At 37.2% G+C, this 133254-nt stretch overlaps 3 protein-coding genes and 3 long non-coding RNA genes across 9 annotated transcripts; 4 read left to right on the forward strand and 2 right to left on the reverse strand.

Annotated features, from left to right (window-relative positions):
* The first annotated feature begins 14546 nt into the window (after positions 1–14546).
* Positions 14547–32419, forward strand: LOC122043519. The gene is made up of 7 exons (XM_042604155.1): positions 14547–14804; positions 21574–21813; positions 22069–22195; positions 22285–22821; positions 24510–25011; positions 25091–25172; positions 32043–32419. Exons 1-7 carry the CDS (start codon positions 14547–14549, stop codon positions 32244–32246), a joined length of 1950 nt encoding a protein of 649 aa, XP_042460089.1. The 3' UTR covers positions 32247–32419.
* A 955-nt stretch (positions 32420–33374) lies between these two features.
* LOC122010636 lies at positions 33375–33854 on the reverse strand. The gene is made up of 2 exons (XR_006119907.1): positions 33700–33854; positions 33375–33560 (listed from the first exon to the last, which is right to left on the reverse strand). It is a non-coding gene; the product is annotated as an uncharacterized LOC122010636 (long non-coding RNA).
* An 11113-nt stretch (positions 33855–44967) lies between these two features.
* LOC121985527 (auxin response factor 12-like) lies at positions 44968–85894 on the forward strand. Of its 4 annotated transcripts, none has more exons than XM_042539053.1 (16): positions 45023–45206; positions 45318–45532; positions 45621–45736; positions 45833–45931; positions 46019–46075; positions 46157–46312; positions 46410–46494; positions 48205–48295; positions 48389–48553; positions 48651–48773; positions 48894–48969; positions 76287–76434; positions 76713–77683; positions 77755–77945; positions 78389–78496; positions 85626–85894. In XM_042539053.1, exons 2-15 carry the CDS (start codon positions 45505–45507, stop codon positions 78474–78476), a joined length of 2394 nt encoding a protein of 797 aa, XP_042394987.1. In that variant the 5' UTR covers positions 45023–45206; positions 45318–45504; the 3' UTR covers positions 78477–78496; positions 85626–85894. The 4 variants fall into 4 exon arrangements, with proteins under 4 accessions (XP_042394968.1, XP_042394987.1, XP_042394995.1 ...); XM_042539061.1 differs by having other exon boundaries at positions 45321–45532; XM_042539034.1 differs by lacking the exon at positions 45318–45532 and having other exon boundaries at positions 44968–45206.
* Positions 85895–91950: 6056 nt separating this feature from the next.
* Positions 91951–93283, forward strand: LOC122010707. The gene is made up of 4 exons (XR_006119910.1): positions 91951–92674; positions 92772–92848; positions 92920–93006; positions 93225–93283. It is a non-coding gene; the product is annotated as an uncharacterized LOC122010707 (long non-coding RNA).
* Positions 93284–94840: 1557 nt separating this feature from the next.
* Positions 94841–100210, forward strand: LOC122010773. The gene is made up of 2 exons (XR_006119911.1): positions 94841–95154; positions 100036–100210. It is a non-coding gene; the product is annotated as an uncharacterized LOC122010773 (long non-coding RNA).
* A 19635-nt stretch (positions 100211–119845) lies between these two features.
* Positions 119846–123329, reverse strand: LOC121985544. Its single transcript, XM_042539072.1, has 2 exons — positions 122889–123329; positions 119846–120447 (listed from the first exon to the last, which is right to left on the reverse strand). The coding sequence occupies exons 1-2, from the start codon at positions 123083–123085 to the stop codon at positions 120147–120149; spliced, it is 498 nt and encodes a 165-aa protein (XP_042395006.1). The 5' UTR covers positions 123086–123329; the 3' UTR covers positions 119846–120146.
* Positions 123330–133254: the final 9925 nt, after the last annotated feature.

Consider the following 133254-nt stretch of genomic DNA (forward strand, 5'->3'; position numbering starts at 1 on the left):
AAATCAGTGTCAACATCAAAACAACAGCCAGGTCAGACTGTATCAACAATCTCCGCCTTTTTGTTGTTTGACAACACGATTTAAGTTTATATCAGAAATGCTCATCTTCCATAATTTTAGGGGAATCAAGATCCTCCCCCTAAGACGGATACAACACTATGTAAGGAAGTCAATAATCCTCAAGGTTATCCTCTCCCCTAAAATCAAAACTTCATTCATCTCTAAACTTAGTTATCTTCTCCCCCTTTGTCAAACACCGAAAAGGTGTAAATTAGATAATAGGACTTAAAGGACTCCCCCTTAACCCATACTGTCTCTTTCTTAATCCACATAGAATTCTTTCTAAGTGTACAATCAAGATATGACATATGAAAAGTATATAAATAGCCAATAAGAACTGAAACATAAAGAGAAGCAAGTAATAGAAAAACGAGTAACATAAATATATGAAAATAGCTAATATCCAGGTCAGACACATGTATCTATCAAACTGTATCCGAAATATAGACAATCAAAATGACCAACATAAAACAAAGTGTATCAATCAACATCCTCAATATGAGGAGCATCATCATCATCAGCTAGAGGAATGAGTCCCTGAGGCGGCAAGCTGCTGCTCGAGGGTGGATAGCACGAGAAATACTGCGGAGGTGGGTAGCTGGCCATCCATCCCAGAAGCAACTGCTGCGTCGCCAACTGCTGACTGCATCCAGCTCAGCGATCTGCCAGCGCAGATCAGGATCTGCCTCTCCATACTCAGCAACAGCAGGAGGAGGAGCAGCAACAGGAGCAGCATCAACCTGTCGTGGAGGTGCCCATGGTAACTCACCCAGTGCTCTCCCGTCCTTCCAACGAACCTCCTCATATTGTCCTATGATGCCAGACTTGGAAAATGCACATTTTCCAAGTCTGTAGTCCTGCCTCACCATCTTGACTATCCTTCCCTTGGAGACATCAATATGTAGGGTCTCGAGCCAATCCGTAATTATATGCCCATAAGGCATATAAACGGTGAAGCTGTTAGGCTCACTATAGGAGATGATAGACGAATAAATGCTCGACATGATGTCAAAATCAAGACGCCGACGCAATCCATAAAGCATCAAGCAGTGATATGGTCGGATCTCTGACAAGGGTTTAGATGTGATTGGTAGAAGGCAATTTGTGACAACCTTAAAGAGAATGTAATCTGGGGCAGATAATCTCAGGGCTGCAAAGGTAGGAAAATCAACATCTAACTCATCTTGTCCACCCGGTCTTGGATGGCCGAAGAAATACTCATAAATGGAGTCAAATGAGACATCAAAAGGAGAAGGTAAGGGGTCTGGTAAATCAGGGTATATGGAAAAGACATTTCCTGAACACCTCCGGCAAGCTAGATAATCAAAGAAGGTCGAGAAATTGAAATCAATAGTCTGCTTAGCAACTCTAGTTTTATAATTAACATCATTAGTTTGATGAAGATTATTATAAAACTCAGATACTAAGTCGTAATTGATGTCCCGTTCTAAATAGACTAGAGAATCAAGTTTGTAATAGGCAAGTATTTCCGACACAGATGGACAAAATTCATCCATGAATTTTGATCCACAGACCTACACGGAAGCAGTTTGAAGGTTCTTTGTTGAAAAGCTTGTTCAAAGTGATGGTTTGGAAATCTTTCAGAAATAGATGGTTGAGGTCGGGAGGGAGCCTTAGGTTTAGATTTCTCAGTTGATGACTTAGAAGGTCCCTCACCAACTTGTTTCTTTCTAAAAGTTAAAAATGGGACACAGACGAGGGTAAGTAGGTGAGCACGGAAGCCACCAACAACCGAGAACCAAGCCAAATTACACAGATCTGGTGAGAAATGAAAATGAAGTGCCAAAATGAGTAGAGCTTGGGGAGAATGAAGTTACCTTGGTGCCATCTATGTATCTTTCGAAGAACGGAGAGAAGAGTTGAGTCGTAGGAGGGTGTCGGCTAGGGCTTCGGTGTGTAATGGGAAGAGAAGGGATCGGGAAGAGTTAAGAGGGATGGGTGATCATGATCGGACAGCCGTCTGATCATAAGAGATCTTGACCGATCAGGGAACCTCCTGATCGGTCAGGGAATACCCTGATCAGTCGACGGATCGATCAGGGAACCTCCTGATCGGTCCCTGGACCGATCAGGAAGCCTCCTTGTGTGCCAGAATAACCTGATCGGTCTCTGGACCGATCAGTAAACAAACAGAGAGTTCTGGATCGGTCGATAGACCGATCCAGCCTCTCCTGATCGGGTTGTGGACCGATCAGTGTCTGACAAATTGAAATTTCAGTAACTGAATTTCGTAGAAATTTTCTATCGAAAATTCTGAAGATTCAGAACTGAAAAAGTTCAGAAACTTCCAAATTCAGAACCTAGAACCTGAAGAATCTACAAACATAAATATTTCTGAAAGATGAGCTCTTACGACCTGAAATTGTTCAGAACCGGAAAGTTCCAAACATTTAAAAACTCAGACCAACTCCAAACGCATAGAGTTCAGACGTTTTGAACCTTAAGGTTTCAAAACCAGAGAAACTTCTGAAACTATGATCTATAGTGAACCAAGGTATTAATCAAAACTCATGCTTTTTATTACCTGGTTCAAAACACATCCTTGCTATGATCAGTTTCAAGTTTGTCAAAATATATCCAAATTGCTATCATTACCTCAATAGCTTGTCTTATTTTCAATCAAAATCATGAAAGGTATCGATCAAAAATATCAATCAACACATTAACCAAAGTTAGATAAATTCTAGGTAAAGGTCCAACCAAGTTTCCTTGGTTGGAATATATGAGTAAGATCTAGGAACCAACTACACATGAATTATGTAATGGTCTTCCCCATACTCAATTTATATCTCTTCAACCTAATTATTCAAGGGATGCATGATACATTTTGAATAATTTGGCTGATCCTAGCATCTCACCCCATTTCTAACAAACAAAAATAATTTGTTAAACCTTATAGTTTGTGTGAGATGTTCCCAAGTTGCCCAAATTAATTTTCCAATTTCTCTTGTCGTGCTAATTGTCCTTATTGATCATGATGAAGTCCAAATAACCTATTGAGCCAAACACATCCCCAATTATCTTCTTAAATGACTAAATTCATTTTCCGGAAGAGGTTTGGTGAAAATATCGGCTAGGTTTGACTTTGACTCAACATATGTGAGCGCAATGTCTCCCCTAGCTACGTGATCTCTAATGAAGTGATGACGCACTTCAATGTGTTTGGTTCTTGAATGATGGACTGAATTTTTCGTTAGGTTTATTGTGCTAATGTTGTCACACAACACTTACACTCCCTTATACGAAAGCTCATAATCTTCTAGGGTGTAGATCATCCACAACAATTGTGATACACTCTCTCCCATGGCAATGTATTCAGCCTCGGTCGTGGAGAGAGCAACACAATGTTGCTTCTGACTTGACCAACTAACCAATGATGAACCTAAAAATTGGCAACCCCCACTAGTGCTTTTCCGATCCAATTTGCACCCAGCATAATCGGAGTCGGTATAACCTATCAAATCAAAAGACTCAGTACGAGGGTACCAGAGACCTACTCTAATTGTGCCCTTAAGGTATCTCAGGATTCTCTTAACTGCAATTAAATGAGATTCCTTGGCACAGACTTGATATCTAGCGCACATGCCCACAGCAAAAAGTATGTCCGGTCGACTAGCTGTGAGATATAGAAGACTACCGATCATGCTTCTATATTGCGTTAGATCAACTGGTTTTTCATTCTCATCATTGTCAAGGCGAGTTTTTGTCGCCATTGGAGTGGATACTTCCTTAGAGTCACTCATTTTGAATTTCTTGAGCATCTCTTGAGTGTATTTTGTCTGATGGACATAAATGTCATCTCGAGTTTGTTTGATTTCAAGTCCAAGGAAGAATGTCAATTCTCCCACCAGACTCATCTCAAACTCACTTTCCATGTGAGTGATAAATTCATTCAAATAGCCCTTGTTATTTGAGTCACAAATTATGTCATCGACATACACCTGGGCTACAAATATGTTTTCACCATCTCTACGCAGAAATAGTGTTGGATCTATTTGACCTCTTACAAAGCCCTTCTCTAGTAGGTAAGTTGACAACCTTTCGTACCAAGCTCGAGGTGCTTGTTTAAGCCCATAAAGAGCTTTTTTGAGCTTGTACACGTGGTATAGCCCTTGGCTACAAGTCTTGCCTTGTTTCTTACGACTTCTCCCTTTTGGTTTAACTTATTTTTGAAGACCCATTTGGTTCCAATAATGGTGGTCTTCTTAGGTCTAGGAACTAAGTCTCACACTTGGCTCCTTTCAAATTGACCTAACTCATCTTGCATAGCTATGATCCAGTCAGGATCGTGCAATGCCTCATCAACTAATTTTGGTTCAATTTCTGATATCAAGGCGACCTCATTAGACTCATTTCTAAAGAATGATCTGGTCCTAACCCCTTGTTGGATGTCTCCAACAATCTGGTCTTGGGGATGACTAGATGCTATCCTAGATTGCCTTGGTGTTGGCGGTGTCTCATGAGTGGTCTCACTGGACACAGGCAAGGACTCAGTATCAGGCAAAGGATCAGCCTGAGCCCTTTGTTGCCTTTGTTCATCATCATCGGAGTTAACTTCGACTCTTTCTATGTTTTGATCATTCAAACTTAGACTTCTAAGTTCAAATTGAATTTCTCCTACATCCCTCGATTGATCATTTGATTTAGGGATTTCTTCAAATGCTACATCCGAGGACTCTTCAATCAATTTAGTCATATTGTTATAGACTCGATAGGCTTTGCTGGTGAGAGAGTACCCGACCAGTATCCCTTCATCAGCCTTAGCCGTGAACTTTCCAAGATGATCCTTGGTGTTCAAAATAAACACCTTACAACCAAACACCTTAAGATGTTTAATTGTAGGGGGTTTCCCAAACCAAAGTTCATGGGGAGTCTTTCCTAAAAACCTATGTATCAAGACTCGATTTTGCACATAGCAAGCTGTATTTACAGCTTCAGCCCATAAGTAGCTCGGTAGTGAGTACTCATTGAGCATGCTTCGTGCAGCCTCTTGCAAGACTCGGTTCTTTCTCTCCACAACCCCATTTTGCTGTGGGGTCCTTGGAGTAGAGAACTCATGCCTATATCCTTTTTCTTGACAAAATTCTAAAAATCTATGATTTTGAAATTCTCCACCATGATCACTTCTAATTATTTTAATTGTTGTTGATTTTTCATTTTCAGTTCTTCTACAAAAAGAAACAAAAATATCTATGGTTTGATCCTTATTTTTTAAAAAGAAAGACCATGTATATCTAGTAAAATCATCAATGATCACTAAGTAGTATCTACTTCCATTCAATGAAATGACATTACTGCAATCAAATAAATCCATATGAAATAAATCTAAAGCAGTAGATGTACTTACAGCGCTTTTACCTTTATAAGACGCTTTTGTTTGCTTACCCTTTTGACATGCATCACATAATTTTGTCTTTTGGTACTTGATGCTTGATAGGCCTCGCACTAATCCTTTGTTGGCCAGTTTTCGAATATTCTTCATGTTCACATGGGCCAACCTCCTATGCCAAAGCCATGATTCTTCTTCTTTTGACATGAAACATTTAGCAGAGGCATTAGTAGCACTTTTAAAAGATACTTGATAAATGTTATCTACCCTTGTGCCTACTAGTACCGTGTCAAGTGTGTCAATGTGTTTGACCAAACATTGACTTGAATGAAACTCAATTGTGTAACCCGTATCACACAATTGGCTGACACTTAGGAGATTAAAGGTCATCCCCTTGACTAGAAGGACATTCTTGATTTGGAGACATTCGGATATATGAATGTCTCCAACTCCTATAACCTTAAGACTATCATTATTACCGAATGACACATTACCTCTATTTTTGTTTTGAAGGGTAGTAAAGAGTAACTTATCCCCGGTCATGTGCTTGGAGCATCCACTATCAACAAACCAAGTTGATAGATGCTCCCCCTTGACCAATGCCTACAAGACACGAAAGATAGACGTTTTAGGTACCCAAATCTTGGGACCTAATGCATCTACAATGAAAGACCTAGGAACCCATGCCTTGGTCACAACCTTCCTAGTCTCATGAACCCTAGAAGTATGTGATCTATGAAATTGGGTTCTAGACACAAGCGAAATGAAACTAGACTCCTTAGGTTGATATCTTAACCCAACCTTGTTGTAGACCGCCCTTTGGGCATTTAGAATCATATCTAAAGTCTTAGAGCTAGTTGAGAATTTTTCAAGCATTTTCTTGAGTTTCTCAACTTCACCCTTTAAGGCTTTGTTTTCATCCTCAAGGGCCTCTTGATGTAGGTCATCAACCTCATCTTCCCTAAGGGCCCTCAAGAGCTCTACTTCATCTTTTAATGATTGAATTTGAGTTTTTGATTTCTTAAGCAAAGTAGATAAATGTGCAATGGTTTTATAACATTTTTCTAAATGAGGAGAAGCTACCTCTTCATCATCCGAAGATGATGAACCCGCGGCTGAGGTATCACTCGTGTCACCATCACTCCCAGAATTCGGTTCCTCCCTTGCCATGAATGCTAATTGACGTGTGCTTTTCTCCTTCTTTTCTTCCTCCGATGAGCTTGAGGAGGATTCATCCCAAGTAGCTTTGAGAGCTTTCTTCTTCTTGGCCCTTTCCTCCTTCTTCTTGAGTTTTGGACACTCGCTCCGATAGTGTCCTTTCTTGCTACACTCAAAACAAGTGACATTAGATTTATCAACATTTTGATCGATAGATTTACCTTTCCCTTTGTATCTCCGGCTCCTTCTCATGATTCTCCTTACAAAGTTGGTCATCTCGCTTGATGATGATCCACCTTCATCATCGAACTCGGAGGAGGATGAGGATGAAGGAATCTCTTTTTCCTTCTTCTTTTCTTTCTTCCTTCTTCCATCTTTTCTCTTTTCTCCTACAACTAAGGTAATACCTTTCTCTTTTTGACCTTTGTTTGCAAATTCATGGAGTTCCATTTCACAAAAAAAATTCATCTAATTTAACAATTGAAAGGTCCTTGGAGACCTTGTAGGCATCTACCATAGATGACCACAAGGCATTCCTCGGAAAGGCTTTGAGAATATACCTTACAAGATCGCGATTCTCTACGCGTTCATCTACGGAATGAAGACCATTGATAATTTCTTTGAACCTTCCGTGTAGTTCACTTACCGTCTCGTTCTCCTTCATGGTGAGGTTTTGTAATTGATTTAAGAACAAATCTCTCTTGGCGATCCGAGAGTCTCGAGTTCCTTCTTGGAGTTCGATGAGCTTGTTCCACAAGTCTTTTGCGCTCATGAATGTACCTACCTTGACGAGTTGGTCCTTGGCTATCCCACATTATAGTGTCACGCCCCAGAGGAGTCCCTGTCCGAGAAAATTTCGGCAGCATCTCCCCTGTACGGTGGACAATCTGAAACTTTTCTACATCTCACAAATACCTCAGCCACAGGCGGCTGGAATAATAACAACAAAATAAAACATCACCACGCAGTTATATATATAATTTATTCAGCCTCTGGCTGTCACAACCACGCAGTTAAGATAATTTAACAGTAAAATAATACTCTGACTCGAAATCCACCCTACTCCACTACACTCGTAAAGCTCAAATCCGACGAACTCACCTCTTCTGCCATCCAGGCAGGCATGTAATAGAATAAAATCCAAATCCAAATCCATCGCAATAATAAAATCCATACAATATCCATAAGTAGAATAATCCAAAACATATCATGTTCAAAACAGTCTAGAACAGAAAAGAAACCAAAGAAAACCAACATATCCTCGAGGTGCTCAGGGGACCAGACTACGTCGTGAGGACTAGCGATGGAACTCCCTCGACAAGATCAACCGAAAATAACAACAATGGAGGCGGGTGAGTCCAACACTCAAGTACAATTGATATGCAAAGTAAAGAAACAACACCTAGCACTAATCATGCGGACCTGATAAGAAAGATAAAATGCATCTGAGTAAACAGGAGAATCTGTACTAACCTGAGTATAAGGTCAAACAATCCGAGGATAAGGAAATCCTGTATGCATGTCAAACATAGGTATCCAAATAATAAGCATATAAATGCAGCAAACACAAACACAACAATAAATGCATCATGCATATGATGCCAATGATGCGTCCTGGTCACCCCGACGCCGTCGATCATCTCACACACAATAGTGAGGCCGAGTGGGTAGGGTGACAACCGTGCACTCTGTCGTCACTACTCCCGATGAGTGACCGAGTGGACGGGATGTTGTCGAGTACACCTATCCTCCTACCCTAAATCATAGATGGGGGAGCGCAATGATCTCCCGGTACACGATGACGGGAGGAATCCCTGTAGGATAACACGTTGTGTCACACTACCCATGAGCGGACCAACGGTGCCTAACAGAGTCCTTGCTGCAACACACTCTACCAGTGGTGGTGTGTGCAGATCCATGTAACTGGCGATGTGCTCAACAATAATGGAGCGGACTATCGCACAGCATGCAATCATGCAAATGATGCATGGCAATAACCATATAAACATCCTGACCTAATCCATATATATAGAAAAGTGCACCCTGGGTCAACGAATCATATCGAATCAAAGGTACACAGAAGGTATAAAAACCTAGGTCCTGAACATAGTGAAGCATGGTATATCACTACCCCCTATAAGCATGTATAAACAGGTAAACTATACATGAGATGCAAACCAATCAATCAATCAAGCATGTACCAAGATTTGGGTAGTGATTAACCGAAAGAAATAAAGAACATAATTAATGCAACATGTTAATTTCATTACTAAGCATATCAAAGACAAAAAGTCAAAAGTACTCGCCTCCGAAAATAGAAAGGTCCAATTCCGACTCCGAGATACTCGTCTCGCGTCAAAATCCTGTGTCACCAATATACGTACATTTATTTAGCTAGAAGTCAACGAATAGCTAAATAAAATCTCAACGACCAATAGGATAAGATCCTAAACAAACTATTTCATATTCATCATCATAATAATCCAATTCCAACCTAACTCAATGTATTTACCAAATCTAACAATTCTCTACATCATGCATCAACTCCCTATGTCGTACCTCAAATCACAGCCTTGTTCAAGAACAAGAAATTGCTGGAATTTGTTGAAATCAACGACTGCCAGATCCACGAAACCCCACACCTGCGGACCAGATCAGAAGAAAATCAAGCATGCAACCAAATGTTCCAAATACAACCCACTCACCTTGTTGGCTCGGCAGTACAGTACCAGGGCACAAAGAGGGCAGCAAGGCAAACGTTAGGGCATGGAAGCAAACAGTCTCCAGTGATAGTCGGCACTGCTCAGTCTGTGGCCGGAGGCAAGAGGTGAGGAGATGTGTCGGCGGCGGTGCTAGGGCACGGCGACGGCGGCCGACATCGGCTCGGTAGAGAGGAGAAGGAAAGGGGTGTGCGGCGGTGGAGAATCGGCTGTCGCTGCACTTCTTCGTGCGGGAAGAAATAACTCGGCCGGCGGCAGCGTCGGTAGAGAAGAAGATGATCGGGGTGACTCGGTGCGTCGCCGGCAACTAGGGCTTAAGGGAAAGAGGTCGGCGTCGGCAGAGGAGAAGAAGAGATAGGAGAAGAGAGGCATCGGCGCCGGTTAGGGCAAAGGAAGAAGTCGGGCGCGGGGGGGGGGGTGGTTTCGGCGTCGGGTGCACGGGAAAGAAATAAGAGAAAAAGAAAAAGAAAATGGAAAAGAAAAATAAATCTTTTCCTCATTAAAACAGGGTAACCTAAACAGGCTTTTCCGGACCCCGTTTTTATCCCCGTGAACTTATCCGTACGAATTCCGAAAAATTCCCGAAAAATATCCAAAAATCCCGGAAAATTCCTTTATTAATATTCGCCTATTTTCGGTATTTTACATTCTCCCCCACTTATAAAAATTTGGTCCCCAAATTTCGTTATCTACCATCAGCAAGTACTAACAATAAACAGGAAGTATAAATGCTGAACGGTAAACTGAATCACATACCTCAAGTAAAAAGATGGGGATATCGAGCTCGGATAGTATCCTTGAGCTCCCAAGTAGCCTCCTCGTCCGAATGATGCTGCCATCCGACTTTAACCAGCCGGATAGTCTTGTTCCGCAACTGACGCTCTTTCCGATCGAGAATCCGTACCGGAACCTCCTCATATGTAATGTCAGGCTGAACTGGAACTGGAATATCTGCCAGCACATGTGTCGGATCAGGCACGTATCTCCTCAGCATCGATACGTGAAATACATCGTGAACGCTGACGGGACGGTGGTAGTGCCAATCGGTAGCTACCGCCCGATCCTCTCCAAGATCTCGAAAGGACCAATGTATCACGGAGCTTACCTCGAGGCCAAATCTCTTCACCCCTTTCGTGGGTGAAACTTGAAACACATGGTCGCCAACAGAGAACTCAAGTGGTCTCCGTCTCCGATCAAGATAACTCTTCCGACGGTCCCGCCTCGACATCCTCCGTCGATAACGGACCAACTCGCATCTCGCTGAACTCTCGAGGTCCCAACAATCGGGCCTCTCCAACCTCATCCGGAGGACGGTGTCCGATAAGGTCTACCATACAACGCCTCAAACGGTGCCATCTGGATAGCCGAATGAAAATCGTTGTTATAGGCAAACTCTACTAACGCAGATGGTCCTCCCAATCGCCTCAATCCATAACACATGACCTCACAGTCCTCTAAAGTCCGAATGGTCCGCTCTGACTGCCTGTCTGTGGATAGAAAGTCGTATCAAACGGAGCTGTGTGCCCAAGGCCCGCTGCAGACTCTGCCCGAAACGAGACGTAAACCGTGGATCTCTATCCAAATGATACTCAACGGAACACCATGTAGTCTGATGATCTCGGCAATACAGATCCGCCAATCGATCCAAGGGATCAGTCCTCCGAATCGCTAGTGCGGATTTGGTTAATCGATCAACGATTACCCAAATGGCGTCATGGTCCTCGCAACCCTACCACAAAGTCCATGGTAATGTGATCCCACTTCCACTCGTGAATAGGAATCCGCTGAATCTCTGGTGCTCAGTCTTCACTGCTGACAGACAAGACATCTACCACGAACCGCGATGTCTTTCTTCATGCCGTTCCACCAGTAGGAACGCCTCAAGCCTCGATACATACGGTCCCTTGGATGGATCGCAAATCGAGAACAGTGTGCCTGAAGTAGCTCTGTAAGACCGGATGAGACCGAGGTACGCATAATCCTCGGAAGTATATGATACCCTCCTCGTCTCGTAAACTCGGTCACGCCGCTATCTCGATCGCTAATAAACCGCAAATGCTGATCATCGCCTGCCTCTGGATCCTCGTTCGATCGACGATCGAGCAACCATGGTAACAAGAATACCTTGCTCTCCTCGCCTCAAGATCTAACTCGAGAAACTCAATCAAGTCCGTGATCAAGTCCGGCAAGCCAAAGTCCTCTGGACTTCCCGAGTGCATCTGCAACCACATTAGCTTTCCCCGGGTGGTAGCTAATGGTACAATCATAGTCCTTCAGGAACTCCATCCATCTCCTCTGTCGGAGATTAAGCTCCTTCTGAGTGAAAATGTATTTGAGACTCTTATGATCAGTGAGAATCTCAAATGTGATACCGTATAAATGATGTCGCCATAGCTTCAGAGCAAAGATGATGGCAGCTAACTCCAGGTCATGAACTGGGTAATTCTTCTCATGCTCCTTCAGCTGACGAGAAGCATAAGAGACTACTCTGCCGTGCTGCATCAGAACAGCGCCCAAACCCTGTAGAGACGCGTCGGTGTAAAGTACAAATCCATCCTCTCCAGATGGTAAAACCAAAACTGGAGCCGACACTAATCTCCGCTTCAGCTCCTGAAAGCTGGTCTCGCAATCCTCGGACCATGTAAACTTCACGCCTTTCCTGGTAAGACGTGTCAGTGGCATAGCAATACGCGAGAAACCCTCGACAAAACGTCGGTAATATCCTGCTAGTCCCAGAAAACTGCGGATCTCCTGCACTGACTTCGGCTGCTCCCAACTGGTGACAGCCTCGATCTTCTGAGGATCAACTGAAATACCTCTGCTAGAAACCACGTGTCCAAGAAAACCAACTGAGGATAACCAGAATGCACACTTGCTGAACTTCGCGTACAGCTGCTGTCGTCTAAGAATCTCCAAGACTATACGAAGATGTTGTGCATGCTCCTCCTCGAAATGCGAGTAGACCAATATGTCATCAATGAAAACGATAACAAACTGATCCAGATACTCAAGAAAAATGCGGTTCATCAAGTCCATAAACACCGCTGGAGCATTGGTAAGCCCAAATGGCATTACCAAAAACTCATAATGACCGTATCTGGTACGGAAAGCTGTCTTCTGGATATCAGAATCTCTGACTCTCAATTGATGATATCCGGATCGCAGATCAATCTTAGAATACACTGATGTACCTCTGAGCTGATCAAACAAATCCTCAATCCGTGGTAATGGATATTTATTTCTGACGGTCACTGAATTCAGCTGCCTGTAGTCAATACATAACCTCATGGTGTCGTCTTTCTTCTTGACAAATAGAACTGGAGAACCCCATGGTGAAACACTAGGGCGAATAAATCCCCTGTCTAAAAGCTCCTGGAGTTGAACCTTCAGCTCATTCAACTCTTTTGGTGTCATACGATACGGAGCTTTCGATGTCGGCGCGGTTCCCGGAATCAGCTCAATAGCGAACTCCACTGGCCTTCTGGGAGGCAAACCTGGCAGCTCCTCTGGAAATACATCTGGGTACTCCCGGACTACAGGAACATCAGAGAGCTGCGAACTACTACTGTCCTCAGTACTGATCAACGATAACAGAAAACCATGACAGCCGTGAGACAGCAGCTTCTGCGCCTGAATCGCCGAAATAATCGAAATACCGTCGTCTCTGATGCCAGGTGACCACCCTCGTCTGGCAATCAACGGTAGCATGATAAACTGACAGCCAATCCATGCCAAGTATGACATCAAACTCGATCATCTCCAATACTAGAAGATCTACCGTAAGTATTATGTTGCCAAAGTCTAACGGGCAACCTCTGATCTCCTGGGTGGCGTCTAAAGTATCACCGGACGGTAGAGAGACAACAATCCTAACGAGGTAATCTACCAATCTCCGCATAAAGGTACGGATATAAAAGAATGCGAACTACCAAGATCAATCAAAATATCGCAGATAAGTGCATAAATAGAAATCGTATCTGAAAACGGATCCGCTGCCTTGAGCATCCTCTCGTAATCGCATGAACACGACCGCTCGGAGGAGGAGGTGGTAACATTGCCAGCGGCTGCTGCGAAGCGCTGCTGGACTATGTGCCAGATAAGACCGAGAGGATGGTGACTGATACTGTGGCTGGGACTGAGTTTGATATTGCCCCGAGTCGGATAATAAGGTCCCGGAGCAAAACTCTGGGGTGCTACACTGGAGTACTCCTGCCCAAGCATGCCAAATGCCGCCGCAGAGGAGCCCTCGCCGACGTGAAGATTGGGCTTCGCCTCCTCGATATGCCTCGATCGACTAGATTATCCCTCGACCTGACCCTCAAGCCGCCGAGCCTTCACCGACAATCTCGGCTCAGGCTGCTTGCAATAAAAGCAAACCGATGTCCCAGAGTAAGTGGGTGAGGTGATCTCGGATCCACATCTGAAACAATGAGTATCACCGGAAGGTGGTTGCCGGCTTGAGAAAACCGGAACGCCCAAGACGACCGCCTGATTTCGAGGCCTACGAGACGCCTGAAGTACTCGACCGACCGTCTGCGACTACTCGAGGTTGTCACCGCTGAGTCTGGACCTTCTCCGATGTCTCGACCAGATGTTTTCTTTTCTGTCCGGATATGCCGCTGAGCTAACTCTATCATCAAAGCTCGATTCAATGCATCGAGTAAGATGAAATCCCTAATCCGCAAGCTCTACATGCGATAACCATCCAATCCTCGATAAACCGTGATCATGCGAGTTCGTCCTCCAATCGACTCGACAAAACCGAGCCAACCGAGGAATTCAAGATATACTCACCATCGAGCGATTATTCTGCCTCGGACTCATAAAACTCGCCGGCGAGCCATCCGATAGGACATGGAAAGAAACGGCTCTCAAAAGCCTCTGAACTCGGTCCATGTGACGTTCAGCCACCAATAAGAACGAGTAACCCACGCATTAGCTTCATCCCAGTAAATGGTAAGCAGCCACTTTGCTTTCTCCCACTCCGAGCAAGCCATATAGAAGAAAGTCCGCTCCATAGTCTCTATCCATGACAGAGCCATACTCGGATCGAGATCTCCGCGGAAGAGTGAAACGAGTCTTCATCGACTCGGCCGGAATCCTAGCTCGCAATGACGATATCGATGATCCGTGGACTACCAGAGCAAGCACTCTGAGCGATACTACGGTGGTACATGGAATAAACCGGAGGAGGAACTCCGGTCACAGATATATCGGAGCATAGGCCGGTGGTACCGCCTGGGGACAAAAGTGGTGGCATGGAGGTGAGAAAAGGTACTGGATATGGTGCATCAGAGGCACCGGGGTACAGTGTCACCGTGTCTGCACACCGAGGTCCATGTGGTGGTAATCAATACTGTCATACTGAGCGTATGTCTGTACACCAATGGTACCGATGGTACGGTAAATGTGGTAGGCGTGGATACCACTGTGGCCAAAGTAGGTATCTCTACAGAGCTATCGAATTTGAGAGCCCGATGCTCCCGCTGCATCCCGAGTCTGCAGGCTCACTGCCAGTGGGCATCTCTGGCATATCCGAGATCCCGTGGTCCTCGTACGTGGTCGCCCAACACCACGTCTCGCAGCTATACGAGTAGATCGTCTCATATCTGTTAAATTAAATTACAGATATCAATACCAATATAAAAACATAAAATAACAACATACCTATTTGTTGTCTGGAGATGTTCCGTCGCTGTCCAGTCCCCAATTTGACCTCAAAATTCCGTACACGTATATCGTCGGAAATCCAAATAAAATCCGAAACGGAATCCAAACATATACGTAATCGAAAAATCCGTGCAACCTAAATAATATCCGAATACCAACAATGTATCCGATAAATCTCGAACACCAAAAGGTGTATCATAACCCGCCCGATACCAAATAAATTGTATCGGATAAATCACGAAAATCCAAAATACTAAAACAAAAGATCGTAAACCTGCTCCGATACCACTAAATTGTCACGCCCGGAGGAGTCCCTCGTCCGAGAAAATTTGATCTCCGCATGGACAATCCAAACTTTCTACATCTCATAAATACCTCACCACAAGCGGCTGGAATAATAACAACAAAATAAAACATCACCACGCAGTTATATATAATCTATTCAGCCTCTGGCTGTCACAACCACGCAGTTAAGATAATTAAACAGTAAAATAATACTCTGACTCGAAATCCACCCTACTCCACTACACTCGTAAAGCTCATATCCGACGAACTCACCTCTTCTGCCATCCAGGCAGGCATGTAATAGAATAAAATCCAAATCCAAATCCATCGCAATAATAAAATCCATACAATATCCATAAGTAGAATAATCCAAAACATATCATGTTCAAAACAAAGAAAAGAAACCAAAGAAACCAACATATCCTCGAGGTCTCAGGGACCAAAGACTACGCAAGGAGGACTAGCGATCGAACTCCTCCCGACAAAGATCAACCCCGAAAATAACAACAATGGAGGCGGGTGAGTCCAACACTCAGCAGTACAATTGATATGCAAAGTAAAGAAACAACACCTAGCACTAATCATGCGAACCTGATAAGAAAGATAAAATGCATCTCAAGTAAACAGGAGAATACTGTACTAACCAGTTCCCGAGTATAAGGTCAAACAGTCCGAGGGATAAGGAAATCCTGGATGCATGTCAAACATAGGTATCCAAATAATATGCAGCATATAAATGCAGCAAACACAAACACAACAATAAATGCATCATGCATATGATGCCAATGATGCGGCCTGGTCACCCGACGCCACGATCATTTCACACACAATAGTGAGGCCGAGTGGGTAGGGTGATAACCGTGCACTCTGTCATCACTACTCCCGATGAGTGACCGAGTGGACGGGATGTCAGAGTACACCTATCCTCCTACCCCAAATCATAGATGGGGAGCGCACTCTCAACTCCCGGTACACGATGACGGGAGGAATCCCTGCCGGATAGTTGTGTCACACTACCCATGAGCGGACCAACGGTGCCTAACAGAGTCCCTCAACACACTCTGCTGAATCGACCACTAACCCATGAGTGGTGGTGTGCGCAATGGTCATGTGCTCAACAATAATGGAGCGGACTATCGACACAAGATGCAATCATGCAAATGATGCATGGCAATAACCATATAAACATCCCGACCTAATCCATATATATAGAAAAGTGCACCCAGGTCAACGAATCATATCAAAGGTACATGAAGGTATAAAAACCTAGGTCCTGAACATGGTGAAGCATGGTATATCACTACCCCCTATAAGCATGTATAAACAGGTAAACTATACATGAGATGCAAACCAATCAATCAATCAAGCATGTACCAAGATTTGGGTAGTGATTAACCGAAAGAAATAAAGAACATAATTAATGCAACATGTTAATTTCATTACTAAGCATATCAAAGACAAAAAGTCAAAAGTACTCGCCTCCGAAAATAGAAAGGTCCAATTCCGACTCCGAGATACTCGTCTCGCGTCAAAATCCTGTGTCACCAATATACGTACATTTATTTAGCTAGAAGTCAACGAATAGCTAAATAAAATCTCAACGACCAATAGGATAAGATCCTAAACAAACTATTTCATATTCATCATCATAATAATCCAATTCCAACCTAACTCAATGTATTTACCAAATCTAACAATTCTCTACATCATGCATCAACTCCCTATGTCGTACCTCAAATCACAGCCTTGTTCAAGAACAAGAAACTGCTGGAATTTGTTGAAATCAACGACTGCCAGATCCACGAAACCCCACACCTGTGGACCAGATCAGAAGAAAATCAAGCATGCAACCAAATGTTCCAAATACAACCCACTCACCTTGTTGGCTCGGCAGTACAGTACCAGGGCACAAAGAGGGCAGCAAGGCAAACGTTAGGGCATGGAAGCAAACAGTCTCCAGTGATAGTCGGCACTGCTCAGTCTGTGGCCGGAGGCAAGAGGTGAGGAGATGTGTCGGCGGCGGTGCTAGGGCACGGCGACGGCGGCCGACACTGAGAAACCGGTGCCGGCAGTGGCGATGTCGGCTAGGCAAAGAAACTTGGTCGGCTGCCGGTGCTCGGAAGAGGAGAAGGAAAGGGGTGTGCGGCGGTGGTCGGCAACTAGGGCTCGGGGAAGAAGTAGAGGCGTCGGCGGTTAGGGCAAAGGAGAAGTCGGGCGCGCGGGTGGTTTCGGCGTCGGGTGCACGGGAAAGAAATAAGAGAAAAAGAAAAAGAAAATGGAAAAGAAAAATAAATCTTTTCCTCATTAAAACAGGGTAACCTAAACAGGCTTTTCCGGACCCCGTTTTTATCCCCGTGAACTTATCCGTACGAATTTCGAAAAATTCCCGAAAAATATCCAAAAATTCCTTTATTAATATTCGCCTATTTTCGGTATTTTACATGTAGAGTGACCACTGCCTTGGCATCGGCTTGTCCTTTGCAAGTTTACTCGGCGGACCACCTTGATGAGTCTAGTTCCTTACCTTCTTCGTCCTTCGGATGTGTAAACCCTTCCTTGACGGAGAACCACATTGAGATGTCGGTCTAGAGATAATATTCCATGCGGCTCTTCCAATATTGAAAGTCCGCTCCGTCGAAGTAGGGTGGACGATTGGTGCTAAACCCTTCCTTCATAGTCATCTTCTTGCTCTTTAGGGTGTTAATCCGGATGAAGAGAACCTCGCTCTGATACCACTTGTTAGGATCTTCGGATGGCTAGAGAGGGGGGTGTGAATAGCCTCCTCTAAACGCTTAAGGAATTTCTTCCTACAAATCGTTAGCGCAGCGGAAATATGCAAACAAAAATGTAATACACGAAAAAGAAAGACAAGCACCACTAACACCAGTATGTACGAGGTTCGGGGATAACTTGCCCCTACTCCTCGGCGTGTCCGTAAGGTGGACGATTCCTTGATCTTTCGGTAGATCACACCCCGGATAAATTCCGGCTAAAGATTTCCTCCTTCTCGGTGGAGTAACCTCTCCACAAAGTCTTCAGAGATATGTAAATGAAGCACAAGACTTATAGCAATCAGTGGCTAGAAAGAATGAAGAATACGCTCACAGCCGCACGAAGACGACAACAGAGCGCAAGAAGGAAAACAACAGCTTCTCAGCCAAGAGCTCGAAAAAAACCTTTTCACTTGCTTGATCGATTCTTGTTCTTCTATCATCTTCCTTCTTCTTATGCCTCTGTTTTTCCACTGCGTTCAACTTGTACAGAATCACTGTCAACCTGCACCGAATCGTTGTTGCAAGCTAAGGCGTCGCCAATCGCTCTTCCTCCTCATCTGATTCTCTGAAATCACACCAATAGAACTCATGTTCTTCACAGGTGTCTCTGAGCTCGAACCAATAAGCAAGAGTCAAGCTGACTGTCAACTGATCGCAGCCAGATCGCAGTCAGTGAACGTTGATACTCCAATTGCACCATTTGCAGCGAAACACAGTAGAAAGAAACCTTTGTTTTATTCTCCTAATGGAGTTTAATTTGAATTTAAGCATTGGCATGATACCTGCAACCTGCAAATTAAAAAGCTCACAGCAGATGGTTAAATCAGACGAATCAGAAGTTGCAGAGAAACTATTATCGTGGATCGGTCAGCAGACCGATCCATAACCTTTCTGACCGATCAGGCCATAGCCTGATCGGTCCAGGAAGGCTCTGATCGGTCTGTGGACCGATCAGTCTATAGGTGGATTGGTCCACAGACCGATCCCCTATCCTTTCTCCCGAAATCCATTGCCTCCTGATCGGTCACCAGACCGATCAGTAATTCTCACAGAGAGTTACTGATCGGTCACCAAATCGATCAATAATTCTCACAGAGAGTTACTGATTGGTTACTGATCGGTCTGGTGACCGGTCAGATAACCATAGTATCACTGGATCGGTCAACAGACCGATCCAATGCCTATGTAGGTTTAGAGCTTCCCAGCCCTAAACCCTAAAGCCTTGCTGATCTAGAGAACGAGCTACCGAGCCCTCTCTGACCTAGTCCGGAGAACGAGCTACCGAGCCCTCTCCGACTTCCACGTCCGGAGAACGAGCTACCGAGCCCTCTCCGACTTCCACGTCCAGTCCAGAGAACGAGCTACCGAGCCCTCTCTGACCTAGTCCGGAGAACGAGCTACCGAGCCCTCTCCGACTCCGTCCGGTCCAGAGAACGAGCTACCGAGCCCTCTCTGACCTAGTCTAGAGAACGAGCTACCGAGCCCTCTCCGACTCCGTCCGGTCCAGAGAACGAGCTACCAAGCCCTCTCTGACCTAGTCTAAAGAACGAGCTACCAAGCCCTCTCCGACTCCGCGTGCCAAGTTTCCATACTTGGACTTTTCCCTTCCATCTGATCAACCTTGATCAGTAATCAATCTGAGTTTAATTAATATCTGATACAAACTTAAATCAGTGTCAACATCAAAACAACAGCTAGGTCAGACTGTATCAACAGCCCTGACCTTCTGAATCTGATTAATCAACTTCTTACAATAGAAAGTTAATCTACAAATACAATATAAATGAAAATTAATCTTTGGACAATTATAATTGTCCACCTTAATTTTGAAACATTGAATGATTTGTCCGTCAAGCTTGTGCTTAGCTACAAGACTACCCTCGTCCCTAAAGAAGGATTTCTCTCCTCACTGCTTTTGTGTTAAAAGGTCTCTTAGAGGTTACTCACTTGGTTATTCAGGACTTATTGTGTGAAGTGTCTAGTCTAACTGCCTATTAATCCTTCGGGGCTTCTGTTGTTGCCTAATATCTGGTCTTGTTGACCCATCATAATTTCTCTTACTTAGTATTTGGTCACTTGATGTACTAAGTCTTTCGTTGATAGTGTCTAGTCTTACTGATCAACTAAGATTTTTCTCTTCTATTTAGTATCTAATCACTTGATCTATTAAGTCTTTCTTTATTAAGTGTACACTTAACAAACACATCAAATCACACATAACTTAACTTTAAATTCTTCTATCATATTCCAAAAAATAAGTTTGATATGTGGTACTACCTCCACTAACATTTACATTACATTTTTAAAGATAATCTGCAAATTACCCAACCGGTAAATTTCTAAAATGTCCAAATCACGTATCCTAATTTTAAAATTACCAAATCAAGTACCCAATACCATTTATGGTTCCCAATTGATTGCTATAGTTAGCAATCGATTCGGGATATTGCTCATAGAAATACTATATTAAGAACACTAAATTTTTTAACACGAATAAGATTTTTTAATCATTAAAAAAATAATCGATTGCTACACTATAGCAATCGATTAAAACTTTTTTAATAATTAAAAAATCTTGTTCATATTTAAAAAATCTTTGATTTTAATATAGTATGTCAAATTAATATTTGAGGTTATGAATATAATAAGAAGAAATAGACGAATAAAACTTGGTTCTGTATCATTCCGAGCTCTTTAGGTCCATCAGTCAATTTCAGTCAAATCTAAGCCAAAACCAACTGATGGACGTAGAGAGGTAGGAATGACATGAACCAGGTTTTATATGTTCGTCTAATTCTCTTGATTATATTCATGCTCTCAAACATCAATTTAGCGAACTATATTATGAGTAGTGATTTTTTCAACATGAATCAAATCGATTCATATTTAAAAATCACTATTCTCAATATAGTGTGTCAAATTTATGTTTAAGGACATTGATATAATTAGGAAACTAGATGAACATATATAATCTAATTTTATATCAATCTAAGTTCTCTAGTTCTATTAGTCAGTTTTAGTTAAATCTGGGCCAAAAAATGACTTATGGAGCTAGAGAGCTCAACATTACATGAATCCAAATCTTATGTGTTCGTCTAATTTTTTAATTATATCCATACTCTTAAACATTAATTTGATTTTACTATATTGAAAATGATAATTTTTTAAATACAAAATAGAATTTTTATGTCTTTATTGTGTTGTGAACAATATAACAAAAATTATCAGCAATCAAATTATGTGATAATAGAAAGGAAAAAGAGAAGTCGAGGAAATTTTTAATAGGTATTTGTTTATATGTGAATAATATATTTTTAAGATTGAAGTTTATTTGGAAAGAGATCTTCATAAAATTTAAAATTTAAAATTTAAAGTAGTTTGAGAAAAAAAGTTTAAAGAATAAAAAAAAGAATCGTATTGTACAATCCAACAAAATTTAAGATAAAATTATAATAGTTTACTTATTTACAAGGAAAAAGTATTTTATTTTTATTTTAATAATAATAAGGAGTAAGATACAATATTCTAAAATACGTGGAGGGTGATAAATGAAAAGAAACTATGGGCACCAAAATGGAATTTTGTGGAACGAAAGGGAGCGTCGTGGTTTGAGCATCAAAATCACCCCCACTTGCGAAGGCAGTCTCAGTCTCACACTGAAACATCGCCGGCCATTTCGCCAGAATCGCCGGTCGCCGCCACCAATCAAGCCATCCCCTTCAACCCGATTCCTATCTTTGCTTCTGCCCCCGCTAATATGGATTACGAGCGCATCCACAAGCCCTTTCCCTCTCAGGTAAGTCTCCGTCTCTCTTTGTCAGCTTTGAGATTCCCGATCAAATCTGCATCTTTGGACCCTCATTCGTCGCTTGGGACGAAAGTTCGTCTCTTTGCGCCCTTTCGCCCTATCCGATTAGTGTGCATTGTTTTTATTCCTGATGAATGAACGCTGAAAGGACGAGAGATGAGAGACTGTTGGTTGGTGTTCATGCTGTTTTACGATGACCTCATTTTTAGTGTATCTGAAACATTGTGCCTTTTTGTGATTTAGAGCGGTGGATTCTCCCCGGCCCGACTGAGGGCGATGCTTCTTGGCGTGGAGAAAAAGAGGAAGGAAGAGGAAGAGATGGTAACGAAGTTCTCCTTGAGGTCTGATCTCCCGGAGTGCGATGACAGACGTAAAAGATCTCTCATATGCTGCTATGTTTGAGTAAAAAAAAAAAAAGAGAGTGAATTTCCCTTGTGGATTGAGGAATTCATCTTGCAGGAACCAGTACGGCCGAGAGTTGTAAGGATGTAGAGTGTTCCATCTTCATGGACACTGCAGGTGGTCATAGAGCACGGGACTATGCATCAGGGACGGCAAGGACTAGGGTCCAAGAGGAGGATGGCTTGGATCCGGAGAGTATCTCCTCTGGGTTTGAGTTCCAGAGGGCAGAACGAGCGCCGCCACATCGTATGGTTTCAATGTCAACGTTGATGGCTCCCTTCTCGAAGCCAGCACCCTCGAAGTGGGATGATGCGCAGAAGTGGATCGCAAGCCCGACATCGAATCGAGTCGGCGGTAAAGGCAATGGAGGGCAGATGAGGAAAGGTGGATTGGTGGCTCACGGGAGCCGCCATGGGATGACAAAGGTTGTTTTTGAGGTCGAGGAAGCAGATACAAAGAGAGTGGATGGATGCCAAGCAAAAAAGGACTCAGGTGGAATTGAGAATGTGAATTGGGTGGCAAATCCTTGTTGTATCATGGATACTGTAGGTAAGCCTCCTACAATAATGGAGGATCCTGTTGCTGAGGTTGCTGGTGAGTAGACCTATGATTAATTCTTCATTATGTGTTTGTTGATTGCAAGTTTCTCATATTTCTCCTAGGTTTTCCGAAGTCAGATTCTGGGATTATGATCTAATGATTCATTTTCAAACAACATCATCTTCTTTTTTTACTTTCGACAAGGAGCTAATATAGTTCATAGTAGATTAAATCGATTAGCTGCTGAAAACAGACTACATCATACTCAAGCAGACAATGATGGAGAATCTTAACTATTAAAGAAAGCACAAGTATGATGGAAAAATCAGCTGTATGCTCTTCAGACAGAAGTATGGCATGCAATGTTCTAACTTATAAAAAGGGTGCTGGATTATACATGGTCATCAAAGGATAGGTTTAGAACATTGAGTGATAACTAAGAGCAATTGACAACATATGATTTGTTCACATGAAATGCATACTAGCCATGTGAGGGGTGCAAATTAGTAGTGCCAGATGTTTTAGAAATAACTAATATATGTATTGGGTGTTATCAACAACCCCTTTTGGGTATGCTTGTGCATAGAGCCATTGTCTTTAGTAGAAGGCAAAAGTGGTCCCAATTGACTGGACTACAGATTGAACAATCTAACATGACTCGCTCATCACTTCTAACATTGGCTGAAATTATCAAAAAGTTACATACTTATATTTTTCGTTTCATTTGAACATAGCCAATTGTTGCATCTTTGTTGAATTGAGTCAATTAGCTCATACTAGTTCTTATAATCCTTTTGATCATCCTCCCTTGACAAATATTTTTCATTCTTCCTCTTAGTCTATTATTTGATATTGCATGGATAAATGAAGCTCTAAGAATCCATACTTTTAGGACTTTATGTGGAGATTCAAATTAAAATACCATTTTACAGCCAAAAGTATACATATGAGATTTGTGAAGTTATGCTACTAACTTGAACTCCATGATTAGCGCTGATGAAAGAAGCATAAGGTTAAAGCACAAATAGGGTCTTCTCCCTAAATTTTGCATCACAATGTTACCTTTCGCATTACTTCACTACCAACTCAAGCCAATATATATAGATTCACATAGGTAACTTTACATCATTTGTTTTAGCAAGTAGAATCCGCTATAGTGTGTGTTCTTGCATCCAAAGAACACTGGTCTAGGATTTCTAACAGCCCTGGTTGCAAAAAACCTAAAAATTATTAGTTCGATGCCTTAGATTAAAGCTACAAACAGAAGAAAAAAGGAGGGAGATATTTTCGCTACATCAAAGTATACTATAAAAGAACTAATAAATTGTTGATTGTAAACATAAAACAACTCCCTTCATCGTTGACCAAAATATTTAAAAAGAGTATTTAGTTTTGCCGTCTTTTCAGCTATAGTACTTGTTTCTTTGTTCAGTTTTCTTTTGGTGACCATCAATTTGATCTCCTCAAAAGTTCAAAAAGAATACAGGTCTCCTGCCAACAATAGTTCTGTTAGTGTATTTACTCCAAGTGTGTGCTCATGGCATTGCATTATTTAGTCAATATAGGCCTTGAGGAATGTACTTAAGCACATGATGGAATCAAGTGATGAAGAATTGAGATATCTCAAATGTATATTTAAACTGATGCAACAATGATGCAATTTTCTGGCTTTAATTGATGTGTGTGTGTGTTTTCATTATATATTAAAGTTGAGTTCTTATTATGTATTAAACATTCTACAGTCAATCTTAGTCAGCATGACCCATTGATGTCCGTCCAAGGTACCACAACATTTGTTGCTCCTGCACCCACAATTAGGTCTGTATCCATGAGAGACATGGGTACTGAAATGACACCAATTCCTAGTCAAGATCCATCTCGGACAGGAACTCCTGTCAGAGAAACCTCACCTTTGCACAGCCCAACTTCTTCACTACCATCAACACCACGAAGCTCTGCGGCATCAACAGCAGAAGTCCAAATTGCTCCAATTGCTCGTCATGATGATTCAAACAAGAAGGAATTGTCTGAAAAGGAGCTGTTAAAGAAAACAAGGCGAGAAATTCTAGTTCTTGGCCAACAACTAGGTAAGACAAATATTACAGCTTGGGCCAGTAAGGAAGTGGAGGAAACTGTTGCATCTGTTTCTCTGGAAACTTTACCTCTAGAAAAGTCTACTAGAAATGTCATTGAAGCCCGAGCTGCTGCCTGGGAGGAGGCCGAGAGATCCAAGTATCTAGCTAGGTGATTTATAGTTTAATGCTTACAGTTTGGCTCCATTGAGATCTTGCATATAGAGAAATTATTCATTTTGTTCTTTCAGGTTTAAACGTGAAGAGATCAAAATCCAAGCCTGGGAAAATCATCAGAAAGCCAAAACTGAAGCTGAAATGAGGAAAATTGAGGTAGGCACTTATTTTCTTTGCTAAATATAGTGTGTTCTTTTTGGATCATACATTTGCTAATGAACTAAATTTGCTTCTTCTTTGATATAGAGAGTTGAGTAATTAATGCTTCTCTATCCTGAATCTTACCATATGCACTCACGCTTGGAAAACCCACATGGTTCGGATGTTTCTGGAATTCCTATTGAAATGCCTTTCTTCTTTCCCCATTTTTCCTCACTGAACTATAAATTTTCTGCAAGTCTAACTCTTGGAATTTTACTTTGAGATATTGATGGCATCGGGAAAACATATTTCTTTCTCATTTTGGGATAGTTATTCTCCTTGTAGAATTTTAATAGTAATTTCTTTAATTTTGGCACTTCACTGGCAAATTCAGTGAATTGATCATGAGCTTTCTAGTTTTTTTTTACTTCTTTGTAGTCTCAAACCTAAGCCCAAGGAGCTAAACAGTGCAGTTGTTGCTTGAAATCCATCATTTCAGACCTATGATTTTACGAGTTTAATAAGTCAAATTTCTTTCAGATTGATTTACATATTTCAAAGATTTAAGTAGTTTATTGTATCAAATACAAATCTCACACAAAGGAAAATATCACACGGAGAAAAGAAAAGTGAAAGCCTTATTATTGAAAAAATGGTTATTACATTGGATGACAACAGACTTAATCCTAAACAATTAGGGAACAGGTAAAGCAAATTGGGAATATTTTTATTTTATTATTTATGTCAAATTAAAAATTAATTATCAAACGGCTCAACAACAACAACAACAATAATCAAGCTTTATCCCACTACGTGGGATCAGCTATATGAATCCTTTTACGTCATCGGACTCTATCTCCTACTATATCATCATCTATATTTAAATAAATTTTATCTTATTTTATTGTTGCTAACTAAGTCTTTTTGGTTTTTCTCTTCCTCATTTGATGTGTATGTTTGTCATAGTTTCACATCACTTAATTGGAACATTTGTTGATCGTCTAAGTACATGTTTGTATCATCTGGTCCAACGACTTTTCCATTTTGCATCCCATTTACAGCTTGTTCTTCTTCTAAAGTTAAATTAAGTTGGTCACATAAATCTTCATTAAAAAGTTGATGAAAATACTTCTTCTACCGTTCTTTTATTTCTCCATCGTTTACTAGTACCCTATTGTACTAATCTTTAATATATTTTATTTGGATAAGATCTCTTGTGTTCCTTTCGCTCACTTTAGTTATTCTATAAATGTCTCTTTCCCCTTCTTTTGTATCTAATTTTTAATATAATCGTTCAAAATTTTGTCTTTGTTTCATTTACTACTTTCTTAGCCTTTTTTTAGCTATTGTATATTTTTTAAAATTTTTCTTGTTCTTACAAATATAGTATTCCTTATAAGCTGTTCATTTTTTCCTTCATTTCTCTTGTACTTCCTCATTACACAACCAAGATTCCTTTCTTGGTGGTACATGTCCTTTTGACTCACCGAGTATACTGTTAGCTACTATTTTCAACTTTAATATCATCTTATTCCATGTCATATTAGAATCATTATATAGTTCACCTAATGCTTGTACTCCTACTTTTTCCTTAAATATATTTTGCTTCTCATCCTTTAGCATATACCACTTAATTTTAGGAGTCGTATATATTTTCTTTCTATTGATACTATGCTTAAGACATATATCCAATACTACTAACTTATGTTGAATAGTTAAGCTTCCTCCAGGGATGACTTTGCAATGTTTACAAATTTTTTCCCTCTTCCTAACCATAAGTCAATTTGCAATTTATTATTCTCACTTTTAAACGTGATCAAATGTTCTCTTTTATTAAAAAGCGTATTAGCTAATATAATGTCATATGCTATTGTAAAATCCAATATAGTTTTCCCTTCTTCATTTTTCGTTACAAACTCATAACCTTCATGTACTCTCTCATATTTCTTAATTTTCACTCCAACATGCCAATTTAGATCACTTCTTATTAAAATCATTTCATTAGCGGAATATTTTGTAATATTTCATCTAGGTCGTCTCAAAATCTTGATTTGGTAACTTCATCTAATTCTGTGCATATATGATAATTACGTTCATAATTTTTTATGTCACTATTATTTTAAAGGTTATAATTTTATCCCCTTTTCTAATTACTTTTACAACTTCATCCTTTAACGAACTCTCTATAATAATATCCACTTCATTTCTTGTTTTACTTTTTCTTGTGTACCATAACTTAAAATCTGAGTTCTCTATCATCTTTATCTTCTCGCCTACCCATTTTGTTTCTAGTATATACAAAATAATAATTCTTCTCCTAATCATCGCATCTACTACCTCTATCAATGCTCGAAAAAATACCCTAGGCGACCGCCTAGGCGCCGCCTATGCGTTGTGCGGTAGTAGGCCATGCAGGAAACCTAACAGGTGGGTGACCTAGGCGGCCCAACCGCCTAGGCGGTCCTTTGCGGCCCTCGGCGAGCTTCAGCGAGCCTTGGCGCCGCGATGATATTTTGGGCTTTTAATATGTTTGTAAATCTAAAATCCTAAGTTATTTGTTTGCTCGTTTGTGTAAACATCTTTGTCTTCTCTCATCGTCTATCATCGTGGTTGCGGGCTTCGTTGCTTTTGGTAAGTTTTTACTTTTTTTTGTTTCTTCTGATAAGTCGTCGTTGTAGCACATCTCTAATGGCGTCGGACGAGTCGCAGGACGCATCCGCAGTATTGGTGCAGGTTGCACTAATAATCTGATTTTGATGTATGACAAATAGGTTAAGTTAGATGTGTTGTTTGTCTAACTACTTTGCCAAGTGTGCAAGAATTGACGAGTCTGAAGGACCAAACATCGGGCTGAAATCCAGCTAGGTCTGCGGAACCGGATAGAGAGTGCGAAGTCCAAATAGGTCAATGGGTCGACCTGATATCTGGCAGGAAGTTCGGTGGACAACCGGCAAAAGTCTAGTTGGGTTTGCGGACCTGACAACTGGCATGAAGACCTGGTGGGTCAAGAGGTTAGTCAAACCGACTGCAAGTTGGTAAGTAAAGGTAAGTCACTGGAGAAGAATGACTCGGTGAAGATGCGTACTGGTTGAGGGACAGTAGGCGTCGGTCCAGTTTAGGATCATTTTGGATCCCTAAACTGAGACTTTGACTAGATCCTGGTCTCAGGGAGACGGGGTCTAATTACTACTCAGTATTATTGTGCTAACACTTATCTTGCAGGTTATTATTTGGTTTATTAGACTAACACACCTTGCAAGGCAAGAACACAAAAAGTCTCGGGTGAATAGTACTTGAGGCGCCTTCCAAGGGTTGGAAGGCGGAAGATGCCTTCAATCATTGAAGGCGCCTTGGCACTGTTCATAGAAGGCGCCTTCAGTTCTTTGAAGGCGCCTTCCGCAAGATAAATTTTGGACCTCGTCGTAGATAAGGCACAGTAAAGTCGAGATAGAGTTTGTCACATTGAAGGCGCCTTCAATACCTATGGAAAGCGCCTTCCACACCCTTTATAAGGGGGACTCTGACTAAGCTTCAACATGCAACAGTCATACGATCATCTGCACTTCCAATTGGACTTCCGAACACTCCAGCTTCCTGCTACAACTCCCCTGCGACGCTGCCACACTCATCTACTGCTAAGAAGCCGCCCAAACACCGAGCTCGAGTCGACCAACTTCGGAAAAAGTGTTTGGTAACTTTAAATTCTATACATAATTTTTGCAAAAGGACAAATGTAGTGTGTTACACTTGTTCTGACTTTCTTTATACTCAATTCCCTCTTCTGGCGGTTCCGGAAGAGATATTTTAGTGAATTACCCATCGATAGATCTACGAGACCTGAGTCTTGGCGAGGAATCGTCGAAGGCTGCGACTGTCGTGTCTGATTCTGAATTTTTACTTGTGTTTTTTTTTTATTTCTGTGTCTTCCGCTGCGTATAATTTACTTTTTAAAATCGAAAAGAACGAGTTTTTCAAAACCATGTGATTCACCTCCCCTCTCACGTGCGACTCGATCAACACGCAGTTGCCAGAAGCATCGCAGGACGCGTCCGGTGGCATCTCGCAATGCTTCCGACGGCGCCGGACGCTTTCTATGATGCTTTCGGTGACGATGGAAGCAACATCCGACTTCGCTGGACGCGTCTGAAGGCGCTGGACTTCGTCGAACGCGTCCGACGACGCTTCCGGTGGCGTTGGACACCTCGCGGGACTCGTCTGGTGGCGGCGTCACGTCGTTTTGTCGTGAATCATGATTTTAAGTACTGTGCATAATTAATTTTAGGATTTAATAAAATAAAACAACTCCTAACTGAAATAATTTCAATAATAGGATTTCCTAAAGCCTAATTAAATTATCTCAATTAAATATATTTAAAATTTAATTTTTTTAAATAAATATTATTAATTTATATCAAACAGATTTAAATATATAAAAATTATGTTTAAAATTTAAAAAATTCTAATAAACATAATTAATTTATATAATCAGATTTAAATATATAAATAATATATTTAAGATTTATTTTTTAAAATAAATATTCTGAATTTATAAAACAGATTTACAAATTATATTTAAAATTTTAAAAATTCTAATAAATATTATTAATTTATATAAATCAGATTTAAATATATAAAAAATATATTTTAATTTTAATTTTTTAATAAATATCTAATACATTTTATTAATTAGATTAAGATATATAAAAATATATTCTCAAACTTGTTAATGCTATATTTTGTATTTTACTGAGTCTATTGTTCAACTGTTTTCTTTGCTCGTATTTACTGAGTCTATTGTATTTCTTTTGCACAAAATTGTTAGTTTTCTTTTCTATTTTTCATTTTTTGGTATTGGAAAGTTTGCATTTATTTCATCATACATAGTTAGATCTCCATTGCTATGAAATGGAGATTTGCATATGACATTTCCCACAGTCAACATAAATCAAGGGATACTGAGAAATCCGCCTAGCGGCGCCTAGACCCCGCCTAGGCGGGTTAGGCGCTTGGCGCTAGTCTGCCGCCCGAATAGCGCCTAGCGAATTTTAGAACCTTGACCTCCATTGATTTATCAATGAAGGCTTCTATGTTTCATGTTTCAAGTCTTAGACTGTTAGTTTTCCTATAATATTTGTTCTTATCAAATCTATGATGTGAGAACTCTTACATATTTAATACTACACCCAAGTTCTCATGGAGATGTAGTGGTCTTTGCCGATACGTTACAGTCGGACCCTACAACGCAAACTTTTGCATATTTTGCACCACACCCGAGTTCTGGAGATCTAGCGGTCCTTGTCGAAACGTTACAGTCGGACCTTGCAACACGTTCCTTCTAGGGAACAACCTAACATTAGCATAATAGTTTAATGCATCCATTCATTGAACATTTGTCATAGTTTAATGCTGGCTAGCAACTTAACGTAACCCTTCTCCTTTATCCGGACTTGGGACCAGCCATGACTGGTCTGTCATGGGCAGAATTAATTATCAAACTGCTCAAATTCAGAATTTGAAATTCAATGTTTGAATCTGGTTCAGTATATTTCTTATGAGTCCGTTGCAAGGTGAAAATGCTCAAATTAATTTATGGGGGAAAAAAATCTATTGGACTTTGAGTTGTCCTATTGAGTCTCAATTACAAGGTGAACATAGTTTTGGTAGTCCTCATGATCTGGCCAGCATTTGAGCTTCACCAAGAAGCAGCAGTAACAATTAGAATAAAATCTTGGAACAAGTTAGATTTGGCAATGATTTAATACCTCAAAGGGATATTTTACTCAATATCTTGGGGCTTGTTTAATTGTGTAAAATAACACTTTTCAGTTTCATTCTCAGAGAAAATGAGGACAGATAACCAGAAAGTGATTGGCTAGTAATGAAAATGGAAATTTGACAAAAATCAATAAATAATTTCAAGGCCTTAGCTCAGTGAGTCACAACAATGGCAGTAGCAGAACATTTTGGAACTAAGATTTTTCAATAATGTGATAGTTCAATGAGACATATAATCTAAAATACCAGTTGGTAAAATAGCTCTTGTCAGTTTCATTATGGACTGCAAGAAGGTGATGTTGGTTGTTGAAAATGGTAATCTGAAAAGAAATCGATGGCCTTAACTAGGAGTAACTCACAACAGTTCCCATATTGGCTGTTGACACATTGCGATTTGTTTTGGCTTGAATGACACTACACTGTACCATTCTCTTTTTTGTCAAGTATCTAGTAAGTCTTACTACCATCAACTGCGGCTTGAGTAGTTAAACCTTATATCTCATATTTTGGGAGGGGAACCTTCTTGTTTTAGCTGCTTATTAAACTGAACACATAATCTTATGTCGATCGGATTTTCACACAAAAAACTGAACAGTTCAGGGAACCATTAATCATCTTTTTTCTCTAAAAAGTCTATGTGTCTGTCTAGAGTGCAAGACCCAGTTATATTTGTCTCGCTATAAAATATCATTGTTCACGCTCAAAGCAAAATCTTGTCACTTTTTATTTTACTAGAGGGTTAAATCAGCATTTTCTTTAAGAATTTGTCTGAGTAGATTTTTATCTCTTTTTTGAAATTATTCTTCATGAATCTCTCAAGAAAAGTTTCACTCATAAACAATTTCCATTTATCATTTTTTGTTGGTTTCACAAGGCCTCACTTTTCATCATGCCGGGTGTTCAACAAGCTGATGGAGGTGGGGCATACAATGAATCAGAAACCTAGGCCTTGTTTAGCGGAGCACACCCTTCTTCTATTTCTAAAAACTCTTGTCATGATTTGTAATATAGTATTGCATAGTGACCTCATAAGAGGTATTCCGAATGCTTCATTCTTTACATGGTACAACTCGAACATGAATTCTTACACATGGGTTCCTTCATGCGCAGGTTAAGGTAGAGAGAATGAGGGCTCGTGCACACGAGAGGGTGATGAACAAACTAGCAACATCGCAGCACAAAGCTGAGGAGATGCGCACCGCGGCAGAAGCCAGAAGAAATCGTCAAGCTGCTAAAATTGCTCAGCAAGCTGAGTACATCAGAAGAACTGGAAGAGTTCCATCATCATTTTTCTTCTGGAGCTGCTGCACATAGTTGCTTTTGCTCGAGTGGTAGTGTATTCTTATGTAAAGAAGAAAAGTTTTCATGTGTGCAGAGATTATTTCTATCACTTTTACAATTCCAGCTATTCTCTACAGCAGCTTTTCTGCATTTGCCATCGCATGTAAACTTTTTATCTCAAGAAGCCTGTGGACTTTTCTGACAAACTCGAAGACATGATGGTCTATGAGTAAAAAGAGTGATGGACCACGAAAGATGATAACTCAAACCAGCCAGTATTGTTTGTCTGCAGCCCCACCAGGATCTGGTTGGAGTATCACGCAGCCTTTTAAGTCGATGAAGGGCCCTCGTGGATGGAACTCGTGTACTGCACTGCTTCCCACCATAAGAGATGAGTAGCCTTTACAGCAGTCTGATTTTACACACCCACCCCATCATGAACAACTCTCTCATCCTGCTGCTTCACACCACACTTGGTCCTGCAAAGCCCTTGACACCACTATGTCTCACTGTCCCATGCCCCAGCCCCACTGGTGAGGTCTCCTCCAGCTCTCTCATGGCATGATTTGATGAGTGGAAGATAGATTCTCACTAGGGCAATTAATTTCATCTGGACACTATGATTGCATCTTGGTATAATGTGAATGCCTGGCGCATGATAGAGTGAACACTAGAGCAAGTGTTTAAAATATCGCAATGGATCGTATACAGTGAGAACGAATAATTTGCACAAGAAAGTCTGCCACTTAAATGCGGGAGGGTAGCACATGCATGAAAAGTTGTGCGAGGCGATGCAATAAATCTCGCAGCGCCAGATGCCAAACTCCATAAATAACATGAGTTGTCGAGCAACAATTGATAGGTGAAATGGCTAGAGTGGGAGTTTAGGGCATCCCCATCCAAGATTTTTCCCAACTTTTTTTCTCCTTCTCTTTCATAATTGAAAAGGGTAATGTTAAATGGTCAAGATTTGATCAAAATTACATGATAAAAATATTTTAATAATATCACAATTATAAAGATTTCTAGATTCTAACCCACAAAATTTACTGAATTGTTGCAAATACATGATAAGACCAAAATTTATAAGAAAAAACTTATATCATTAATGTTAGTTCAATACAAGATGTATAATTTTGCGCAAGGAATAAATATCACATAGGAAGACAATAACTATTTTATTCTTGCAAGAAAATAAAAGTAAAAATAAAACAAAGAAAGTTAGGTAACTTAGAATGGAGGCTAAAGACGCGAAAAGAAAAGTAGAGTAACCACCGAACAATTTACTGTAGCAATATCCCACTGCAGAGAACATGTGATCGTCTAACATCAAGTTCAGCAATATCCCTACGATATAGAGGAGAAATCAAAGGGGTGAAGAGAATGTACCAGAACTAGGAATCAAAGATAAGTTACATTGAATAAATATGCGGAAATGTAGAACCTTGCGATTTTGAATTAGGGTTCTAAGAAGAGAGGGGAGTACCTGAAATCGTCCGTCGATGGAAGCATCTTTATCGCCAGGAAGATATGATCGCAAATTTCAACGGTGATTGACGTTGCGTTTGAGGTAGTATTCCTCTTCGATCGGAGATGCAATCGATCGAGAGCCGACGCGAAGGCAGACGACGACAGATCATAATTTTTTTTCTTTTTTGAAATAAGAGCCAGTGGTGACGCAAGTATATGTACTGCCCAGATAAATATGATGATTAGTGATATAATATCGATTTTAATTTTTAAATTGATATTATAAAATAATTTTCACAACGGATTGTTTTCTAAAATAACTATATATAAGTTTAAATTAAATTATTTAAACAAAATTTAAATGTTCTAAATTAATAAATTTATTAGCTTTTTAATTTGAACAATATAATAAGTAGATGATAATATCATTAATGATGGGAATTTTCAATTTTATCAATAAAAGTTCTTTTCAAAACTTAAGGATAAATGATTTAAACAAATAATTAATCTAACATTGAATTTGAGACGATGAAGCTGTGTAGATAAGTTTCCATCGACTAGACTACAGATGAATGATCAGAAAAAATAATAATAAATCTAGTCAGTTTTATTAATTAATTTTATGATGATTGATTTTAAAATAAATCGAGAATCGGTAGAAAACTTAAAAGTTCAGTATCCTTTAATTATGTATTTTATTTAAAAAAATATTATAAATATATCATAATTAGGGATCACAAACCTGAGTGACAATCTCAATATTTTATCATAACACTATAACAATTAAAATACTATAGAAATTTTCAATTTTATTGATAAAAATTCTTTCAAAAATTAAGAATTGATGATGGTGGAGGCAACTTAGCGGTTAGTGAACAATTAACCATCTATTTATGTATTTATTTTTTATTTTAATATATATATATATATATATATATATATATATATATATATATATTAAACTAAAAAATAAATACATAAATAATATTATAGTATTATTTTTCTTTTTTATTTCAAGAAGCAGAATATGCATTTGACTTCTAAATATTTGTCTGATGCAACCTTCCGAAAATATTATATAATCCAATGGGAGGGGGAATTTTTTTTAGACTTTTCAATGAATAATAATAATATAAACGAAAATAGGACGGAGCTACTATTGATAGATAATAATATAATATAATTAATAAAGATAATTTGGTATATAAAATTTTTGTTAATAAAATTTTGAAAAATGATATATTGTACGTGATCTTATTCTTTTTTTCAAAAGCTGACTTTTAACCTGCATATTATAATAAAATTATTATTTATTAAATTACGCAATCTATCTTTCATAATATTATGACAGAAAATATTTACCGTTGCAGTCACAACTGATAGCACAGGACCATTTCACGAGCGGAACACTCAGGAGACTGCCACATCATTACCTCACCTTGTAACACGAACAACCGCCCCACTATCTTACCTAGTTTTTGTTGAAAAAAAAAATTAGGATTATCGTTTAGCGAAATTAATAATAATAATATTATTATTATTATTATTTCGCTAAAAAACAAAATTATTAATAAAATTATTTTTATTAGGATTTTGTTATTTTTAAATTATTCAAATTTTATTTTTAATAATTTAATTTAAAATTTTTTTACATTTTTAAAATTTTAATTTTTTTTTATTTTTAAAATTTTTAAAAAATTTTATTTTGTTATTTTTAAATTTTTAAAATTTTTTATTATTTTAATTTTTTTTATTTTTAAATTTTTTTTATGTTTTATTTTTACAATTTTTTAAAATTTTTTATTTTTAAAATTTATATTTTTAATTTTTTTAAATTATTTATTTAAAAAAATAAATTTTTTATTTTTTTTAAATATTTTTTATTTTTTTTATATTTTTTCTCTTTTTTTCATGTTTTTTCTTATCGGAGGATATTTTTGGTAAAAAAAAATCGTTAACCCCGGAATCAAGAAAAACCTTAGTTTTCTAAGGTTTTCCGATTCCAGGCCGCATGACCCTTTTGCTGACGTGTCGGGCATGGAACATTACTCCGGAATCATCAAATACCTAAACCAAACAAGATTTTTGTTGATAACCTTGGATGGATAACCAAGGTTATCAAGAATAACCCCGAATCAAACGCACCCTAAGGGTGTGTTTGATTCAAGTTATCATGTATAACCTTGATTATATGATTACTAGGTAATCACATAACCAAGGTTATGGGGAATAAAACATAACCAAATGTTATTTGGTTCAACCTAGGTAATGCAACAAAAATTTGTTTGTTTGAAGGTTTTAATGAATACCTTAGTTTAATATTTTACCGTATTACCCTCAGTTACAAAATCAACTATACATATTATTATTATTATTATTATTTATTTTTTTAATGTTTTTTTACTTTTCTTTTTCTTGTATATTTTTTTACTTTTTTATGTGTTTTTTATTTTTTTAATGTTTTTATATTTTTTTATATTTTTTATTTTTTTATTTTTTTTACATTTTTAAAATTTTAATTTTTATTTATTTATTTTATTTCTAGTAATCACATAACCAAGGTTATTGGGAATAAAACATAACCAAATGTTATTTGGTTCAACCTAGGTAATGTAACAAAAACTTGTTTGTTTGAAGGTTTTAATGAATACCTTAGTTTAATATTTTACCGTATTACCCTCAGTTACAAAATCAACTATACATATTATTATTATTATTATTATTATTAATTTTTTTAATTTTTTTTACTTTTCTTTTTCTTGTATATTTTTTTACTTTTTTATGTGTTTTTTTATTTTTTTAATGTTTTTATATTTTTTATATTATTTATTTTTTTATTTTTTTTACATTTTAAAATTTTTAATTTTTATTTATTTATTTATTTTATTTTTAAATTTTAAAATTTTTAAAATTTTAAAAAAAATTAAAATTTTTTAAAATTTAAATTTTTTATTTTTAAAATTTATATTTTTTAAAAAATTTTAAATATTTTTTTTATATTTTTTACATTTTTTTCTCTTTTTTCCTTATTTTTTCTTATCGGAGAGTATTTTTGATAAAAAAAAAAATCGTTAACCCCGGAATCAAGAAAAACCTTAGTTTTCTGAGGTTTTCCGATTCCGGGCTGCATGACCCTTTTACCGACGTGTCGGGCATAGAACATTACTTGGGAATCATCGAATACCTAAACCAAATAAGGTTTTTATTGATAACCTTAGATGAATAATTAAAGTTATCAAGACTAATCCCGAATTAAACACATCCTAAAATTTAATTGTGGGATCTGATTTGGGTTCTTGTAGGCCGAGGCATCCACCTCATCGATAGTGTCGCCATCACTTCCACTAAATGTCAAAAGGACTAAACACCAATTCACATTACTCATTTTAAGATTTTAAGATGAGCAAAAGATATTTGATGGATAACATTTAATCTTAGATTTTGTTATACAATTTTAGAAAGCTTTTCTTCTAAATATTGTTTTTCATCGTTTAATTTATTTTGATCTTAATGTTTTTATCGTTTAAATTTGAGCTCGAAGTGATTTTCGACGACATGAATATTCAATGATTACAATGATCTAACCGTTTAAGTTCATTATTGTGTTAAATTGACTAGACTTAATAGACGCGTTTATCAAAAACCACCTATTTAATCATTTATTATCAGTTGAATTGGTGATTTTTTACCATAGCTTATGATGTCGACTCATTGAATATTAAAAAATCAAGGAAATGCTAGTTAAACAGACGGTCAAGATTTTCTATGCGATGTGTATAAAATCAAGGAAATGTCTTTTGGACACATGGACGGAAATTTGTCGAGGTCATGCTAGTTCAGCCCAAGCATTTTTATGTTTCTAATAATATTCAATTTATTACAAAAGTACAATCTTATATATAAAACAATAATAATAGTTAAATATAGTCTTAAAATTTAAAAGATGTTAGTTAGTCATCAAAATCAATTTACCAAAATAATTTAATGGATCAACACACTTTAAAATTTAAAAAATAAAAATAAGAGCTAAATTTCAATTCTTTCTTTAATATAGGGTTTCAAGAAAGGGTCTATTGTGTTAGAGTCCGGATAAAAGTTTAAAACTTTAAGTTAGGTTATTTATTATATTTGATATGAGTTGTTAAGTATAAAATTGGTAAGTACAATAAGAAAAATCTAAGTATGATCTTCGCTAAGAAAAAAATCCAAATGTGATCTTGACAAAGGTAAATCCAAGTGTAATCTTGGCAATGTAAGTCTAAGTGTGAGTTGGCAAAGATGAAGTCCTGGAGCGACGAGATCTTGGCAAGGATGAAGTCCCGAAACGACGAGCTCTTGGCAAGGATGAAGTCCCGGAACAAGGAGCTCTTGGCAAGGTTAAAGTTCTGGAGGTGAGAAGCCTCTTGGCAATGAAAAGGCACGACAACAAGGACAAGGCCGAATGAACCTCTTGAAGGTAAAACATGAAGGATGGAAAAATATCTAAGGACGCAAGGCTGATGGAGGAGGCTAGAAGGCAACGTCAAGTTGTGCGAGCAAGGAAAAGTGCTGAGTAATTATACTCGGGGTAAAAATCCTAGTGTTGGAATTTACCAGTCGACTGGTATATGTCTCAATCGACTGGTGATTGAGAAACAGTAAGTGTGAGCTTCTGTTTGCTCAGTCTTGGGTGACCAGTCGACTGGTATCGAGTCATTAGGGTGTAACAGTCGATTTTCTACCTAGGTCAATCGACTGGTGACTTTACCAGTCGACTGATAGTGGGAAAACAACATTGTGGAAAATCGACAGCCTTTCCAAACCATGTAAAACAAAACATGTTAGGGTTTGTTTGCTTTCTTTTTTGTTCTTAATTTTTGTATTCGTATTAGTTTTGTATTTCCGTTGTGCACTAATGAATACGTAGGAAGTGAATAAAGTAGGTGATCGACTATTCACCCTCTCTAGTTATGTCAAAGGTCCCAACTTATTGTACGCAGTCTTACCCTACTTCCAAAAGACTATTTTCGAGAATCAAATGTATAACTTTTAGGTTACACGATAATAAACGTTATGCCAAAACTCCCATTCTACAATATAATATAATTAATCAAAAAATCTTATAATCATAAAGTATCACAAAATTGTTCGAGCCTTCATAGTTTAGAACTTGTGTATAAATTCATAATCAATTATTATAAATATATCATTTTCTACCCTATAATAAAATTATCATTTATTCAATTATCACTCATTCAATTACGCAATATATCTTTCACAATTATCTTGACAGAAAATATTCTCTCTGTCATCGCAATTGCAAATAGTGGAGCAAAGACCATTTCACGAGCGGGCCACTTGGGAGACTACCACGTCACTGCCTCACCTGGTAACACGAGCAACCGTGTCACTACCTTGCATCATTTTTATTGAAAAAAAGTTTAGGATTATCTTAATTCCTTACTTGTTGCATAAGGGAAGGGAGAGGAATAGAAAGTTTAGGTTTAGAATAAAAATTAAATCAATTTGATAAAATTAATATATAAAATATAATGACATTGATATTTTTTTATTTATAGAAAAACTCTGAAAAAAATATTAATTAATGTCATGTTTGAATTTACAACTCTTGACCAACATAGGAAAGAGATGGAGGCACCAATGATTCTCGCTTGAGAATGATATCCTCACCTACTCCAAGATTCAATGGTAGGATTTGACTTGGGTCCCTATAAGTCGAGGCATCTACTCATTGATAGTGTCATCGTCGCTTCTACTAGGTGTTGAAAGGCCTAAAACCCAATTCGCATTATTCATCTTAAGATGAGCAAAAGATGTTTGATCGATAACATTTGATCTCAGATTTTACTATAAAATTTTCACAAAGTAGTAAAAAGCTTCTCTTCTAAATATTATTTTTCATCGTTCAATTTATTTTCATCTTAATATCTTTATCGTTTAAATTTGATCTCGAAGCGATTTTCGATGACATGAATTTGTAGGAACTCCAAGGTTATTTTTTGTGTAATCAACCAAGTTAGGTTATGTCCTGTTTTGGTTTAATCCCCGTGTCTAAGTGTGCAAGAACTTAGCAGCACAGGAAGTCGAGTGGAAGACACAGCTAGTGAGAAGGACGACACGGGAAGGGAGCCGATGGGCTCGGTGCGTCCGAGGGACGAGAGGGTTGCAGAAAAGTACATCGGTGGACGAGAAGAACGTAGGTGATGTTCGAGGGACGGAGGGATGAGAAGCCGGAACGGAAGCCTGCTCGAGGAGAAGGTCGGACATTTGGTTTGGGTGAGTCTTATTTCGGTTGGCCCAATCACCCAGGCGATTGGAGCAACAGGAGAGCGAAAGGAGCTAGAGAACACTGCTGGAGGTGCCCTCAACAAGGTGTTGAAGGCGCCTCCGAAGCGAGCCAGCGCCTTCGCCACCTTCAGGCGGAGGACGCCCTCCATAAGTATGGAGAACACCCTTGACCTGGCCAAAATAGCCGTTCGCAATGGATAAAGTTTTATCTATTGCCGCCTCGCTGGAGGCGCCCTCCAACCCTTAGGAGGCGCCCTCGAGCTATGGATAGAATTTCCAGGAGCTATAAAAAGGCCCTTGGAGCTAAGAAATAGATCAATAACTCAAGTATTCATTTCCTAGTAATAGTCTGAGCGTTCAAAGATTGTAAGAGGCTTCTCCGCCTGCACGAAGGAGATTTTTTCTAGTCCTATCATTGTCTTAGATTAACAACCACCCTGGTTATGACCAAGTAAATTTTCGAGTCTCTTTCTTTCAGTTTTTGTATTGTTTATTTTTATGCTATTGCTACTAATCTAATTCCAAAACTCGAGAAAGGTCTTTAGTTATTTTCAGGCAAAACCTCTTCAGCCGACCTATCCGGACCTACAAGTTGTATCAGAGCCAAGGACACTTCAGGAGGACTAACCGCCAAACGAAACACACGAGATGGTCGAATCAAGCATTCACCCACCAAAGTTCGAGGGGGACTTTGCCAACTAGAAAAAGAAGATTGCGGTATTTTTCAAGACCGATTTTGATTTATTTTTGATAATGGAGGTTAGTTTTGCAGCACCCGAAGGTAAAGACAAATACCACTAGACAAAAAAGGAGCAGGTTAATTTCGTGACAAACGACAAAGCAGAGTTTCATCTGCTAAGCGTTCTACCGCCACAAGAAGTCAATCGGATTGGAGCCTACGAGTCTGCGAAGGAGCTCTGGGAGAAATTCCTGGAACTACACGAAGGAATCTCGGAGGCAAAACTTGCAAAACGGGACTTACTTCGCAATTAGATCAGCAACCTCCGATTAGAAGAAGACGAAATTGTAGCACATATTCACTCGAGGATCAAGGAGCTAATCACTAGACTTTCAAATCTCGGAGAAAAGGTAAGCAACAAAGATTCACTAAGGTACACACTTAATGTCTTCCTTAGAAATAGAGAATGAGCATCATTAGTGGATGCCTATTATATCTCTAAGGACTTAGAATCTGTTACTTTAGATGAATTATTCTCTACTTTTGAAGTCCATTAAATAAGATGTGCAGATTTAAAGAAGGAGACAAAGCACAATGTTGCTTTTAAAGCAAAAATGGACGAACAAGAGTCAGAATCCTCATTTGATGATGATGAAACAACGCTGATGGTACGTAAGTTTAAAAAAATATTTAAATATAAGCAATTTAATCAAGTGCAAGGCAGAAGAAGAAGAAAAATAAAATACTACCATTGCGATGAAGAAGGGCATGTAAAAGACAACTGCCCTAAATGGAGAAGAAGGGCAAAGGCAAAGACAAGAAGTCCATCCAAACGAACAAACACAAGACCCTAAAGGCGAAGTGGGATGAAACATTGTCCAAATCAGAGGTTGAAGTTTTCTCCGGACTTGCGTTGATGGCAAGTCACCAAGAAGATGAACACAAAGCAAGCTTGTCCAAAATGAGCATCGATGAAGGGGGGAGCGTCAACAAAAGAAAGAAGCAATTCAGGGGGAGCTACGGATAACGAGATCGACAAGGTAAGTAAGGTACAATCTTTCCCACTTGACAAATTGTTTAAATTTATAAAATTATTAACTAAAAAATGTTGCAAGTTAGAAAAAGATAATATAGATTTGAAAATACAATTATCCAAAGCATGTCTGCTAGATTTATATGATAATCTGAAAATAGAAAATGATAAATTGAAAACAGAAATAGAATATCTAAAAAATCGTGCATGTTTGTACAATGAAAATATTAAAAAATATAGAAATCTGAACTGGTATTTTAGATTTCATAAGGGTCAAATTAGGGAAATTCCTAAAAGGTGTGTACCCCCAAAATTCTTGATTAACCATATAGGAAGGAAACTGTATTGTGTTCCAAAAACTTGTATAAATTTAAAATAAAATTAAACTTAGGGTTTTCAGATAGAAGATTAAATATTTGAATTCATCAAGAGTCTTTGTCTATAAATGATTGATGATCTAATAACCAAGAAGGTCTAGTGTTTCGCCACAGCCCAGAAGCCAATTTTTGAATTGAATATTTAATTGACAAACTGATAAACATGAAATAATTAATTTAAATACTTTCAATTTTTTTATCAATTGTTTAACATTTAAAATATTTTTTTACGTAACTTCCAAACTTCACTTAGATTTTTTTTAAAAGAAAAGATTTTAGATTTTTTTTTAAATTGCAATTTTTATTTAAAAATTTCATTTTTTCCTTTGTTAAAACTTTTTTTACCCTTAGATTTTATTGAATACCCTAATTTTTGTGTAATCAAAGGGGGAGAAGGGAAGATTAAGTCTAGGGGAGATAGTTAAAAAAAAATAAAATTTGAATATCTTTACACATTATTGCATAATTGTAACTTTATTTACTTAGTATTGCAATTTTATTATTTTTACCTTATGATTGTTATACCCTAACTTAACTTGGATTGCTAACATCAAAAAAGAGGGAGGTTGTAGGAACCCCAAAGTTATTTTTGGTATGATCAACCAAGTTATGTTAGATCCTGTTTTGATTTAATCCCTGTGTTTAAGTGTGCAGGAGCTTACGAGCATAGGAAGTCGAGTCGAAGACGTAGCTAGCGAGAAGGATGACACGGGAAGGGAGCCGATGGACTCAGTGCGTTCAAGGGATGAGAGGGCTACAAAAAAGTACACCGGTAGATGAGAAGAACGTACGTGACGTTCGAGGGACAAGAAGCCGGAGCGGAAGCCTGCTCGAGGAGAAGGCTAGAAATTTGGTTCGGGTGAGTCATATTTCGGTTGACCGCAATTACCTAGGCGATCGGAGCAACAGGAGAGTGAAAGGAACTGGAGAACACTGCTGGAGGCGCCCTCAACAAGGTGTTGAAGGCACCTCCGAAGTGAGCTAGCGCCTCCGCCACCTTCAGGCGGAGGGCGCCCTCGACCTGGCCAAAATAATCGTTCACAGCGGATAAAGTTTTATTCCCTACTGCCTCGCTGGAGGCGCCCTCCAACTCTTGGGAGGCGCCCTCGAGCTATGGATAGAATTCCCATGAGCTATAAAAAGGCCTCTGGAACTAGGAAATAGATTAACAACTCAAACATTCATTTTCTAGCAATAGTCTGAGCGTTCAAAGATGATAAGAGACTTCTCCGCCTACACGAAAGAAATTTTTTCTAGTGTTGTCATTGTCTTTGATTAACAACTACTCCGATTGTAACCAAGTAAAATTCCGAGTCTTTTTTTTTTTCAGTTTTTGTATTGTTTATTTTTATGCTATTGCTACTAATCTAATTCCAAAACTCGAGAAAAGTCTTTAGTTATTTTTCAGGCAAAACTCTCTCCAACCGACCTATCCGGACCTATAGAATTTTCATTGATTAAATTGATTATTAATGATCTAACAATTTAAGTCCCTTATTGTGTTCAATTGACTAACTTAATTGACGCGTTTATCAAAAATCATCCATTTAATCTTTTATTATTAATTGGATTGTAGTGGTAGGATGTCATCCAAATATTTATAGTTTAATTTTTAGGTATAATATATTTATATATATTTTTTAAAATAGGAATGTAATTAAAAGATGTTGGGCTAATTGGATTGATGATTTTTTTACGAATAGTTTATGATGTCGACTGATCGAATATTAAAAATCAAGGAAATGCTAGTTAAACGGACGGTCAAGATGCTTAGATAAATTGTAATTTTCTATGCGATGAGCATAAACTTGATGGGAAAACATTTCTTTTGGACACATGGACGGAGCTCTGTCGGCAGCATGCTAGCTCTGCCCATGTCCATATATATTTCTAATACTATTCAATTTATTGCAAAAGTTCAATCTTTTATATAATAATAATAATAATAATAATAATAATAATAATAAATATAGTCTTAAAATTTAAAAGATGGTAATTGATTCATCAAAATCAATTTATCAAAATAATTTGATGAGTCAGCACACTTTAAAATAAAAAAAATTAGAGCTAAATTTCAATTCTTCACATCTCAAGAACATATATCTTTTTTTTTTATATAATTTTATGATTTGAAATTAATTTAATTTATTAAAAAAATAAAATTACATTGTCGATGACTATTGAAAGGGGCACAAAATGAAATAAGGATACGCACTTTAGAGAAAACTCAGACTTAAGGGAGCCACTTGAAATTTTTTTCCATTTTCTAGAAACACCGGGGTACTTTAGGAATGTGAAAAGTTCTCGAAGCCTCCTCGGCGCGCGGTGACCCCCCGAAGAAAAAAACACTTGGTAGCGTTACGTCCACGTGGAGTTGCGACGCGTACGGCTTACGGATTGCTAGACCGATGTCCCGTTCCATCATGCGCTTCAGTTCCACTGGGTCCCACCGCTGCTCCCGATGGATAAATCGTGGGTACGGATACTTTTTCAGTACTCCAATGGTTTAGATCGGAGCCACAATGCCACATCCGAGATGAACAGTAAGAAGATAAGAGATTGCTCCATGATAAATTTCTGGTGATTTTGCCTGATTTGTGTCTTTACTTTTCTCGACTCTTGAAGAAGAATCAGGTCAGAAGTGGTGGGTCCGCGGCAGACGAACAATACAATAACAAGCAGGTTAAAGGAGGAGATAGCTCCGAAAAAGGCGAGTCAGTAATGTTCATGCGCAGCTGCTGCTGCTGCTGCGGCGATGGACGACTCCGCGTAAAAAAGCTTAATGATGCTAAATATTGACCGTCCAATATTGAGTAGATATTAATCGGCAGAAGACGTCACCCATATAACAAACTGTTTTTAATTCGTTAATTTGCATATATGTAATTTTCTATTTTCGCGCGAGGGTAATCTTGAGATATTGCCATCCTACTTGATGTGGATGGCATCGTCGTTCATCCGTTCATGCCCACTCTACTCTCCACTGCACTGGGTTCAGAGGTTCTGTGACTGTGAGGGCTCAGGGCGAGGTGGACTCACACGGCGACCTCGACGAACGAGAGCTTCTCTGAGCTCGGATGAGTCCTCCTCCCGATCCGTCAAGGAATGTGTGTGCTCGACGTCCCCTTCTCCGGCGCCTGTTGAAGGTCCTTGATTTCTCCGATCACTGGTTTTATCCCGTGACGACGTTGCTTTAAGTCTCGTTAAGAGTTTGGACTAAGTCGTCGCCTTGCCGTCGTAATGCTTCCCTTGCCTAGTAGTTACTGTTAGGCGTCGGGGCTGCGATCTCGTTGTTTCGGCAGTTTGAGGAACTTTGAAACCCTAGTTTGCTTCGTGATTGTTGTGCTTGGAGCCCCAAATCGTGGCATTCTTCTGCGGTCCATGAAATCGCAGTTGAGTTATTGATTTAAGGCAGTAAGTAAAAACTGAAACTTAATTTCGACCATGAGTACTTGCGAACAAGAACCGGAAGGTATTGTCTTTAAATCGGTTTTGTCTTTCTCCGTTCTCTCGTCTTCCTGCCAAAACATCTGACTGTGGTCCTTGCGGTGTTTTATTAGGGGTAGAGAAGAGATGCTTGAATTCAGAACTCTGGCATGCCTGCGCCGGACCACTTGTGTGTTTGCCGACAGCCGGTACTAGGGTTGTCTACTTTCCTCAGGGCCATAGCGAGCAGGTGAAAAATCACTTCTTTTGGATTATTATACAGTTTTTCCGCTGGTTGGAAGTTGGTGCTGAATACAGTTTTTGCGGAATAACGTATTTGATTAAGGTTGTTGCTTCTACAAACAAGGAAGTGGAGGGACATATTCCTAACTATCCGAGCTTACCTCCTCAGTTGTTTTGCCAACTTCACAAAGTAACAATGCATGTGAGTGCTTACTTTTTAAATAGTTCGTATTTCAAGGCTCATTTGGGGAATGAATAGAATAATAATTGATAATTATACACATTTTAGGCAGATGCTGAAACCGATGAAGTTTATGCACAGATGACTTTGCAACCTTTAAACCTGGTAAATTATATGAGATATGCAGTTTTTACCAGCCATTTTGCTTTGTGCCTGAAATGGGAATGCAATTGTTGTTCTCTGCAGCAAGAACAGAAAGATGCCTATTTTCCAATCGAAATGGATGTACTGAGTAAGCAGCCAACAAATTATTTCTGCAAGACTTTAACTGCAAGTGATACTAGCACTCATGGAGGATTTTCTGTGCCTCGTCGAGCAGCTGAGAAAGTATTTCCTCCACTGGTGTGTTGTCTAGGGGCAATATGAAAGTTTCTTTGGCAACTTATTAGAACAACAAAAGGAATTAAATTAATCATATTGCTATTTTATTGTATCACAGGATTTCTCGCAGCAGCCACCAGCTCAGGAACTTGTTGCTTGTGACCTTCATGATGTTGAGTGGAAGTTCAGGCATATCTATCGTGGTAAGTAAAATGAAATTAGTATTCTTTGTTTATTTGCAGCCCAAGAAAATGAATAACTAGGCAAGATCTTGGACTTATGTTGTGTTATTCACTTGTTGTGGTAGGAAACTTTTCCTTTGTATACGGATTCTTCTTGCTTTGCAAATTACTGAAAAAACTGACATCATTACTTATGCAAACTACTCAGTTAGAACCTGATTATTATTTCTGCATAATTATGGATTCCCTTGGGGTTTCATGATCATCTCTTCCCTTAATTATTACAATCAAAAAGAGGATGAGAATATTGGTTGATTTAGACCAACGACTGATGAGTTTAGACCTATGATAAGTGGCAGAGATGTGGTGAAGCCATTTGTTAAATCTATCATAAAATGAGGCCTTCTGGAAGCTTGAAATTTAAAATGAATAAATTAAGCTATAAATTTGCCAGTCCTTCAATCTTGCTGTTGTCAATGATTCTGCACTTGTAGCATTTTCTGTAATGAAATTGGAAATGATGCCAGAATAAAAATGATCTTATAGATACCGAGTGAATATAAGTGTTATGATCATGCAAGTACTTCAGAAGGATAAGCTCTAATTTTATTTGTCCTATCTATATTCACATTCTGTACACAGATTCTTTGATATATCTTGTTCTCAATTTATATAAGACATGTAAAGACAGTACTCTCTTGCTTTCACTAACCCTGTAAAGTAATATGCTTTTATGTCTATTAGAATATCTGGTTCTTACTATACATTATGATGCAGCATGCCCTGGTCCATTATAAATCAAAGACAGATCTACCAATTAATTATAAGGCATCCTAAAAACTTTTAAGCAATTTCAGCATTGTTGTCTCAGGGTTGTAGGGTAACCTACTTATCGAATAAACCATCCTAAATGAGATTCTTGATGCTGAACCTTTTGTTTGAAGGTAGGTCAACCTATACCTTTGGCTGGTTAATTTAGGCCTTTTGTTGGTTGACCTAGGCTTTTTTAGGTTGACCTAGGATTTTTGTAGGTTGACCTAGGTCTTTGTAGGTCAACCTAGATGGCAGACCTTGAGCACCTTTTTTATTATTATTCTTATTTTAAAGTTAGGCCAACTTGATTAATTGGTAGGCTGACCTCGATGATAAAACTAGATGCTAGACCTTCTATTTGAAAACGAGTTGATCTAGGCATTTATTAGTCCAACCTAGGTAGTTAGGTCCTGTCAGCCAATTTTCTGCTTAAAAGTAGGTCAGCCTATTCTTGTGGTCAGTCACCCTAAGAAGTAAGGCTAAGGTGAGCAAATTGAAATATTGGATTCTAATGGTTATAAATACATTTTACCTTTTGTGACTATTTAAACCAAGATATATAAGATCTTGGCTTGTCATTTGGCACAACAATGAACACGGGAAACTCTAATCATTCTCAAAGTTCACATATTACTAATCTTATGCTGAATACATCTAAGGGGTTTGTAGATCTTTTCAATCTAAGGGTTTATCCTTCTATTTTAAATTTCTCTTGGTAACTCTCCTCATCTCATCTTTATATTGATGACATTCTTTAGGGTGAAATTAGGGTTTATTTCTCGTTTTTGCTTAATTTGTAATCTCTAGAGAGACTATTAGTTTCTAGAGGGCTTCTACAGTCGATCCTTGGCTCTATTTTAGATTCAGCATTAATTGAGAACTTTTAGATCTCCCTAATTTGTTATCTTGTGGTTGCAGGTCAGCCAAAAAGACATTTGCTTACCACGGGTTGGAGTATATTTGTTAGTGCTAAGAGACTAGTTGCTGGCGATTCTGTTCTTTTTATCTGGTTATTTTAATTTAATCTTTCTGTTATTGATGAGGTTTCAGATCAAAATCCCTGTATTTTCTGCCAATGTGAATTCTTCTTGCATTTTAATAGGAATGAGAAGAATCAGCTATTGTTGGGAATCAGGCGCTTAAATCGACCACAAACTGTGATGCCTTCATCATTCTTATCAAGTGACAGCATGCACATAGGGCTTCTCGCTGCTGCAGCTCACGCTGCAGCGACGAACAGTCGCTTTACTGTATTTTATAATCCAAGGTAGTAGTTACAACAGCTTGAAAAATATCATTTTTTTTCTTCTGTTTCTTGTGTATCTGAACGGTCATTGGAAAAGTGCTTTTTGAGTTTTACTCAGGGCTAGTCCATCTGAGTTTGTGATACCGCTTTCGAAGTATGTCAAGGCTGTTTACCACACTCGTGTTTCTGTTGGTATGCGATTCCGTATGCTTTTTGAGACTGAAGAATGTAGTGTTCGCAGGTGAAATTCGTGCATCGCATTTTGTAACAACTATAAGATAATTTTTAAATAAATTCTTTCCCTGTTAATTGATAACAATGTATTAGCAATTTTTCTAACTTAAATTTGAATTGAGTGAAGGTACATGGGAACAATTACTGGCATAAGCGATTTGGATCCCGTGCGGTGGCCAAATTCTCATTGGAGGTCAGTGAAGGTAAATCTTATTCTGTAGCTATTATTTATTTCATAAAGATTCTTGAGTTACTTGCTGACGTTATTGTGTATCTTTGTGCTTATTGATCGTGACAGATGAGCTCTATATTTATACGTTGTCATTTGTGCTCTCTCTTTTCTTTAGTTTATGAGCAAGCTCCTCGTTTTCTTCAAGTTTATTTATTGCAATTTTTCTCTTTAGTGTTTTACATATTGATCATTCTCTTTAAGTGCATTTGGTTTAAGCTATCATGTATAATCAAACTGGATTATGTAATTAAAATTTATTTGTTTAAAGATTTTAATATATAATCTAGTTTAATATTTTACTGCATATTATTTTTTTCGAACTTTGCGTTGTTTTTGAACTTTACAATTCTTTTTTTGAACTTTACATTTTTCTCTATTTTTTTGTTTTTAAACTTTATGTTGTTTTTTTTTCAACTTTACGTTTTTCTCCATTTTTTTTTGAATTTTATGTTTTTAGTATTTTTTTAAATTTCCTATATATATATATATTCACAAATACAACTTTTTTTAAAATACAATATCACATATTTTCGTTTTTATAATTTAAATGAAATTTTCATTATAAAAAATGTTAGGGGTATTTTTGGTTAAAAAATTTCGTTAACCGTAATTGATTAAGAGATATTATGTGATTTTAATTCCTTAAATTCGAGTATGTAATTTGTATATTAAAGAGACAAGGTTATTGAGATGCAAGATAAGTTTATTTGAAAATCACATGGTATCAGAGCCAAGTTTCTTATGCTGCCTAACCACCTCTAGGGTTTCGGTCTTCATCGGGGATTCTGATCTTCGAGGTCGGCCTTGGTGTGAAGGCAAACTTGTCTCATTGCCATAACTCCTAGCAGTGAATGGCTAGAATTTTTGACGTTAACAAGCACAATTCTGTCATACCATTTATCGTGACAACTTTTGGCAACGCCTCTTCCACCTTTGTCTACTTACGAGACTGTAGTCGATCATGTCGGACGTCAAGCAAATATCAATGAACTCTTCCACTACTCCAAATCACCTCATGATATTGTACTTCCTAACTCAACCAGAAACTTTCTCTGCTCAATTACCATTCTCAAATTGAAAGATCACAATTATTTGCCGTGGTAATGATGTTCATCAACGGACGAGGAAAAGATGATTCTCTTGGGTGTTCCAAAATCAAAAATAGGCAGTTAGGAGTATTGAGTTTGAAGGATCGAAAACAACCTTGTTATGTCATGATTAATCAACTTTATGAATACATAAATTGGTGAAAATTTTCTATTGTTCACGACTTTCCAAAATATATTGGAGGTCGTTCGTGATATTTTCTTTAGCCAAGACAATATTATTGCATTATTTCATGTTGAAAGCACTCTCTAAGATTTCAAGCAAGGTAATCATTTAGTGACTATCTATGTCACAACTCTCACTCGCTATTGCCAACAGGTGGATCTCTCTAAAATTTAACGAGAAGTGTTATAAAGATCAAATGTATTTCAAAAGATTTGTGGATACCAAAAGAGTGTTTAAGTTTCTAATGGGACTCGATCAAACTCTAGATGCAGTAAGGAGCAGAATCCTCGACACTAAACCACTGCCAAGTCTTTGGAAGACATTTTTAGAAGTCCAAAGGGATGCGAGTAATGTTAGGACAACCAAACCCCGAAATTAAGCCTCTCAAGTTAACTGAAGCAAGTGCTCTAGCTGCCCGGAATCCCACTCACAACACGAATGAGAATCGGCTGAAGAAGGGACACCCTTGGTGTAACTATTGTCGAAAGCAAGGACACATTAAAGACACATGTTAGAAGCTTCATGGGAAACAGATAGATTGGAAGCCCTCCTATGATGTGAAGCAAAGGGAAATGTTATAGTCACACCCAAGATAGTGTGACAACTCGGTTCCTTTCTCTAAGGAACAACTTGATAATCTCTAATACCTCATTCAAAAGGCAAACATATTGCTTCCATAAACAATGCACACATATACCCACTTCCCTTGGATTGTCTATTTTTGTGTTTCAGAGCACATGATAGGTGATAGATCACTTTTCTCCACTTTTTCACAATGTGACAAATCCCAATCGGCGTGTATAACAAATGAGACATGTGCTAAAGTAGTTGGGACAGGAAGTATTTATCTCATAAGTACATTAATTCTACATTCTGTGTGCTATTTGTTCTTGACCTTGATTATAATCTTGTGTCTATTAGTAAATTAAATAAAAATCTCAACATTAAATTCCTTTCTAACTCTTGTGTGTTTCAGGAGTTGTGTATCGGGAAGACTATTAACACTTTCGTTAAGGCCTTGACTTCCTTAATGCCTATTGATCTTCAAGTCATTTAATTACAAATGTCAGTTGAGTCCCGGTGATTGTAGTTAGTCCAATAAAAAACGTGATATTATTATGTGACATTTTCGACTTAGTCATCTTAATTTTTCATATTTAAATACTTGGTTCTCTCTCTATTTTTATTAATAAACATTGGAGCTTGCCAGTGCGAAGTTTGTCAAATTGCAAAACATATTCGAATCACTTATTCTCTCAGACAATATAAAGCCCACACATCATTTTTCTCTCATCCATAATTACATTTGGGGACCATTTCATGCCCCAAGCCTCATAGACTCAAGGTGGTTGCACTATTGGTTGATGATAACATTATATTATGTTGGACATTGCTAATGAAAGACAAATTAGAAGCCAAGCACATCTTCCAAAACTTCCATGTCATGGTCGAAAACCAATTCAAAGGTGATATTCAAGTACTCAAGACCTACAATGCCAAAGATTTTATCAATTTTCATCTTTGACTCATCTCAAATCTCCTGGAATTGCCCAATAAAGCTCCTGTGCTGAGACATCACAATAAAATGGTGTGGCCGAATGGAAATATCGCCACATTCATAAGGTAGCTTGATCCTTACTATTTCAAGCTAATGCCTCAACCACATTTTGCGGAGAAGTAATCCTTACTACTACATATCTCATAAATCGTCTGCCCTTTCGAGTTCTCAAGCACTGCACTGCATTGCAAACCCTATAAAAATTGTTCGCCAGTCTCACCTTATATCTGACCTTCCTCTCAAACTCTTTTTGTGCATATTCACTCTTAATATCGAGGCAAGTTTGATGCTTGAGCTCATAAATGTATTTTTCTTGGTTATTCGTTTAACCAAAAAGGATATAAATGTTATTTACTAGTGATCTTGTCTGAAATCTACGAAGACGTGCGCTGGCTCCGGCGAACAAAGATCCTTAATGAAGATAGTCTCCAGGAGACTTAAAAGAACCTCTCCGCGATCCTACGCACAGTGAGACAAACCAACAAAGCGTTAGTGACCTAAGACCAGGGTGGGGATCCCTGGCTAATACAGAACCAACAGCATGATCGTTGGTTGATAAGTACATCCATAAAGTTTCTCCTACTATTAGTTTAGCTAATACAGGGAGAGTAGACAAATATTCTTTTAGCTCCTCAAACGCCTTGCTGCATTCCTCATCCCATTGAAATTTAGTTGCTCGTCGAAGTATTTTGAAGAAGGGGACGCTCTGATCGACCGACCGAGAGATGAAGCGGGATAGGGTCGTAATCCTCCCTGTCAATCTTTGTGCTTCTTTTAGGTTCCGTGGAGGAGTTATATCTTGTAGTGCTTTCACCTTGTTAGGATTGATTTTTATTCCCCGCTCGGTCACCATGTACCGCAAGAACCTTTCACTCTTGGCCCCAAATAAATATTTGTTGGGATTGAGCTTGAGTTCATACCTCCTCAGGGTCCTACAAGTTTCTTCGATATTGGCACATAAACTAAAAGCTCGCATAGATTTAATAAGAATATCGTCCACATAAACTTTCATATTTCTTCCAATCTGATTCTGAAAAACCTTGTTCGTAAGCCTCTGATAAGTAGCTCCTGCATTCTTTAGACTAAAAAGCATAACATTGTAATAATAAGTATCTTCAGCAGTTATAAAACTAATATGTTCCTGATCCGCCTTAGCGAGTGGAACTTGATGATACCCTCTATAGGTGTCCAACATACTAATAAATTCGCATCCTACCGTAGAATCCACCACTTGGTCTATACGAGGTAGAGGATAATAATTCTTTGGGCAAATTTTGTTGAGATCCCTGAAATCAATACATACTCGTCACTTATTACCTGGCTTAGAAACCAAGACGACATTAGCCAACCAGCTTAGAAATTGTACTTTCTGAATATATCCAGCATCTAACAATTTATCCACCTCTTCCTTGATGATTTTGTTCCGATCAGCTCCGAAATCCCTTTTCTTTTGTTTGACCGACCGAGCATTTGGATATACATGAAGAACGTGCTCCATAACCGTTGGTGCTACACCTTTCACCTCCTTAGGTGTCTAGGCAAACACATCACTATTTTTCATCAGGCATTTGACCAAGTCTTCATTGAGATCAGGAGCAAGATCGGACGCGATGTGGGTAGTAGCTTTCGGTCGGCCGACTTGTATCTGCATCTCTTCCTTCTCATATACAAGGGTGGGCGGTTTTTCATGGATGGCGTTGATATCCATCCTCTGAGCTTTTTGGGCGGCATTAGCTTCCGCCCTCACGACCTCCACATAGCACTTATGTGCTACTATTTGATCTCTCTTAACTTTCCCCACTTGATCATCCACGGGGAATTTTATCTTCTGAAAGAAAGTAGAAACGATTGCCTTGAATTCATTCAAGGTCGACCGACTCAGGATAACATTAAACGCCTATGAAAATCGATCGGCGTGTCCGCATAAGGGGCTCCTCCCCTAAAGATATGGTCAATTTTATTTGACCTAGTGGTTGTACTTCATTGTCTGTGAACCCATATAATGGAGTAACCATAGGCGGAAGCTCACTCGAGTCGATCTGCAGCTGATCAAAAGTCTATTTAAAGATAATATTAACAGAGCTACCAGTATCAATAAAAGTACGTGAAATGTTGTAATTGGCTAAACAACCTTAATTATTAATGCATCATCATGGGTACTTCCACCCCTATTAAGTCTTTGGGCCCAAAACTGATTTCCGGCCCCGTCGCCTTCTTAGCACTACATCCAACGGCATGAATCATTAATCGTTGAGCGTGCGACTTTCTCGCCCGGTTAGAATTATCATAAGTGGGTCCTCCCGCTTTCATATTGATATTACCCCGAGCAGTATTATTGTGATTTTCTTCCTGCCAAGTCGATGGTGGTTTTAATTGTACTTGGTCAGGTGTTTGTGCTTGTACAACGGGGAGAGGTAATATTCCCGCTTGTGATCCGCTCGATTGATATTTAATTTTGAGAGGATTATTCTGTCGCGGATATCGTCGACGATTTGGGATTGGAGAACGCCGACGATAGTGGGTGTTAACCGCCTGCTGATTCTTTAGAGCAAAATAGTTTTCTGTGTTGTGGGTGCTGGTCAGATGATACGTGCACCACCTTTGTAGGAAATACGTGGGAGCATCTACATGCTGTACTGCTTGAGGTCGAGGCTCTGGATGACGATGATGTGGATATGCCCGAGGTCCTTTAGGGGGCTGGACAGGTCCCACTGGACTTGCTACAGCAGGAACCGACGTAGAAGTAGTAATATCCTTCCTTCGGGCAGCTTGAGCTGCTTCCACATTGATGAACACCGAAACTCGCTCAATCAATATATCAAAATTAGTAGGAAGATTCCTGACCAAATCCTTAAAGAAGTTATTATCATTAAGCCCTTGAGAAAAGGTGCTTACCAAGATTTCTGTGGTGGCCGAAGGGACATCGATGGTCACTTGGTTGAACCTTTTAATATAAGCTCTGATAGATTCTTTAGGCCCCTATTTGATTGAAAAGAGACTCCAAGGGGTTTTATGATACTGTTGCTTGGAAAATAATGTAGGAATAGCTTGCGGAAATCCTTAAAGCGACAAAAAGAATTTTCCGATAGTCGCTTGAACCACCTCTGAGCTGCTCCTCTAAATGTAGTAAGGAACATCTGACATTTAACTCCATCGATAAATTGTTGGAGGAGCGTCGCATGTTCAAATTTAAGAAGATCCTCGGGATCAATTGTTCCCGAGTATTTTTCGACATTTAAATTTTGATAATGCTTCGGCAAAGGATCATCTAGTACTCGTTGAGAAAATAGAGTGATAATCCTTTCAGGAGAACTATCACTGGCTATAATCTTTTCTTTTCGTTTTTCTCTTACACGGGTTTCTCCAGAAGACTCCTGAAGAATTGCTTTTCATCCTCTTTGTTCAAGAGGTATTCGGAAATACGCTTTAGGGTGTCGAGTGGGAGAGAGAAGGGTAGAGAGCAAATGAATTGGATTTTCCCTCTTGATCTCTCTCTCCCTATGATGAGAAGTTACAGACATCGCTAGATGTGGTGCTATTGGTAGCGTGCCACCAGTATTGACTTATTGTTGTTGTTGCAATATCTTTTGCACCCTAGCGTTGATGAGTAGCTCCAGATCCTCCTGCGATATAGTAATAGTGTTGGGTTTTCCAACTTCCTCCATCTTCGTAACTTCAGATCCAGGTAAATAGTTTCCCACAGACGGCGTCAAATTTGATTGTCTGAAATCTACGAAGATGTGCGCTGACTCCGATGAACGAAGATCCTCGATGAAGATAGCCTCCGGGAGACCTAAAAGAACCTATCTGCGATCCTACGCACAGTGAGACAAACCAACAAAGCGTTAGTGACCTAAGATCGGGGTGGAGATCCCTAGCTAGGTCCTCCGACGCTCAAGTCAGTTTCTCTCTCAAAGGTGGAAGGAAGAAGAAGAACAGTAACTGAAGTATTTGGAAAAGAGTTTAGATGCTAAAACTTGCGTACCTTGCCAACGGAGAAGATCCCCCTTTGTATACTACCTCATGTGACCTTTGTAGTCGTGAAGTAGTCCCTGGTTCGTTAGGGTTTGTTAGGAGATGAAGTTATCTTCTATACTTCGTGCAATAATCCTTTAAGAAATCTTTTCAATACCCCAGATGTACCTCTTTTATCGTTTATGACTTATATTTATGCTGGAGACACATCATTATAACCGAAGAAGCTTCTAGAAGATATTTCCCGCCAAATCTTCTGTTGGACATGTTTCGACTTGTCGTTTAAGCCGACTTCATATATTAAGGACGTTTTCTGTTAAACATGTCTTGGTCGGTCGTTCAAGCCGGGTGCATATATTAAGAATACCTCTTGTTGAGCATGTCTTTACGCACGGACGGGCTTTGCTCGGCCGAGCGTATATGAGCACATGGGTGCTCGCTCGACCTTTGATCGGCCGGTCACATGTTAAGAACTATATATAAGACTAAGTGCCTTTATGCTTGGGCGAACTTTGCCCGACTGAGCATATATGCGCCCATGGGAGCTCGCTTAGCCTTCGGTCAGTCGGTAACATGCTGAGAATCATATATAAGGATAAATGTCTTTATGCTCGGGCGAGCTTTGCCGGTCGAGCATATACGAGCACATGGGTGCTCGCTCGGCCTTCGGTCGGTCGGTGTATGTTGGGAACCTTATATATAAGGTTAAGTACCTTTACGCTCGGTCGGGTTTTGCTTGGCCGAGCGTATATGAGTATATGGATGCTCGCTCGGCCTTCACTTGACCGGCTATATACCTTTCCTATTTTTCTCAACCTTGACCCCTCCTTCATTCGCTAGGCCGGCCTATCATAGCCCGTATCAACTAGACACTAAAAAGTTCAACAACACTTTGGATGTTACATTTTCTAAGACTATCCCTTACTAATCTTAATAATACAATTCATGGGATGAACAATAACAGTGAATTACAATATTGGGAGTAGACCCCTTTGTGGGCAATCATCGTTTGAGTCTTCTGTTTAACCTTTCCTAAAATTTGGTGATCCATCGTCTACAAATCTTAATAGTCACCCTCATCCTCTTACTCTACAGGTGCATGAAAAAAGGAAACATCGAGCGTCGGTACTATCTCAACACGGCCAAGAGAATTCCTCGAGAAAAGTTGAACTTGAATCATAATAGGAGACAAAAGATTCTAATCCACAATTGAATTTTACATTAAATCTACCAATTGCACATAGGAAATGTATAAGATCGTGCACTGATAACCCTCTTCGCTTGCGACTCTTTAGATAGAATCAGTATTCCTAACTCTGTGGATGAAACTCTTAAAATTCCTGAATGGAAGAAGGTGACACGTGGGTAATAGCAAAGCTACCACTGGTAAAGAAAACTGTGGGGTGTAGGTGGTTGTTCTTAGTTAAACAAAATGTAGATAGAAGCATAGACCAGTACAAAGCATGCCTAGTGGCAAAAAGATATATGTAATCATATGGAATTGATTATCAAAAGACTCTTACGCCAGTGGCTAAGCTCAACATAGTTCGTGTTTTATTGTCCATTGCTGCATCTTGGAGTGACTACTATATCAGCTCGATGTTAAAAATACATTCCTTAATGCAGATTTGACTAAAGAAGTATATATGGACATCTCAGTTGACTTTGAGACAAGTGATACACAAGGAAAAATATGTAAACTTAGACATTGTATGGACTCAAACAATCACCAAGAGTATGGCTTGACAGATTCATAAATGTCTTAAAGAATGATAGATTACACTTTGTTCACTAAGTACTTTCCAGATGGGAAAATGATAGTTTTGATTGTGTATGTTGATGACATTCATGGTGACGAAATTAGAAGACTCAAGTCTCTCATATCCAAAGAATTCGATATCAATGGCTTGGGGCACTTAAAGTATTTCTTGAAAATAGAAGTAACACAAAGCAACAAAGATATATATGTTTCTCAACACAAATACGTATTGGCTCTCTTGCATGAAAGAGGAATAAGTGGTGCAAGTCGGACATCTTATGCCTAGAACTGATGAATTAGCGGTGGACAAGGGGCAATACCAATGGTTAGTGGGTAAGTTGATCTACCTAACTCATACACGTCTAGACATAAACTTTTCAGTGAGCCAGGTGAGTTAGTTTCAAAGTGATTCATTTATGGATCACATAGAGGCAGTGAATCGTATCTTGAAGAAAGATGCATAGAAAGGTCTTATGTTCAAGAAATCAGGTAGCCGATCTTTAGAAATATATATTGATGTTGATTGAGGCTCGCCAAATTATAGAAGGTCTACATCAGGATATTCCTCGCTCATCTAGGGAAACCTAGTAACATGGCGAAGTAAAAATCAAACGGTGGTCGTTAGAAATAGTAATGTAGAACAATTCGAAGATTGTTATTATTATTTTTGATAATTTTTATTTTTTTTAGTATTCAAGGTATTTTTGATATTAAGAGTATTTTTGACAATTTTTGTCTTTTGTCTTTTTAAATTTTGAGTCCGTTTTAAAGATTTTAGGATTGTAAGTTTATTATGAAATTTTCCTTTTTATTAGGATTTTTTTTTTTCTTTTTTTACAAGGTAGAAATTATGGTCTATATGGTATAATTTCTTTCCTTTCTTTGTGTCTTAGGGTTTAAAGTTTATATAAACATGCGTTTAGCTATATGAGGAATTATTATCTATATTGAATAATATGTTTTTTTTTTGGGTAAGACTTAAAGAACTACGAGTTTCTTTTTATTTTTGGTAGTTTTTCTTCTTTTATTTTCCTCAATTTCCTTTTCTTGTTAGTTCGTAGAATAATCGTTATCCTATCCGGCGTTAGTTGGTATCAGAGTTGACAGGTTCTGATTGAGGAAATTGAGCATTAGATCCCATGGAAGGTGGTTGTGGTCTTGGTCGCAATCGCATCAACAAACATGTCCTGATTGAGGAAGTCAAGCACCGTGATCGCAACGTTCAGGACATAATGATAATTGAGTTGCATTTAATCCGGCGTGTAGTGGTGGCGATGCGAAATTTGGAAGATCGTGTGATCTCAGTTCGTGACTCTAAATCTACCTTTGAGAACTTGTATCACTATTGAGCAACACACCTAGAACGCCTTGGTCGGGAGGAGCCTTATAGGGATCTCAATTTTCGGGTTGAGCTGCCCGAATTTTTTAGTACGTCACAAGTAGAGGATTTCGTTGATTGGATTAACAAAGTGGAGCGGATTTTTTATCGTGAGAAAGTACCCGATCAGGTGAAAGTAAAATTGATTGCCTTCAAACTCAGAGATTTAACATTAGCATGATGGGAGCATTTGCGACGATTATGAGACTGACAAGACAAAGCCAAGATCAGAGATTGAGAGAAGATGAAGAAGTGGTTACACTGGAACTTTGTTTATTAAGTTTTTCCAAGGAGGATGATAGCTTCGAACGCCCAAGATCTGGTTGGATTCAAAAATGATTTAAAAGAGGAATTTGATCCAAAAGAAGTTGATAAACTTGACATGTTGCAAGTTGTGAAAGATGCTATAATTGAAGGGGAATCTTGATCTCAAATTGGAAACGATACCGAGATGACTAATGATATAGTTTATGATGATGTTCGGGAAGACCCATATGAAGCGCTGATTGAAGTTCAGAAGCGCACTTTGTCCGATGACAATCAATAGGTTCTTCTAATGAATCCCCAGTCCTCATCGCCTTGCTTGAGTCGATCCGGAGCACCAATTTATTCAAGATTATTACTTAAATCTCTAGCCTCTTCAATTACCAATGAAGATTTACATATCCTGGTGGAAGTGGAGACACTGGACTCACTTTAAGCTGCTGCTGCTATGATGGTGAAACTTCTGCATCTGGTTGATGAGGTGCAGAACGAACACAAGACAGAAGGTGAGAGAACTTGCAGCCTTGAATAGAACTATCAGGGATGAGGAATTCTGTAGGTTGTTTGGTGATCCAGGACACAGCGGTATCCTGCACGCACTTCAACATTTAAGAGCGATGTTCTTTGTAAAATTTTTGGTGATGGTGGGCATCCTACGATTGACTGCCCCATGGAAGGAACAGTTAAGAAAGATGGACGATGAGTACCAAATCTTTTTAGCTGAGCTTGGTCGTTCTGGTCCAGAGTGTTGGACCGCGTTGGCCGGCTAGAAGGGGGGTTGAATAGCTTGCACAAATAAAAGACAAAACTACCTTTCTCGGACTTTCAAAAGAACACTTGCATTAAATAAAGAAAAAAGCTAAAAAGGTAGAGGCACACAAATTTTTACTTGGTTACAACCGGGGAGGTTGTTAATCCAAAAATAAACTGCACTAGTATCTCCTTCAGGTGGAAAAGTCTCTTACAGCAATGACGTACAAAAAAATTGAAACTAAACTAAAAATGGAAGTGTTTTAAGTGTTGGTTTGCTAGTTGCTTGAATGAATGAATAACTTCTGGACCAAGGCTGTATTTATAGCCTTGGTCGGGGCGCCTGGATCGTTCCAGGCGCCTGTGAGGGGGATAAAATTTTATCCCTTTTGCAACGGATCGCGTTTGATCGCGATCAAGTCAAAATCCAGTTCTCGGCGCCTGGAATCGCTCCGGGCATCCGGACCACTAAAGTCAACCTAGTTGACTTTTGGTCCTGGCCCTCTGCTCCGGTGCTGCTCGCCTCGGTCCGGGTTTTCCGCTCTGGCTCCGCTCGCTTGGATGATTTCAGTCAACCGAAATAAGGCTCAGTCGAACTCAATTTCGGCCTTCTCGAGCAACCTTCCGCTCCGGCTTCTCGTCCTTCGGAAACACCGCGCGTCTCCTTCTCGTCCGCCCGCGTAGTCTTCCGCAGCACCTCGTACCTCAGACGCACCGAGCCCGTCGGCTTTCTCCCATGTCGTCCTTCTCGCTAGCTGCATCTTTTGCTCGACTCTCTGTGCTCCTAAGTTTCTGCATACTTAGACACAAGGTTAAAATATCACAGGACCTAACTTAACTTGTTGATCACATCAAAACAACTTTGGGGTTCCAACAATCTCTCCCTTTTTGACGTGAGTAACCTAAGATAAGTTAGGGTAAATAGACATAAGAGTAAAATAGATAATATTACAATAAAGTATAAAAAAATAAAAAATTAATCATCTACCTCCCCTAGACTTAATCTTCTCCTTCTTCCCCTTTGATCACATAAAAAAAATGGGGTTCCTAGAAAAAATCTAAAGGTTATAAAAACTTAAAAATTATCATCACAAATTTGCAATAACTTTAGCAAAAAAAAAAAAAATTAAAATATTTTTAAGAACTTTTCTAAGTAAAAAAAATTTAAAGGAAGAAAATTTTCTAAGTTAAAAATTTGTAATCTTTTTTTCTAAGTTACAACAATCCTTAGTTAACAATTTAACAAACTTAAATAATTTATCGGGAGGAAGGGATTGTACCTGACTTAACTTGTCGATCTCGTTATCCGTGTCTCTCCCTGAACTGCTGCTTTCTTCTGACGTAGCTCCTCCTTCATCGATGCTCTCGATGCTCATTTCGGACGAGCTTGAATCATAGTCCTCGTCTTGATGACTTGCCATTAATACAGGTCCGGAGAAGGCCTCGACTTCCGATTCGGACGACATATCGTCTCACGTCGCTTTTAGTGTCTTGAATTTGTTTGATTGGACAGATTTTTTTCCTTTGTCCTTGTTTCTTAGCTTGGGGCAGTTGTCCTTGACGTGCCCTTCTTCGTTGCAGTGGTAGCATCGGATCGTTCTTTTCTTTTTACCCTGCGGATGGTTAGTTTTTCTATATTTACATAATTTCTTAAATCGTCTTACCATCATTACCATTTTTTCATCGTCAAGAGAGGATTCTGACTCTTGTTCGTCTCTCTATGCCTTTAGGACGATGTTGTGCTTCGGCTCCTTCGTACCTGTACATCTTGATTTATGCACTTCAAATGTGGAAAATAATTCTTCTCAGGAAATAGTTTCTAAGTCCTTAGATATATAAAAAGCATCTACTATTGATGCCCATTTAGTATTTCTAGGAAATGAATTGAGTGCGTACCTTAGCCAATCTCGGTTACTTACCTTTTCTCCGAGATTCGAAAGTCCGGTGATAAGCTCCTTAATTCTCGAGTGCAGATGCGCAACTGTTTCGTCTTCTTCAAGTCTCTGGCTGGTGAGCTAGTTGCGAAGTAAATCCCGTCTTGCGAGCTTGGCTTCGGACGTTCCTTCGTGCAGCTCAAGGAACTTTTCCCACAGTTCCTTTGCTGAGTTGTAGTTGCCGATCCGGTTGACTTCTTGTGGCAGAAGGACGCTCAGTAGATGAAATTCTGCTTTGTCGTTTGCCACGTAGTCGGCATGCTCCTTTTTCGTCCACTGGTATTTTTCTTTGTTCTCCGGTACTACAAAATCAAATTTCATAATTAAAAGTAATTAAAGTCAGTTTTGAAAAATAGGTACATTCGCTTTTTTCAGCTGGCGAACTCCCCCTTGAACTTCGGTAGGTATATGCTTGGTCCGGCCATTTGTTTGGTGCTTCGATCGGCGGTTTATCCTCTTGAAGCGTCCTGGCTCTGATACCACTTGTTGGACCGCGTTGGCCGGTTAGAAGGGGGGTTGAATAACCTACACAAATAAAAGACAAAACTACCCTTCTCGGACTTTCAACAGAACACTTGCATTAATTAAAGAAAAAACTAAAAAGGTAGAGGCACACGAACTTTTACTTGGTTACAACCGGGGAGGTTGTTAATCAAAGAAATGAACTGCACTAGTATCTCCTTCAGGTAGAAAAGCCTCTTACAGCAATGAAGTACAAAAAAATTGAAGCTAAACTAAAAATGGAAGCGTTCTAAGTGTTGGTTTGCTAGTTGCTTGAATGAATGAATGGCTTCTGGACCAAGGCTGTATTTATAGCCTTGGTCGGGGCGCCTGAATGGTTCCAGGCGCCTGGGTGGTTCCAGGCGCCTGGGAGAGGAATAAAATTTTATCCCCTTCGTAACGGATCGCGTTTGACCGCGATCCAATCAAAATCCAATTCCGGGGGCCCGAAATCGTTCTGGGCGTCCGGACCACTAAAGTCAACCTAGTTGACTTTTGGTCCGGGTCCTCTGCTCCGATGTTGCTCGTCTCGGTCTGGGTCTTCCGCTCTGGCTCCGCTCGCTTGGATGATTTCAGTCAACCGAAATAAGGCTCACCCGAAATCAATTTCGGCTTTCTCGAGTAACCTTCCGCTCCGGCTTCTCGTCCTTCGGAAACGCCGCGCGCCTCCTTCTCGTCCGCCCGTGTAGTCTTCCGCAGCACCTCGTACCTCAGACGCACCGAGCTCGTCGACTTTCTCCCGTGTCGTCCTTCTCGCTAGCTGCGTCTTTTGCTCGACTCTCTGTGCTGCGTCTTTTGCTCCCGTGTCGTACTTAATTTCTCTTCTTATCGTCTCCTCAATTTGCCCGACATCAAGTAGTGCAGAGGTCAAGTTTAGAGCACTGGCCTCATGTATTTGTGAGAGGATATAGCTAAAGCGGCTGCTAAACAATTTCAAAGTTGAGACGCCCTACTCAAAACTTATACAACAACTAGTTGCCTATCACAATTGACAAGAATCCATCATGATCGTACCAAACATGTGGAGCTTGATCGACATTTCATCGGTGAGAAAATTGAAGATAAGTCGATCACCCTCAACTATATTCCATCTAAGCATCAAGCACGTGATATCCTTACCAAGGCTTTGTACATACCTAATCTAAGTGAGATGAACACGATCCTAGGATTGGAAAGCCTCTACCACATAGATTGAGGGGGAGTGTGGGAACTAATTTAATGGACAGATTTATTGTAGATTTGATTTAATATTATATAATAAGAAAATTTTAATGTGATAACAGTTGTAATTAATTAAGAGATATTATGTGATTTTAATTCGAGTGTAATTTGTATATAAAGGACGTAAGGTTATTGAAATATATGATCAGATTTTCTGAAAAACCACAGTTTTCAAACATTTTCAAATCAAAATATTTTTTAAGACATTTCAAAATATCTTTGAAAATCATCATTTAACTTTTCAATCTTTTTCAATTTTTTAAAATATCTATTCAAATCCTTTTTCAAATTTATTTTCAAATTATTCGAAGACTACAAGTATAATTTTTAAGATATTTTAATTCTTGATTGAAAACATGTATTTTTAAAATATTATAAAATATAATTTTCAAAGAATATTGCTAATACATTTTCAAAGAATTTTTGTGAAAATTTTAAAGAATTTTAAGATATTTTCCAAAACCTTTTTCAAAATGCAAAGTTAATTTGAAAAAACCTTCCATTTTTCCTATTTTTCAAAGCATTTTGGAAATTGAATATATTTTTAAAAATTATTAACAAAAAAATCTTTAAAAAAAATTGGTCTTTTAATAGGGCTCACCTTAATTTGCCACTCTTAAGACATCTTTGTTAATCGCAAGAAAGATATACGCATGTGTCTAGGGTTCAGGTTGACCGAAAGATGTTATAAGTTCAAATGTTTGATCAATAATTTTTAAAGGTATATAATTTTAAAATATATATATACACACACACCAATAAATCATAAAAAAAGACATCAATATTTTTGAATAAATTTATAAATTTTTGAAAGCATTTCAAAAATATTTTTCATTTACTTTTCCTAACATCTCACATATTTTGTGTATACAATACAGGGAGCCGTGTATATTTTTGTGAGATGAATCTTTCAATTTTAATTGAATAATTCATAATTCGTCCAAGGTAGTTTAATCTTGTGTTAGATTCAAACTTGCTTTGGGTATGCCATGTAAGTGTTTTTAGAATAAATTTTCAAGCTGTGGTGAGATAGTGGATATCATTAAAGTAATCGTGTGACTTAACAAAGTTTTTTCGAAACATCTCACTAAGGCTACGTTTGGTTGGGTGTAATGTAATCTAGCTTGTAATGTAATCAAATTTGTAATGTAATCAAATTTGTAATGTAATGTAATCTTGATTACATTACTACGTTTGGTAATGTAATGTATATAATCTTTGATTACAAAGTGATTATATTCTTTTGTTTGGTGTCCATTATTTTTTATAAGGAATGTAATTCATATTATTATAAAATGACAAAAATATCCTTTGACCTCTATCGGCGGTCGCCACACCTTTGCCGGAGTTTGCGGCAGCCATCGGCAACCAGCTGCCGTTGCCACCGTCGGTCGCCGCAGCAGGCCACCGTCTTCGTCAATCAGCGGCGATGGGCGACGGCAGGCGGGCGACGATCAGTAGGCAACGGTGGCGGAGGCAGACGGCGACCGGCGGCCGGCGGCGGCCGACGACCGGCGGCCGACGGCGGCCGACGACCGGCGGCCGACGGCGGCCGACGACCGGCGGCCGGCGGCGGCCGACGACCGGTGGCCGGCGGCGGGCGGCGGTCGACAACAGACTAGGGGTCTATTCGGCATTTAAACTTTGGTGAAACAATGTCCTTGTAATGTAATCGGATTACATAGCATTTGCTTTGTAATCCAGATTACAAATCTTCACTACCTTTTGTAATCCAGATTACATTACATTACAAGTTTTAAATCAAATCAAACAAAATAATCGACTTTGTAATGTAATCTGGATTACATTACAAGGTAGATTACATGCTACCAAACGCAGCCTAAGAGACTTAGTACTAAGTCTAAGTCTTGCTCTAGCTAGTTCAATTTGGACTGAGGTAGCTTTAGTTAGATCTACTAAGTCAATTGCACTAGGTGGAACACATGATTCAACTTAGACATGCATTGACAAGTTTCCTTACCCTATTATCATCTCAACCTTGATCAAGATAAAATTATTTTTTCTTATATTTGCCTTGTCTATCCATTCTATATTAAGCATATGCTAAAAAATGACATTTGAAGCATAAACTAAACAAGCAATTCAAAAAATAAAAACATGCTCTCCTAAATCAAAGATACAATTTTATTTTTCCCTCCCCCAATCAGAGCATTGATATTGTTTATTCACATAGCAAATTCAATCTTTTGGAATCTAGAATTTATTTCTACTTTGTTGATTAAGTGTGATTTTCTAACCTATACTTGAACTTTTTTGTTAACATTTCTATTTACTAAAGACATGTAAGTTCTATGTTGAGTGTTAGATTTGAACCTGAGTTTTGATTTGTTGTACACAACCCTTTGAGTTTCAAGTATCATGTTTAGATACTTAGAGCACAAAGTGAACTTTTCCAACGGTACCTTAAATTCTTCAACTTGACCTTTCAAAAGAGAATTATCTTTCTTAAGTTTTTGGATTTGAGTTGAAATTCCTTCTTGAACTTGGTTAACTAAAAAACTTAGGTTAATCGTCCCCTAAAGGACTTTTACTTCCTTTTGAAGGGATCAAATCTGTTTGGATTTAACTAACTTTCTAGTTAAGTAAGCAATTATACTATACAATTTATCAACTAAGGGAGAGTTTATCGCTTCTTGGTCGTCTCAACCAAATACGGATATGTGGACTAAAACTTTAATTTGGATTCAGATTTGGTTATGTCCTTTGCCACTAGTCATGAAGTCGGTCTTGTTTAGTTTGTCTGACTCTGAGGATGATTTGTTCCATGTTGCTTTAAGTGTTTTCTTCTTCCTTATATTTTTGTATTTGTCTTCCTTTAGATTAGGACACTTGGACTTGAAATGTCCCTTTTCGTTACACCCGTAGCACGTCACTTCCGATTTAAGCTTGCTTGGTTTATTCTGACCTGCTTGTTTGCCTTTTGATTTGATTGCTCTTTTGACATCCCTTTTGGTGAAACCCTTCTTCTTCTTGAACATCTTCTGGACTAGTTCACGATTTCCTTCCTCGTCCAACTTCGATTCATCTTCCAACTCCGGCTCTTGTTGGTTTTGACTTGTTTTTTTTGCTTTTAATTTGACTTGCAAGTAGGCTATACCTTTCTCATATGGAATCAACTTAGCCTGCTCATATAATTTTAATTCACAAAATAATTCATTTAGTTTTACTGTAGATAAATCCGTAGATACCTTGTATGTATCAACCATTGATGCCCACAATGCATTTCATGAAATTTTTATTAACGCATACCTTATTATATTTCGATTTTCCATTGTTTGCCCAATTGAGTGGAGTTCGTTCAAAATGTTTTTGATTCTTGTGTGTAATTAATTAGCGGACTCTCCATTCTCCATGTGAATATTAAATAAACTAATTTATCTCTTTTTGTTATCTTTGAGTTGGATGATTCTTTGGGAAGTTTGATCAATTTGTCTTAGAGGTTCTTTGCACTATCGAATCGACATATTTGATTTAGCTTTTCTTTGTTAGTCGGCATAGAATCAGATTTGTGCCTCGAGCATCGAATTAAACCTTCTTTTTGATATCCGTGATCCACTTCTCCATTTCCTGAGGTATTTTGAACTCGCCGACTAGTAGCTTGAAATTGTTTTTAACGATTTTGGATTTCGGGTTGTATAAATTATTTATTCCCTCCTTCTAGTACTTGGTTGTTGCCATTAAAGGCGAGGGGTGGACAAGCGGTACTGAATTCTCTTTGTTTAGACATTTTGTAGCAAAGATAAAATTTAAAAATTCCAAGATTTTTTCGGGTTTGAGTAAGTAGTGCAAGAAATATAGTAGGAAAAATAAAAGATTTTAAAAATATATTTAAAGAAAAGAAATTTTTTTAAAAGAAATGGAAAAGCAATTAAGCCTATTCAGAGTGTCCCGACTCCGATATCAATTATAGGATTAAAAAGTGCAATAGAGCGGGTTAGTGAATATTGCTCGTTGAAAATTTCTTTTCATTTACGAAAATCAAACACAGATGCAGCGGAAAACTAAAAATAAAAACTTGGGCCGTTACTTGATTCATAGTCCAACGATTATTACTTTAAGCCAACGATTATTACTTTAAAGCCCACAATCCCTTGGACCATTTTTGAATGAGCAATCTACTAATATTCTTCTTTCGAAAATCTTTCGGAGGAGAAAGTCATACAAAAAATGAAGAGAATAGTAACAAACTACTATCTCTTTAATTTAAATGCAAATATTAAATATACTGACAACGTAGGATGTGGAATATAGTCGCAGGCGTAGTTGTTAAAAGCGAGTGAAGCGCTTGCTAAAGTGCGAAGAGCAGTGAGGCGCAAACCTTGTGCTTCTAAGCCCTCGAAAGCGCACGAGGTCTCTGAGGCGCGTGCTGTTGGTATTTTTAAATATGAGTATATGGATTTGTGGTATTGATCCAACAGTTGGGCCCGATTAGTCATCTCAACGATGAGTCGATGACTCTAACTGGTGGAGCTCGGTATGACGATGTGGACCTCCTTGTCGCATTTATACTCTCGACATCCCCTTTCGGTTATCAAAGTACCCCTTTGGGTAAGAGACATACCCTTCTGAGTATCGTCATTACCGACCTAAACTCGTCGGTTGTAGAGTTATCCCTTCAGATATTGACATAACCCTTTTGGATAAACTTATCTATAAAGATAAGAGTATTAAAGTCGAGGTGAAGGATAGGCCTCCTTTCCTTAATATTGTCCCGTCCAGGTGCTTACGGTTTATTGGCAATCGTCTCCCAAGATACAACTACTTGCGTCTTGAAATAGGAGCACTTCAAATTTCGAGTCCAGTCGAACTCTTAAGAGAGGAGAGAGATAAGAGAACTGAAGTGGAGAATTCATAACTTGAAAATTGAGTGAGTTGAGTGGAAGGAATGAGGTTTATTTTATAGGAATGAAAGGTTACTCCCAAGAGGTGAAAGATTTCTTCCAAGAGATAAAAGGATATGAGATGTGTCTTTTCCCTTAAATCTTTTCACTTGAATATTTTCATTATGATTAATTAATTTAATTGATTACTTTGAGTAACTATTTACTTAATTTGTTGTAAATATTAATTAAGTAATTAATTAATATCACAATGATTAATCTTTTACTCAATCAATTGATTAATCAATGAAATTAATTTTAATTTCATACCCCTCAATGGTTTCACAGACTCAAGTTAGTGTTTATCTATTAATCAAACTCGTATGCGAGTTAAATTTCTGTCCGATTATATTGGACCAACATTTTATTAGACATTAATTTCTCATTCACTTGAGAAATTGGTTTATGATGGTCTACTCGTGAAATAGCCATCTTATTCCTATTTGTCATCAAAATCAATTTTCCAACAATCCCCCACATGAATGAAAATTATAGATAGGTTTCAAGTCTCAAACAAGAGTCTTATCGGAAGACTATTGCATCAGGAGAGATAGCTTGTGACTTTGAACCTTCCGTAGTGGAATACGATTGGATTTACTTGACTGCTCAATGAACTATGTCTTGAATTATTCAGCCATTGATGTAAACCAAGACAATCGTATCCACATAATAGCCCCTAGGCTTGTACCAGTTCTCTATCGTGTTCGTTTTGACGATGGATAAAATTTGGGATTCATAAGTGTTTCATTGAAGTGACCCGTCTTCACACTTATATAGGTGATCTCCTATTAAGAGTATCCTGTAATACCCTATTATACTCTTTACAGTATAATATAGGAATCATTAAAAATGTTTGTTCATCCTTTTTTTTACAAGTTGCACCTTTTGTCTGTAGGAATGAGTTGGAGTAATTACTCCTAGGTGTTTCGAATCTTGTAGTTTAGTTAGTCAACATGTTGGGCTACCACTACTCGATTTAAATGTTGAGTTTTAGACTCATTCCCCAAGACATGCAGTATAATTGATCTCTTAGTAGGCCTAGCGGATCCACACAATTCTCCATATTCAATGGAGATTTTATCACTAGAGATCTACTGCTTTAATTGTATTAAGTCATTTCAAATCTTATTATTTTACACTAGTGCCCTTCTCATAATTTCTTAGATACCATAATGTATCATATATATTGGCACATTGTTTAACCCCCACATTTATAGGCTTCATTAGAAGGTTTGTGACCTTTCAATGCCTTATAGAGATTTTTCATTTCTATCTCATTGGAGCTTGTGGTTTACTGAGAGGATAATTTCCTCCACAATTTGTAGGATAAATCCAAAATTAATCAACATAGTTTTTATCATCTACTCAAATTGAGATGAATGTGATATAGTCAATTATTGAATGTTGCTCTTCCTTGAGCAATATCCTATATTCTCTCCTTCAATCACCATAGATGATCTTACTCGGTTGATTTTTCCAGCCACATTTCTAGTGTTTTATAACACACTTTAAGGGTCTCAATCTTGCTTACAAGCAAGTCTCCATAAATCCAATCCCTTGATTTCATTGAATTAAAATTGTGGTTGTCTAATCAGGATGATGATCACGATTACACTTGTTCTCAAAAAAGTGCTCAATCTAGTGTGATCGTCTAATTGGAGTGTTGACCAGGATTGCATTTGCTCGACCCAAGAAATATGCATCCCTTGGTCTTTCAATTTCATTGAGTCAAATTGTGGTCATCTGATTGGAGTGCTGACTAAGATTGTATTTACTCTTCGAGAGACACTAGACTCAAGAAATATACATCTTTTGGTCTTTGAATCTCATCGAGTCAAAGCTGCGATTGTCTGATTGGAGTGATGACCAGGATTGTATTACTCTTAGAGAGATATTCGACTCAAGAAGTATATATCCCTTGGTCTTCCAATCTTGTCGAGCCGTAGCTGTAGTCGTTTGATTGGAGTATTAACTATGATTGTATCTATTCTTAGTGAGACACTTGACTCTTTTCTTAGTCACTTGCAACACATGTGATGCAATCCTTCTAACTTATTTATTTTGACCTCCACTTAGGTTTTATTGAGTCAAACTTAAGTTTAGCTTTTTACTAAATGGACTTGATCTTCTATCTGAAGACTTTCGTTAGCCTTCTATTTGGATTGTTTAAATTCACTATCCTCAACTTTGTGATTCTAGTCAAATGCCTCACAAGGTCTTGACCATCATTGTTACATTATACCCATGGTATAATTTTGTCGTCCATCCTTTTAAGGCATAGTACTCACATAGGAAAATTTGATTCTTCCTTGCGAGTAACTCTCCCATCGCTTGAGGTTCACTTTTAGATGCTCTACGACATCTTTTGATAGTAACCTTAAAAATATATTTTCTTTTCTTACTGTCATCGCTTGAAGACAATTAAGGAGAATTTCTTCAATTTCTCTCCGGTAGGAGTTGAACGCATGGTCGCCATAATCGCTAATATTGTCTTAAGATTGTTGGTTTATGGATATGTGGTATTGATCCAACAGTTGGGCCCAATTAGTCATCTTGACGATGAGTTGATGACTCTAATTGGTGGAGCTCGATATGGCGATGTTGACCTTGTTCCATTATACTCTCAACATCCCCTTTCGGTTATCGAAGTACTCCTTCGGGTAAGAGGCATACCCTTCTTAGTATCGTCGTTATCGACCTAAACTCGTCGGTTGTAGAGTTATCCCTGCAGATATTGATACAATCCTTTTGGATAAACTTATCCATAAAGATAAGAGTATTAAGGTCGAGGTAAAGGTCATGCCTGTTTTCCTTAAGGCGATATTGTCCCGCCCAGATGCTTGTTGTTTATTGGCAATCATCTCCCAAAATATGACGACTTGCGTCTTGAAATATGAGCATTCTAAATTTTGAGTTCTGTCGAACTTTCGAAACCTTTAAACTCTTAAGAGAGGAGAGAGATAAGAGAACTCAATAGGAGAATTCACAACTTGAGAACTAAGTGAGTTGAGAGGAAGGAATGATGTCTGTTTTATAGGGATGAAGGGTTACTCCCAAGAGTTGAAAGGTTTCTTTCAAGAGATAAAAGGATATGAGATATGTCTTTTCCCTTAAATCTTTTTACTTAAACATTTTCATTATGATTAATTAATTTAATTGATTACTTTGATTAACTTTTTACTTAATCTATTGTAAATATTAATGAATCAATTAATTAATATCATAATGATTAATCTTTTACTGAATCAATTAATTAATGAACGAAATTAATTATAATGTCATACCCCTCAATGGTTCCACATATTCGAGTTAGCGTTTATCCATGAATTTAACTCGTATGCGAGTTAAACTTCCATTCAATCATATCAGATCAACCATTCATTAAACATTAATTTCTCATTCACTCGAGAAATTGGTTTACGACGGTCTACTCGCGAAATAGCCGTCTTATCCCTATTGGTCACCAAAATCAATTTTCCAATCCGCGCTTCATTGCGCTTCCCCCAAAACACAAGTGTTCGCTTTTGCGCGATGCGCATAAACTTTTTTTTTTTAGTTTAAAGCCCTAAACCTTCTAAACATTACGTTGATTACATCAATCGGTCTACTTCTCACCGTCGAAAGCATTTGCTTGGTAAGAATCTTCTTTTCTGTTAACTTTTTTATTCTTTTGCATTTTACCGACAGCCCGGAGGCATCGCAGGACGCGGACGTTAGAGGCATCCTACGATGCTTATTGTAGCACCATGACGATCGAAAAAAACTTAGGCAGCGGATTTAATTAATTCAATAAACTCATTCGAATTGATTTTTATAAATTCTAATTAAATTATTTTAATAAAATATATAAAAACTATATTTAAAATTAAGAACTTCTTGAGTCGCTAGCTTGTATAATGAATCAGTATTTTTTTTGTTCATTGTCTCTTCTTGAGTCTTTAGCTTGTCTATGAATGTATCATGTGTGCTGTCACTTCACCATTTTGTCGTCATGTTTTATTAATGTTGTGTTAATTGGATCTTCATTGTGCTGGTTGGCCATCTCTTGGAAAATAGATCTATATAGTCACATGATATTATATTAGTATAGACGCTCGAGGAAATTGTTTATGAAATATATTCATAACCAACTTCCTTAAACCCTGTAAACTATAACCACTAAGCTGAAAATTTATATATTTCAATGGTCCAAGTGTTCTTCCTGAGGAAAACAAGCTCACCATAAACATAAATGGTAAATAGAACTATTATATTTATCTTGATTCATTCTATGTTGACATATGAATTCCTTTGTTGAATTAGGTTGTTTGTTCAATAATTACATTCACATTACTTGGGGCATATATTAAGTGTTCATCAGTAGCTAGATTGTAACAAGTAACACAGAACAATAGAATTCATAAGTACGTCAGTGGTATAAAATTGTTAAATAAGAATATACCATATGGAAAATAGAAGGAAAAATAAAAATTTTGCTTGCTGAAAGAATATTGTTTGGCAATTATTATTTCCTTCTTTTGAAAATGATGTCAATGCAAATTCAGAATTTGCTTGGAATTTCAATGCGGACTTAATTTTTCATTGGCTATATGAATCTTGTATTAGATATAGCTTATGTGTGGTTCTCTATCCATAAATTTTGCACTGAATAATATAAATAATATAATGTATTTAACTATAACAATACTCTACAATTTGCTCCCCAAATTGTGATTTGCCGTCCACCACAGGAAAAACCATGATTGTTTTGTATATCTAATCCCCTTTTTGCTACTTTGTTGAGACTTGAGAGGATTACAAACGTTGCACACTTCATAAGAGTGTTAATATCTGCTAAAAAACTAATTTTGCAATAGGATTCTTTAACACTCTTCTCTAACAGAAACTTCAATATTTGCTAAAAAAATGCTACTCTGTTATTAGTTGTGTAGGGTGATGAATGTGGCAAAAGGCGAAATCGCTCGCCCCCAGCGCCCCCGCCGCATTCGACCTCAGGCCATCACGAGGGAGGCAAATCACGGCAGCCGAGAGGATAGGTGGAGGTGGGGTGAGTTGCACAGGGTCCGGGGATTTACGTCCCGACAACCCTGCGGTTCGACCCCGCGACCTCATGTGGCAAGCATGTCATCACTTACCATCTCGGATGACCCGTGGAGTCAAATTGTGTAGGGTGGTGAATGGTCCACTGGATGGAGGGTCAATAATTGGTGACCTAAATATAAACAATAAGGAGTCAAACGTGCAATTTTGTTTGATTGAATGTGTTAATAATACAAATAAAATGAAAATAAACAATAAACACAACACTAACCATTAGAATATTATATGGTTCAGAGTCGTGCACTTATATCACGATCTACTGATTTGTCAGGTGAATCACTAAAAAGATTACTATGAAATCTCTTTTCAGGGTTAGAGAAAACCTTGTAAATGGTTTCTTCTCTTGACATAAAATAGAACTGTAGGTACATAGAGAAAACCGACTTTAGTGTGGATATAGATAAGCACAATGGAGAAAGTAAGAGATCTTTTAAAGATGTGAAGCCTTGATGATTCATAACTTCTTAAAATTGATTGGTGCACTTTAGAACAGAGTAAAATTATATATCTAGCACCTTTTTATATAAGCCAAACAACCCTCAAATTGTATATGGAAAGGCTCAAACAATTCTTTTATGCACACCTCCAGTCTGAAACAAAACATTCTTAGTTGATTGACCATACAAAAAATATCTATTACACAGCCAACACTTAACACTTAGGCAGTTGACTAGAAAACTTTTCTAGGTGATTTCTTGTTCATCCATTCGACCAATTTCATTACTCGAGTCAGTTGAAACTAAACAGAAGTTTTTTGTTCTAACAAAAAGCTTACAGTCGACTCTTGAGTCAATTGACCACTCCAGTTGATTGGAGATGTCTTCTCATTCAATTGGATCTACTTGGAATCCGAACATTAACATTCTTCTGTTATCAAAACAAAGATTTTTCAATTGACTCCTAAGTCGATGGAACACTAGTTGATTAAGGATTACATCTAGTCGACTAAATATTATATATTCCAACTTTATTTGCTTATACTTTTGTAGGCAACGCTTGAAATCAAACTTAATCGCTACTACAACCTGGAACATATTGCTCCTTGGTCGAAGAGTTTCTATAGCCATTAGGTACATCCCGTAAGTGTAGACCCTGAAGCACTCTTAATGTCTCACAATTCACATATTTTTCGAATCTTCAACTAACTCCATGCTCATTATCCTAAAGTTCACCACACCAGCCTATAATTTTCGAATGCACCAAGTTTTTCAAATTTTCTCTGCAATCTTTTGCATTGCCTTTGAGTTCAACTCATTATGGACCTTTGAGCCATTACGCCAATAATCTCGCAATCATATCAATTGACTCACCTTAGTCAGGTCACCACGTACTATGTGTACTTTACCAAGTCTCTATATACTCGATGCCATAGAATGAAATGTCGTTCCGTGCTGCTCGGCACATATGGTTTTATCGTTCCACCGAGCGAGCAAAATTGACACAGGAGGCGCCCCCTTCTCGGCGGCGTCGGAGTAGTCTCGGACGCCTCTGATGATGCCCGGATGAGTTGCGGGATTCCTCCGGTGGCGCCGGAAGCGTCGGGACGCTTCCAGAGGCGTCCCGCGACACCTTCGACTTCGAACGCGTCGCAGGACACCAACTGCGGCATCGAAGGCGTCGTTGGAAGTGTCCGACAACCCTTCGGGCACCGTCGGACGCCCCCTCGACAGATTGCGAGCCGCGCAAGCGCGTTTCTTTTTCCCAATAAATAAATTAATTGCTTTATTTAATTAATTTAAATAATTCCGAAAGATGTGATATTTCGAACTGACTTTTATAAACACTAATTAAATTATCCTAATAAAATATATAAAAATATATTTTAAATTAAAATAAATTTTATTAATTATATTCTGAAAATTTATTTTTTAATGTTTTAAATTTTATTTAAAAATTTTAAAAATATATAATAATTCTTATTTATATTCTAATATATGTTTTTATTATTTTGTATTATTTTAAATTTCATTTAAATTTTTTAAAAAATTCTTTAAAAATTCTAAATTTGTTTAAAAAATTCTTTAAAAATTCTAATAAATTAGATTTATATTCTGATAATTTTTTTATTATTTTGTATTTTTGTATTTGATATTTTTTTTACTATTTAAAGTATATATTATTTAATTAATAATTAATTAAATGAATAAATAGTTAATTTATATAATTATTATATATAAAGTAATATTTTGTATTAATTTATATACTTACTATTATAGATAGATCCATTTTAATTTGAGTTTTTGATATATCAATTTTATTTAAATAAAATTATTTTTAATTATTTTTTTTAATAATATTAAGTTGTTCAATAATTGAGAACTTATACAAAATTAATATACAATTTATTTTTATATATACCATAAACATATTTATCTTATAATTACTATATATAAATAAAAAATACCGAAACCGTATCGGCATGGTACGATACCGAAATCGTATTGTTCCGGTCTGAGACCGAAATTTCAACACGGGCCGAACTTTTAAACCTTGCTTGATGCACACTTTGTTAAAACACAATTACTAATTTAAATGTGTTGAAACAACCTCATGATTATTGCTAATCACAACGGAGGAACCAACATCGATCATTCTAAGATATTTATTAAAGATAGTCTATTATTTTTGTTTTGTTCTCTGGCTGTTGAACTGATATACCATTCTAGTAATTGCAGGTTGGATGGGATGAATCTACAGCCGGTGAGAGGCACCCAAGGGTATCGTTGTGGGAAATTGAACCTTTGACAACCTTCCCCATGTATCCATCTCTGTTTCCTCTCAGGTTTAAGCGTCCCTTGAATCATGGAGTTCCCTTTCTTAACGGTAAATTCACCTACTCCATTAGTATGTAGCTCCATTACATACCAAGGATGTTTAACTGTCTTGCAGCCAAATTGTAACTTGGAATCTTATCATCCTACACTAATCTTTTAGAATTAGCATATATGGCTATCATCAACTGAGACAAGGCTGAGGTTTTAGCCATAAATCATGTAAAATAGGAGATTGTACCATTAATAAATTAATTGAATGCATAAAAAATGGATCATATAATTTTGATATGTTCTAATCTTAATGTGCATCTTTTCTTAAAACTTCAGATACCAAAGAGGATGAGCTAAATGCTCTTAGGTGGGCACTGATTGGAGCTGGCAATCAAGGCTTTCCGTCCTCCAGCCCCCAATCACTTGGTGTGGGCCCATGGATGCAACAAAGGAATGACTCTTTGTTACTAGGGAGCGACATCAATCAGTACCAAGCTATGACTGCTACTGCTTTGGAGAGCATACAAGGGGCTGATGTTCTGAAGCAACAATTGATAGAAAATCAACAACCATTTCAGTTTATTCAACAACCCTCATCTAGCCATTTGCTACCAATTCAAGATTTTCAGCTGGCTCTGCAACAGCATATCTTCAGCTCACACACACAACGCTTATTGGAGAACCAACCAAATTCTGCTCCATGCCAGCATGCCCAGAGATTACCTAATGAACAGCCAAAACCTCAGGCTCAACAAGCACATGCCTGTGCAGAAACATTTCAAATGTCTACGAATCCTGTGCAGCAACAGTCAAGTTTACCATCTCAAATTTATGAAAGATCAGCATTTCCTGATTCAAACTTAGTTTTATCATCCAATTCTCCATCAAGTTCAGTCCATGGTATCCTAGGATCTTACCCTGAAGCAAAATCCAATATGTGGAACTCTTCCCAACTTGGTCATTCCATTAGTCAGCAGCCATTGGGATCAAAAGGAACTATGCCTGGGGTGACTCCTTTTGATACTGGATTCCTGCTTCCTTCATTTGTAGAAAAAGGTGATCCCAATTGTATTCAGGGTTCCCCTACTCCCCAGATCCATCCCCTGTTTGGGGTTAGCAAGGATCCTTCCTCTCTTCTCTCCATTGCAGCTCCTAACTTAACTATGAATGCAACTGTTAGTGATTCATCTAACACTGCATACGTTGCTTCAAGTGTTCAAAACTCTCTTTATGGGTATTTGGATAAATCTTCCAAATTACATCAAAATTCAGGAGAGATTGGTCCACAGTCCCAAACATTTGTTAAGGTCAGAATGACGATCCTGGTGACTGTACTATTTCATTAAGTTTGATCTCTTTAACATTCTTCTTTGTGCAGGTCTGCAAGTCAGGCTCAGTTGGGAGATCATTGGACATCTCCCGGTTCAGTAACTATGATGAACTGCGTATGGAACTCGGTCATATGTTTGGTATTGAGGGTTTATTTGAAAATCCTCATAGATCAGGCTGGCAGCTTGTATTTGTTGACAGGGAGAATGATGTGCTTCTCCTTGGAGACGACCCCTGGGAGTAAGAATTCATTTCAAGCACCTTTAGTTCTCGAAACAAAAACAAAAGTAGTTATTGCATTTATCATTGACTTACTTTTTGTTTCATTTAGCATATGGCTGAGCTTGTTGATTTATCAATGGAATTTGCATGTTATGTTGAGGTCTCCTAGAAAATATTCATCGACCACTTCATATGTTTGCTTTCTATAGCCAATGTCTGAAATGATATTATGGAGGCAAAATGTGGTAGATTTTTTGTTGCATACCAATGCCTACTTCCACAGAACTGTGCAATTGGTTAACTGAAATGCCACACTCAGTCGAGTGTTATAGTTTGATTATGACATACTTGAATATGCATCAACACTGTATTTCTAATAACTAAACTTATCCACCATAAGTTTTAATTTATGCTCTTAATGTTTTGTTGCTTAAATACCTTCTTTTGGCTTTATTATGCAGATCATTTGTGAATAATGTCTGGTGTATCAAAATACTTTCTCCAGACGATGTGCAACAGATGGGAAAACAAGAGTCTGAGTCCACATGATATTCCTCTTGAAGTACTAGGTATTTGAAATGATATATTGTGTAATTTCGGTTAGCGCAAAATACGTGTTATGGATATTTCGTGTCTTCCACCATTGTTGATTGCCTCAGCCACATTTTCACTTTAGTCACCGATGAACTCTTGATGGCAACATGCTTCATTCTTAAAACAGGAAAAGTGCATAGAATTATGAACTGGTGTGTACATATGGAAAATGTTCTTTCTATTCTATGAACAGATTGAGGAATCAGATTGAGGAATCAGAATACTACCATTTTATGATAATTTAGTGAAAAAAAATTGCACATCTGGTTCAGATTGAGAGCTATCTTTGAGAGAAACTTCAATTACTTATCTTTCCTAGATGGAATTGTTTTTAGAAGCTCTCTGGCCCTCATCTTATTCTGTTGGAAATTAGTTCTCATAATTAAGTGATGGAATAAGGATATGGACAAGCTATTTTCCGAATAGACTCATAAAATTTTCAAATAAACTAGAAATTAATATCTAAAATTATCCAAATGGAAAAAATTATAACATTCATCGGTTTGGGCCTGCTTGATTGGGATTGAGATCATAAGCTTGTGCATGAGCATAATCTAGAGAGCAAACACATGATTACTAGCTAGAGGATACACAAATGTTGGTTCAAATGGGTGGACTGGAAGCACATGATCTCTAAGATTCGGAAAACAAATGGACCTAAATTGAGCCCGAATAGATCAATTTAAGACCAATATTTGGAATGTAATATGAGAACATTGCTCATGATGAATAAATCTTGCCATGGTCGGCCCCAATCTGGATAAAGGAGGAGGATTGCATTAGATTACCAACCAGTGTCAAACATAGGCAAATGCTATGTATAAATCCATTAAACTATTATACTAATACTCAGAAGGAACATGTTGCAAGGTTAAATTGTAACGTTTCGGGAAGGACTATTATTTTTCCAAAAGAACTTGAGTGCAGTATTAAATATGCAAGAGTTTTCACACCCTAGGTTGGATAAAACTAAACATTACAACAATACCAATTGTCTTAGATTTAAAACATGAAATATACGAATGTTCATTACAAAGCAATGGAGGTAATAAATATGATGATAGGGAAAAAAATAATATTTTGTACTTGCAAGAGAAAATATAGGTAGGGGAGAAGATAAAAATGATAGAGAACTCAGGTTTTGAGTTATGGTATACATGAAAGATTTAAACAAGAAAGAGTAGTTATTGTTATAGTTAGTTCGTTAAGGGACGAAGTAGTAGTAGTAGTAGTAGTTAGGAAGGGAAATATGATATTAGCTCTCTAGATAGTAGTAGTAAAAAAACTATTAATGTAATTAACATATTTACCTCAAGTAAGATTAGATGAAGACACGAAAGATCTAATTCCAAAAAACGAGATGATTCTAATTAGAGATTTAAATGAGCATATAAGAGTAAAAAATGATGAATATGATTGGAGCATAGAGGCTATGGTTTTGGAATAAGAAAATATAACAAAAAATTATATTAGATTTCGCAATAACATATGAATTTATAATAATTAATATGTTTTTTAAAAAGAGAGCACCTAGCTACATTTAAAAGTGAGAATAATAAGTTGCAAATTGATTTTTTTATAATCAAGAAGAGGGAGAGAAATTTATGAAGGTTACAAGTTTATCACTAAAGAAAACTTAACCACCCAACATAGGTTAGTAATATTAGATATGTGCCTCAAGCATATTATAAGTAGAAAATGTGCATGACTCTTAAAATCAAATGGTGGAAGTTAAAGGATGAGAAATAAAGTATCTTTAAGGAGAGGGTAGAAGCATAATTATTAGGAGAAATACATCATAACTTGACTACAATATGATATCAAATTTGAAAATGGTGGTCAAGAGCATATTCGGTGAGTCAAGACTCAAGAGGATGACACTTTTAGAAAAGAATTTTGGTGGTGGAATATGGAAGTAGAGAAGAAAGTAAAAAACGAACCACTTATAAGTTATTATACATTTGTTATAATATAGAAAACTTAAAAAGTATGCAATAATCAAGAGAGCGACTGAGAAAGCAATGAGTGAAACCAAGAATGAAGCTTTTGAATTCTTGTATCGATAGGTTGATATAAAAGAAGAGGAAAGAGATATCTATAAAATAGTTAAAATCGGAGAGAGAGGAAATCAAGATCTTACACAAAGAAGATGCATTAAAAATAAATCCAATAGGGTACTATATGAAGGATGAGAAAATAAAGAAGTGATGGTAGAGGTACTTTTCAACTTTTTGATGAAGGTTTAGGTGACCAACTTAGTTTAGGAAACTTAAGTTGGTCAAATGAGTATAAATTTTAATTTTTTATCGGAGAATTTGAATTTCAAAAGTAGAACATATGTTTAATAGGATGTAAAATGAAAAAGCAATCGAACCAAATAATATTCCAATAAGGGTATGAAAGTGGTTAGGGAAGCAAGGTATTAAACGTCTAATGAAGTTATTTAATCTGATATTGAAAACAAATAAGGGTAAGTACTTTAGAAACCTACAAATTGTGTGAATTATAGTGATATTAAGCTAATGAATTATACCATGAAACTTTAAAAAAGAGTGGTGAAAAAATTAAGGAGACCAAGGTTATTGAAATCAATTTGGACTCAGATTTGAAAAGTTGATGACAGAAGCTATGCATCTTGTCACACGTTTAAAAAGTATCCGAAAAAGAAACAAGACTTATACATGGTATTCATTGACTTAAGAAAATCTATAACAAAGATTCAAGGGAAATTATATATATATATATATATATTAAAAAAGAAAAGTGCTAGCGTAGCGTATATTGAAATAATTAAAGATATGTATGAAGATGCAATGATAAGAGTGAAGACTTGAGGCATATTATTATGGTGTATGTTGTTGGCGGACGACATTATTTTGGTTGATGAGACATGTAAAGGAGTAGAGTTAGATTCTTAGGATATGCTAGAAGTAAAAGGTTTCAGACTTATAAAAATAAAATATATGAAATTTATATTAGTTATATTAGACGACGACAACAACAACAATCAAGCTTTGTCCCACTAAGTGGGGTCGACATTAGTAGTATTAGACGTAGCAAGATAATCGTTGAGCTAGGATATGATGAGTTACCTATAATTGAGAGTTTCAAGTATGTATAATCATTTTTATAAAAGGATGGAGGGATTAATAGATCATTTACATAGGATATAAACAGGACAGTTGAAATAGAGGAGGGTATCAAATATTCTTTTCGATCATAAGGTACCTCTATAGCTTAAAGGGAAGTTTACAAAATAGTGTATATGAAGTTGAATGTTGAGATATGAATCGAGCATATGAACAGAAAATGAATAAGATTGAAAACTTTAACACTTATTTAAAAATGTACAGACATATATTTAGACGTTCAATAAATGTTCAAGTTAGACGAGTTAAGATCATAATAAATACACATTAATCAAGAAAGAGGAGACAAAAAATTTATTAAACAATGATAAAATAAATAAAATATATTTAAATATAGATGAAGATATAATATGAGATCGAACACAATTGCATAGGAGGATCCATATAACAGACTAGGATTGATCGTTGTATAGAAAAGCTACATTTGCAAGCATCTTTAGCAACAATTTTAAGATAATATTTACGATCGTGACAATTGTAAGGGGTTCGTGTCCTATGAGAGCTCTAGATATGATTTTAAGAGATGGCAACAATAGATGTTGCACTGGAAAACTTAGAGAGCTTTGAACAAAAAAGTCATCCCACTCTTGGTGAAGAATTGCCATTATATCCCCATAATACAAGCTGATTTTCAGCCCTTAAAATCTATCATAATTAAAAAAAGAATTAGATTTACAATAACAAAAGATTGTTGACAAAGTCGTACAATGTATATAATATGTTGGATTTAATTGGTAATTTACTGGCTTTAAATGGTTTTGGTGCAGTCATGCCTTTGAGATCGGATTGATCATAGTTTTGATAGTTTAGGCAAAGAGTATGCTGACACATTGAAATTTGGCACAACCAAGGTGTTAGATGGTTTGATGCCCCAAATTTATAAACATCAGAGAAGGATGGTGTGGATATCCAAGGGATCGTGGATGAGGAGCATCAGAGTCATGATAAGCCAAGAATACTTGGTAAGAATCTAAGGGAGTTGAGAGTGAGAGAACTTGAATGAATGGACGAGAGAAGAACTCACATTTAAGATGGACTCGACTTTAGAAATGGTTGTAGTCAATGTATTAATCGACTGATAATTAGGACTAAACAGAAACAATAGCCGATTATCCTAGTTGATTGTTGCTACGACCAATCAAGCAAGAAGTCGACTTGTGGTCACATTATTCAACTTGTGGCTACATTAGTTGACTAGTTAGCAAAAAGAAGTTATTTCAAAGGCTGAATTGAAGCTAGAGCTAAAGGCTATATATATGGGAAAATTGCATCTTGGAGAAGGCATAGGAACATCCAAAATACTACCATATTTGTGTTAGAGTTAAGCTTTAGTGTTTTCTCTTTATGCTCTTCATCTTCTTGTGTACTTGACTCTCATCTATAAGATGTGTGCTTATAAGATGTTTCTCCACTTCTGATTCAAGTGACCCGCATGAAGGAGTAAGAATTGAGATTTTGAACTACATTAAATCATCAAGTTTGGTTTGCTCTCTTGTTTCTTGTGTTTTTGTTCATATTTCTGCTACAATGAACTAGGAAGGCTATTCACCACTCCCCTCTAGCAGGTATCTAGATGTGAGATTTTAAAATCTTTTCTTTTTAATCTTTGTGCAAATGCAAGGCTTAATCAAATGCTAGCAATCAATATTAGAAATTATTCAATGGAAAAGTAATGCAAGATAGTCAATGTGAACATAATATTTAAGGTGGTTCAAATCCCCAACTCCTCTATGGTCTACTCCACCTCCTTCAACTCTTAAGGCGAGTAATCAAATACTTTCTCCTTTTAGGAGGAGAAACCTTGTATGGAAATGTTCTCCTCTTTTATAGAAAGATAGGAAATGAAAGGAGAAAGAGAATTACAAATGAAATAAGCAAAATAAACCATTTTAGAAGATTATTCTCTTGAAGGATGTCATGAGCACTTTTGAATAATAGAACAACGAAAACACATTTGTGTTGATTGTTGTTTGTAGTCGCTTTGCTCCTTTATTTATAAGTCATCAATTAATTGAAATACAAATTTTAGAACCTTATCTGCAATGACTATTTAGTCAACTTAAAATCCATTCAGTCAATCTTCATTAATAGGCTCAAATGGATAATTGCTAGGCTTCTCATCCAACGGCTAAGACTTTAGTCAACTCCTGTTCATCAATCAATTTGACCCTCTATCTATCAACTTTAGTCTCTTTTAGTCGACTCAAATAAATAATTCTTCAATTTTCTATCTCGGTGACTATCTTTAGCTGACTCGATCAATTTTCAATCAACTCACCTGAATAACCATGTGACCATTTCTCATAACGACTATCTCTAGTCGAGTCAATGTCTATCAATTGATTCAACTAGATAACCACGTGACCTTTTCACTATTAATGCGATACCAGCCGACTCTAGTCATCCTAGTTGACTCAAATTTGATAGCCATGAATCTTATCCTACAAAGATAAAGTCTTGAGTCAATTCACGACTATATCCGTGGACTCAATTCGAACACAAAAAAGTTATTAGGTATTTGACTTGGGCTATTTCGGTCGATTGAATTATAGTTCAGTCTACTCAAGTGAGAAGAAAATATTTCTGTTGACAAGCAGTTGACCAGCAGTTTAGTACTGAGTCGAATCAGTTATTCAATCGACTAATAAAACCTTCAGTTAACTGAATCTGCTCCACTTTGAGTTTATTCATCGACTTTGACCTAAAACATCTTTTCTCTGGTCTACTATACGCCTAAGTAGAAAATATGTACCTAAAAATAGTATTCACTTGTCATCACTCATTTTGGGCTTTCATGCCAAGATGCTTCTCCCTCGAGTTCTTGATAATCCTTCACTCCTTCATAACACTAAGCTTCCTAAGCTTGACCAACCTTCATGTCCGGCTTGATTTGGGTCTTTGAGCCATTGAACTAACATCTTCATAGGCATGAGGATCTTCCTCAACACTAGCAGAATTATGAGCTTTTTACTGCACATACTTGGGAGTTCACTCATGACTTGTTTGCTAAGGATCTCTTAGGCTGCTAGTTGGACTTCTTCCACGTCTACAAAGCACTGTTTGGACTTTTTCTCTGTCAAGTTTCTAGTCACTTTGACTCATTTGTTCTTTTCCAACCTGCACCCTGTAATTCGTGTCAAGTTCCTCCATCTACATAGTTAAATACTTAATAGAATAACATAGTTTAAACATAACTTAGATCTTTTGCCAACATCAAAATTATTTATCAACTATTTATAATGAGAGTATGACTACACCAACAGTATCTTCCTTTAACTTAGGTAAGCTTCTAATGGCATGATTGCACCAACGATATGTATACTTGAAGGGGTGTCTAAACTACTTGAAGAGGTACATTGACGATTTTTAGTGGTGCATTTATCTTAATTGGTGTCTTGACTACCCAAAGGGATGCCTCAACAAACTCAAAAGGTGTGTAGGCCATCTGCATTAAAATACAGATGTCGATGTAATGAAGCTCACCATGTTAATAGAGAAAATCCCATAAACATCTTCAACAACATATTCAACTAGAACAAGACGTGGATAAATGCCCTTTTGGATTTCTTAAATTAATGAACCATATTCTATTCCCTATATAAGTTGTAGGGGATTATCTGTGTCCTTTTGAGAAGCAAAGACCTCCAGTAGCATATCTATTGGCTATCTGGACATCATGATATTGCAAGTAATGCTCCAAGTTACACAAGAAATGAAAAAAAAAAAAATGCAAGCTTATCTTTGAATGAATCAAGTCATCCAAATAATATCGGCATTGTTTGGAATTAGTCAAATCAAGATTTTGCCTTCATTTTTGTTTATTTTCTTACTTCTTTAAAAATGCTGAAATTGCTTAGGTACCTAATTGTTTTTTCCCATCAATATAGAGATCTTTTTGTATCTATTTCAGTAAATTTCATAAAATCGTCTTTTGGTAATCCTGTCATCTTTCCAGGTTTTTGGTATGCGCATTCCAAGGGGCACACGAGCAGATTAGAACGTCACAAAATATTCCCAGGAAAATTCTCTCCCTCTTACGGAGTTGTAGTTTCCTAATTGTAATCTTCTCATAATTTAGATAATATAATTATGATCTGAAGTTTGAGGTTTGCACTCAGTAGTGTTGCCGCTAGCATGCAACACCTTGAACAATGGATAAAATTGTGGGACGAGTTGTAATATTCTACTGCTTGCAGACTAAGATGCTATTAGTAATTTATCGTATGCTTTGCCATTTTATGCTCTGCAAAATGTTATTGGTAGTTACCTGATTTTGTCCCTTTATAGCTCTGCTGAAATTTTGTTGATAAACTCTAAAATATTACAGTAGTCGACCGCGCCATTTTATTTGTCCGTTGAAGTAATATTGATAAAGTCACTTTCAGGTGCGGCAGCAAATGCGTAAAGTTTAATCAAGTTTCGTGGTGTTAGGATTTAGGGTTTAGCATTTGTGGTGCAGCAAATTCTAACTGTAAATGTTAAGTTTTTTTATTTAGTTTAATGAGTTTAAATTTGTTCATTGGCTTCTTGATAGTTTTATTTATTTTAGTTTTTTTTCACTTGTCAAACTTTGTGGAGCTTGTTGATGTTGGAAATTAATATTATATCAATTCTCGAATCTTAACTAATACCTAGGATCAATATGCAAGTTTAGAAGGGATGAATAGACTTAATTCGTACTTGGCTCATCATTCGTGTTCATTCTACAATAGATTATTGCTCAATGAAAATATCACTAAACAAAAACGAGAGCAAAATGACATTCATAATCAATTTGATGTGGTTCACATTCTCCTTAGGGTGCTTCGAGCACCCCAGCACCCTCGTTAATCCGTCCTTAGGTCACACGGAGTAGGTAAATTACGGATGACTACTAGCCATTAGTACAAGTGATGGGGAGGATAGATTTCATATGGTAACATTCCATGTTTTAACCACTCATATTCTTCTTAAGAACCACTATGTTCTTGCTATAATGTTATTTATTTTTTTAGTTAACATCATGTATATAATTTTTATCGATTAATTCTGAAAATGACTGATCCGAAAGTATAGAAATTTTTCATTGTTTATTAGGATAAATTAAGAAATATTTATAGCGGATAATTGATCGTCCAATGTTCTTAGATTATTAAGAAAAAATTATTCGTTAATTCGTTGAAGTTGGGATTAAATTCATAGATATTTAGGAAATTAAGAAAATATCTTGCTGCTGTACAATTGCTCAATTAATTGATAAATCTTTTATTTGTTATCATGTTAAATCATGAATTTTGAATGATTGTATGTTTCCTAGTCGTGATCCTAAACAACAAACTTTGCCGGTACTTATAGTATCCTTAATCAATTTTTGGAGTAAAATATAATATCGTTCATCTCAAACGATTTAATATAGTCTGTTCCATGGTAAAATATATGTAAGTAATCACCTAGAATATTTTATCCTAATGTAATAGCTCTTTATATAAAAGAAATTAAACATCCAACGAAATATTTTGTGCTCCATGAGAATTGGTCCTAAGACCTCAATGGACCACTTTAGTTCTTATTGCTCAAACCTTAAAATTAATGTGACATTTATGGTTTTATCAATTGATTACATCAAACCATAAAACTGGATGAAATAGATAAATCAAATGACGGTTACCAAACCACAAACCCAGAAATATTCGAATTCAAAGTTTTTCACTTCTTCATGTACACCAATCAACTAGTATCCTTGTATAAATTGGATTGATGTACTTCAACTCGATCATACTAATAATCGAGTTTTGTATATCTTCGAAATCTATCCATATCCTACATGTTAGAGCATCTGCATCAGATACCCTATTTAAATATTTTACCTTAAATTTTAGATAGGGTAGCTAAAAAATCTATTCCCTAAATTATGCATTTATGAACAGTACTTCTCTAAATTTAGGGAATGTATTCCATTCCCTAAATATTATAGAGGAGAGAGAAGAAATAGGGAAGCTGATATATGATGTTTTGAAAAGTGGATATCCAAATTTAATAAAGTAAATTTTTTACCCTAAATTATGCATTTTGGATAGGGAAGCTGGTGTGGATGCTCTTATAATACTCAAAAACTATCTTACCACATGCTACAAACCCGCCATGCCTAATGGATTTTTATTTTGTTTTGTTTTGTTATAATACTGAAATATTTAGAGACCAAAGTGTATTTTTTTAAAAGCAACTGGACTAATTTGCAAAATGCCATTAAAAAACCCAACCCCATTTCTCCGAGCACGGATATTCTGGTCCGTAAATTGTAGACCAAAGGATGATTCACTTTGTGAATTGGTCTATTTTGATGGACTCTATCACTTAAACAATGAAATCAATCAAAGTCCACCAATCATGATCAGTGGACCATCATCTGGTCTGTAAATTACAGACCAGAGGATCCCGTTTCCATTTCTCCCCACTTTGGGTCGTGCTTTTCTTTTCCCTTCTAACCCAGCAGCAGTTGCTGTCGTCACCTAAAACCGAGCACACCGGAACTTCCACCATCTCTTCCCTCTCCGATCTTCTTTCTCAATCTCTCTTACGACCTACCAATGGCATCAAGAGTCCGAACGATAGCAAGCAAGCACGAATGGTAGCAATACACACCCCTTACATGGTCGCCCTTTTCTTCTTTTCTTCTTCTTCTTCTTTAGTCAAGGAATCATCACTTGAGGAACAACCTCATGAATCAGTGAAATTTTAAGCTTTGTTGGTTGTTGGCAACAGAGAAGGCAAAGTGCTCTTGATGCATTAGATTTGTGATCTTGCATGGAGTCCCTTGCTGTTGGAAATGGAGATGGAAAATTGCACTTGCAGATCTTGCATGAACTGATTTGCTAATTTTAAACTTTGCATGATATTTCAACAACAACTAATGATTGTCTAATTAGGAAAAATGGGTGAGATACACCTCAGAACAGTGCATGCTAGATCTGTGTATGATTTGGACGTTTGATTTGAATTGTTTTTATTTGGAGCAGGAATCATGGAGGGTATTGTATTGTAGCCTATTCGAAACGAGGACATTAAATACTTGGGAGAAGATGTAAGAACTGATTGGTTCAATCATTGTTAACGTTAATAGGATCGGAACAAGGTAAGCCCCTTTAACTAAAAGATAGTTCATAGTGTTGAGTCTAATATAAAGAATAATTAAATTAATTTTTTTACGAAGAAGAGTTCCTTACCGACACAAGGGAGACACTCGAGAATCCAAATAATTCGGATTCTTAAAGAGACAAGTACTTTAATATTCATATATTATATTACACACATAATACGTTTACATCATAGCTAATAATTATGAAGTGTTAGAAGCATCATTCTTTATGTGATTTTATTCTGGTTGCTTCCTAACTTTCTTGCTTGTCCTTTTTATATTCATAATGGATTATCTATTTTGGTTGTTCCCATTGAATCAAGACAAATTAATTATGCTAATTAATAAGATAATAAAGAAATCAAATAATAGAGCTTCAACTCCTTGTTCTAAAAGAAGGCTACATTAATACTAATATTAAATTAATAATGTTCATGTCTGCAATTGGTGAAGATGGACCGTTGATGAGATAACTTGTCTACTGACCGCAAGAAGACCTTCAGAGGGAATTCCAAGCTACGAGCGAGGTTGTTACTTCACATAAAAGTAAAAGAGGAAGAAGATGTCAGAAGATGAGATAGGGAGTGGTCCCTAGCACAATCACTCGAACACTTAAGTTAGTGAGGGGATTGAGTAACAATAATCAAATGACAGTGATGAGGAATCGTAAAGAGCAACGGGAGAGCTTACCTGCATGGGAAGAAGGGACCTCTTATATATATAGTGTTGTTTCTTTTAGTAATTATAACGAGACATGTTACTAAAATAAAGTCAATCATACTGACATCTTGTTGTCTTTCTCAAATTGTACCAACTAATTATGCGCAAAGATGGTGGAAACATCCATTGTACATGTTGCACAATGAATATTTCAATGATTCCCTAACGGTGGTTACACATGACATTAAAAGAGTCATTAGGCCGATGGGATGTTGGCTATTAGCCCTTAACGGTGGGCCTTTCAGGGCTTTAAGGTTTTGATGGGTTCCAGTGATATTTCTACAGTGACCTTATCCTTTTTTGTTATTTGATTAGACCTCCCCCTCTAAAAGGTTTGATCGGCTATGAGGGACTAAGTATCAATGCGACCGAGTTGATTGTTGACAATTCAATACATCCGTTGGTTCCCTCTGCTCGTCCAGTAAATCCGGTCGCACCTGAGGAGAAAAGTCAAGTTTATCAAATCCACGAGTCAAGCATCTGCTCGGAACCTTACAGGGTAAACATCTGCTCAGAGCTTTACAGGGGAACCTACCCGGAGTTGTTCGAGTATTTTTTTACAAGTGCTCTCTCTTCGAGGGTAGGCCTCTCAAGTTACCCCCTTTGGGATTTTGATCTCCACGCTCCTCGGGACTTTGATCACCATGTTCCTTGGGACTTTGACCGCCATGCCCCTCAGCCCATCTGATCTCAACACCCATGTTAAAGGTCTCATCCTATTCACTGTATCAATAAGATGATGGATATAACATTTATACTTGGAGTTTCAGCTCAGCACTTTAGAAGGGGTTGTATCATTATTGATATCAAATTGACGAGATAATAAATCTAACAACTACATTATATACTTTTGGCTTCATGCTCCGAAGGAGTTGTATGACTAGCTTATTATGTTAAAATAATTAAATAAGATGAATTGCTTATAGAGTATTGGCTCGCCCTTGAAAAAACCCTTGAGTTATTTTCATATATGTGTAGGCTTTTTCCATTATATATGAGATGACTTTTTATAAGGTAGATTGCATATTGTTTATCCTATTCTATGTGAGATGCATTTAATGAATTATTGGTCGTTCATCCTCTATATATGTGTATATGTATATACATAATGTATTTAATATTGGATGGATTATAATTTGTTCACCTTATGTGTATATGATACATCTTTGTAGATAGATTACAAGTCACTTATCATATGTGTTCATATATGATTTTTTTTTACTTTATTTTAGATGGATTGTAGGTCGTTCATCTATATATGTGATGTATTATTCATTAGACAGATTGCAAGTTGTTTGCTCTTATATTATATATTTAAATGTGAATTCCTTAATAAACTAAATCAGGAATACTTATAAGAGAATAAAAAATAAAATACGAGAATGATGAATTCATATAAAAGAAATTTATGATAAAAGAAACTAATTGAAAATGAAAATCTTGATTAGTTACTATTTCTTAAATTTTGTTATAAGATATGTTATTGGATATCATGTACCTTTCTCTTATGCCCACTATGTATTTTGTGCTCACTTCTAGAGTTGTTTTTTTATCTCCATATTATTTAATGAGATGTGTGCATAGTGCTGGTGGAGTTTTCTTTTGAGATATGCATTTGCATTTAGTTTGGAGCCACAGTAGTCCCCGCCAAACCATAAAGCAAAGTATACAAACTTCATGATTTGATAGAGCATTAGGGTAATCTAGTAGTTAAATAGGCTTGAAGCAGTTACTTACCTAGGGATTCATCACACTATTCCCAGTTGTTGTATGTTTTAGCTCTAACACTATACAGTTCACGCGCGACGAGCAAAACTAACTTTCTCAGCAAGCCTAGCTCGTGCAAGATGTGACATATTTATTTCCTAGCATCCTTTCATCTGATTTATTAGCATTTTATCTCTACTAAGAATTCTATCCTCATCTTCTTGGAATTCATCTTCACCAAGCCTAGCTCATGTGGAGTGTGATATTTTTATTGTCTAGCATCCGTTCATCTAATTTACTAGGACTTTTTCTCTACTAAAAATTCTATCCTGACCTTTTTGAATTTCATCTTTGTAACCTTCTTAGACTTCCACGCCTAGCACCTAATCTCCTTGGACTGTTGGGATTTCATCTATACTAAGAATCTAATCATCGACTTTATTGAACTTCGTTGTCTAACATATAATCTGCTTTACCTAGGAATTTATCTCACTAAGTATCTGATGTCAATTTGCTTAGATTTTCATCTGTAATTTATATGTCAAATTTCCTACAATTACACACTTGACACATCATGTGAGATCATTAAATATGGTCCAAACATTGAAATTGCATGAAATACTTAGATCATAATTACACTAACAAATACATGAGATTTAATCTTTTTGTACTTTGATAATATGACTTATTTCAAATAAATTTTTCTAATAAAACTGTAAAATACTGAAAATAGGCGAATATTAATAAGAAATTTTTTCGAAATTTTTGGATATTTTTCGGGAATTTTTCGGAGCTCGTACGGACGAATTAATGGGGATAAAAAAAATGGGATCCGGAAAAATCTGTTTTGACTACCCTATTCTAAAAAGGAAATGTTTGATTTTCTTCCTTTTTCTTTTATTCTTTTTCTTATTTCCTCCGTAGTTTTCTTTCTTCCTCCCCGCGTGTGCCGAACCCGAGCCCTAACTGCTCGGAACAGTTTCTCCTCCTCTTCATTTCTTCTGCCCGAGCCGCTAACCCTTCTCCCCTCACCTCGCGACAGCGTCGGTTCTTCCGTCTCCTTCCCAGCGCCAAGCGCCGCCGAGTTTCCTCCTGCCGAGGCTGCGCCCTAGCTTCTCTGTCGTCCGCCGTCGTCGAACGGAGAGCACCGGCCACCCTTCCTCTGCCCTAGACAAACCCCAGCGCTGGCCGCCGTCAACTGTGCCCTAACGCCGGCCTCATCTTCACTTTCTTCCCGAGCCGCCCCATGCCCTAGCCTCTCCACCTCCGCACACCGCTGAGAGCCGACCCTTTCTTCTGCCTTGGGTTCTACCGAGCCTTCCTTTCTTCCTCTACCCTCTGCCCCAACGTCCACTGATGATGCCAAGGTCCAGCAACCTTCTGCCGTGCTTTAGACTCCACTGGCGGGTCTTCCTTCTTCGCCACCAGTCGTCGGCAGAGAGGAAACAGGGGGTGACGAGTAGGTAAGGCATGTTAGGTATTTGGATTTTGATTTTGGGTCCATTTGGGAACATGGTTTGGTAGGAAATTATTGATTTTGTTTGCTTGTATTGTTTACAGCAGCCAACAGCCCTTAGCGGCGCAATTTCCGCTATCAACTCTTTGATTCCAGTTCAAAACAGGGGCTGTGAAGTTAGGTAAGGAAAATTAGGTATTTTTGGTTTGTGATCTCATCTTGAACCGACAGTGAGGAAGAATTTCTTAACAGGACTTGCTGTGGGGTTTTCTTGGTTCAGCAATTTAATCCAGTAGTTGTTTACATTAGATCCAACAGCAACTACAGTTGTGAATTGAGGTAAGAGGTAAAGAATTTGATCATCTTGTAGATGATTGGTTGATAGGTCAACAAGGAATGTTAATTTAGGTTATGTTTTGTATTGGGTATGAGTTGGATTCTGGGTTAGATTTATGTGATTGTTGATTAGGGTTTTTGCCCTAATCTAGTGTAGGAGATTTTTATTTAGCTATTTATAGGAGTGTAGTTAAATAAAAAGATTTATTTGTTTGACACAGGACTTTGACGCGAGACGAGTATCTCGGAGTCAGATTTGGATCATTTTATCGGAGGCGAGTACTTTTGACTTTATGTCGTTTGATATACATAGTAGTGAATTTAACAAATTTCATTAATTATGTTCCTCATTCTGTTTCGGTTAATCACTACCCAAAACTTGTTACATGCTTGATTGATTGCTTGGTTTGCATCTCATGTATACTTTACCTGTTTATACATGCTTGTAGGGGTAGTGGTATACCATGCTTCACCATGTTCAGGACCTAGATTATATACCTTATCTGATCTGTGTACCGTTGTTTTGATTCATTGACTTATGGTGCACTTTCTATATATATACATGGTTTAGCTCAGGATATTTTGTGGTTAGTGTCATGCACCATTTGCATGATTGCATGCTGTGCGATAGTCCGCTCCATTATTGTTGAGCACATCGCCAGTTACATGGATTTGCGCACACCACCACTCATGGGTTAGTGGTCGATTCAGGCAGTGTGTGTTGCAACAGGGACTTTGTTTGGCTCCGTTGGTCCGCTCATGGGTAGCGTGATGCAACGTGTTAGCCGGCAGGGATTCCTCCCTGTCATCGTGTACCGGGAGTTGAGAGCATTGCGCTCCCCCATTTATGATTTGGGGTAGGAGGATAGGTGTACTCCGACAGCATCCCGTCCACTCGGTCACTCATCAGGAGTAGTGACGACAGAGTGCATTGATGTACCCACTCGGCCTCACTATGTGTGTGAGATGATCGGGCGTCGGGGGTGACCAGACGATCATTAAGATCATACGCATGATCGTTTATTGTGTTTGTGTTTCACGCGTTTATATCTGCGTATTGTTCGATACCTATGTTTGACGCATATCTGATTTCCATATCATTCAGACTGTTTGTCCTTATACCCAGGTCCTGGTTAGTACAGTTTCTCTCCTGTTTACTTCAGATGTATTTTTATCTTTCTTATATCAGGAGATTGTACGCATGATTAGTGCTAGGTGTTATTTCCCTACTTTGTATATCAGTTGTACCTGCTGAGTGTTGGACTCACCCCGCCTCCATTGTTGTTATTTTTCAGGTTGATGATGTCAGGAGAGAGTTCCAGTCGCTAGTCCCCTGCTGACCACGAGGGCTTAGTAATCTTTTGGTTTTCTTCTTTATTAGTCTATGTTCAGACTTATTCTGTTTTTGATACTATGGATTTTTGATACTATGGATCTGGTATGAATTTTATGTGTTGATGGTTTTTGGTTTTTGGATGTGTTTGACGGCAGAAGAGGTGAGTTTGTCGGATTTGTGCTTTATGAGTGTAGTTGAGTAGGGTGGATTTTTAGTCTTCTTATCATTGCTTATTAAACTGCGTGGAATGTCTGTGTGTTGTATTTTATTTATGTTATTATTCCAGCCGCATGTGGCTGAGGTATATGGAGATGTAGAAAGTTTCAGATTGTCCGCAGTACAGGGGAGATGCTGCCGAAATTTCTTCGAACAGGGACTCCTCCGGGGTGTTACAATTTAGTGGTATCAGAGCACAGTTTTACGATCTTTGTTTTAGTATTTTGGATATTTGGGATAACCTGATACCAATTTATATGGTATCAGTGCGCCAAAGTTTGGCGATATTTGTTTGATTTCTGTGTGTTGGATTTTTAAGATTTATCTGATACCAATTTATTGGTATCAGAGCAGGTTATGATACCTGCTTTTGATATTCTGGATATTTTGTGTTAGCCCAAGTTTGCGAGGCAAACTAGGTATTTGTTTCGGATGTTAGTATGGATTTCCGGTGATTTCCTTGTACGAATTTCCGTTATGGTTATATTTCGGATTTCCGTTTCGGATTTGTATAGATTCCCGACGATTTACTCGTTCGGAATTTTGAGGTCAGAAGTTGGGGACTGGACAGCGATGGAACATCTCTAGATGGCATATAGGTATGATGTTTAATTTTATAGTTTGTGACATGTATTAACATTCTTATTTAGTACTTATCTGGTTGTTGTAACACATATTACATGTGATGGGTTAGCTATTGAGCATTGTCGACCTTAATAGAGATCAAGGATTATAGTATCTGGAGATTTTTCATATCATACCATCAATAGTTTTAGCTTCTGTTACTACTAGTAGGAGATGGAGGCACATACCAGCCTCTGCTATTGCTAGCTGGGTAATGGATGATACCTACATATTCTTGTGGACTTAGCAGTTTTTATACTCATATCTTTTGGATAATAGGGTACCCGATACGATGAAAATTGGTCATTGGGGAGTTATCATGTTTGATCATTGTTGAGAATGGTTTGAGGTTGAGGGATATTGTGAGATAAGATATTGTGATATGTTGATTTCTAATAATTATGAGAGTAAATGTTATGTGGTTGTCTGATGATCTAGTACTAGATATTTATTTTGATGATCTATTAGTGGATAACTATTTTGATGGTCTATTATTTGGGTTGTCGTTGATGGTGACATAGTAAGGGTCATGTATGATATTCACAGGTTTGATGATTATAGTTGGTGATCAGATTATAATCGAGTGCTAGAGAGTTTACGGTTGAGTGTGCCTATGAGATTTTAATAAATCTGGTTAGTTGTGGTTAGTTAACAGGATGATAAAATTGATATTGGCTTCCTCTGATATGGGACTATGTGGATAAATAATGATTTGATGTTTTGAATGTTAACTTGCTCTCATGGGGAGTAGAGACTGATCCATCTGATATTATGTGGGCTGATATTTTTGAGGATAAAAATGAGAGTGTCTTGATGTTCTTGAATTCTGACTTTATCTTTTGGGTCATACACATTTATACATATGATTATTGTGGGTTTCTAGTAGATTATACCCGAGTGGTTAGACATACATGTCTGATTGTTTATTGGAGGTATTTGTCAATTAAAAACTATGTTGTGGAAGGTGTACATATGTTTGAGTGTTTTATTGGATGTATTTTATCGATTTAATCTGAGTTGTGATATGTGCAGATGTGTTCGGTGTAATATTCGAGGTATTTTATTGATTATATTTGATTTGTGGATGCACTTGTGTCTATTAGGCTTTGTTGGAAGTATTACGTTGATTATACTCTTGGCATAGGTGTATATATGTCATGTGAGGTTGTTTGAGGTGTATTGTCGATTATACCTATGTTGATATATGCACACGGGTTCGGTAGGTATTGTTGGAGGTATCACACTGATTTATACCTGTGCTATGAGTGTGTTTGGTGTGTACAAATTGGAGGATTATGTCGATCATACATATGTTGTGTGAGAAAGTGTGCCAGGTGTATTATTGGTAGCAGCATGATAATTCTGCTTATGTTGAATGCAGGGTGTGGAGTGTCTGCATTATGTCATTTGTTGGATTACCCTGTCAACCCATATTCTTATCAATGGGTGACTCACTACGATGTTGATAGATTTGACTATGAGTTTGATGTGATTGCTAGATTGTTATACCTTTGGCTGCCCACAGTGATATGTGGTTGAGTGATCTCTTGCAGCCTCTAGTTGGATAGTTAGGTGCTTTGGACACTTATGGATCGTTTGTGGTGGAGCAGAGCTCCCATATATTATTGTTGGTTTGTGATAGAGCGTTGCTCTTACATATTTTGGATTGTTGTGGTGGAGCGTTACTTCCACCTATTACGGATTGTTTGTGGTAAAGCGTTGCTCCCACATATGTGGTATTTCTTGTGATGGAGCGTTGCTCTCACACTGGTAGATCTATTCTTTGGTGATTTGTATTGTTGGTAATTATATTTCAGACTTACTTCAGGGATCTTATGGTTAGAAATGTCTGTGATACAGACATTATGTGTCATGATTTTACCATTAGGGTTTGGGAAGCCTTAGATGTTTTCAGAGGCTTGATGATTTTGGTATTCCCAGGATGTTTGGATCGGTTTCCATTGTCTTTGTTGATGATGTTGTGATCTATTTTGGATCCACGGTGAGTCACGCACATCATCTTTGCATAGTTCTAGAGATGTTTCGATGGAAACGTCTAGATGTGAAGATCAGTAGTGCGTATTTTGGTTGTCTTCTGTGAGATGTTTGAGACACACGGTCACCAGTAGGAGTATACCGTGGTTCCACAGGGAGTAGACGGAGTCTATAGAAGAGGCTCGCAACTTCCTTTGTTTGGCTCGATATTTCCGGAGATACGTTGAGGGTTTCTCACGAATAGCTATGTCACTGACACGCCTGACTAGGAAAGGCGTGAGGTTCACTTGGACTGAGGATGGCAAGACCAGCTTCTAGGAGCTGAAGCGGAGACTAGAGTCGGCTCCGATTTTGGTTTTACCTTCTGGAGAGGACGGATATGTCCTCCACACCGATGCATCTATTCAGGGTTTGAGCGTTGTTCTGATGCTGCACAATATGGTAGTCTCCTATGCTTCTTGTCGGTTGAAGGAGCATGAGAAGAACTACCTTGTACATGATCTGGAGCTAGTCGCCATTATTTTTGCCATGAAGATTTGGCGACGTTATTTATATGGCGTTACATTTGAGATTCTCACTGACCATAAGAGTCTCAAATATCTGTTCACTTAGAAAGAAACTTAATCTCCGACTGAGGAGATGGATGGAATTTCTGAAGGATTACGATTGTACCATTAGCGATCACCCGGGGAAAAAGTTAATGTGGTCGCCGATGCACTTAGCCGGAAGTCTAGAGGGACTTTGGCTTGCCACCGAGTTTCAGTTTCAGACTTGATTCAGGGTTTCTCCGAGTTAGGCCTTGAGGAGCAGGGACCGACAGAGCAGGGTATTCTGGTTACCATGGTTGCTCAGTCGTCGATCAGGACGAGGATCCGAGAGGCTCAGGCTGGTGATCAGCATTTGCAGTTCATTAGCAGCCAGATAGCTTCCGGGCAGCAGACCGAGTTCACACGAGACGAGGAGGGTGTTATATACTTCCGAGGCAGGTTATGCGTACCTCAGTCTCATCCGGTCTTACAGGAGCTACTTCAGGAGGTACACCGCTCTCGATTTACGATCCATCTAGGCGGGACCCGTATGTATCGAGACTTGAGGTGTTCCTACTGGTGGAACAGCATGAAAAAAAACATCACGGATTTCGTAGCTAGATGTCTTGTTTGTCAGCAGGTGAAGGCTGAGCACCAGAGACCTGTAGGATTACTTCAGTGGATTCCTATTCCTGAGTGGAAGTGGGATCACATTATCATGGACTTTGTGGTAGGGTTGTCGAGTACACGACGAGGCCATGACGCGATTTGGGTAATCGTTGATCGATTAACCAAATCCGCACACTTCTTAGCGGCGCAATTATTGATTTTGTATTTGGATTTTGATTTGGGTCCATTTGGGAACATGGTTTGGTAGGAAATTATTGATTTTGTTTGCTTGTATTGTTTACAGCAGCCAACAGCCCTTAGCGGCGCAATTTCCGCTATCAACTCTTTGATTCCAGTTCAAAACAGGGGCTGTGAAGTTAGGTAAGGAAAATTAGGTATTTTTGGTTTGTGATCTCATCTTGAACCGACAGTGAGGAAGAATTTCTTAACAGGACTTGCTGTGGGGTTTTCTTGGTTCAGCAATTTAATCCAGTAGTTGTTTACATTAGATCCAGCAGCAACTACAGTTGTGAATTGAGGTAAGAGGTAAAGAATTTGATCATCTTGTAGATGATTGGTTGATAGGTCAACAAGGAATGTTAATTTAGGTTATGTTTTGTATTGGGTATGAGTTGGATTCTGGGTTAGATTTATGTGATTGTTGATTAGGGTTTTTGCCCTAATCTAGTGTAGGAGATTTTTATTTAGCTATTTATAGGAGTGTAGTTAAATAAAAAGATTTATTTGTTTGACACAGGACTTTGACGCGAGACGAGTATCTCGGAGTCAGATTTGGATCATTTTATCGGAGGCGGGTACTTTTGACTTTATGTCGTTTGATATACATAGTAGTGAATTTAACAAATTTCATTAATTATGTTCCTCATTCTGTTTCGGTTAATCACTACCCAAAACTTGTTACATGCTTGATTGATTGCTTGGTTTGCATCTCATGTATACTTTACCTGTTTATACATGCTTTTAGGGGTAGTGGTATACCATGCTTCACCATGTTCAGGACCTAGATTATATACCTTATCTGATATGTGTACCGTTGTTTTGATTCATTGACTTATGGTGCACTTTCTATATATATACATGGTTTAGCTCAGGATATTTTGTGGTTAGTGTCATACACCATTTGCATGATTGCATGCTGTGCGATAGTCCGCTCCATTATTGTTGAGCACATCGCCAGTTACATGGATCTGCGCACACCACCACTCATGGGTTAGTGGTCGATTCAGGCAGTGTGTGTTGCAACAGGGACTTTGTTTGGCTCCGTTGGTCCTCTAGATTATAAGCCTGGCATGATTGCTGATTCATTATTAAGCCTCATGCAAAGAGTTGAATTTAAAAGTACTAATCCATTTTGAAATTATAAATTATAGATTGGTTGTGTGTGTTTGTGTCAACACTGCATAGAAATAAAATGAAAGAGCATAGTATTAAGTCCTAAGATGATCGATAGCATCAGGGTTGTGCAATTTTCTTCTCAGCTAAGAATAATAATACCAAAGTAGTTTGATTGACTTCGATGCACATTGTAATATATCCAATGTTTGACTTGGGTCATTTTAGAGCATAATGTATCTTTGCCACTGATGTTATGTTTACTTGGATGTATTTTTAATAGAGCAGGAGAGCATGATTTCCAAGCCTAGCTATCACTACGTACCTGCTGAGTGTTGGACTCACCCCGCCTCCATTGTTATTATTTTTCAGGTTGATGATGTCAGGAGAGAGTTCCAGTCGCTAGTCCCCTGCTGACCACGAGGGCTTACTAATCTTTTGGTTTTCTTCTTTATTAGTTTATGTTCAGACTTATTCTGTTTTTGATACTATGAATTTTTGATATTATGGATCTGGTATGAATTTTATGTGTCGATGGTTTTTAGTTTTTGGATGTGTTTTGCTACGTACCTGCCTGGACGGCAGAAGAGGTGAGTTTGTCGAATTTGTGCTTTATGAGTGTACTTGAGTAGGGTGGATTTTGAGTTTTCTTATCATTGCTTATTAAACTGCGTGGAATGTCTGTGTGTTGTATTTTATTTCTGTTATTATTCCAGCCGCATGTGGCTGAGGTATATGGAGATGTAGAAAGTTTCAGATTGTCCGCAGTACAGAGGAGATGTTGCCTAAATTTCTTCAGACAGGGACTCCTCCAGGACGTGACAAAAACTAACCAATTTTATCAACAAACTAAAAACTAAAAATGACATTTAAAAAAAAATCTACTCCAGAAAATATAGTAAAAATACTGAATGTTTCAACACAACCCCTCATGTTAGTGCACAAATGTCACATATGCCCAACTTATCTAGAAAATTTTGATAGAATTTGATTAGATACCCCTTTAGTAAAGATATTAGCGGACTATATAACAAATCTTTTTGCTAGAGTTTTAGTAATTCTATAACATTTTCATCTCATTTTTCCTTATTAAAAAAAAATATAAATCCGCTACATTAACAACCCCCTTAGTGCTGGTCCCACGGATATGGAGGGAGGTACATGTAGGTACACAGGCGTCAGACGCATGGTGGGGTAAACTCAGGTCGTCAGTTCCTGAAAATCGACTCCTGACCATTACGTTAGAAATGTCATGCGCCCACTGTCTGTGCTATACCATGGGGGCTCATTTTTCCTTACTAAAGAACCTATCTATCGTGACATACTTTATACATCATATTGAATTAGATTATGGATTAATCATTTGTTGTTTTCACTATAAAAAAATCAATCATTTAGGGATGAATATTTGTGGCGATTTTTTTTCATCCCTAATTTGTAACGAGTTTTGTGACAAAAATATAAATTGTTACTACTTAGCAACTAATTTAGCAATGAAAAAATTTTGTCGCAATTCATCATCAAACAACTTTTATTGTGGCTAAATTTGTTACAATTTGGCGACGAACATAAATATTCATAGCAAAATCGGCGACGAATAAATCATTCGTCACAATATTTGCGACAAAAACATTATTCGTTACAGATTTTGTAATGAATTCAAAATTTGTCATAGATTTTGCAACCAATATTGAATTCATTGTAAATTTTTTATATGAATTACTACTAAGAATTTGCAACGAATGCGGGATTCATTGCAAAATTCCCAACGAATCCATAGATTTATCACAAAATTTCCAACGAATCCATGAATTCGTCGCAAAGTTTGCAACGAATCCATGGATTCGTTGGGAATTTTGTAATGAATACTAAATTCATCGCAAACTTGGGTATTGTTTTTTTAAAAAAAATTACCCGAACCCGGTTAATGGACCTAGATAGCTTAGAATGAGATGAAACCAGTTTCTATGTATTCATCTAATTCTCCTAATTATATAAATATCCTCAAATATTATTTTACCCTAATATTTTTTCCATAGATAATTCAATTAGATAAATTTTAAATGTAAGCTTGACATGTATAGAGTTATAAAGCAAATCTAATTAGTTGAACTTATTAAAGTTGCAAATCTCAGAATGACATAAAATCAGTTTCTATGTATTTGTATAGTTCTCCTGATTATATCCATATCTTCAAAAATTAATTTAACCCAATATATTTATATTTGTGAAATTATATTTTTCAAACATATTGGTATTTAAAAAATCACTGATCAAAACATGTTTGGTCAAATTTATATTTGAGGTCATTTATATAATCAGGAGAAATAGACGAATAGAAAAAAAACTAATTTCATCTCATTCCAAGCTCTCTAGGTCCATTAACCGGCTTCAGGTAATTTATTTTTTTATTAAATACCTAAGTTTGCGATGAATTTGGTATTCGTTGCAAACTTTGCAAGGAATCCATGGATTAATTGTAAGTTTTGCAACAAATCCATGGATTTGTAGCAAATTCTGCAACAAATACAGAATTTGTCGCAAATTTGTGTGATTTTTTTTAAAAAAATGTCTAAAGCTGGTTAATAGACCTAGAATGCTTGGAATGAGATGAATACATTTTCTATGTGTCTGTCTAATTCTCCTGATTATATAAATATATTCAAATATTATTTTGAGCCAATATATTTTTTTCATAGCTAAGTCAATTAGATGAATTTCAAATGTAAGTTGAATATGTTAGATTTATAAAGCAAATTTAATTAGTTAACTTGTTAGAGTTACAAATTAATATTAGAGAGCTCAAACAACACGAAATCAGTTTCTATATATTCGTATAGTTCTCTTGATTATATTCATGTATTCAAAAATTGATTTGACCAAATAATATTTGTTTGTGGACTCTTATATTTGATTGTAAACTTCATATTGTTGTTTGTGCAAGTTTGTATTTGACGTGGCTTGGAGAGACGCTTGTGTTTATTCACCTTTGTTAGGTATATAATATTTACACATGTTATTTTAATTATGATAGTATTAGTGTAGGAATGATATATTTTGATAATGATAGTATTAGTATAGGAATGATAGAGGGAGGGGTGCGCTGCTTGCCCTTGGCGGCCGCAGGCGGATGCCACTGGCCCCTACTAGCCATGAGCGGTCGCGACCTCCCTTTGTCCTTGTTTACTTTGTCAGGTAATATCGCCCATCCTTATTTTAATAATGATACTAATTTGCCTATTGTACTATCTCATATTTTTATTTTCTTTGTTATATCTTATTTTTATTTGTATATGAACTAAGTACATTTTCACCATTATGTCTAGGTGTTTTTATTAATGTAATTTATTGGAAATAGACAAAATACAAAATGAAAGAAATAGGATATATAAAAGAATTTACCTGAATGCCGGGGTTAACTGATGAGTTTATGACTGGGTTGAAATAATTTTTAAATTTTGTATCTAGTAATATTGAGTTTATGGATGGTAATAAAAAAAAGTGTCTGTGCAGAAAGTGTCACAATGATAAATTTTTAATGTCTAGTAAAGTTTTAAAGCATTTTGTAGATTTAGTTTTACTATGAATTACTATAATTGGATATGTCATGGTGAACCATTCATATCTGATGAGGATTATCATGGACATAACATACAAGTCTCTGGGGATTATAGTTATTATAATCAATTATTAGAGGATGGTATTTGATGCAGTGAGTCTGAATTTGATTCTCGAACCATAGTGCAAGTTCTAGTTGTACTCCAACAGTTGAGCAAATGTTTACTACTTATGCATCACTTTTGGAAGAGGTACAAGTAACAGGTGTTGATGAAAATACGAATATTGAAGCATATCTCAAATTTCAGGAAGTTTTGAGTGATGCAGATGAACCATTATGGGCTGGTTGTGATAGTCACACTAAATTATCTCTCATTGCAAGACTATTGAATGCCAAGGTAGAGCATAATATGTTGTAAGATTATTTTAATAATTTTTTTTCAAGTTTTTGGAGAGGCATTGTTGTGTGATCACATATCGCCCAATGATTTTTACAGTTTGAAAAAACTTATGAAAAAATTAGGTCTTTCGGTGGAATGAATTGATGTTGAGCACCAGAAGGAGTCGACAACGACGTAAATCATACAGTCAGTTATTTTATTTGCCTTTAACTCCTAGGTTGCAAAGGCTTTATGCATCAAAGACCACTGCTGAAGACATGACTTGGTATGCAAATCATTAGATAGAAGAGAGGCTAATGTGTCATCCATCAGAGGTAGAGGTGTGGAAAATTTTTGATAGAACATATCCTGATTTTACGAAGGAGACTCAAAACATTAGGTTAGGTCTTTATGTTGATAGATTTGTTCCATTTGGTAAATCAGGAATACACTATTCTTGTTGGCCAGTTATATTAACTCTATATAATCTTCCTCACGGAATGTGCATAAAAACAACGCATGGAATGTACATGAAAACACCATATATGTTTTTAACATTGGTTGTGTCTGACCTGTAAAATTTAAAAAAATTAATAGATGTTTATATGCAACCACTGATTGTAGAGCTAAAACAACTATGGGATGAAGGTTTTTCTACATACGACATTCATACTAATCAGATGTTTGTAATGAAAGTTGCTCTTCTTTGGACCATAAATGACTTTCCGGTTTATGATATGCTATTTGGTTAGAGTACTGCTAGAATCTTAGGATGTCCAATATGTATGGAGAGATCAAAGTCGATCAGATTAAAACATGGGAAGAAGCCGAGTTATTTTTGTTGGTTGCTACTCGGAATATCGTACCGGTTCCCCTGTACAAAAATTTTGTACAAGTCCTGAACCTTTCCTAACAACCTATTGTGTTCTTTAGAAATTAAATTTGGAATCACAAACAGAACTTAACATTATTGATTCCAAATTCAACTTATCTGTTCTTAGTGGTTTAGACTTGGATCGCAAATGATACTTAACATTATTGATCCAAATCCATCCATAGTACAAATTTAATTAAATATTAATTTCAGAGATTGACTTCCAGGTTAAACATGATGAGGCACTAGGCCTTCTTGGGTATGGGAGCATCCACCACTTCCTAGACAAAGTCTATCAACGAAATTTAATATTTAACTTCCTTATAGTAACCCTAGGTTTAACCAAAAGGAACAATCAAATCATAAGTTCGAAAAACAAAAGAAACACAAAATCGAAAACATAAATTCGATAACCTAGATTCATTAGCCTCTTGTGTTTGATATTTCAAGATCTAAATAAAAGGATGAACTAGTTATGATGCAGAAACTAACAACTAGTTATACCTTTTATAGCTTATAGACCTCACGATCTTCTGTCATATTCCTCTTCTTATCTCGGACGTCGTGTGGGCGACGATCTACCGAGACGAGAATCCACCCAAGCTTCCTTCTTCTTCAAGCAAGTTTCGGCCAATCAACAAACTCCTTGAGATGAAGAACTTCGGCCACCAACCAAGCTCCAAGGGATGCAAAGAAACAACGCCTCCTATCTCTTCTTCTTCTCCAAGAAAGATCCGACCACCAAGATCTCTCCAAGATGATGATGCCGTCGGCCACTTAAGAAAAAGAATAGGGGAAGAGGAAGAAGAGAGGGTCGGCCACCACAAGGAAGAGAGGAATAATAGAAGATAGATTGTTGTTATGAGGTGAGGCACTTCTACCCTCTCTTTTATATTCTTTGGTCTTGGCAAATAAGGAAAGTTTTAATAAAAATTTCCTTATTTTCCTTACCATTAAAAAGGAAAATTTAACTAATTAAAAAACTCCTTTTCTCTATCAATGTGGCAGGTCATATCTAATCCTCCAAGGAAGGAAAGTTTTAAACACAAAATTAAAACTTCCTAATTTGTTTCCAGAAATTTTTAAATAAAAATTTCTCTTTTAAAAATTCCCTTCTTGGTTGGTCATAAAAGGAAACTTTTATAAATTAAAATCTCTCTATAAAACATGTGGATAATTTACAAAAAGGAAAGTTTTCTCTAAAATTAAAATCTTCCTTTCAATCTACAAATAAGGAAAGATATCAAATCTTTTCTTAATCTTTTGTAGAAACTATAAAAGGAAAGATTTATAATTTTAAAACTCTCTATGGTTACAAAAAAGAAAATTTTTATCAAAAATTAAAATCTTCCTTTTAACTACAAATAAGGAAAGATATCAAACCTTTCTCTTAATCTTTTGTAGAAAGCTATAAAAGGAAAGATTTAAATTTTAAAACTCTCTTTTAAAATCATGAGGATGGTTACAAAAAAGAAAAGTTTTATCAAAAATTAAAATCTTCCTTTTAACTACAAATAAGGAAAGATATCAAACCTTTCTCTTAATTTTGTAGAAAGCTATAAAAGGAAATATTTAAATTTTAAACTTTCTTTTAAAACCATGACTTCCACATAAGGAAAGATTTTAAAAAATAAAATCCTTTTAATTTATTGTGGTCGGCCACCGAAGCTTGGGTTCAAGCTAGGGCCGACCACCTACTTGACCCATCTAACCTTGGTTTGGCCGACCCTGGCTTGGGCTCCAAGCTAGGCTTGGCCGACCACCTTAAGGTGGGTAAGAAGGTGGGTATGGGTGGATATAACCCTTTATAAATAAGAGGCTACGAAAGGGATCGAGACGAAGAATTGGTTTTGGTCTCCCGATGAACTTGAGCTTCCCATGTTCGCCCCGAACACCCAACTCGAGTTCATCAATAATATATCATTCCACTAAAGAGTTATTATTGAACTACCGCACCAATCCCATATTACTATATGGGTTCCTTTTTATCATGAGTGTGTTAATCTCCCTGTGTTTAAGATATAGAATGCTCATTAATTAAATAAGTTACTGACAACTCACTTAATTAATATCTAGCTCCAAGAGTAGTACCACTCAACTTCATCGTCATGACGGACTAAGTCCACCTGCAAGGTTTACATGACAATCCTTATGAGCTCCTCTTGGGGACATCATCAACCTAGATTACTAGGACACAGTTTCATTCTATAATCAACAACACACCATATAAATAATACTATTTCCCAACTTATCAGGCCTAGTGATTTATCGAACTAAATTGCACCCTTTGATAAATTAAAGAAATGAATATTGAGTATATGTGCTTGTTATTATATCATGATTAAGAGCACACACTTCTATAATAACAAAGGTCTTGTTCTTTTATGCAGTCAGTATAAAAAGAACTTACCTTGAATGGTCCTACTCAATACACTCAGAGTGTACTAGTGTAATTTTATAGTTAAGATAAACTAATATCAAATTACACTACAACTATTCCAATGGTTTGTTCCTTTCCATCTTAGTCGTGAGCTACTGTTTATAATTTATAAGAAATTGATAACATGATCTTCTGTATGTGACACCACACACCATATTATCTACAATATAAATTAATTGAACAACTACACCTAGCATATAAATGTAGACATTTGACCAATGTGATTCTTTATTTCAATATAAATATTTACAAAAAGTTAGGCTTTTAGTATACACTCTAACAATTATATGGTATATGGAAGGAATATGAGCATGAGTGGTGACAATACGGGATGGGTACCTTGTGATGAGCTCTAGGGGGAGCCCTTCCAATCACGAATGATATAGCTATGAAAATTGGAGGTACCTCACAACTGTTCAGGAACACTGACTCAATGAATGTGCTCTAATAATGGTCACCACCCTTGCAACATGATATTTTCTTACTAAATATGTTGAAGTTTCCGTTAATGAAAATGTAAGTCATGTTTATTGTTATTTATTTTTAATTGCTACTAAGATATGCTTAGGTTTTTTTTAGGGTGTTAAGAAAAATTATGCTTCATGTTTCTTAATTGTTGCTCTCATTTTCTAACTCCTGTCCTATGCCCCCAGGGGAATTTGCTTGCTAGGTTTTGGACTCACAACCTAACTATTACAGGTACGAATGATGCTGTAAGGGATGTCTTAGGGGGTGTGGAGGCGGAGTAGCCGAAGAGATGAGATGGAGGCATAGCACACTGTCCGGGGACCTGAGAGCATGTTATGAAATTGTTCTCTAAGTTGTTATGTAGTTAAGGATTGAAGTCTTATTGTTGATTTCTTTTCTTTTCGGTAGAAGTTCATCAACTTCAATTTCTTCTATGTTTTGCTAAATGCTAAGGTTCATATGTCATGCAACTTCGATGTGGTTTTCTGTTTTAAAAGTCTTTGGGTTTGCTACTTTATGAGTCATTCAGACGTGGTTTCTGTTTTAAAAGTCTTTGGGTTTGCTACTTGATGAGTCATTCACACGAGTTCAACACGTATTGAGTATCTTGTCATGTATAGGTTATAAGGATGTTTCAACAAGGATTTGGGAAAGGAGTCGAAATCTATAGACACTTTCATTCATACTTTTCAAAAAAAAAAAAGACTTGGAGCGAATATAGAGCTAAAACAATTAAGATTTGAGTTAATCTTTAATCTTAATTTATAATTTATATTTTTAATTTTTTTATAAGAGAGGTATGATCAACTATCTCTATCACAGAGAAGTTCAGGTGATAGTGATGATAATGAGGGATTTGAGTCGTCTGTTAGTAATAAATTAGATTTATAACTGGAGGCGACAGGGGAGTCAAAGGGGGAGGATATTAGATATGAGTTATATGAGCAGAACCTATAATGTTGCTCGTAAATCTTTTTCCTCTTCTACCCACCGGCAATAACGACACAGATCCATGACTTAACTAAAGAGGTTAGCAATTTGAAGGACATAATATATCAAAGAGATCAACAAATTGTAGATATACAACAACAAATGACATAAAGGAATCAGGAAATGATAGAAATGCGCAAACAACAAGAATTTATTATTCAACACCTTTAGTAGTTTAGCTTCGGTCCAAGTCAGATTCCTCTTAGTACTTGTGATGATGATGCCGTCGACGATGATGCATGAATGTTTGTAATTAGTATTTTTATTTTTTTTAAGTTTGTAAATCTTTTATTTTTTTATTTTTGATTAATACTATTATTTTTGTTTCAAACATGATTGGTGAGGCCAAGAATAATGTGTAGGAGGATCGGTGGCTGGCTTGAAGGGGGGTTGGATAGACGGCGCCCCCAAATACTCGCTTCTTTCTACAATGTTAGTGCGCAAACAGAAATAGAAACAAACAAGTAGAAAGGCTAAAACTAAGAAAGGAAACACAAACCGCTAACACTTTCGTTTACGTGGTTGGAAGATAACTTGCTCCTACTCCACGGTTGTCCGTAAGGTGGACGATCCCTCAATCCGTCGATAGATTAGTCCCCGGAAACTCCAGCTAGCACAATCCTCCTTGTCGGTGGAGAAACCTCGCCACAACTCGATCAAGAACACTTGGATTGCTAGAGCACTAGATGACTACTAATTAGACTTTAACCAAGTCCAATTTCGTCACCTTGGCCAGCCATCCCAAGCTCCTTCTTATAGAGCTTGGAAGAAATCAGCAAGCTGATTTGCCCGTTACCAGTCGACTGGTGCCAGCCCAACGGCATACCAACGGCTATCTACCAGTCGACTGGTCCTTGCACCAGTCGACTGGTGCCTAGCCGTTCAGGTACAGAAGCTTTCTGTGCTCACCACCAGTCGACTGATCCCAGTACCAGTTGACTGGTACAACCCTATACCTAGGGTTCCCATCCCGAGTACATTTCTCTCAGCACTCGGACCTTACGACTCACTTGACTCTTCTTTTCAACTTTGACCTCTTGCCTTCAAGCCTACTTCTTTGGATCTCATCCCTCGGATGCATCCAAGCCCGCGGCTCGTCCATAATGCCATCCTTCATGTATGCCTCGAAGTCGCTTCCCTCGGCCCTTGTCCTTGCTGCCTTGTCCACAGTCCCTCGGATGCTCCATCCTTCACCGGACCCGAAGCCATCAAGCTGAATCACATGTGTATCCTGCAAACCTGCACACTCACATACACATATCAAATAACGAGGGTAATCTTAACTTAAACCCTTTGCCAAAACACCAAAACACATGGTCACACGGACCATTGGGATTGCTCCAACAATCTCCCCTTTTTTTATGTTTGGCAATACATTTAAGTTAGGAAAAACATATAGCAAATAAACATGCTAAAAGAAACAATGGACTTACGTTGCCAAGACTACACATTTGGACTTACACTGCTGAATGGACTTACGTTGCCAAGGCTACACATTTGGACTTACACTGCCGAATGGACTTACGTTGCCAAGGCTACACACTTGGACTTACACTACCGAATGGACTTACGTTGCCAAGGCTACACACTTGGACTTACACTGCCGAAACAAAATGCAAACATGCATTGGAACCTATCCCAAGGCTTCCCCTATACCTAAGCTCCCCAATGAGCTAGGATTTTATCACAGGGATATTTAAGAACCTATCACAAGGCTCCCCCTACGCAAAGACACTTAAGGTTTTCCCAACTAAACCTTACTTCTCCCCCTTTGCCTAACATCCAAAAAGTTCTCCAACAATATCCCAATTGTTGAAAAAATATCATCCAAACTGATCCTAAACTCATGTATTTATCCCCCATGGATGTCATACATCTAAACGAGTTGGCACGGTCAAGAACAACACTGAACAATAATATCAGGCTGGTATCAGTCGACTGCCCTTTGGTACCAATCGATTGCCCCCTCTGACACAACCCTACAGAAGTATTCTGTGGTCGAAAAATACTGTTACCAGTCGACTGGTATTTGCACTAGTCGACTGGTACCCTATTTCTGAAAAAATCAGTCTTTTTTGGCCAACTTCAGAAATGCACCAGAAATTCCACAGACCTCTAAAAATCCTCAAATTTTGTGGAGAGGTCTATTGTACAGATGTCTACTTGAAAAAAATGCATTGCAAAATGTATCTATCACCAATCCTAAGATTGACACAAAATCCAAAACTAGCTAAATGGTTCAATTGAACCTTGACCTAAAGTCCTAGTTTTGGCTTCCTCTTGATGTATCTGCCCATACCAACCCATAATGCATCCCTAGCATTGGTTTATATGGTATCTATACATCCAAAACTAATTATCATGCTATATGACCCCAAATGTCATATTTCTTGCATGAAACACAAACCATGTGTGTCAAATCCCTAGGTTTGAGACTCAAGTCCGTCTCCAAATCATTTGACACACTTCACGGCTTCTCTAGACTCCCAAGTAGTACCCATCTGATATCCATTGGCCATGGGTCCCAATTTGACTCTTTGAGCTCCCCCTAGAGTTCTTAGCCTTAGCCACCTCCCTAGGTGACTCATCTACAATTGCTAGGCCATATCGGTGCACCTCCGGTGACACTTGGCCTATAAACCTAACCTTTTTAACCTTGGACACCTTGTCCTTGGTTAACTTCTCCTTACCTTGAAATGGTTTTTCCTTGCCATTTATTGGTTTCTCCTTGCTATAGTCATATGGGACCCTAGCATATGACCTTCCCTTAGCCTTGGAGACATTAGATCGGTATCCCAAATCCGATCTATTGTTGTTGGGTCTTTGGCTACCCAACACCATACCTAAACCCTTAGATCCAACATTGAATCTTTCTAGGGTTTTCTCCAACTTATCAAGCTTTGCCTTCAAAGCTTGATTTTCTCTTTCTAGGTTCCTAAACCTAGAATCGACATGTCCACCATGGACATTCCTAGACCTACCCTTCCTAGGCATATGCCTCCCCTTCTTGGGATTAATGCCTTGGTTCTTCTTAGGTCTACCATTTCTAGGTTTATCATGCATGGGTTTCCTAGGGTTTTGATCTACATTAACCCTATTCCTATCATGATATCTAAAATCAAAATTTTACATGGGTAAATAATAAGAATTATTCCTAGCATGCATGGGAGCATAAGAATTTGAATTACATTTCAAGTTAGGGTATACCTCCCTTACCCTTGAAGCTCCCCCTAGACTCGAGCTCCTCCTCTTCTTTTTCTCCCATTTCTTTAATTGCTCCAACTTCTTGAACTCTCCCTTCTTTGGGCATTTTGTGTGGTAGTGCCCCATTTCACCACATGTGAAGTATCTAATGTACTTCTTCTCCTTCTTCTTCTTGGCACCATTATTTCTACAACCCACATTAGTATCTAAACTAATTTGAGTGGGTTTAGATTTTACCTTCTTACCCATAGGACATCTACTCTTGTAGTGTCCCTTCTCATTGCACCCGAAGCAAGTGATATGGTCCTTTGACTTCGCTTCTGTGGAGGTGCTTGCTAGGTTGACCACTTCCAAGACCTCTTCTTCATCCTCTTCACTTGTCTTGGATTCTTCTTTAATTCTTGAGGATGTTTCCTCATCCACACTTGTGGATGGAATTTCTTCATCCTTCTCCTCTTTGTATGTTGAGCATGGCTCAACTTCCCTTTGCTCCACCTCCTCTTCTTGAGCTATTAAACTCATCTCCTTGGGCTCTTCTTCCTCTTGTGTAGGCATAGATTCTTCCCATTGAACCTTCTTTATCTTGTTCCACAAATCGTGGGTGTTCTCGTATTTACTTACACGGCTCATCATGTCATTAGGCAAAATATCAATTAATATAGATATTATCTTGTCGTTTGCCTTTGACCGTGAGGTTTACTCCTCCGTACAATGTCGTGGTCGGAGCTTCTTCCTTTTCTTGTCCTTCGCGACTTCGAACGACTTTTTGACCACCGTCATGGTGTCCCAATCCGTGTCAAAGAAGACCTCCATCTTCATCATCCAATATGTGATATCCCCAAGGCTTCCTCCTTCAAACTTTGGAGGTTCAATCAAGTCGGTCATCTTCTTGTAGTTGCTCTTCTCGGCAGTTAGTCCGGTGAAGTACAAACCTCGCTCTGAATCACTTGTAGGAGAATCGATGGCCGGCTTGAAGGGGGGTTGGATAGACGGCGCCCCCAAATACTCGTTTCTTTCTACAATGTTAGTGCGCAAGCGGAAATACAAACAAACAAGTAGAAAGACAAACTAAGAAAGGAAACGCAAACCGCTAACACGTTCATTTACGTGGTTCGGAGATAACTTGCTCCTACTCCACGTCTGTCCGTAAGGCGGATGATCCCTCAATCCGTCGGTGGATTAGTCCCTGGAAACTCCGGCTAGCACAATCCTCCTTGTCGGTGGAGAAACCTCGTCACAACTCTATCAAGAACACTTGGATTGCTAGAGCACTAGATGCCTACTAATTAGACTTTAACCAAGTCCAATTTTGTCACCTTGGTCGGCCATCCCAAGCTCCTTCTTATAGAGTTTGGAAGAAATCAGCAAGCTGATTTGCCCGTTACCAGTCGACTGGTCCTTGCACGAGTCGACTGGTGCCAGCCCAACGGCATGCCAACGACTATCTACCAGTCGACTGGTGCCTAGCCGTTCGGGCACAGAAGCTTTTTGTGCTCACCACCAGTCAACTGATCCCAGTACCAGTCGACTGGTACAACCCTATACCTAGAATTCTCATCCCGAGTACATTTCTCTCAGCACTCGGACCCTCACGACTCACTTGACTCTTCTTTGCAGTTTTGACCTCTTGCCTTCAAGCCTACTTCCTTTGGCTCTCGTCCCTCGGATGCATCCAAGCCCGCGGCTCGTCCATAATGTCATGCTTCGCATATGCCTCGAAGTCGCTTCCCTCGGCCCTTGTTCTTGCTGTCTTGTCCATGGTCCCTCGGATGCTCCTGTTGGTTGCTACTCGGAAAACCTAGAGGTTCCACTGTACAAAAATTTTGTACAAAGGTCTGAACATTTTCCTAGCTACCATGTGTTCTTTTAAATTAAATTTTGGATCGCCTGCGGAACTTAACACGTTTGATCCAAAACTTAATCTATTTGTTCTTTAAGGTTTAGACTTGGATCTCCTGCGGAACTTAACACGTTTGATCCAAATCACCTAAGTTATTAATTTCATTAAATATTAATTTCCATAATTGGTTCCCAGTACTGACATGGCGAGGCACATGGCCTTCTTGGATATGGGAACAACCACCACCGACTAGACAAAACCTTTTATGGAAAGCTAATATTTAATTTCCTAAAATAACTTTAGGTCAACCAAAAAGAACAATCAAATCACAAGGAAAAGAAAAATAAAAGAACACAACTTCGAAAAACATATTCGAAATACTAGAATCGTAAGCCTCTTGTATTTGGTATTATTTCCATAAATAACTAGCATGATGCGGAAAGGAAAAATTACTAGTTATACCTTCTAAAAAGACCTCTTTATCTTCTACCGTATTCCTCTTCTAACCTCGGACGTTGTGTGGGCAACGATCTTCCGAAATGAGAACCACCAAGCACCTTCTTCTTCCTTGCAAGTTTCGGTCACCACAATTCTCCAAGAGAAGTAGAGGTCCGGCCACCACCACCAAGCTCCAAGGGATGCAAGAAACAAAACCACCTTTCTCTCCTTCTTCTCCTAGCTAGAACCGGCCACCATCAAGAGCTCCAAGAGAGGTTGCCGCCATAAGAAGAAGAGAAGAGGAAGAAGCTAGGGCCGGCCACCAAGGAGGAAAAGAGAAGAATAATAGAGTTGATCACCCGTGAAGGCACCTCTACCCCCTCTTTTATAATCCTTGGTCTTGACAAATAAGGAAATTTTAATAAAAAATTCCTTAATTCTTTTGTCATAAAAAAGAAAAATTATTTTAATTAAAAAACAATTTTCTTCTTTTAATAATAATGGCCGGCCACTTCTAATTCCCCAAAACAAGGAAAATTTAATTCACACAAGAATTAAAACTTCCTAATTTGTTTCTAGAAATTTATAAAAATTTCTCCAATAATTTTTATCCCTTCATGATTGGTTAATAAAAAGGAAATTTTATAAATTAAAATTCTTCTTCTAAATATGTGGATAATTTCCAAAAGGAAAGTTATCTCTAAAAATTAAAATCTCTTTTCAATCTACAAATAAGGAAAGATATCAAATCTTTTCTTAATCTTCTGTAGAAACTAATAAAAGAGAATATTTAATTTTTAAACTTCTCTTTTAAATTATTATCATGGTCCAAAAGGAAAGTTTTTCTTAAAAATAAAATCTCCTTTCAAGCTACAAATAAGGAAAGATTTCTAATCTTTTCTTAATCTTTTGTAGAAAGCTTTAAAAGGAAATATTTAATTTTTAAACTCTCTTTTAAAACTATGATATTCACATAAGAAATAATTTTAATAAAAAATCCTTTTTAATATGATGTGGCCGGCCACCTAAACTTGGGCTCCAAGCTATTGGCCGGCCACCTTAAGGCCAACCTTTAGGCTTGGCCGGCCCTAAGCTTGAGCTTCAAGCTTAGCTTGGCCGGCCCCTATTGGTTGGGTAAGAAGGTGGGTATGTGGTGGGTATAAATCTCTATATACAAGAGGCTACGATAGGGACCGAGAGGAGGAATTGGTTTTGGTCTCCGATGAAATTAAGCTTCCGTGTCCGCCCCGAACACACATCTTACTTCCATCAATAATAATTCATTCCACTAAAGAACTATTATTGAACTACAACACCAATCCCAAATTACATTTTGGGCTCCTTCTTATTATGAGTGTGTTAGTCTCCCTGTGTTTAAGATGTCAAATGTCCACTAATTAAGCGAGTTACTGACAACTCATTTAATTAATATCTTAGTCCAAGAGTAGTACCACTCAACCTTATCGTCGTCATGTCGGACTAAGTCCACCTGCAGGGTTTAACATGACAATCCTTATGAGCTCCTCTTGAGGACATTCTCAACCTAGATCACTAGGACACAGTTTCCTTCTATAATCAACAATACACACTATAAGTGATATCATTTCTCAACTTATCGGGCTTATTGATTCATCGAACTAAATCTCACCCATTGATAAATTAAAGAAATAAATATCAAATATATGTGCTTGTTATTATATTAGGATTAAGAGCACACACTTCCATAATAACTGAGGTCTTTGTTTCTTTATAAAGTCAGTATAAAAGAAATGACCTCTAATGGTCCTACTCAATACACTCTAAGTGTACTAGTGTAATTATATAGTTAAGATAAACTAATACCTAATTACACTACGACCTTCCAATGGTTTGTTCCTTTCCATTATGGTCGTGAGTTACTGTTTATAATTTATAAGGTACTGATAACATGATCCTCTGTGTGTGACACCACACACCATGTTATCTACAATATAAATTAATTGAACAACTACATTTATCATAAATGTAGACATTTGACCAATGTGATTCTTATTTTTAGATAAATGTTTATACCAAAAGCTAGGCTTTTAGTATACACTCTAATAGCTCCATCCTTCACCGGACCCGAAGTCATCAAGCTGAATCACATGTGTATCCTGCAAACCTGCACACTCACATACGCATATCAAATAACGAGTGTAATCCTAACTTAAACCCTTTGTCAAAACACCAAAACACATGGTCGCACGGACCATTGGGATTTCTCCAACATAATGGTGGTTGGAAATCCACGTAAGAATAAGTAAATTTTTATATATTTATTTTGTGTTAGTTTATAGGATTTTCTTTCTGTTAAAAATGATATTTTTTTGTTTGTTTATTTTCTGATGTAGGTAGAAGAAGAAGATTGGAATAACAAAGATCTCTCGAGGACTAAATTATGTTCTATTCTATCTTTCCCATGTTTTGAGATATTTTGGTATGAGATTTTAATTTGGATATCAACTTAGAAACATGTTTGTTGTAACTTGGTTGAACTGAGTATTGTATTCATTTTTGTTATATTTATGTGTATTGTATTCAGTCTTTTGTATTGCGTGTATTGTATTCAGTGTATCTATTGTATATTGAATATGTTCTAAAAAAAATTTATATATACAGTAAAATATAGAAATGGAAAGGTGCCAATTTTTTTTTGACTTTTGCGACGAAAAAGGATTCGTCGCGAATCTATCGTAATATACAATTTTTTATCAAAACTTTGCAATAAATTTTGATTTTTGTTAGAAATTTACCACGAATTTACATTTTCGTTGGAAATTTGCAATGACTTTTTACATTCGTTGCAAATTTACGATCACTTTTATATTTGTTGTAAATTTACTATGAATTTTGAACTTCGTTGCAAATTAGGAACAAATATAGATTTGGGTTACAAATTTATAACGAATTTAGATATTCGTCGCAGATTTGCAACGAATATGGGTTTTCATTGCAAACTACGATGAACTTGCTTTTCGTCGCATAAACTGAATTTTTAGTATTGTTTAAATGAATCTATTTTTCATCACGGGTTGCAACAAATACATTTTTGTCACAATTTTTGCAACGAATCATCATTCGTCACAAATCTATGACGAATGCGCTTTTCGTCGCTAAATTTGCAACGAATTTTATTTTTCATCCCACATCTTGAACATCAAAGTTTGCGACGTATATTTGTTTTCGTCGAAAAATTTGCGATGAATTTTGCAACGATTATGATATTTGTGGTAGATTTGCAATGAATTTTCATTTTTTTTATCGCCAAATTTAGCAATGCCTTATTTGCAATAAATTTTTTTTGTTGTAAATTTCATTTTATTGTAAATGTATTTTGCAACGACTTTTTTTTTTTAAATATAGTAAAACGAGCATGGACAAATATGTGATAGTGTTCATGTGGTATGAATTTGGGGTCTTTTAAGTTATCAAAAGTTTTTGGTTAAAAGTATTTGAATAAAAATCAAAAGGATTTTGGTATAATCGACCTCGGTTGACTCGAGTGTGAGTTTCGATGTTTGATCAATATGTTAGTAAGATGTCAAGTAGGTCAAGGTTGACCAAATACTTGATGGCAAATAAGTCTAGTAGGTCAAAATTGACCAAATACTTGATGATGTTAGAAGTCTAACAAGGAAGTTGGCAAGAAAGAAATCCAAGTGAGTCATAGAAGACTAGATATTTGGTGAACAGAAGTCCAATGGAGAGTTGGCAAGAGGAAAGTTCAAGTGGGTTATGTAAAACCGAATACTTGACATGAGATAGAAAGTCCAAGTCGGTTATGGAGGACCAGACACTTGGCACGAGGTAGAAAGTCTAAGTGAATCATGGAGGACCAAATACTTGGTAATCGGAAGTTCAACGGGGAGTTGGTAGGAGGGAGGTCTAAGTGGGTTATAGAGGACCGAACACTTTGCACGAGACGAAAAGTCTAAGTGGGTCACGGGTGATCGAAGACTTAGTAACGAGGCGTGAAGTCCCGACAGGTCAAGATTAATCGAATACTAGTCGATAAAGAAGTCCTACCAGATCAATGTTGACCGGATGCTAGGAAATGAAAAGTCTCGACAAGTCAAGGTTGACCAGATACTGAGCAAAGAAAGTCCTGGAAAAGGTTGAAGTCAACTGGATACCAGGCAAAGTGAGAATACAACTTTACCTAAGTTGAATGAGAAGTATTAATCAATTGATAAGGCTAATTGATTGACAAATGGAAGCAAAACCCCTAAATTAGAGTTTGCTACAGTACGACTATAGTTCTGCTACAGTGATATAGAACTCTATATTGCGTTGCAGTGCTGGACAGTACACTATAATATTATACAGTATGCTATAGTCAGTCGACTAATAAATTCAGAAATTAAAACAGAAGAATATCAAACTCAGTTGCTCAGCTCGATTGATGGGATCAGTCGACTGATATTTTCATGAAGAGTACAGAAACAAGTGGGACTCGCATGTTCTATTCGACTAATGTCAAATTAAAGAGCACAAAAGTGAGTGTGACTCGCTTGTTCGATTCGACTATTTGAATTAGTCGAATGATGATTGACATCAGTCGACTGCTGTTTAAATTAAAGACAACATCAGACAGATTTTAGAAGCGTCAATGATTGTTCAACGACAATAATAGTCTGATAGACATATCAATCGAACAACGAATATAGATTTTCATTACAAATCTGTGACGAATAATGGTTTTTGTCACAAACTGCAATGAACTTGTTTTTTCATTGCAGAAAATGAATTTTTGGTAGTGTTCCGATGAATTTGTTTTTTGTTGCGGGTTGCAACGAATACATTTTCGTCATAGGTTTTACAACGAATCATCATTCGTTGCAAATCTACGACGAATGCGCTTTTTATCGCTAAATTTATGATGAATTTTATTTTTCGTCCCACATCTTGAACATCAAAATTTGCGATGAATATTTATTTTTGTCGCAAAATCTACGACAAATTTTGCAACGAATATAATATTCTTTGCGATAAATTTTGCAAAGAATATAATATTTGTTGCAAAATTGACAACGAATTTCTAATTTTCCGTCGCCAAATTTAGCAACGCCATATTTGTAATGAATTTTTTTTGTTGTAAATTTCATCACAAATATATTTTGTAACGATTTTTTTTTAATATTTTACAAAATTCATCCCTAAATCACTATTTTTTTTTTAGTGAATTTGTTATCATAACATACTTGAATTGATTGCTCCATGGACTAGTTGATGTCTTGTAAGAGAAATTTCAACTACACTGCTTTACACATTCGAAGGTCATCCCTTTGTACTCAACTTTTACACTAGATTATGTAATAATATTTCGTTTCTTACTTCTCCGAGTAACTAAGTTCTCAGCTACAAAGGTCAAGTATTATGAAGTTGTTCGTCTATCATCAACTGCTTTGACCTAATCGACATTTGTATATACTTTGATATTTTGCTACTTCATGTTTTTAGTGAACAAAATTCCTTTTCTTGGAGCTGATTTTAAATACCTCAAAATATAAATGACTACATTCATATGTTACTCACTCACCTACAAGGATTACATATAAACTAACTATACTAAGAACATAAGTGGGATCCGACCATGTGTAAGCTAAGTATATTAATCTTCCAATAAATCTTTGATATCTCCCTCTTAAATACATAACTTCAAACTCCATTACGAACTCCTCTACTAATATTAATTGGTTAATTTGCAAGCTAACATGCCAATTTTATATAGTAAATCAATGGCATTCTCTCTTATAAACAAAAATCCTTCACTTGATCAAAATACTTTAATTTCCAATACAATATTTTCAAAGACCTAAATTTTTTATTTCAAATTTCTTAGACAAATATTCTTGCATTTATTTTAGATCGTACAATCATATATCATCCACATATATAACAAATAATAAATGCAGTAATTTTCTATCCCACATCCACACGTTGCCTAACACTAAGCTCTACAAATCATGTTGCAAAAGAAACAGATCTCCAGTAGCCGTGTTATTGACAAACGTTTCTCTAGGAAATGTGAGGAATTTGACCTGGAAGAGGAGGATTACATCGGCTATATGTACAAACAATCATCCAACAGCATGAGATTTGCCGGGGGGAAAAAATTACATGCAACAGAGTAATAGTGAATACAGTTAGCCTGGTTGATTGTTGGGTGCTGCAGTCTTTCACAAGATACTACAGGCTTCTTGCATTCTGAACATGGAACAGGCAGGCTGGTGTCAGTATTGTTGTGATCAAGGTTAGTTCTTGGAACTCTTAGGCAAGCAAAAAAGTTTGTCCTGAGAGAGCGCTGTTAGATCTTTGTGGGTACATAGGAGGCTTGGGACCTGCAAAGCTGTGTCTCCTGGCATTTACCAGTGGAGACACCTTCTTTGTGATGGCTCTGGATTTAGGTGAGAGTGCTATGTGGCAATCCAAGTTTCCTCCATAGCTCTTGCAGAGCTTGAGCCTTTTTTTGAATGACCTATCGGGCTTGGCTAGGTCTTCCAAGCTCCCCACATTGGCAAGAGATGTAAAGGACTGTGATTTCCCATCGTAATGCTTTGATAGTCCTCTCCTATAATTCAGGAAGTGAATAAATACTTGAGAAAAAAATGGTAAAATGGTGATTCAAAATGAAACAGGAAATATTTTATCTTAAAAGTTGGTGCACCTCATATGGTAGGACCAATTCTCACATTTCAGGAGACAGTTTTAAGTGGATATATGCATCTCAAGTATAGAGATAAAGAGAGAGAACGAACCCAAAAAAATGAATGATTTTCCTAGTATTTTTTTAGAGAAAGAGATTCTCAGCTTGCAAGAGTAGAGCTTAGGAAGAAATAAGCAATGTGTAGGCTACAGTTGAGCATTTTCCTGAGGCTCTGCAAGAAATTGTGCAAGATCTTGAAATTTAATTTTTGCCTTGAGAAAGGTCTTACCGACAAATATTTCCAACATTTACAATGGGAGCATTCATGCTTTTGTGTATTCTAGGTGCTTGTGAATCTCGTCATGTGTTTGTGAAATTTCTTACGCGAGAGAAAACTGCTAAAACAGTAAGCCACGAAAAATTTTTTATGGCAAAACCAGCTTTGAGTTGTTGAAGATGAATTTGAAGATTCATTGATAATGATTTTTCAAAAAGCTTTGTCGGGGAGGGGAAGGACAAGACGTGTACAATTATGATCACTACCAAAGGAATCAATCTCAAGGTTTCTTCTACAATTTGATTAAGCTTCATCTATTGATGTTCAGTTCAACATTACGTATGAGGGGCTAACATTTATTTATTCGCCTAGTTGAAATGCTATATCAAATCAAGTCCATTGTAAATAGTATTTTATTAATAAGGAAATTGTTTTCTTTGAGAATGGAGTGGAAAAGAAGGTATTCAACCGCTTGAATAAGTCCAACAACATTCTTTGTCAATTGAAAAGTAATGAGGAGAATAAGAAGATGAGTACATCACAATTTATTGCTTTGTAGTTTGCTTAAGTTCTATGATAAACTTCAAAAGGCAAGTCACGCGACCACTTAAAATCCAAGATATAAAACAAATGATTGTAAGAATGCGAGTATGAATTACATAAAAAGTGGACAATCACAAACAATGAAGATGAGGTGTTAGTGATGAAATATCATGCGGAGTATTATCAAGATTAGGTGCTTGGTAACAATGCCTCTATTCACATGTGTCCTTTTAAGTGTCCCGGTTGGCGCATTTGATACCTGCATGAGTATTTGCTCCAATAGGTCTTGAAGTCAATTCTCAACAGGTGCAAAATGTCTAGTTGGATGTCTGACCTCTCCTATACAAAGGACTGCCGTGTTAGTGCAAAATATCCTGTGATTTACCTGCCTATATCTTATCGTGGTACCAGCAATACTGGGCCAGTTGGGATGAGCAATATCACCTTTTAAATGCTCCAACATGTGTCCTTTTAAGTCATGGATTGCTACATGTGAATCACGTGATGATACAATGAAGATGGGCAAATGGCATTTGTTTGGTTCAATTCAAGGTGTTTGATAGAGCTATTAAGATTCCTGAAATTGTGAGTCATGTTATGACTATATCAAGAAGTTTGACTACCTACTCCAGAATCCAAAGACTAAAAACTCATGGGCTGTGATTGAATTCTCAAGGCTTAAATGGTTCTCTTGTCTCCACGAAAGATATTTGTGATGATTGTCTTTACAAATGCATTAGGAAATGTTAATAGCAATGATGTTGCTAATGTTGTGGTTAACGGAGAGAATTCTCTTAAGCTATGACAACAAAGGCTTGGTGGCATGAGTATCTAGGGGATAAAAATCCTGATAAAGAAAAAAACTATTCCTTCTTTTGATTTGGGCATCAAAGAACTCTATAGCGTTAAACCTATGGGAAACAACACACACAGCGAGCCTTCCAAATCAGAAAGTCGCACAAGCAAATCAGAAAGTCACACAAGCAGGGGGATTTTTTTTGGTATATGCATTCCGATATATGAGGGCCTTCATCAATTGCATCTTACAGTGGTGTGAGATACTTTATAACTTTCATTCAAGATTATTCAAAGGTGTGTGGCTATGCTCAAGGCAAAAGGTGATGATCTAATTTGAGACATTCAAGAACCAAGGTTGAGGTGAAGAAATCCGTCAGTCTTAAACACTGGCATTGGGGCGAATTGTGATTCAAAGGGGTTTACAAAAGACACTTAAAAGGTATTTACGAAATGCAATGTACTAATTCCCATGCAGACTTGTTTAAAATCTTTAAGCGCGAGCTAATGCCACCATCAAAAGCAATTAACTAGAGTTTATTTAAACTTTGAGATTCGATGTCTCAAGATCTGTCGATGAGATAGTGCGACATCCCAACCTAGTCCAACTAAAGACCTGTGGAATGGTGGAGAGAACCTGCAAGGCCTAGAAGAAAACCCTAAACACGGTTCGAACTCGACGAGTTAAGATTCATCAAACCATATCACAATTTCCTCTTTTGAACTAGGATTTAGGGCGAGAAAAACTTACTTGACGGGAAGCAAGGGCAAGAGCGCAGACATCTCAAAAAGGGGCCCCTCTTCCGACGGCGGGCCCGTGGAATTCGCGGACGACGAGTCATCCTCCTCGTCGCCGTCGCTGTAGAAGGAAGAGACGGAGGAGGATTGCAAGTCTTCGGGCTCCTCCACGGCGCCGCTCTGCGGCAGGAAATCAGAAGGCAAATCCATGGACGGTCAGTTGGGAATCCAAAATGGCAGCAGCTAGGGTGTGAAGAAGAAGGAGGAGGAGGTTGAAGAGAGGGGTGGAGGAAGGGACCTGATGAGGATTTAAGAAGAAGACGATGATGACGAGGTGATGTGGTAGGGATAAGCGCGAGCGAGGTCTGAAAGAGAGGGTTGAGGAGGTGTGGGAGACGTCGGTGAGAGCTCGCAGATTGAGGCTGTCGCCTTTCGTCCGTACTGAGAAAGAAAAAGATAGAATTCTATTTCTATCACTCATTATCAATTCATAGGTAGTGGATAAGAACTACACATCCTTCCCACATAAGACCAATTGATAATCATATGATAAAAATAAAATATATAATTATTTTTTAAAATATATATATATAAAAATAACTTCGAGAAAAAAAGAAACATATCTTAAAAAAATGAAAAGGATGTCAATTTTTATTAAAATTATTTAAAAGGATATTGTTTTTATTAATTAATTATTCATATAATTTTTTTACACTTAAATTTTCTTTTAGTTTATAAAATTCCAAATAAACAATTTATAAAGAATGTAAATATTTGGTTTGGTTTGAATTATGGATTCAAAATTTCAAATTGGCGTTGAATAAACTTGATTGATGCGGAATATCCAAATCTTATCCTTACGAGGAAACTGTGGATTCCGTGGCGTCGAGTAAGGTCGCGTCTGAAATGGAAGACTCGATTGATTCTCTGTGGTCGGCGAGTAAAATGGTCCCACGATGAGTTGCCAATTACGTAACATGAATTTGTTTAGCAGGGGATAAGACAGGACGCGATTGCCGAGAAATCTGATTATTATTATTATTATGATAATTTATCAAAAGGCCGCGTGAAAATCTAAATTTATCAAAAAGCGTACACTACTTTGATATTTATCAAAGAGCATATTTTTTTAAATACATTTCATATTTTACCCTCGTGATAATTTGACTTTTCTATTATTTTTCTTTTCTTCTCTCTCTTCTCTCTCGGCAGAAGATAGGAATAACATTAGTCAATTTTTAATCACATTTTAATACATTTGGACTCCTTGCAATTTTAGAAATCCACAGGAACTGAAATGGGTGCAATCGGAGCTTTCTAGATCGATCAGTGGGTTTCGGTCAAAATCCACTTATGGACCTAGAGAGCTCCGATTGTACTCATTTCAATTTATATGGATTTCTAAAATTACAAGGAGTTCAAATATGATGTCCATTATTTATTTTGACTTTTTATAAATATTAATAAGTAAAATCAAATAATCGGCATAAAAGCCCACGTTGAGCTTGATTTGAGCCCATATCAGGCCCAATGTGGACTTTTTTGTCGATTCTTTAGTTTTGCTTGTTAACATCTATAAAAAATCAAAATAAATAATGGACATCATATTTGAACTCCTTGCAATTTTAGAAATCCATATAAACTGAAATGGGTGCCATCGGAGCTCTCTAGGTCCATCAGTGGGTTTTGACCAAAACCCACTGATCGACCTAGAAAGCTCCGATTACACTCATTTTAGTTCCTGTGGATTTCTAAAATTGCAAGGAGTCCAAATATGGTGTCTATTATTATTTTTGACATTCCTAGTGGTGGACCAGAGGTTTTGAAAAACCCTAAATCTCTCTTCTTTTTTTTCCCTTTTTTTTTGTTTAGGCCTAATATGAAGAGATATGGGCTTGATATGAAGAGATATCAGGCCCAATGTGGGCATGATATGGGAGATATCAGGCCTAGTAACGACAAAAAATAAAAAAATTTAAAAAAAAAAGAAATAAAGAGAGATTTAGGGTTTTAAAAACCTCTGGTCCACCACTAGGAGTGCCAAAAATAATAATGGACACCATATTTTAACTCCTTGCAATTTTAGAAATTCATAGAAACTGAAATGGGTGCAATCGGAGCTTTCTAAGTCGATCAGTGAGTTTCAGTCAAAACTCACTGATGGACCTAGAGAGCTCCGATTGCACCCATTTCAGTTTCTATGGATTTCTAAAATTGCAAGGAGTTCAAATATGGTATCCATTATTTATTTTGACTTTTTATAGAGGTTAACAAGTAAAACTAAAGAATCGACAAAAAAAACCCATATTGGGCCTGATATGGGCTCAAATTAGGCCCAACGTGGGCCTGATATCATTCCATATCAGGCCCAACGTGGACTTTTATGTCGATTCTTTGATTTTGCTTGTTAACATCTATAAAAAGCTAAAATAAATAATGGACACCATATTTGAATTCATTGTAATTTTAGAAATCCATAGAAACTGAAATGAGTGTTCGGAGCTCTCTAGGTCCATCAGTGAGTTTTGACCGAAACTCACTGATCGACCTAGAAAGCTCCGATTGCACTCATTTCAATTCCTGTGGATTTCTAAAATTACAAGGAGTCCAAATAGGGTGTCCATTATTTATTTTGGCTTCTTCAAATGTATTAAAATGTGATTAAAAATTGATTAATGTTATTCCTATCTTCTGCCGACAGAGAAGAAAGAGAAGAAAAGAAAAAAAAAGTAGAAAAAGTCAAATTATCAGGAGAGTAAAATAGGAAATGCATTTAAAAAAGTGCGCTCTTTGGTAAATACCAAAGTAGTGTACGCTTTTTGGTAAATTTAGATTTCCACGTGCGTCCTTTGGTAAATTACCGTTATTATTATTATTATTATTATTATTATTATTATTATTATTATTAGATATTTTATTTAATTTACAACATCAATATAAATTAAAAAGGGTTTACAATGAATAATTTATTAACTAGTATCCTAGATCAATGAAATTTTAAATTAAAATCCGATAGAAAATTTTAAAATTATGTTATGTCATTAACTGATAGGTTAGTGTGGACAGGTAAAGTTAGAAATTATAATTTATCTGGAATAATAGGTTGATGATAGGAATTAAATAATTGAAGAAATTTTAAAATATATAAATGTTTTTTCATGAATTATAAAATAGACTCTCAAACTAAAGCTTAATAGGCTAACACGCCTTCATCCTCAGTTATTGTCAAAATTATTATTATTGTTATTTGTGCCAGCAACAAAAATATAATTAAAATATGCCTGAGAAGTATTGATACGATGGTAAAAAAATAGGACCAATTTCTTAAATAATGAGTATTTAAATTTTACTAAGGACATATTATATCTAGGCAGTTTGAAATTTTATGACATCAGGCCGTCCGTTAGGATGTATATGTACTTTTTAATTTATTTTGATAGGGGGTAAAAAAATTTTAAAATTAGTTAAATAGATTATTAAAAAAAAGAAACATAATAAAAATGTGTTTGATAATTAATTTAAGCTCCTGGATTAAAAAACTTAATTTAAGCTTGTTCTTCTTATCTTAAAAAACAAAGTTACATAGCGCACATCTCGTGCTTAAGAATAATAGTTGGTTTTGAAGACCCCGACCTAAGTGGTATTGTGTCAATCAAGTTTAAGAGATTGTGTTATCTCATGAATAATTAAAACAAACAGCATTTTATCAAGAGATTGTTGAAGCACATGGAAATAGAAAGTTGAGGGGGAGGAGGGATGAATAACGTTTGTTTGTGTATGCAAAAGTGAAACACTGTGTGTAATGTTTCAATAGATAACTAAGGGATTTAACACTATAAATGATTTTTCTTTCCATGAAAAATAGGTTTAGAAATATTGATCATTTAGATGGGTCTTCATTAATATTTTTTGATTTATTTTGATCGTCAATGAAAATTTTCTGTGGACTGAACTTTCAAAATTAATCAATTCAAAGATCTAGATACCTAAATAAAAAAACAAAAGTAAAACTACTGCACTTATTATGATTTCAACAAGCAAACATAAGTGTTTATATAGTTCGACAACCTTAAACTCCTACTTCATAGTCCATCATCGTTTTAGTCGATCATTTCTAGAATCTACTATAATTTCTCCTTCATAATCAAGTGCCAAAGGCAAAAACAAAAAAAAAAACAAAAAACACTTCTAGTAGGGTGTTTACGTTGTGTGAAAAAGGGTTACAACATAGGTTAGGTTATATAGAAAAATCTCATCAAATAATAATGAATATAAAGTTTATTAGCACCCATGCATGAATAGCTTCGATCACTTGATCTCGATTGCATGTTTGTTATTTGAATGTGCAGTGGAATACTTGAATCAAACTTGACAACACATACATAATACCTTAGTTTTTAACTTGGTATATATCTCTTAAGGCAACTAATGTAAAGCCTAGTCCCAGCGATCTACCACCATTAAATCTTCTCCTTCTCGAATACCTTCTGAAGGCGAAGAAGTTTCTTACAACTCTTTCACAATTAATACACACAAGAAAATAAATACACATAAATAAATACAATGAAAGTAACAACTTTACAAGAATCTAATTTTTTATCGTTGTTGATTGCTTTGAAATGCCTTTGTTGGTCTGAAAATGAACCAACACTTCATTTTCAAACCTCTGAAAACTGACTTTAAAAATCTCCTCGAAACTTCTCTTTTAAAGCCTTTAAGGTCAAGGTTGATTTTCACCTATCAGTCGATTAATATCGTCTCTGACACTATTTTTGCAATTGAACGACCTTTGAACTTTTTGAAATTTATTTGATTACGTCAATAATTTGAATATCAATTGAATGATTCATCCTAGCAATCGACTAATAGTAATAAGTCAAATCTCATAGTCGAATAGATCGACTTCTGTTCAACTCTTGATCGACATCAGTCGACTGATATCAAACATCAGTCGATTGATGTCATTAGTCGAGTTGAACAATCAAATCGACTTACTTTTGCTCGATTCTGATCGGCATAAGTTGACTGATATAAACTATTAGTAGAGTCAAATAGTCAAATTCTAAAACTTCTAGTCAATTTTTGAAGTCATCTGTTAACTGATCGAATTATTAGTCCACTGTACTATGGTAGCACTGTAGTAAATTACTATAGCAACACTATAGCAAATTATTGTAGCGGTCCTATTTTTGGGGTTTTACGTCTATTAGTTGACTAATACACCATGTCAATCGACTAATACTCTTATTTTAGCCTAACCAAACCTAAATTCTTGCCTTGTTCTGTATCCAGTTACCCTAACATATTAGAACTTTTTTTCCCAACATCCAACCAACCTTAACCTATCGAGACTTTTCGTTACCTAGCATCTGGTCAATCTTGATATACTAAGACTTCTTCGTTGCCTAGCATCTAGTCAACCTTGACATGTCAAATGGGGAATTTAATTGCATGTTTTTAATGTGGTTTCGTAGGAAATCAAAAGAGCCATGGATTAGGATCAAGCCGGACCGAATTTGACTTGATTTGGATGTCAAATGGGGTAGATAAAGCAGAATTAGTGTGGACCATTGATTTAGATCAAGAGATATCTGACTCCTTCATCCAGATCAAAGCATTCTGCCCTTGATCCAGATTTGAAATGATATGCACCATTGGATCCAAGCAAGAAGACAACTTGATCTAAACGGTTCATCAGCGAGATCAATGGAGAGATCTTCATCCATCTCCTTCATCAAAATGAACGGCTCAGATGCCCCCTTCATCACTTTAATCAAATGGTCAAGATCAACTCTCTTCATCAAGATGAACGGCTGAGATTGAATCCCCACCCCTTCCCCTATTTTTCTTCATGCGGACGGAACACATGATCTCTTTCTGTTCGCGTTTCTTCTTGCCAGCAGCTAGGGCACGCGAACTCTCCCCACAGCAACTTCACTCCTTTCTTCTTCTCTCCGGCCAGCGACCTCTTCTTACATTCCTTGCCGTCGGCCGACCAACCACTTTCTACTTCTCTTCTTCTTGATTCCAGCGGCGACGGCACAGCAAGATACTCTTCCAGGCGGCTGCAAGTGACGAAAATGACTCCGTCAGTCAAGCTCACCTCGCCGGAGGGGTTCTCCGGCGTTTATCTTCTTCCCTAGAACTCTAGAGGCCGGCCACAGCGGGTTGCAAAAGCTTGGCTTCAAGGTTCGGTGGTGGCAGCGAGCTCCGACCCAATCCACCTCGCCGGAGCGGTTCTCCAGTGTGATCTCCATCGTCCAGCTTCTTCCTGGCAGCTCCACTGCTTGGGGTTCAGGCGGCAGAGCAAGGAGCAACAGGCGGCGGTTCGTTCCAGTTCACAGCAGTCCACATACATTTCTAGCCAACTTCCAGCGGAGGGGTTCTTCGTTGGAGGATTCGTATCATCTTCATCGTGTCGAAGGTGCAGCAACCAGCAACGTTCTTCACTATTGTCCACCGGTTTTGGGGGTTCCGAAGCCGGGTCTTCGTGTGACGACGAAGATAGTCGTTGGTAATCGGAAGCGGATGTGTGAATTGTGGTTGGATTAGTTTAGATTTTCTTAGTTTAATTCTGTTAATTTTGTAAATTTACTTGTGTTGGAGTTCTATTGTTGAATGCTTATAGCTAATTTGACCTTTCATGTTTAAATTACACTTACTATGCTTAATTAGTTACACGCTTACAATGTGTTCGATGAAATGCTTCAACCAGTAGTTAGGTTTATTTTGATGCATTTTAACTTGTTTAATTCTTGCTTGTCTTGTTCTTCCAATTTCTTTAAGTTCTAGTTTTGATTGAATGCAATTTGGATAGATTAGTTTAGGCTTTCATTACATGCTTTAGGCTTCCTTATATTCTTAGTTTCGTTAATGTTTTACTTCATGTTATGCCCATTGATAGATAATCTTATATCGTAGTGTGACAATGCGATGTAAGAAAATCTTCAATGGTTAGTTAGGGTAAACATAGTTTTCTTTACTTGCATTGTCTTGTATTTACTAGATTAGGTTTCATTTAATTTTTTGTCATTATATTTCTTAGTTTAATTGTGTTGATAGTTAATCCATAGCATAGAGTGACAATGCGTTGTGGATTAATTGTTAGCATATAGTTAGATTCCATTCTAGCACTAGATTAATTTCCTACTTGCTTTGCCTTTCATTTGTTAGATTTATAATTAAAATACAAACCCCCTTTTTCATATTGAAAACCCTAAAAATAGAAATAACATACGATCCTAAGTTTACCATCCTATCGTTGCTTTTGTTGGCGGACGACCCGAGTCATTTCTATGCTATATTAGCGTAGGATGTAACACCCACGAAATTTTAAGATAAGTATATGGATAATATTTTCTTTAGAGCATGAAAGTAAGAGGAATCAAAAAGAAATAATATAAATAAAAAGAGATGAGGTCAAGAATTGAACCTTGAACCTCCAACAAATAATGAAGATAGATTGATGTATGATAACCACTAGGATAATGAATAATACATGGATAGGAAGGAATGAAAAAATTATTTAAAGGAGAGGAGAAAAATAAAAGAAAACTAAGAAAAGAGCAAGAGAAAACCAAGTGACTTACCTCCTCTTCCTCTTGGTTAAGAGAAGAAGCAAGCAAAAGGTGAATTGCCTTCCTCTCCTCTCTCCCTTCTCATTTTCGTGGGAATTAAAGTGAAGTAAAGGGGGGGGGAGGGAATGAATGGGGACAATAATCCTTCCCATGTTGAATAAAAGGGATTAGAGGAGAAAAGAGAAAGAGAAATTCTAAAATTTTCTTCTTCCTCATCCTCCTTCCTTTCTCCACCGAGAACTAGAGCCCTCCTCCCTCATCTCCAAAAGCCAAGTTTAGGTTTTCTCTCTAAGGGAAAACAAATACTAGCAAGGAGTCTCAAGGGCTACCTCATACAAGAAGAAGAAAAACAAAAAGGGAGATAAGGAAGAGAAACTTCTCCTCCCTCCTCACAAGGGTACTACTTCCTTAAGGATCAACAAGCGAAAACTAGGTAAGCTTCCCCTCACCTGTGGTACAATAGCTCATGTGGTTTTCATGAAGATAGATTGCTTAAAAACCTAGGGTTGCTTCATGGAGATTTCGGCCAAGATAAAAAGAAAGGATCTAAGGAATTTTAAGACCTAACTAGATATGCTCATCATATTTCTTGTGACATGTATCTTATGGTAGGAGGTGAACTTAATGTTTCTATGCTAGAATGTTTAGTTAGAACTTAAATTCATGATCCTAGACTCTCGGCCAAACATGAACAAAAGAACTAGGTAAGCTTAAGACTCAAATTAAACATGTTCCCCTTTTGTTCTTATGACATGTACCCTATGTTAATGGTGTTGTTAACATTTTCTCCTACTTGTATGTTGATTAGAACTTCATTTTCATGCTCATGAACATTCGGCTATGGTAGATCTAAGGGCCTAAAAGAGTTTTAAACCTAAAACTAAGCATGACATGATTTCCCTAAGATAAGATATGAAGCTAATATGATATGCCCATGTTTATATGTTGTTTTGAACTCTATTTCATGCTTATGAAGATTCAGCCATGTTAAGATTTGAGGCCTAGGAAAGTTTAAAACAAGTCTAAGATGCTCATGACCTTCTTGATGAAATGATATGAAACTAACTTGATGTTCTTATGCTTGTTGGTTGCATAGAAATTTGGTTACATGCTCTATAACTTTCGGCCACACAAGGTTTTAAGACCTAGGATGCTTAGAACTTAAACTAAGTTTGCTCATGATGTTCCTTATAATAAATGTCATGCAATTTATGTAGGGTTTCCATGCTTTTTATGTCACATGAAAACTAGTCTATGTCTTACATGTTTCGGCCACCATTAGTTTAAGGGCTTAGAGAACTTAGAACCCAACTTAGATATGCTCATGATGTTTCTTGTAATAAATGCTATGAAAGTTGTTGATGGTTTCCATGCTCTTATGCCACTAGAAACCTAGTTTGCATGCTTAACAAGTTTCGGCCACCTTAGACTTAAGGGCTTAGGAAGTTTGGAACTTAAACTAAATGTGCTTATGATGTTCCTCATGATATGTGTTATGATATTGATTTAAGGTTCAACACTTTCATGCTACTTGTAACCTAGAATCATGATTGCTAGGGTTCGACCATGATAAAGTTAAAAGCTTAGAGAACTTATAATCCAAACTAAACATGCTTAAGTTGTTCCTTATGGTATATGATATGACATTAGTTTAGGGTTTACATGTTTGTATGTTGCTTATAACCTAATTTGATGCTTGATGAGTTTCGGCCATGATATAAGTAAAAGACCTAGGAAGCTTAGAACCCAAACTAAACATGCTCAAGGTGTTCCTTATGATATTTGATAGGATAATGGTTTAGGGTTCACATGCTTTTATGTTGCTTGCTAACCTAGGCTACAACTACATATTTCGGTCACTACATGATATTAGGGTTAGAGACCTAATTATGATTTCCCATGTGCCTCTCATGCAATGCTTTATGATATGATAATAATATGTCATGCTGTTATACTCATTTATGTATGCTTATGACCTATGCATGATGATGTGCTATGTGCCCAAATTTATGATATGCTATGTGCCCAAATTTATGATATGCTATGTGCCCAAGTTCATGATGTGCTGTGTGCCCAATTATGCATGTGATCATGATGTGCTGTGTGCCCAAATTCATGATATGTTGTGTGCCCAATTATACATGCTTTATGTTATGCCTAAGAGTTGCTTCCCTATCAGTTAGGACTAGGAGCACTCTTCATGATATGAATATGACATGAATGATAGGTTAAGAATTATGATATGTATAACATGCTACTTTACTTTTAAGGCTTGTACCAAGGGTGGCTCCATAAGCGCCCCGGGGTCGATGGACTAAGAAACGGGCCTCGTTAGGGATGGACTCCTAAGTGCCCCTAGGTCGATGGACTAAGAAACGGGCCTAGTATGTATGCCTTGTAGGGTTCAAGACTTGCTACCTTGGACCTACATAGGACGCGCACATTTATGTATGTGGTACAAGCCGGGGCCCCCCTTATGTTGAGATTATGTTTAAGTATGTATATTATAAGTTTTCAAAAGACATGTTGCATATGTTTTCATGATACATGTTTAAAAATTTACCTTGCATATACCTTATGATTGTGCCATGATATTTATGATGATGATATGATATGTCAGGATGCATTTGATGATCATGTTATGTTATACTATGATACCTTACGATTATGTTACGATATGCCATGATATTTATGATGATGTTATGATATGTCAGGATGCATTTGATGACCATGTTATATTATGTCATGATACCTTACGATTATGTTACGATATGCCATGATATGCTGCATGATATGATGAAT

The sequence above is a fragment of the Zingiber officinale genome, chromosome 1B (genome assembly GCF_018446385.1).
Source record: "Zingiber officinale cultivar Zhangliang chromosome 1B, Zo_v1.1, whole genome shotgun sequence".
Taxonomy (NCBI): domain Eukaryota; kingdom Viridiplantae; phylum Streptophyta; class Magnoliopsida; order Zingiberales; family Zingiberaceae; genus Zingiber; species Zingiber officinale.

Bases quoted from the DNA above. Each gene is read 5' to 3' on its own strand.
- LOC122043519 (XM_042604155.1), top strand. From the start codon at position 14,547: ATGGAGGTGAGAAAAGGTACTGGATATGGTGCATCAGAGGCACCGGGG. The intron at 14,805-21,573 runs GTGGGCATCTCT...ATAAATGAAAAG, and splicing joins AGTCTGCAGGCTCACTGCCA to AAACTATGGGCACCAAAATG. The intron at 25,173-32,042 runs GTAGGCACTTAT...CTTCATGCGCAG, and splicing joins CTGAAATGAGGAAAATTGAG to GTTAAGGTAGAGAGAATGAG.
- LOC121985544 (XM_042539072.1), bottom strand. From the start codon at position 123,085: ATGGATTTGCCTTCTGATTTCCTGCCGCAGAGCGGCGCCGTGGAGGAG. The intron at 120,448-122,888 runs GTAAGTTTTTCT...CCTGAATTATAG, and splicing joins TTGCCCTTGCTTCCCGTCAA to GAGAGGACTATCAAAGCATT.
- LOC121985527 (XM_042539034.1), top strand. From the start codon at position 44,996: ATGTGGATGGCATCGTCGTTCATCCGTTCATGCCCACTCTACTCTCCA. The intron at 45,932-46,018 runs GTGAGTGCTTAC...TACACATTTTAG, and splicing joins TTCACAAAGTAACAATGCAT to GCAGATGCTGAAACCGATGA. The intron at 48,970-76,286 runs GTAAATCTTATT...TAGTAATTGCAG, and splicing joins CTCATTGGAGGTCAGTGAAG to GTTGGATGGGATGAATCTAC.